This window comes from Macrobrachium nipponense, chromosome 1, assembly GCF_015104395.2.
Source record: "Macrobrachium nipponense isolate FS-2020 chromosome 1, ASM1510439v2, whole genome shotgun sequence".
Classification (NCBI taxonomy): domain Eukaryota; kingdom Metazoa; phylum Arthropoda; class Malacostraca; order Decapoda; family Palaemonidae; genus Macrobrachium; species Macrobrachium nipponense.
In genome coordinates, this window is record NC_087200.1 from 178,832,920 (window position 1) to 178,977,098 (window position 144,179).

Consider the following 144,179-nt stretch of genomic DNA (forward strand, 5'->3'; position numbering starts at 1 on the left):
TTCATATTTTTCCATTTATTTTTGTTCACTAAGGTTGAAAATTCGTGTAGGAATTACATAAAATTATAAAATTGAAGAATGAAATTAAATATAAACACTAGATTTAATATGCATGCACAGTAAAACCTGAACTTTACCTTTGGCGAGTGTGGCTGCTGGCTTGACGGAGACGGGAGGAGGGGAAGGGTGAGGAGGAGAGGGTTATGGCTTGGGGGGAAATCTCCCTCCGTGAACACTTCTGGAAGACTTTCTGGTTCTTTCTCTAGAGAGCACCGTTCACTACAATCACTAATTTTACGCTTACGCGACACTGTGTCGTCTTTCACAATTTTGAAAAAATATTTTTCTATGGAGGCTTGCTTTTGCCTGTTCTTTAAAATTTTATAGAAATGACCCACCCCATTATCGATAAACAAATTTGTTGCACGCCCTGACGCAGCCTTATTCGGGTGATTTTTCTCGATAAAACTTTTAACAATTTCCCTGTGTTTCAAAAAATCCTTGATCTCGCTCGAAGGAAGCGACTGTGCAGCGTCTTCCCCCTCCTCCTCAGATGAGATCTCCTCCGTTACCTGTCTCTGTTGCTCCTTGTGTAGCTCCAACAGCTCGTCGGTCGTCAGCTGCTGCCCATGCTCAGTCAGGAGGTCCTCGATGTCGTCCGTGTCAACCTCCAGCCCTAAGGACATGCCCAAGGATACAATCTCGTCTTCAACTGCCCCCTTCTCGACGGTTTCGAACCCCTCAAAATCTCGTTCAGCAACGCAGTCGGGCCACAGTTTCTTCCATGCAGAATTGAGGGTTCTCCTGGTGATTCCCTGCCAGGCTTTGTCAATCAGATTGAGGCAGTTGTAAACAGAGTAGTGATCCTTCCAAAACTCTCTGAGGGTAAGGTTGGTGCCTTCCGTCATCTCAAAGCAGCGCTGGAACATAGCCTTCGTATACAATTTCTTGAAATTGGCGATAACTTGCTGGTCCATGGGCTGGAGTATTGGAGTGGTGTTGGCGGGCAAGAACTTGACTTTAATGAACTTTAATTCATCCAGTAAGTCCTCTTCAACGGATGGAGGATGGGCAGGAGCATTGTCCATCACAAGTAAGGCTTTGAGTGGGAGGTCCTTCTCCCGAGATACTTCTTCACCTCGGGACCAAAAACCTCGTTATCATCCACTCGCGAACAAGATCCTTGTCACCCAAGCCTTTGTATTAGATCGCCACATAACATGCAACAGCTTCTTCTGCACGTTGTTTTTCTTAAAGGCGCGTGGATTTTCCGAGTGATACACGAGGAGAGGCTTAACCTTGCAATCCCCGCTTGCATTAGCACAAAACAGTAGGGTTAGACGGTCTTTCATGGGCTTGTGACCGGGAAGTGCCTTCTCTTCTGCCGTAATGAACGTCCTCCTGGGCATCTTCTTCCAGAATAACCCTGTCTCGTCGCAATTGAAGACTTGTTGGGGGAGGTATTTCTCGGAATCCACGAGCCTTTTAAACTCTTTTACGTAAGCCTCTGCCGCCTTCGTATCTGAGCTTGCAGCCTCACCATGGCGAACAACACTGTGGATGCCAGTCCTTCTCTTAAAATTCTCGAACCAGCCACGGCTCGCCTTAAAACTGTCTTTTTCACTGTCTGCTGATGTGCCTGGCTCATTTTTACTCAAATCTTCGTAGATCTTACGAGCCTTTTCGCAAATGATGCTCTCACTTATGGAATCTCCTGCAGCTGCTTCTCGTTTATCCAAACCATGAGCAAATTTTCTACATCATCGAGAATATAAGGCCGTTGTTTCGTCAATACTGTGACACCTTTTGATGCTTTACTGGCTTTAATTTCTTCTTTTTTCTTCAAAATAGTGCAGATCGTTGATTGCGACCGCTTGAAGAATGCTGCAATGTCTTTCACGCGCTCGCCTTTATCATGCATTTGGATAATTTCCTTCTTCATTTCGACTGTAATCATCTCCTTCTTTCTTATGCTTTCCTTCTTGCTGCTTGCCTTCGTCATCTTGGGAGCCATTGTCTTTAGTATTTGGGTAATAGTAATATAAGCACTATCACGGAAACACAACACGTGCGCAAATCACTAAACAAATTTGAGAGCGTATCACGGACAGATGCGTTCAATCTTAACACCAGCGAGATAGTGAAAGAGTTATGGTTTAAAACGGGTCAAGGGATGCGTGGGAGGAAGTCACGTGACCCTCGTTAAGTTTTGGCCGAAAAAAATGCGTTCGCCAGCGAGATAGTGAAAGAGTTATGGTTTAAAACGGGTCAAGGGATGCGTGGGAGGAAGTCACGTGACCCTCGTTAAGTTTTGGCCGAAAAAAATGCGTTCGCAGATCCCACGCTCATCCGATGTCCGATGTAAACAAAGCAGGCGGCCTCAAATGATAGAAATTCGCGCATTCGTATTCCAAGTGAAATTCGTATTCCAGAATGAGGGCGTCACTTCGTAAGTTAAAAAATTCGTATACTAATCGGTTCGTAACCCAAAGTATTACTGTACTTCTTTTCTTGCAGGTGCTTATTACAGGACCGGAAGATACACCATATGCCAATGGCTGCTTTGAATTTGATGTTTACTTCCCAGTAGACTATCCAACCTCCCCACTTCATATTAATTTACAGACAACTGGGGAAGGTCGGGTAAGTTTCTGAGAGGGAGAAATTTCCATCATATAATGTTAATTCCTAATCTTGAAATTTATTATTGAGTAATTTTCAATGTACTTTGCACAGTACTACATATATAAGTCTCAACCCCTTTCCCAGAACATAAAACTTTGAATCTTGTTTTGTTGACATTTACATTGATGCAAACTTAAGTTATTTTGTGAAATTTTTCAAGATAGGTTACTCAAGGACTAGATTTATCATAGGCAATTTGAATTTTTTTCCAGGTACGTTTTAACCCCAACCTGTATCAGGATGGGAAAGTTTGTTTAAGCATCCTAAATACTTGGCATGGCAGACCAGAGGAAAAGTGGAATCCTCAAACTTCATCACTCCTTCAGGTACAGTTTCAAATAATCAGTTGTCCTCTTTAAAGTACTATACTTGCACTTGCTGTACTTTAATATAGCTCATAAATAAAGCACACAAAGAAAAATACAAAAGGAATACTAGTGTATAAAGAAATATTGTCACCTTATACAGCAATTTATGAACTGTGGGGGAAAGATAACTCCAAAGCTTAAATCTAGATTCCATTAATGTAAAAAAAAGCCAGGCACTTTAAACTGGTTACTGACCACTAGCCAAAATTCTAGAGTAGCACCAACATTGAAAGAAAGTATTTGAATAGCATAACTTGGATGAAAATTACTAAAAATATGCAAAAAGGGAAATGAAAAATAATAATAGCTAGAAAATGAAGCACTGAAAATGGAATCCAAACAACTCAAAGCATCAGAGGAAGATAAACCAATTGTGCACATGCTTAAAGTGAGGCCACAGTACTACTGATTCACAGTGAGGACCAGTTCTTTAAGGCTAAGGTTTAAAGTATTTATTTAATGGTAAGATGATATCACATGATATAGTACTTGAAACATTTGAAAGTTAATGACAGTAACAGAAACTAGAACATTAAATTGAAAAATAATGCAGAAATTTGTAATGATTTTGTTGGGAAAGGTCAGTGGTATTGTTGCTGTTAAGGTATAGATTTAATTATTGAAAGGTCTCCATCAGGCTTGTAATCTTTATGTAGTTCAGCATTAGCTGTTGAAAGTGATATAGGTGTCAAAATACAGTATAATATCATTTTGTATGAACTGTCATTTTGTATGAACTGTCTGTTAATGAAGTCAGTGTTATTGCAGGTGCTAGTATCTATACAATCTCTGATTTTCGTCAGTGAGCCTTACTTTAATGAACCTGGCTATGAAAGGTCACGAGGAACACCTGCAGCAATGCAAAACTCCCGTGAATATGATGCCAATATCCGTGCAGCAACTGTGAGATGGGCAATGCTGAATCAGCTTCGTAGTCCTTCTCCATGTTTCAAAGAGGTAATGTTTTTCACTATTTATATGTTTAAGCAGTATGTAAGGTTTATCTTTGGGGTTTGTATCTTGTAATTGAACGGAAAGTTAGATTTTTAAAATTTTTAGTAAGTGTCATAGTTTGTGTATTTTAAAATATCTTATTTTTTTTCTCCAGGTGATTGAACGCCACTTTTGGCTAAAGCACAAGGAGATAATGGAACAAGTTGAAGGGTGGATCACTGATATGGAGAGCTTGAGTGAAAACAGAAGGGCAGGCAAAACTATTGCCCACAATACTGTTGGTCTTAAGGTAACAAACAGCAATTTATATATGGGTAGATAGATATCTCCACCAATTCCTAAGGGAATATTTTTTAAAAATTGTGATTATTTACTTTTAGGCACTCACAATATATAGCTGTAGTTTGGCAGAGAAAAACTAATCCAGAGCATGCAACTGCAACTAGGACAGCAAGAAAAATAATTTTTTTTATTTCTACTGTAATATAGAAGAGAAAACAAAATCAGCTTAAGTATAGCAGAAAACATTGTTTAACATTTCCCTGGTTCTGCATCTGATGGATAACTCCAACCATTACCATTAATTTCAGTGCTTAAATTAACAGAAAGTAGGTTGTATATTAGAATAAGATTTTCAGTAAATTTAATTAATAAGCTTAAATATATTAGTTTGCTATTTTTATGTAAAGTAGACATGTAAGGCTAACATATATATACAAATACACATATGTATAGTGTACATTGTGTTGGAAGAACACTACACATTTACTGTATTTTTACTGACATTTAATGCAGTATAGTATTGCATGTAGTTTTCATGTTTTTATTTTGAGAAGGTGCATGCATCATGTTAGGTGAAGAATGTTTGCTCTTCTTCCTCTCTTTCTTTGGGGGTATGACAGAGAAGTGCCAAATTCTGTATGGATTTATTTTTTGTAAATCGAGTAAATGAACAGTATGTTGCCATGCATCCTTTCAGTATGTTTGTCTCTGCTGTCCAATGCATGTGTGTGTCTGTTTTTCGCTGGATCAGTGTATGGATTTGAGCACTTTACAGCCCTTCAGTCAGTCCCAAAGGTAAGGTAAGAATAATGATGATGTCTGAGTAAGTACTGGTAATATTACAGTATTATGGAACTTGGCTGGGTACAAGTGCTACTGGTAGTCTGCAGCATCGTAAACTTTAGTCTACCAAATAACAACTATGCATTAAGACCCTGTATGTATTTTTTTTTAAAGAAAAGGTTGGGTCTTATATGTCATATATTGCGTTTACATATATATGTATGTATTTAAAAGCAAATACAGGAAAATAAGGTTAGAAGATCATTACCAAATGCTTTCATGTTTATTCATGCATTGTTGGGACACAGACGAGACAGTGTAGAAGAATGGTACAAAGGTAAACGAAAGGAACAAGAACCACCAGTGGTTATTGTGACACACCATACTTAATGCTAAATAGTATACGATTCTTTTAAACAGTTTCATTTGTGCCCGGACAATGCATGAATAAATTTTGTACTAATAATTTGCCATCTGTTTTCCTGTGGTATTACACATTAAATATAGGCTAGACTTACACAGCAACTTTACCTACACAAAAAAGGTTTATTGTAGGGAAAATTATTTTTGGTAGTTGCTTTGAGGCCTTGGGGAGTTATGCAATGGTCCCACAAAGTGCTCCATAAGAGTGAAAGAAAGGTGTATAGTAATCCTCTAGGTCAGTGGTTCCCAAACTAGGGGGCTTGCAAAGTTAGAAGAGTTTTCGGTGAAATATCTCCCCATGTACCTAAAATAGATGAAGAAGCACTTCTAGTGATTCTTCCTTTTTCTCCTACTTATCTTTGTGAAGCAGGGTTTTCAGCTCTTGTTGTCCTGAAAACAAAACAGCGCAACCGACTTGATGTAGAAAATGACTTGTGTTGTGCGCTGTCATCCTTCAATCCTAGAATTTCTAATCTTGTGAGAAAAAAGCAGCAGCATCCATCCATAAATAAATTAGTTCATAAATTGTGCCTTAGTCTCTTGAGTCTTTTCCAAATATTATATGCCATATATATGCCATGTTTTCAAATTATCTATTCTTAAAATTGCCAGTCAATTTTGCCACTTTGCTAATGTTCAAACTTTTTTTTCGCTCCCTTTGAACCAAATGTTTCGTTTTAAGTTACTTAGAAAAATGTCTCTGGAATGTACTTTTATTTTTTTGAGTGGCTTTCATAATTAAAATTTAATACAAACAGAAATCTGTTTTTGAAGAATGCTAAGAAATAAATGCAAGAATTATCTCACATGAACAAAAGAGGGAGTGGGGGCGTGTGGGTCTACTGGAAGCAAAAAGGTGCCGTCAGGTAAGATAGTTTGGGAACCACTGCTCTAGGTGATCACTGTAAGGCAGGATAAAGAGCCCTCCTGTCTTGAGTTCATTTATACTCTATCTCTGCATCAACAAGCACTACTCAGGCCTATTCCAGCTATGTGAGAATTCTTAATAATGGTATCTCATGAACCCTCTGGCAGGGCCACAAGGGTAACTCTAAAGACAATCAGCAGCCTAGTCATCAGAGACAATCTTTTACCTATCAAAAGACATTACTTATCAAAAGACAGTCGTTTATGTAGCTGTATTTATTTAAACTTACAAAAAATCTTAGTGTAAATACACAATTTTTAAAATACATAATTTCTTATATTGAACTTAGTTTTATTTTAATTTTGTTAGCAAAATTAAGCCCTAATAAATTAATTTTCATAGTCTGGGTTATCCATCAGAAGTGGAGGATAAAGGGGAGGGGAAAGGAGTCGGTCCTGAATAGTGGAGGGGTGGAAAGTTGAAAAGATTTCAGTAGCCGAGATAATACTGTTGCCCAGAAATGATGTAGTCATAAGGTCAGTAAAATTGTCTGATCAGCAGTTAAAGAGCCTACAGTAGGACTGTTTGTCAGCTTAAAATGGGAAAAGAAAGAAAGCTTACCATGGTAAAGTAAAGGAAATACAGGTATTTATATATATGGCATATGAAAATATAGGAAATCTTACACCATCCAAACACAGCTTCCTTGAGCATAGGCAATGTATATAACACAGGATAAACACTTGGGCAAATTATAATAATAATAAATAGTAAGTTTACTGGTAAACACAATAATCACATTTTATGTTTCAGTTTTATTCATTCTGGGAATAAAATAACCTTAAAGCATATTAGATGAAAAGAGCAGGTCAGCAGATGGAATCTGCCATTTACATGTAGACTTCTTGTACTGTATATAACATAAACTGGTTGGAGAACTGTTCATAAATCTGAGCAGTTAATACAGACTTGTCATTATGGGAAGTCTGTATATTAAAAAGTAAATTACCTCTTTATCTCTTCTGTAGGCTCCTTCACATGGATTGTGTATGGTGGCTGTACTGTGTAGTTTAACTGACTTATATAGTTTTAATACTACTCTTATTGATACATTGCCTGAATTGAGCGGGGTGTAATTTTCCAACAAGTATCTTAAAAGTAAATTGAATGCTGTAAATGACTAGTATTTTTGTTTTTGTTTTTATACATGATAACTTATTACTCTAGTTTCCAGTCAAAATACAGTATTCACATTAATATTTATCTCTCCCTCTAATTTAATCCATCTCACTTAGCTAGGACAGCCTACGGTATAGAACATCTTATCATAGTATATAGCCTGGATTCAGCTGGTACAATTAAAGACAAATGGTGTTAAGGTGAATTTGGATAAAAGTAAGGTATCTTGAACTAGAAAGGGTAAATGCTTTTTATTAGAAATTGTCAGAGGACTCACAACTGTCTTTGTGAACAAAGGGTGTATTGGAGATACTACTCTACAATAATTGAACATAGGAGCAAGGCAGTTAACAGTACTCACCAGCTTCAGTTGCATATGTCTCCTTATGATTTTCTTGGAAATAGATCATCTTTATTTAAAATATATAGCTTGTGATATATTGCAGATAGCTATTTAGTGGTGTACTGATATCTGTATTTAGTTGAATAATATTTCATTATTAACCCTCTTGCACACAGTCCGAAAATATAAGGGTGAAGGTACATGACTTTTCCCTCAGGCCGAAAAGAACACACACAAGCATGGAAAAGTTTTTTGGTAAAATTTGGTACGTCGGAACTATAACTGATATACGCTTCTGGTTAGTGTTATTATGTCAGCAAATGATTGAATTATTTCCTAAAGCAATCAGAACATCTTTATGAGGCTTTGAAATAATAAAACGATGTGATGAACATGAAATTAAAGAAAATCGTAGATATTTTTGGGAAATAATCATGAAAAATATAATAATTAGGTTTGAGGAGTTTCTTTTATACCTAAATCACGTAGAAATATTTGATCTTTCACGTGGAAGCAACAATTTTGCTATAAATGTGTTTGCTAATGAGCTGTAATTGATTAAAAAATGCAAAATTTTTACAGAGTGCAATTTTCAGATTTACCAACCTAGGACTTATGTTGACGTTTTGTATTGTAGCTAAGTAAGCTAGTGGCATCAGGTTTGCATTTTCTTCGAGATTCATCATCTGTTGACCCAATGGTGTCAATGTTTTCTATGATCGACGCATTTTTTTCCTGAATTTTTCCTGAAAATAACTATATGACGCTCCCGGCGTGTCATTTGTGCACATATGGGAAAAAATTTATTGATGCGCTACGCGTCATCAGATCACGAGAGGATTTATAACCGTTAAATTTGTATGGATGAAGGTCAATTTATTTTTCAAGGTTGAATGCCATCTGTTCTTAAGCCATTTTATTGTTATTTGCATCATATAGTTGAGGTCTTGGCTTATATTTTTGCCAATACTGATAAGGAAAGGAATATTGAGTTGGGTCAGAATTACTCAAATTCTCACTCAAGGAAGTAGTTTTCAAAGGTGAAATTGGAATAAAATAGTTAAAAATTTGAACAGCTAGGGGTAAAAAACAAGGACTGAAGGGAAACTGCAAACAGCTGAGGTGAAAAACTAGAATGAAGGACTGAACGGAAATTTCTAAATTACTTTTAGTACCATCTAGAAGTGATATCCTCCCCTTTAGGGTTTTGTATTCAGAATCCTTAAGAAATTTTGATAATACTAAGGTGAGGTTCATGCATGTGTTCACAGAGTAGACTACATTCAGTTACAGTATGGGACAAATTTTCTAGGGAAATTTTTTCTAGGTCTTTTTATGAGTATATAAATAAAGCAGCCCATTTTGTGTAAACAGATAACATCATCATACTGGTTTTGTTATATTGTTGAAAGTGACTTAATATAAAATATTGTGAAAGAAAACTATTTAACCAAGTGATTCAAACAGTTCACAACAAGAATTGTAATCCCAATTTTACTTTGCAGAAAAGTTTTCAGTTGCTGAAGGATGAATTCAGAAAGATGAGTCCACCACCCGGGTTGGAAGGTTTCCATCTTGCTTCTAGTCTTTTGAATGCATGCAGCAGCAGGGCGACTTTAACAAAACCCCATACTACTTTGACTTCTGAAAAAGAAAGAGAGGAGCAACATACTGAAGTTGAGAATGAATTGAAAGGTGCAACTGGAGGCCAGGCTGGGGGCCCAGTTCGTACCAGAACAAGAAAAACATCTAGAGCTAATTTGTTTATGAGTAAACCGCACAGTGATGCTAAACACCTGAATCATAATTCTGCAATCCCAGCCACAAAAAGTATTGCAAGTACATCAGCGACAAGTAGCTCGCCCTCGTTGAAATCAGTCCAGCAAGGCATACTCAATCAAGATTCGGAGGACGAGATTAGTATTGGTGTAGCATCCTCTCCATTAGGGGATAAGGATATTGTTTCGGTAATACCAGACATTGTGCAGACAACTTGCTTCACAAGTGAAAATGACAAATTAGACACTAGTTGCAAAACAGTAGATGTTGATGGACAAGTTTGCAATCATGTAAATCATATAACTTCCTCTGTGAAGGAAACAACGCCAGCAGACACTGCTAGTTCACAAAGCACCTCAGCAGGAATGCCTTGCTAGCATAGAGTGTATAGGCATACAGTAGTTTGTTATCAATATCTCTTTCTTTCATCAAAAGTACTTTTCATGCCTTTACTTTGTGCACTTATAATTTCCAAAAGCATTTATGTTTTGTTAGTGTCAAGAATTCTGGAAAGAACACTCCATCATTCATATATAATTTTTGTGGTTTTTAAGCTTTCTCTTTATGAAATGAGCTCCCCTAACCCAATTTATGAACAGTACATTCCAGTGATGGGTGTGATGACCTATATTTGGTAGTAGGTGGAGCCAAGCTGTGTGTTGGCCTTTCGTCTTGAGATTTTATATTTGATAATGAATACTGAAAACTGTGGTTTTCATTATAACTGTGATTTAACTGATAGTGAAATAAAGGGAATGAATGAATACAGTGTTGATACTTGTTGAATCATGAACCTCTTGCAGATACTTTTTTGAAATCTTTGTGCATTTATGATCTGATGCAAGCGCTTGTAAGCACCACAAAGTGAATACATCATGTTTAGTTGTGATTATGTTTACACAAAGATACACTGTAATATAACAATGGTCTGCATGACTTTTTTTTATTATTTTTTTTGCTAGTCAGTGTGTGAAATGTGTTCGGTGTGACTAATCCAGCATATCTTTCATACTGCAGTGTATTGACTAACACACATGAAAGATGTGGATAGGTGATGTACAAATTATTTCTTAACCATATCTTAATTGATGTGCATAGTATATGGGACTTTCAGAAAGAGTGACCGATTTTTTTTTCCATTCCTTTAGTTTCTGTTTGATAAGCCAACCAATCCTTTAGTCTGATTGGTGCAGCTCTTGTAATCACAAGTGATGAGAGAAAAATAAAATGCCTTTTTGAGTGTGACTTGTAGATTGTGATTGTTAGATTTGTTTATATAATTTCTCAGGTACTGTATATTCATCATGCCTTTATTATTAGCAAGTCATCTGAATTGTGGCATTGAAATTTGCCTATCAGATGAGCATCGTTGCATATCGTGATCTATAGAATTTGTAAATTGGACTCTTGATTCACCTGGTATAGCTTATCATAGTTTTGTAAATATATCTAAATGTTATTTAGCCATTAAAATGTACAGGAATGTATCATTTTTTCCTTTTTTTAAAATGATTCCTCATGATGTCACAGATAAGACAGTAGCATTTGATCCTTTGTGAATGGAGGTTTATTGTTACATATAGTAATGTTTTCGACATCAGGTGATTCATTAAATCCATAATTACTCTTAATATTAAAGGAAAAGTACTTTGATTTTATTTTTCAATATTATATTCAAGAGTTTTAAAAAGATTATGAATTCTGTATACTGTACACTGATTCACTCAAAATGAAAAGGAAATTCTTTTAGAGGACTTTCTGAATTATACCTTTCATATAATTGTTGTTTGTAATAGAATAAAAATGTATGAGTTTGAAAAGACATGTTGTTCCATAGAATAGGAACCAAAGTTAGTCTGAAGTACCTGTGTGGGGGGATGTTTTTGGTAAAGGGCTCATTCACTGATTTTTGTTTTTTGCTAATTTCTTCATGCATTAGTAAGTGCTGGTTTTACCTTTAGTACTTGATTAGTATTAATGTATAAAATTATTAATTTTGATGAATCTTACCTACTATTAAAGATAACTATACATATCCTTGTGCCAGTAGGCAGGTCAGCATTCAAATTAAAAGAATGCTTGGCTGACCCAGATGATTTGTCTTGTTCACCTATTCTCCACCAGGTGTGTCTTGAATCAATCTTTTTGTTGTTCTTGAATAAACAGTTGTTCGTATGTGGAAAAACCCTTTGGTCTTAACAACTGGATAAATTATCTGGTGCCTGCTGGACCCCAGTTAAAATAATCAAAGATTATCAATGCAAGGAATCTGTGGCATCTGGCATCCAATGTGTCATTGAGGTGGAGCAAATTGAGCGAGAGCACTTGAATCCAGCGACGCTTCAGTCTTTCTTCGACCTCCTTGGAGAGTGGACCTTTGCTTTGCCCTCCTCCCCGCAAGCTGGGTGTTTTTTTTTTTTTTTTTCATAAGCCCATGGTTTGTTTCATATTTATCCAGCCCAGAAGTCCTGTGAGCGCCAACGTATTTATACGACCTTCCAGGATTCCCATGTTCACGCTTCCTCTGGGACAGATGCAAATTGCAGTAGATGTGCTTCACACCTATGCCTTCTGCTTCGCCATCTGCTGTTTTATATATAATGCTGGTCCGTCTCTCTTGGGGATATTGGCCCTTCACAGCAGGAGGGACCAGCTACATTTTGTTCTTTAGCATTTTGCATTTGTTATATTGAAGATATATCACACATTTGTGTTAAGACAATAATGTTTATTTTTCCTCTGATATCTTGCTTCACATTATCTGGCAATGTGATAATGTTTTAAGTCTTTCAGAAAATGTGTGATTTGGGATGTTTGAGACGTTATGGGTTTGTGTTGCAGTCAAGGTTTATATGCTAGAATTTGGCTTTCTAGCACGGGATTTTTCCTCCACTTCTTCAGCATGAATTTTGATGGTGGACGATCTTTGATTGCATTGGTCCTGTTGTTTATTGCTGTATCGTCTTTCCCGTCATTTTGGAGGGGCGGGGGAAAAGTCATACAGCTCTCTCCCTTCCCTTAATCCTTTCAGATAAAAATGATTTTTTTCCTCTCTCAGGAAAGAAGATATCTTCATTTCCTGAGGGGGAAGGCATATTATTTGTTTCTTTTCAGGGTCTACAGTTGTCAGCCGATAAATAAAACATTAAGGTGTCAATAGTCTGTAATAGCAATCTGTAATTAAACTAATTTTGTTCTTTGATCAATACAATAATGCAAATTGACACTTAGCTAAATCTGACTTCTGATTCTCAAACATGATTAGCCTAGGTCTATTTTCAGCAGTTTACTCTTGGATACGTAATGTGAATGAATATTTAAATCGACAATTTATATATTAATCTGCTTTATTTGATTATCCCATTATTTTTTTTTACCATGTTCTTTTTTCTTATCCTTTTCATTATTGCTTGATATGATTTACTCATCCTGTTTCATTTGGGCACGTTGGAAAGCTGTGGGAGTCAAAACTGACTAGTACATTAACCCTTTAACGCCAATTAGACGTATTAAACGTCGACGAAAATTGTCTGTCGGGTGCCAATTGGACGTATGGTATGTCGAGGAACAAGTTTTTTAAAAAATTCGCCGAAAAATAGTTATAGGCCTACTAGGCGAAAAATTTTGAATCACGCGCCTTGGGGGATGCTGGGAGCTCACGGATCAAGGCGTTGTTTTGTTTACAACCGTTACCCAGGCACGCAAGCATGAATTTCTTTCTTCTCGCACTAAAAAAACGTCAGCGACACATCTCTGAAATTATTTCGTCACATTGACATAATTTTTGCACCATTTTATATAAGCCGTTACATAAAGTTTTATATATGAAAATGTGTGCAATTTTATGTAGAATACAACTAAAAAGAACTCATGATTGTAGCTTTTATCAGTTTTGAAATGTTTTCATATAAATAACGATAAGTGCCAAAATTTCAACCTTCGGTCAACTTTGACTCTACCGAAATGGTCGAAAAACGCAATTGTAAGCTAAAACTCTTCTATTTTAGTAATATTCAATCATTTACCTTCATTTTGCAACAAATTGGAAGTCTCTAGCACAATATTTCGATTTATGGTGAATTTATGAAAAAACTTTTTCCTTACGTCCGCGCGGTAACTCTTTCCGAAAAAATCATAAATTTTTTCGTCTGATTGTCGTAATGTTTGCACCATTTTAAATTAGCCGTTACATAAAGTTTTATATGTGGAAATGTGCGCAATTTCATGTAGAATATAACTAAAAACAACCCATGGTTGTAACTTTTATCAGTTTTGAAATATTTTCATATAAATAACTATAAGTGCCAAAATATCAACCTTCGGTCAACTTTGACTTGACCGAAATGGTAAAAAAACTTAATTGTAAGCTAAAACTCTTACATTCTAGTAATATTCAATCATTTACCTTTATTTTGCAACAAATTGGAAGTCTTTAGCACAATATTTGGATTTATGTTGAATTTATGAAAAAAAAAAATTCCTTACGTCCGCGCGGTAACTCTTCTGAAAAAAATCAGAAATTTTTTTGTCCGATTGTCGTAATGTTTGCACCATTTTATATTAGCCGTTACATAAAGTTTTATATATGAAAATTTGTGAAATTTCATGTAGAATACAACAAAAAACAACCCATGGTTGTAGCTTTTATCAGTTTTGAAATATTTTCATATAAATAATGATGTGCCAAAATTTCAACCTTCGGTCAACTTTGACTCGACTGAAATAGTAAAAAACGCAATTGTAAACTAAAACTATTATATTCTAGTAATATTCAATCATTTACCTTTATTTTACAACAAATTGTAAGTCTCTAGCACAATATTTTGTTTTATGGTGAATTTATGAAGTAAACTTTTTCCTTACATCCGCGCGGTAACTCTTCCGAAAAAATCATAAATTTTTTCGTCCAATTGTCGTAATGTTTACACCATTTTAAATTGGCCGTTACATAAAGTTTTATATATGAAAATGTGCGCAATTTTATGTAGAAGATAACAAAAAACAACCCATGGTTGTAGCTTTTTATCAGTTTTAAAATATTTTCATATAAATAACGATAAATAGAAAAAATTCGTCCTTCTGTCAAATTTAACACAACCAAAATGGAAACTGAAATTGTAAGCTACAAAACTTACAGTCTAGTAATATTCAATCAATTACCTTCATTTTGCAACAAACAGGAAGTCTCTAGCACAATATTTCGATTTATGGTGAATTTTTCTAAATGATTTATTTTATGTCCGCGCTTTACGAATTCATGCATCATTTTGTGATATTTTCTCTGTGTTGCCTTAATCGTTTTACAATGTGTTATATACCAAAATGATTGCAATTTAGTGTACAATACAATGAAAAAAATTGACTCGTTAGCTTTAACCGTTTTGCTCACAGCGTGATTTGTATACAATTATATATGAAATTTTTTTTCCACGCTGTCATATATCCCAATATTTATATATGATAATGATATTTATAAATGATGATTTTTTTTTCATTTCTGATGGTTGCATACTAAACTCCAGGCAATGTCAAAAAAGGAGCCAAAAATGAACTCTTAATCTTGAAAACTATGAGTGCTGTGATTTAAAAAAAAAAAAAAAAAAATTTCCTCTTAGGCACTCACTCACGAACGCCGCCAGCATATGGGAGATGATTTTTAAAATACCGCTTCGGCATTTAAGGGTTAAGAAAGGCTTACTTTCATTAAGCTTTCTTGGGTTAATTTTTCTGAAGCTAGTCATTTCTTCTAAACAGAAATTAATTAAAATTAGTTTCACATGTATGGCTAGACCTACTACTGTAAGCATATTACAAGTGGCTGTGAAAGGATAAGAAATATGAAAGGTGACTTTCTCATTTAAGTCTATTTCAGATATATGTATGTATATATATATATGTGTGTATATATATATATATATATATATATAAGGGATTTTGACGTAGGAAAAATCTATTTCTGGGCGAGGAAGCCGTGTCGCCCAGTGAAATATGTCAGCTTTAGCACTATTTCTAGTAAAATATTGCTATAATACCAGAGAACTGCTAAATTGGACATGTCAGAAGCTTCTGACTCGCTCACCTATATAAAAGGTGTCGGTATAAAACTGGGGCGAGTGTTAAACACTCCACAGCAACCCCTCCAATTAGCCTTTTCCTCATCAAAAGACCCTAAATACGGGGAGCCGACCCATAGGTCACACCTAGCTACCCCGTTGAAGGCGTCTGAGACGTCATACTTTTCGATAGCCATATTGTGTTCGTATGTTCAAATTAGCTATTTGTTCTTTTATTTTTATTCTTGGTTACGGATCGTCAATCTACCTCTTCACCCAAGTTAAGTACTGGTTCCGCCCTTTTTCAATATTTAGAGAGTGAATTTGCCTTTCGTTTTGCCTTTATTTAGGATTTTATTAGGCGTCACTTATAAGGAGCGGGCGGGCGGCAAGTCGCCTTTACGGCTTATCCTTGAATTGTACCGATTCGAGTGGTCTTCCTCTCTGCTTGTAACGTGTGATATTTCAGTACATATATTTATTTATTTCTTGGGTGGCAGTTTTTAGTCGATCCTATTTTCGTTTATGTTTTGTTATTTTCATGTTTTTCACGGGGGTCTTCATTTGAGCACGTTTCTTTATTTCGTGCTTCGCCGTTTATCCACCGTCCCCCCCCCCCCCCCCCCCTGTTATTTTTAAGTTTGGTTTATTTCATTCAAGAATTTTCCCTTTTTTCTTTTCGTCAGCTTGCCGTTTCTTATCGTTTTGTCAGTAGGCAAGTAGTTTTTCCCTTTTGCGCCCACCGTTATCGAGTGGCCTTCATTGCGGTTTTATATTTGACGTAAGTTTATTTTCATTTCCCCCGTGTTAAAGCATGATTTTCTTTTAGCTTTAAGTAATTGATTTTATTTTCTCTATGTATATGTTGGATGTTAGGTCAGTTAGCCTACATAGGCTATGCCTGCGTTTTCCTCGTGATCTTTTATTTGCGAGGGTACGCTGCTCACGTGATCGTCACCCCATCAGCCCTCCCTCCCTCCCCCTCACATGGGGCCCCCAGTAGTTGGGTGCTCCTCTCGCCTCGGTTGTCGCTGACAGCCGTTCCCGTCAGCGGAGGGGGGGATGTAGGTCCTCCAGACTAGGTGGTGGGTGTCGCTTCTCAGCCGACCGCCTCCGGAGTTGATGATTGCTTTGCGTATGCAGCCTCGGCTTCCGTGGATTTGTTGCGCTCTGCTTCTTTCAGCTCCCGGAGCTTACATCCATCCGCCTAAAACATTCCCTCTCCGCATAAGGCGGATTTAGATTCCGGCTTCTCCGGTAGTCGTTGAGGGCTATGTTTACGGAAGTTACTCTTTCGTAGGCGGAGATATGATATTTGTTATTTTAGTTCTCTTTTTTATTTTTATTTTTATTTTCTTTTCTTTTTGCCACGGAACTTGCGGGTTCATGTGGCCATCCCGGGTTACTCCCTCCGTGTACCCCCCATCCCGGGTCATACAGCTCCGGGTGGTCTTATTTCTTACACAGTCCCCGGGGCATAAATTTATGAATATATGTGTATGTATATAATATGTATGTATATGTATATATATATATATATATCTATATATATATTATATATATAGTATATATATAGATATATAATATATATATATATATATATATATATATATATATATATATTTTCCTTTCTTTTGCCACGGAACTTGCGAGTTCATGTGGCCGTCCCGGGTTACTTCGTGTACCCCCCACCCCGGGTCATACAGCTCCGGGTTGTTTTAATTATTACACAGTCCCCGGGACGTAAATATATGAATATATATTTTACATATATATATTATTTCAGTCCTGAATGCTCCGGCATATGACATTATTATCATAATAATCCTAATAAGTTTGTGCAATTGTTCTTATATATTATTGCACTTACAGGCCACTCAGTGTCTGGTTGCCGGTCTACAGGATCCGTGCAACCATGATGTTTGCCGAACCATGCCCCGTTGCGCAGTATTGCTTACCGGTTCCGTAGTCTGGCATCACGAAAACTGCTTTGCCTGCTACGACTTGTACAACAGGTTACCTGTTCGGTAAGTTACCGCACTGCTTGTTCTATGCATATTGTGATGGAATTATATTACACTACTTTTGTTAGTGTAAAAAAATAAATAAATAAATAAATAATAAAAAAAAAAAAATAAATAAATAAATAAAAAAAAAAAATTAAAAAAAAAATAAATAAATAATTAATATTTCTTTAAATTAAATTACATTAATTAATCAACATATGTAAGGATAATGTTCAAAGATTTTACTCGAAATTGACACATTCCTTGCATTACAGACGGAGCAGTCTGTTAAGCATGCTGCACTCTCCACCCTCAAGATCTGGGTTGGAGGTTTTGGAAAAAGTCGCAGCACCAATTATCAAATCAATTCAAGATTCAGTTATGGAACAGCAAAAGGCAGAGTTGCCGGACCTTGGCTTGGAAGTAGTCTCACTTGAAGTAGTGAGGATTTGCCCGTTACACTAGATATGGTTACAGGTAACAGTGTTAATGAGGCTAGCCTAGTTGGTCACCGGGGTCTTTCCTCGAGTGACTGATTCTTCCTCTCCCTTTACTCCCAATTCCTTCATGGGTTTCACAGGAGGTTTGCCCCCCTCCCAGGTCGCATTCCTTCTCTGTGATTCCTAGATTAAAGAGAAAACCTTCGGGTAAAACCTTGCTTAAAAGCCAATCAGACACAAAGCCAAGGTCTGGGCAGGTGCCAGAGGTTCATACACATATTAATCCTAGGCCTTAAGGAGAGAACTCTTCCCATTGCCCCTCAAGTCCCATCCCTTCAACATCATAAGGTACCGTAGGGAGGGCTGGAAGGTTCCCCTTTAGTCGGCAAAGACCTGTTCAACACGATTATTTTAAATCAGGTCAGTGGTCTTGCTAGCTTAGTCAGTTCAGTCGCAGCAAGGTTTGAAAGGGTGTTTTTTTTAAAAGTTTAGGTGCACTGACTCACTGATTGCAGGTCTCAGACAGGAGTCGGCAGTTCCGGCACCTCCTAGTAACTTGGTGCAAGGTCAGAGCATGCCTGACGGGTCCACGCTCCCTCCGTTCCACCCTGGTGATCCTTGGAGGGTAGTGAACTTCGCTCCGTTTGTCAGCGGGATGTTGACTGCAGAAGGTTGTGGTACACATAGACTCGAGGATTTCGAGTTCTTCCCCGAAAGGTTATGGCCACCATTTATAGGTTATGTTAGGCTTATGGAGGCAGCTTCGATTAGGGGAGGACAAGGTCTCCAAGGGGACTGTTATCCTTTCTAGCAATCAGGCTCATCAAGTATGGATATGGAGCCTAGAAGTGGATCTGCTCTAATACTAAGGTAACAGCATTTAAAAGCCCTTTCACGATGTTTACGTCTGATGACAGGAACTCCTTACCTTTTTCATAAAAGGTAGCAGGACTTACCCTTCAGGCAGTGACTCGGGAAGAGCCCCCAGCCTTAGCGAGACAGATCCCACATCATTGCTACTCCCAGGTAGGGAGAATTTGTGGGAAGTTTGCCGGCTACATTCTCGGTAGGCAAGCTTAAGCCAAACTGTGCAATCAACTTGTTTAGTGAGTGCCTCTGTCAGACGCACTGATCCAAGCCGAATTTGATGCTAGGACACGTCTTGCAAGGTCTCTTAACTCTAGTGATGACGGAGACGGCGGCTCTGGAGTACGCTCATGAACCGCTGTTTATGGTCATTGCGGAGTAGTTACTTTTAAGCATGCAATGTGACTCGTACGGCTTTGCGGTTACTAAGAGAAATGGCAGGAAGCATGTTCTGTCCGAGGCTACGATCAGGCACGAACCCAACAAGCTTCTGGCTTCCTCAATCTGGGGTGCAGATCTCTTCCCAGCTTCGGCAGTAAACAAGGTTCAGAACGAGGCATCACGTTTTAATCAAAGCATCAGATTGCGTTGGGGCATTCCTTTCAAAAGGAAATTAGAGTTCTTCCTCCAGTTTTAGGGCTAGGAAGGGTCAAAGAAGGTACCAACCTTTCCAAGTTCCGCAACAGCATCCTGTGCTACAAGCTGTTCTAATTCAGCAAGTTCCCCAACCTTCATCTTCTAAGGCTCGGCCTCGGCAACAGCATCAATTTGTCTTCCTTTCGCCATCGGCTAGCCAGCAGGTTCCCCCACTGTATTCAGTGTCGCCTGCTTTTAACCCGGTCTATGAGAATCGGGTATTTCAACCTTTTACCAAGGTTGCTAGGGGTTGCAGGGCTAGAGGCACCTTTCGTCAGCGTGAAGGAACTGGAGCCCAAGGGCGAGCTAGAGGTGCATGGTCAGGAAAGGAACCTGACCCTCATCATCTCAATGAAGTTCCTCAAATAGGAGGCAGGCTGTATCTCTTTTAACATTGTTGGGGGTTCAGCAGCTGGGCGAAAACCATAGTATCCATCTATCAGCATCCAACCCAAGGGTTGATGGATTACTCCAGGGATCTTCTCCAGAAGGGAGCAGTCTCCGGGACAAAGAACTTGACATTTCAGAGTCGTCTATTTAGTGTCCCAAAGTAAGGGACCGACCAAAGAAGGGTGATCTTCACGGGAGCGACACGGCTGAGCCCAGAAATATATATATACATATATATATATTATAATTTTTTTTTCTTACAATAAAAACCTACATCTGTAATCAGGGGTTGTTCTTTGACAGCTGCAACAATCATACAGGGTGTAACACGAGTGTATGTAAATATTTTGGGGAATGAAAGATGAAGTAATTTTGAGAAGAAAATATTATATAAACAAGCATTCTAAGGCTTCGGGTCTTGGTGGGGGGAATTTTGAAATACTGTTATCATTAGTGAAACTTTCATGCAATGGAATTTGTAACGTTAATTCGGATTGAGTGGCCTGAGACATGGGGGGGTAGTGGTGCCGTATAGGAGGGATTAGGCTGATGTTAATAAAGTATCTCCCAATAAAATTTATCATTTAGGTTTTGAAGAAAAAAAATGCAATCATCATTGAATCAGCTTCCCTCCCTATCCATGGTATTCACTGGACACCAATAAAAAAAAAAAAAATAAAGGAAACCTAACTGAATCTCTCATCCATCAAAGGTAAGTTTACTTATTCATTAGACACCTATCAGATTTTACATAACGTGTTTTCAAAAATCTTTCCCTCTCCACCTAAGGTATTCATCAGACACCAGTCATAGGCGCAGACCTAGTCATGATTCCTAGTTCAACAATATCGTGACGAGGCGCTAGAATTCAAAATTCACAAATGAATGTTGCTCAGCAGCATTTACGCTACTGTATTGTCTTGCTCTCTTGTGGTGCTTTGAGGAGTTGCACTTCTAGGCCCATGTTCTAAACTTTGCTGTTCTCTAAACAATATGATTCATCTACGGTATATTAAGCTTTCTTGATATCTCAAACAGGAACTTGCAATAATTCTTTCTCTCTCAGGGGGGATGTTTCTTAGACCGATAAATAACACATTGACATTAGATTCCAGCATACATCACGACATCGAAAGCAAGTGAGGTCGCATGGTTACAATGTTAGGTTATCATTTTGCGAGTTCCAGCGTTTTCTGTAAACTTTAACAAATTAAATCATTCAATTACCTTCAACTATTAATATTGAAATGATAATGTAAGGACTATGTTTATGCGATACTACTGGTGATAGGTGTGTCCTATCTACTTACTAATGTATGTCAGTGGTTGTAATATGACGTTTTTTATCACTGTTTCGTTCATGTTAATTTTCCTACATGGAATATAGTGTTATGCAATACCATAACATGATGTTTTAAAGAAATCAGAGACTTTCTAACGTCATTACATAAGATTTCCTACATCTTCGAAAAGAAAAATAGATTAATAAGGTATAAATTGTGCAACAGGCAAGTGAATGAAAATTTATGAAACTGCCACCACTTATTTGAGTAAATTCCTTCAATGGCGTGATTGGTATGGTTTTGGCCTGCCACATCGGTGGTTGCGAGTTTGATTCTCGGACATTCCATTGAGGTGTGAGAGGTGTGTTTTTCTGGTGATAGTTCACTCTCGACGTGAATCGGAAGTCATGTAAAGCCTTTGGTCCTGTTGCTGAATAACCACTGGTTCCATGCAACGTAAAAACACCATACAAACAAAAAACTTATTTAAGCATGTGCACATATAAGGGGGAGGCCCTCTGGTTAATGTAAGATACGAAGGAAGACATTTTTGTTATCACCATACTCTTCAATGTTCACCATCAAGCTGGGGTTTGTTCCGGTTGAGGTTCTCTGCAAGATCCTATAGTTCTCAGCACCTGGTGCTCGTTTTCCTTGGATTTGGCGAGTTGGAAAGGTAACCAGAGTCTTTGATATTGGTTCAGGAATTTTCCCAAACTATTATCTTCTCTCTTGTTTCTTTGGACTCTTGGGTAGAGTGAGCAACCAACCTGCATCCTGTTCATGAATTGTTTGCTTGTCCAAGTTTTTTATTTCGTAGAAATTCAAGATTCCTAAGGATGCTTCACATACATACTTCCTACTCTCGGGGTTCTTCTGAACTCTGATTCGTCGTTAAGATATCTCCAGTTTGAAGTAACTGAAATTTCTACAGCATACCCTCAACCTGTTCAGTTAGGCGTAGGATGACAAAGCTCCCATTTAGAAGTCAAAGGTAGTCTCCTCTCGGGTTGCTGTTCCAGGGGCTCCTAGAATTTCTCTTCTACTAAAGACTACAGCTCTCCTCTTCTTCCCCACTGGATGTTTCTAGTAACGGTCTTGGACGTTAGGCTATTGTCGATTGTCTCTCTCATCGTAGTGCTTCTTCATCTTGTGACCAAGAAGTCTAGGCGTTCATCTTCTCGTTCTTCTGGGATGCGCTACGTTCATCATTCACATTCCAGAGTCAGCGGTCGTGCCTCTTTTAGGCAGAGTGAAAGTTTCTACCAGACATTCGCATGTGCTTCGTTCAACACCACATGACCATGAACGTGAGTTGTCAAACAACCCTATACGTGTTTCACTGAATGATTGTATATTGCACGGCTGTGTGCCTGGTTCTCCCATATCAAAGGCGAATTAAAGATTATTCCATCATTTGAGAGCGTAGTCTTTCTGGTGAAAGAGATGACGACCAACCCAAATTCAGCATGTCTATGCAAATCTCTGTTAACCCAAGCCCTCAACCCTTCCTAGATAGGAAGAATTCTTGTTTCATCATTTATTTCCTTTTGAATTGTTCCTACGAGAATACTGACCTGACTTCTGGGGATTTAGACCTACTCAACTGGTTAGGTACTTGAGTCTTAGTGTCTAGACCAAGAAGGCTTCGAAACTACTGGCCTTTCTAACTTAGCATAACCTAAGGGGTTGAGTTCTTAGCCTGGCACAGCCTAGCTAGTTAAACCCACCTCTTAACCATCTTAACCTAGCCTTGCCTAGCCTATCTAGTTTGAAACTGCCTTAGCCTAACTAGTTTGAAACTACCTTAACCTGGCCTAAGTAGCGAGTTCTTACCCTAGCATAGCCTAGCCTAGTTAGTTCGATCCATCCTTACCATCTTAGTTTAGTCTAAGTGGTTGAATTCTTGCGCAGCAAGTGGTTAGGATGTTAACTTGTCCTAGCCTAGTATCTACAACTAATTTTTCCATCTTAGCCTACCCTAACTGGTCAAGTTCTTAAGCTAGTCTAGCCTAGCCTAGCCTAGCCAACTTAGCCTAACCTAAGTGGTTGGGTACTACGACTAGCTAGCTTATTTGAGCTTAAGTTTATGAGGGCAAGCTATTTGATTTCCCAGAGCATATTTTTCAGCTTCATGAATTCTGCAAGAAGATTTTCCTATTCTTCAAGAGTTTGGGATTGGGTTAGGTTAGGTTGGGTTCAATTCCTAGCTCAACCTACCTTCCATGGTGGTTCATTGGTTAAAAGGGGGAAGGCATTCCCTATCATATTAGGGTCTCCGATGAGCAGCATACTGATTGTATGTTATCATAAAGAATAACCTAATAGGATGTCTCCTCTGTTGGAGAGGCACATTCCATTGACAACTCAAGGACTTCAAGGATATTTAGAACTTATCTGTGCTGAGAATTTTGTCATACGACATCCCCTTGGGTGTATTATCTCTTCTGTTTACTTGGAAAAGACCCACGTTAGACCTCTTTTCTTCAACAGGAAGCTAAATGTCTATTCATGGTCACAGAATTGTTCGTTGGAGCAGAGGAATCCCTTCTTCCTTCTGGGAACTCTGGGAGTTTGAATGATTAAGTGCCCACACTTACCTTCCTCGAATCTTCTAAAGTCCCAGGTAGTTGCGATGAACTCTAGCATAGAAGTGGATTGGGTTGTGTTTTCCTGTATGCTCCATGCCCCCAGACCAGGGCCAGGAGCTCTTTGAGATGCCCAACCTTCAGAGGAGGCTCGCAAGTACAGGAATAATTCAGAGGGGTGAATTAAGGGCAACTACCCTCATCAAGCTCCACTTAGGTTAACCCTAGTAGCTTAATTAACCCCATGCTGAGTGGAGAGGTGCCACCAATCACTAGGTTGTCTCTTCGTGTCTGGAGTCGATGCAGTATCTCTTTCAGATCTTTCCTGCAGAACAGCAACTCAGATGTAAGGCTATTAGCATGGAACTATAAACATGGAATGGGCATGCGTGAAATTGCTGTGTGCAGCATACTGCCATGGCAAAGGGTGGAGACTGGAGAGAGCTTTGTTATGGCGCCAGTGAAGCAGAAACGTAATTGTAGTATTGTAATATTTCTATCTTACTCTATAATCTTTTGTATTATAGAAACTAAGAAGATTGAATGCCTCAACTGAGACAGATTTAGAAGAAGAAGAGATTACCGGCAAGGCGCCAATGAGAGAGAACACTTTCTAAGAGTCCACTAACTATGATATCCATAACTACTGTTACTGTCCAGACTCTAGACTATTAAGCATACATACAACTTGCAATGCTATTCTACATTATCCTACTATGACAATTATGTTTCTGCTTCACTGGCGCCATAACAAAGCTCTCTCCAGTCTCCACCCTTTGCAATGGAGGTATGCTGCGCACAACAATTTCACACGTGTTCATTCCATATTTATAGTTCTAGGCTAATAGCCTTACATCTGAGTTGCTGTTCTGCAGGAAAGATCTGAAAGAGATACTGGATCGACTCCAGACATGAAGAGACAAAGGACATTATCTAAATACTTACTATTAAACCCTCATGCTGACTTCTGCAGTCATCATAGGTATCTAGCTACACATGTATAGTAGGTATTCTGCTATAGTATTATGTCACCCTTAACTATAACTATTCTCTGACAATGTGTGTAGTATACCGCATTTAATTGGCGACGAGGATTGGGATCAGATCAGGTTAATGTGATTTTTGCTCTGTCAGAGATTAGCTAGGCTAAGTGCTAGAATTGTTAGGCTAAGCTGTTCTTCCTAGGCTAAATAAGCTAGATACTAATTGCTAATATTTTACTTTTTACCGCAGTTTGTTCTATTTTTAGTGATCCTGTGTCATAGGCTAGGCTAATGTTTATTTGTTGGGCTGTAGGCTGATAGGTTAGGCTATGTCTTGTAAACTAGGTTAGGCTAGCGTTTACTGCTAGTATAGGCTATGTGCGAGTAATTGCTTGGTTAGTTCTGTACTACTATATTTTTGAAGATGACAGGTATTGCTGGTACTATGAATCCGTACAATTAAGGAGAGGTGGATTTTGGCTCCTATTGTAGTAGGATTAATATATTTCATTGCTGATGACATTAAAGATACTAAGAAGTTGCTGTATTTTTCACTTTGGTTGGGCCAAAGGTTTTTGGTTTTCTTTAGGGATTTCGTCTCTCCCCAGATGCCTGAAGAGAGCACCTATGAGCAGATGATTGCCACTGCGTAGTCACTATAAACCCAAACTGTAGTTCTTATATTTGAGAGTTTTAAGTTCTATTCTCGTCCTCAGAAGTCAGAAGAGTGTGTTTGTTGTGGCACTAAGGCACTCGCCCATACTTGTGAGTTTGGGGCAACACTGTCCGAGATGTTACATGACAGGTTTGTAATAGGTCTTGCCAGTGATAAGGTTCAGCAGGTGTTGTTGACTGAATCTGACTTAACCTTTGAGAAGGCCGTCGGCGTGGCCACAGCTAGGGAAGCTGCATCGAAGGATGTACAAACGATGGCGAGTGGTTCGGTACACCATGTACTACGGTTCCCAATGGATCCAAAGAAGACTTTTCTGTCTAATACAAAGAACCGTTATACGGGTAGTGTTAAACCTTCTAATCGTAATCCTAGTGTTGGACCTAATATTCCTAAGAGTCCCTGTACAGGTTGTGGTAAGTTGCATTTGAAAAGGGACTGTCCTTTTAAGAATGCAGTGTGTCATGCATGTAAGTAGAAAACTCAGTCTAATAGCAATTAAAATTTCTAAACAGAGGGTGGTCCATCTGATGAATCTGTGGGTGATCCATGCTATGATTATGTCTATTCTGTTGCTGCAGTGAGGGCTAATCCTATAATTCATAATGTATTGCTAAATATGGTACATGTTCCCATGGAGGTAGACCTCTAAAGGTCAGTATGAGCAATTATGGCCTGTAGCTTAGGAACGTCCAGTACTTAACCCATCTACGGTTAGTCTCAAGGTGTATGGTAGTGCTGCTCTTGAGCTGGCTGGTGAGATTGATGTGTCTGCTAAACTCACAAATGGTTCTGAGGCGAGCTCCGCCAGGGTCGTCATTGTCAATGGTGATGATCCTTGTTTGTTAGATAGGGATCTTATAAAGGGGCTTGGGGTGTTGGATAACATTCACAGCATCTCTGCTATGGCAAATTCTATCAAGAATGAATTTCCAGACATTCTCAGAAGGCTTGGGTTGCTTTAAGGGGCGTAATTTTGCTGTTGAAGTTGATCCATCAGTACCACCTAAGTTTTGTTAGGCATGTACAGTTCTATACGCACTGCGGGCTAAGGTTAATCAGGAGCTTGACTGACTTGAGAAGGAGGATATTATTTCTCCTGTGACTAATAGCCCATGGGCTGCACTAGTGGTTCCCATGGTTAAGCCTAATAACGAAATCAGATTGTGGGGACTATTAAACTCTCAGTAAATCGTGCAGCTTGGCTCGACACATATCCTATTCCTTCACTTGATTTGTTTGGAGGTTTGGCTCGAGATAAGGTATTCTTGAAACTATATGAGTTAAGCATATGCTCAGTTATGCCTTGATGAGGATTCAAAGAAGTGTACAGTAATAAATACTCACAGAGGGTTGTTTCAGTATAACCAGCTAAGTTTTGTTATCTCAGCGCCTCCAGGGATTTTCCAGTGGGCTATGGAGGAGTTGTTGAAGGATATCCCTGGTGTATTTTGCTATCTGGATGATATTCTAATGACAGGTGCTACTGAGGCAGAACATAATGAGCATCTAAGGTGGGTTTTTAGCAGCGCTCCAGACAGCCAGTCTAAGGTTAAGCTTAGAGAAGTGTACTATTGGCATCACTAGTGTTTCATACTTAGGCTATATGATTGACCAAGAAGGTATCCATCCTACTGAAGAAAAAATCTAGGCTATCGCAAAAGTTCCTGCTTCCACTGTCACTCAGTTGCGAGTCTTTCTAGGGCTTCTTAATTTCTATAGGAGGTTTTTGCATCTAGTACTATGTTTGAACCCTTGAATCATCTGCTAAAAGTGAAAACTCCTTTGGTATGGGGTAAAGAACAAGAATTTACATGTGTAAGAAGACACATGAATTCCAGCACTCGTGCATTTTGATCCAAAGTTACCACTTCTTGTTGTTGCAGACAGTAGCACATATGGTATTGGAGATGTTCTTTGTCATTTAGTGGATGGAGTGGAGAAACCTATATATTTTGCTTAGCGCACACTAACTTTATCAGAACGTAATTATGCTTACGCAAGTTTCACTATTACTTGTGGGGTCAGAGTAATTTCACAGTTGTGACAGATCATAAACCCCTGTTGGGAATCTTCTCACCTGATAAGAGTATTCCTGCTATGTCTTTCAGGTCGGATTCAACATTAAGCTTTACTACTCCAGGCTTATAAATTCACACTCCGTCATCAGTCGGGTACACTTTCAGGTACTGCAGATGCTCTTAAGTCAGCTTCCCCTAATGTCTGCTACAGACTCTACCCCAGTCCCAGCTGATTGGATTAATTTAGTAAGTTTCTTGGAATCTTTACCTGTAACTAGTGCCGATATCAAGGAGCAAACTCGTAAGGATCCTACACTAGCTTGAGTTTTGTGCTTTAGTGAGCTAGGCTTGTCTATAAATACTAAGACTTTAAATGATTCGGAACTTACTCCCTATGTCAGGAGAAGGGATGAACTTTCTCTACAAAATGGTTGTGTTATCTTGAGTTTTCATTCTATCTAAACTAAGAGCTAGTTTGTTAGCAGAACTACACGTGGGAAATTTGGGTTCTACACGTATGAAAGAGCTTGCATATACGTAGTTATTTTTGGTGGCCTAAGCTAGATAGTAACTTGGAAAGTTTGACGAACTCATGTCCTGAGTATTTATCTCTTAAGAGCAATGCCACCTAAGGCAGGACTGCATCCTTGGGAATGGCCTACTCACCCTTGGCATCGACTTCATGTTGATCACGCTGGACCTGTATGTGGTCACGATTTTCTTGTGGTAGTGGATGCACACTCAAGTGGGTGGATGTGTATTCTACGTCCAGTACTGCTGCTAAGAAGACTATTCAGTGTTTACAACATTCTTTGTTCATATACGGAACAAACCTTCGGTCTTAACATTAGGATTTACAAGCGCCAAGCTGGAAACCGGTAGAATTAAAATTAAACTTGTGAGAGCTAGGGACTATTAGCATCTATACCAGGTCACGGGGCATGTATACCCAGAATGCCTTTGGCGTCCTGTGACCCACCAGTTATTTTTCTACCGCCTTTAAGATAGGACGTGTTTACTGTCTATCTAATTTCAAGCCGGTTTTCAGTTTGCCCATTTTATCCATTTCATTTTCATTTTTCATATTACTTTTTCTTTCTCTGAGTGTGATCGGTAAGAGTGTATAAGTGGTAAGATGGAAATTTTCGCTTCACCATCGGGATCTTCTGCCGTTTCGAAGAGGAGACAAAGGAAATGCCTCGGAGTCAGTGGCTTTCCGTGTTCTAGATTCCTAACTTCGGTGTCGACGGATCCTCATCCAACGTGTAGTAGGTGCAGGGAAAACGTATGTACAATTACTAATCCATTTTCTGTTTGATGGGGTTGGTTGGTGGAACAGTGGAAAAAGTTTTATGAGAAAGGCCACTACAAAAGGAAGGAGGTGACGCCATCTTTGGATGACCAAGCCTTGCCGGCTTCTTTTGTATCGGCAATAAACCAGGCTGCTCCATATGTTTCGCCACCTGCTTTTGATTTGTCCCATACCCCTTCGGTTTCTCCTAGCGATTCGTTATCGGAAACTTCAGGAGGGGTTTTGGTTAATTTTATGCATAATATGTTCGCTCCTTTGTTCCCAGCAGAAAGGGGGGGAGCATCGCCATCTTTGTTCCAGGTGTCGGCTCCCGAAGGGCATAGGATGGAAGGTACATGGGCGGTGTTAGGCCTACCAGGCGTAACAACCTTGGAGGGTTTGCTGTCACATTATGTGGTGTCATGATTCCACCAGGGTCCGGCAGCGCTGAATGTTCCTCATCCCCCTGGCTTGCAATTTATGGGAAATAATGCCGCGGCTACGCCATTAAATTCTATGTTTACGGTGATGCAGAACGTTGGGGGTAGTTTTGCGGCAAACGTGCGGATGCCAGATTTCGATACCAAGTAAAACCAGCCAAACGTCAGTCATGGGTAGATTTTATCTCAAAAATTAATTGGAAAACTCCTTTACCTGAAGTCTGGAATAAAATAAGAAAAATTAGTGGCAAATATGTACCAACACCTCCACCAGTGTTATTAGTAAATGGAAACATGGTTGCCAATCCAGAGCATGTTAGTGAGGTTTTTGTTGACCATTTTGCCAATGTTTCATCTAAAAACCCAAGCTCACCTTACTATGAAGAATGTATTCAAAAGGAAAATAAAATTCTCGACTTTACATCCATGCGGAGCGAATCATATAACAAGCCATTTACCTTTAAGGAATTTTTTATCTGCCTTGTCATCATGTAATTAATCTGCTCCTGGTGCAGATGACATAACCTATTCAATGATAAAAAATTTGCCACATGGAACACAAAAGTTTTTGCTCAGTATCATTAATAAAATATGGAAAGAAAATGCATTTCCAGCTTTGTGGAACATAGCTATATTACTAGCTTTTTTGAAGCCACAGAAAGATGGTACTAGTCCGTCTAGTTATCGTCCTATTGCTCTAACATCATGCATATGTAAGTTGATGGAAAAAAATGGTCAATGTGTGACTTATATGGATCTTAGAAAAGAAGGGCCTTATAACTCCAGCCCAGTGTGGCTTTCGTCAAATGCGTTTTTGTACTGACATCTTAGTTCGTCTAGAAAATTCAATATGCGAGGCTTTCATCTCCAGAAAATATCATGTATCAGTTTTCTTTGACCTGGAGAAAGCTTATGATACAACCTGGAGATATGGTATTTTGAAGACACGCCATGATTATGAATTCCTAGGAGAATTACCATTATTCATCCGAGCTTTCCTAAAAAATCGAAGGTTCAAGGTTACAGTTGGAAACTCATTTTCATCTCTTTACAGCCAAGAAGGAGTTCCACAGGGAAGTGTCCTTAGTGTGACACTGTTTGCTTTGTGCATTAACGGCATTGCCTCTGTGATTCCTAAAGATATAATGTTTTCCTTATTTGTTGATGACCTCTCTCTATCGTTTGCAGCCTCACGAATGGCAGTGGCTGAGAGAAAAATGCAGCTGGCTATTAACAAAATTGTCGAATGGGCAGAAAAAAGGAGTTTTAAGTTCTCTACATCGAAAACTGTTGCTGTACATTTCTGCCGCATTAAAGGTACACACCCTGATCCTGACCTCTACATACATGATCAGAGGATATCATGTAAGGAAGAGACACGTTTTTTGGGATTACTGTTCGACAAAAGAATGACTTGGGTACCTCACCTAAAAGATCTGAAAGTCAGGTGTATGCAAGCTCTGAATGTTTTAAGAGTGCTTTCCCATACATCTTGGGGAGCAGATAGGAATCACCTAATGATCCTCTACAAAGCCATAGTGGCATCAAAATTAACATATGGTTGTGAGGTATACTCTTCAACCTCGAAATCGAAAACTAAATATTTTAGATTCGATACATAATGCAGGAATAAGGATTGCGAGTGGTGCCTTTAAATCATCTCCAATCCCAAGCCTTTTGGTAGATTCAGGGGAACTGCCTCTGGATTCATGTCGTCAGATATCACTTGTTCGATACTGGCATAGAATCCAAAGGATTCCCGACTCGTTAACTTGCCAAGCAGTTTTTAATGATAAATATTTTAGCCTGTATGAACATAATCCGCGTTATCCAAAAGCTTTTGGATACAGGGTTTTAAAAATTTTAGAAGATTACTCTATTCCAAAGGTCAAAGTCTGGCCATTTAAGTATTCTGTTGTGCCCCCTTGGAAGCTTCCTTCTGTGGAGCACTGCAGGTTCTTCACTGGTAGCAAGGAAGAAATGAGTGCCGAGATGCTGCGCATCTCCTTTTTAGAACATTTGGCGGACCATGATGGTTCATTCATAGTTTTTACAAATGCATCCAAGTCTGACGCAGGCGTTGGCTATGGAGTTGTATTTCCCAATTTTAGTAAGAGTGGAAGGCTACCAGATCAGGCATCCATTTTTACAGCAGAGTGTTATGCAATCCTAACTGGCCTTAAAGAGATTGCTTGTCATTCTGGAGAGCAATTTGTTTCATGTTGCGATTCACTGAGTGTCTTGCAAGCTATTGGTAATTTTAATTCACTCCATCCTATTGTTATTGAAATTTTAGAGTGGCTTCAGTTGTTAAAGATTAGTGGTAGAAAAGTATCTTTCTGTTGGTCCCCTGCACATGTCGATGTGGCAGAAAATGAAGTAGCAGACTCACTTGCCTAAACAGCTGTCAACCAAAGTAACAGCTAGGTGTGCACTCCCTACAAATGATATGTATCCAGTCATTAAATCAGCGTTCCTTGATTCCTGGAAATTTGCATGGGAGCTAGAAAACCAAAAAATGAAAGAAATTGCTACCACCATCTTTCCTTGGAAGTATTCATCAATGAGTAGGCAAAGGGAAGTAATACTCTGTCGGCTTAGAATAGGCCATACAAAAATAACACATGGCTTTCTGATGAGTGGGGATCATCAGCCTTATTGTGACGACTGCTTGGTACCATTGACAGTCAGACACCTGATAGTTGAGTGCCCCAGTCTTTCAGATGAGAGAGAGAGATACCTTCCTCCACGTTATAGGAGAAGTGAAGATGGTTTTTCCCTTACCAAGATTTTAGGGACGGATTTTATTGAAAGCGCCCTGTTTAATTTTATTAATGCCATTGGTATTTTAAATAAAATTAAATTTTTACTATTAATTTTTTAAGTTTATAGGTTTTACGATTATTAATTTTTTTTATCATGGGGATTGTCCTTTCTTAAATATGCATTATATATTCCATTGTAGTGGCGTCAATAATCATTAGCAGTTGTGAAGCCAGATAATCTTTAATAAATCAATCAATCAATTATAAAACGTAACTGTGAAACCTCATTTATAAGTAATGTTTGACACTAAACTGATGTAAAATTCATACATAATTGAAGACGGATCTTAAACAATGAGAAAAAGTTTTAAAATTTGGGCAATACATGTGGAAATCGTGAGGAAAAATACAGTAAAGAATGAAATATTATGACGACAGAGAGCGAGCGAGCAAGCATAGGCCTATTAATAGAGTTACTTAATTCATTATATTTACTTTGAGATATTAAGTGACAATATTTTTTCAAATGCTTCAAAAGTGGGGAGAGAGAGAGAGAGAGAGAGAGAAAATTATAGTACTGGTGACGGACTTGTGACGGGGGGAAAGGCAGAAGAACGTGAGTCATTGCACAGATACCTGGAAAACGGGGTGATATGACTGTCAAGATCATGCTGCACTATGCTAGGTAAAATTTGAAGGATCACAATATTAAAGTTAATTCTCTAGGAAGTTCATACCCTAATCTTTATTTCATTCAACAATTGCCGTAACATTCAGAGATTGTAAAAAGACGTGGAAAATTTTAGACATGGGCTGTGGTCATTCTTCCTCTTGATATAGTCTGTACTTTTGAAAATCGGGTTTCATCCACAAATCATTCACAAAAAAAGCTGTGTTAAGTAAAAATATATATTACCACAAATAACTCATTATGTATTGCACAGGCAATTAAAGTTTTATAACGTGCAAAAAATGCTGATGTGTTGGGAGATCTTTCAGCCTTCCGGCTGCTTTGTAATAGGAGTATATAGCCAAAAAAAATCTTTGAGCTGACATGCTACTTTAACCTTGATAAAGATTTATGTTTAAAGATAGTAGCTTTGTAAACAGCAACTAGCATTCGATCCATGTCAACGTCAAAGTAATCAAAGTGTAAAATCCATTACATAAGCCAGTATCCAGTGACTTGCGCTTTCCCGCTCGAAGTTCTAGGGCTCCTCCTCACATCTTGGGAATGCAAACATGAGTTTGTAGAAACTAAAATAACTGCATTCACTACTATTGTCGTCGTGATACATAGTACGTACTACAATCAGAAATTCACATTCTATCTACCAGATCTCTATGAACGAATCCATCTGAGAAATTCCAATTACTTTGGACATATATCGTGTTATTAAGTATCTGAACGGTTTTGTTTTGTAGTTTTAACTTATATAATTTGCAGTGTATTTTCATATTCTAGAGTAAATTTAGCAATATGTCTTTTCAGTAAAAACAAATGGAAATTCAATGAACGAAAGCTAATGAAAACTGTATCTTCATTTTCCTTGTCGAGTGTACAGTAGCTCACCGAGATAACAGCTAAAAGTGTCCGAGCTAACACCGCTATAAAAGAAACTCTGATATTTCACTGTGTATATCGGGGAATGCGTGTTTTTGCTATAAAGACCAGGTATATTTATACCCTGTACCCCTAAACTACTGTAAAATGCTTATTACTGCCTATTTTACCAGTTTACTGCTTAATTTAATAGTTCTAACAAAATTATATGATAAATTATTATTCTTGAACAATTAGAAATAATTTCAAATAGAAATACACCCCAAACCATTACAAAACACTGAGTATTCTTTTAGTAACTTGAGTTGCGATACGGCTTACATGTACATACATACTGTGTATTTATGTAAACAAACAGTACCCGTAAAGTAAAACAGAGCTTTATTGTTAATTTAAATTATGAACTGCATAACAATAAAAGCTTTAGCATAATTTTTAGAATTGAAAGCAATGTAAATTAATGAAGAAACAGTAACAATAAATTCTACTTATCTGTCCAATAAACTTGGAAAATATTAGTAAAATAAAAAAATTTACCAATTATACTTGTGATTTTATCGTGTAACTCGTGTAGTAACATCTTTTCCGCCATCTCTTTATCCCATCTTCAAGCTGAATAAGTTAAAAATGTAAAAGAGATTGATAAATGTATTGTTAGTAGTGTTACAACCGAAGGAGTAACAGCTGTTTTGCTAAGAACAACTGCATTGCATTTCAACCATCGTATTCTATTTGCTATGTAGAAAAGATCAATAAGGAAATATAGTATGTTGTTTTACTAAATTTAATGGGGAACTTCTGGTTAATAGCCATTAAATTTTTTCAAACAACTTTTAACAAGCCAATCCTTGAATCTGTACGTAATCCCAATTTTTTATAATTTAATTTCAAATTAGCGCCAAGGTACTTCAATGGAGAGTGCCATTCATCCAGGATTTGATTATGTTGACATAGTGTCGCGGTCGCCTCACAGCAACAAGCGGTGTTGTCCTTGTGTTTTAGGTCAATAGTATTCAAATAGTGTCAATTATCCAACTTATATGGCGTTTGGTTGTGCCAATACTTCTGGCAAACTTTTCTACCTACGACGCAAACCGTTTTCTGTTTGGACCATTTCTTGCCAACAGATTTAAAAGATGACAGTAGGAGCAGGTTATTAGGTATCGCTGTGAAATTTATATATGTTTTGGGAACCTAATTTCCCTCTGAACAGACCATGGTACCGACAAAGATAGGGTGGCTATCTACCGCTTTCTATACTATGGTGCCTCCACTTGTATGCCTTTGAATTTAAATTTATTCTTGTCAATCGCCATGTGCGTGGTGTGAACGGCAATTTTCTAAACGTGTGTGTGTGTGCCCATGAATTGATGAGGTCCTTCACTTAGTCCTTTTAACTAGTTTAATTAATGGAGTTTTAGAATTTAGGGCTGTATGACTAACTAGGCCTACTTCAGGCTACTTCTTTATTTACCATGTCAATCAATCATTTTCAGCTGACAAATACACACCAAAAAGGGTATTATCTGAAGATGTTGTGCCCTCAGAATACTTCCGCCTGTCTGAGCCTACCACGACAGAATGTCATGCATAACAGATGACCCATGCATAAATGGCTGTGCCCACGGTGCAATAGAAAATGGGTTGTAAAAAATAAGAAACACACCCCTTTCAAAAAAAATTTTCACCAGGGGTTCTACAAATATAACTGCCCGCTTGTCTATTGATTATAATGGTATAAGACAGCGACAGTTTGTATGTCTTTTCTTACGACTGTTGTTCGTAAGCATTGTTGGTTCTACTTTCCCTTCTCGTCTGAGTGATATCTAGTAGATTTGGTTCTTCTTTAGAATAAGGGAGATGACTCAAACGGACTGAGTATAACTTTAACAACTTTATTTCTTAGCTCCATCACTGGAGTATAGAGATGGTTTGGTCGGATGACCGCTCCGTTGAGGAATCTAAAGTGAACTGAAATATAGGAGCATCGCGTCGATAGCGCAACATTAGCTATCTCAGCGTTTTACATATAAAATGAACAAGTAGCCTGCTGGCTCGGTAGTCATGAGTTTCCGCTGTGGGTTAACAGGTCAACCGCTTCCCATGGAAGGTGTTGTGATTAGTTTACAAACTCAGAAAATGATAGGACGTGCAAACGCAAACCAGGCTACAAGCATTGCATAGCATGGTCTAGTTTCACGTCCTGTTTATGGTTATGCGGTGACACTCCTAATTCGCCAATGACCCCTTAGGTCATGGGTTTATTTACAGATATGGAATTTATCTGTATTTTAAAATGTATATATTTCATATATGGAACACCTAAAAGGCAACCAGAAGTTCCTCTTTAAACTGCAAATTATAGCTGAAACTGTGAAGTGTTCAAGCTGCATAACTATAAATTACTGTCCATTGGCAACATGGATTTAACTCCTGTAAACTTTGATATGGCATCAAACTCAACCGTAAATAAAAATTGGAGAGAAAAGTATTTTAATCAAAATTACCGAGCATATAAGTACAGGCAGCCCCAGTTACCAACGGGTTCTGTTCCTGGGGCAAACCGAAATTCAAAAGTATACGGGTACCACAATCCACCTTATGCTTAGACAGTGTCACAGACAGATATTTTGCCCTAATATGTTATAACTTTTTAATGAAAATGTGGAATTTCATTTGCTTAACCATTTACTATGGTCTGCGTGGTAGTTCTACAAATTTTTAATGTCAGACTCGATGAACTTACTGGTAAATCTTGGCCTAGAATGGAGAGAGAGAGAGAGAGAAAAGTCACTTTTTTCAGAATACTAAAGTTTTCTCCATCTCTTTATTTAATATATCTTCTAGTTAAATAAGTTAAAAAAGCAAAATAGAATGATGAAAGTATCGTTAGTAAAGTTATATTCATTGCTTAAATGCTACAGCCATAAAAAACTGAACGAAAACAGTTGTTTTGCTACAACAACTGCAGTTGTAGCTGAAGCTAAGAAAACAAATGTTTACACTGCTATTGCCTATAAATTATCATGCATCAGCAACATTGATACAACTCTACCACAAATAATAGTCAAGAAAGAAATATTTTAATAAAAAAAACATGCAATAAAAGAACACATTTTACTGCTGTTTTCACGCTGATAACAGATTACATAATACATAAATCTCGTATTATTATTATGAAGTGGGATGAAAATAGCGAATGGAATCTGTTTTTTACACAAAAAACATGCTCCTGACACCATCTATTAACAAAAAATAACTTAAATCTAGTTCACAACAAGACATATTTAAGTCATATTTCAATTTAAAAGCATTTCATATAATGAATAATAACCTTTTCCTATATATATTTTTTTATAATAAAATAAGATTTTGTATATACTTACCCAATAATTATATATCTATTAGTTTACCACTTACGGTAGCCTAATTCAATTTTCGCAGGTAGCACTTCGATTGCTCAGTGTAGGTATACAGTGCTGTCCCCCAACGGGCAATACTAGGAATGACTTAGCTGAGCACTTCATTCTGTTTTATGCATAATGTCCATCAAGAGGGGAGGCTGGTGGGCTCCGATCATATAATTACTGGGTAAATATATACATAGTCACATTTAAAAAAAATATTTTTGTATATAGGACTTAACTAGCTGATTCCACATTGAAAGGAGGTGGGATCATGGACATATTCTACCCCAAAGCATTAAGTCATGTAATGAATTTGAAAAAGAAAAGTTGTTAGCATTGAATAAACAATGCTTGTTATTCCTATCTGTTAACAGAGCTATGCAGATAAATACTGCCTCTGGTTGGTGCTCATCTAAACTCGCAGAGGCGTGGCAGTAGAGCCAAGGGTCGCCTCCTACATAGGGAAAACTTAGCAGTGAGGGGAATGCCCTTATGACTAGCAAAGTATTATAGGTGCCCGTCCTTGCCCAGGGCACAGCAACAGCACCAAAATAAAACAACCAGAACACTGACACCTACACTGAAATAGTCAAAACCCATCCTCTGAGAGTGGTGGGTGTGTACCCCCTGGCTGTCCAAACTCAGCACCTTACTGAAAAGGTGAAGAGATAATAATAGGAGAACATCATGTGCTTCCTTCCGTAATGCCATGCCAGTCACTAAAAATGGTCTTGAGGTATTGAAGATTCAAAACTTTTTAAGCTGATAAAAAAATATAAGAGAAGATCGCTTACGCCTCTGGTAGTTCGTTAGCAGAATGGGCGTAAAGAGCAAAAAAAGTATGAAAACTAAGGAAGTAGAGGCTGTTCTTACATCCTTAGCTTTGCTTGCTTCAAAGTAGGACAAAAAAAAAAAAAAACACTCCACAACACTGAGTTTGTCTCATACATGAAGTCCATATAAAATGGAAGGCAACACGTTTAGGGAGGGGAAGAGACAGGTTCTGGGAGGAACTCTTCTCTTACACTGGAAGCAGAGCTAACAGGGCAGGCTAAGTCTTCCAACATTCATTCCAATTCGGGTTGAACAACTAGAAGTTTAACACTTTACGAATTAGCAAAAAAATATATAGAAGGCAAAAAACCGCTTGCCTAAAAAATCATTCTGAATCATTGCATTGGCTTATGGATAAATTGCAAGGAAGCAGATGACTTGCAGACTTCTGTTGTACTGTGGGGTAAACAGAAAGATGATAATGAGTCTAATGAGTCATATCTCTGTCTGATAATACTTGCAATGGTAAATTGGAGCACAAAATAGAAATCATATACGAGAATCCAGAACCAACCAGAAACAAAAGTCTGTGATGCCGGGCAGAGATTCGAATTAGAAGTTGTGGCGGGATCACAAGCAAAAAATAACAAAAGCAAGCAAGACCTCCCCACATTTACGTTAACCACTACTGGCTTACAAATTTTCCCTAGCCACACTTTCCTCTTTACAATACTTTAATTACTAACAGGACACTTGGTTCAGTAAGGCAAAAAACACAATCTCAAACACATTTACTAAACACAATCTCAAACACATTTACTCACCAGGAAACTTGACACAATCAGGGTGAGAAGCTGTGCTTTCTTGTAATATGGCTGTCGAAAAACAACTCCACCACTACCAGTGAACAAAATATCAAACCACTATCATCAACTCCCATTGAACACTAAAAAACAAAAACAAAACAAACAAGCACCAAGACAATACAAAGCACGATAAATCACTAACACAAACAAACACCTACAACACCAAAACTTAACACAGCTCAGCAAACACCACAATTCCAACACAAACAAACACCAATCAACATCGAGACTGCACAACTCAAAACACAACAAATCAACAAAACAAACAAGCACCAATCAACACCGAGACTGCACACCTCAAAACATAATAAATCAACAACACAAACAAACACCAATCAACATCAAGAGTTAACAACTCACAAACACAACAACTCACAAATCAAACACAACAGACACTCACAAGCTCAACAACTTTCTGACGGACACAAGCACAACAAACTCAATTACACAATATCAAAACAATCCAGAAAACATACAACAGCAATTCACTACCTCTGACCAGACTGACTATCCCAAAAACTGCCAAATACAGACTGCTCACTTTTGACTCCATCAAGGCTCAGCGACACAAGCAATTCACTCATTAACCAACCATTCACCATTCATGCTCTCTCTCTCTCTCTCTCTCTCTCTCAAAACGGAAAACCACAGTCACAAACCTTCCCCATACTATCTTAACAACAACAAATATACATAAAACATGATATAACAAATACACAAAACATCCAAACTCTTCCTATTGCCTCCAACGAACACAAACTACCTAATGAGACAATACCCAAAACAACCAGCCACTCTCAACTTCTCTCTCTCTCTTACAAGCAACCCTTGAGAACGTTGTCAAGTGCAACCACTACATCACTCCTCCATAAAGTCAACCCTCAACAGAGGAGAAACAATACAATGATGAACAAAAACTCAGTGAGAAGGTAGTGCTCTGCTCTTCACTCGACTCCATGGGCAGAGTTGCCTGGTAACACATTCCACCCTGGAATGCATTCGTCTTATAGTTATCGAGTGCATGACAAATACCCTCAAGCACCTACATATTAAATGAAACAAGATAGAAAGAAACCCCCTTGTTCCCCCTTCTTTGGTGATAATGCCAACCCCGTGTTTCGTTGCCAACAACAATATCACTAGTCATTTCAAAATTATAATCAGAAACTCTTAGGAGGCCCGAAAGGCCCTCCTGAGTTTCAGAAGGTACTACAGTATTCCCCTGTATTCGCGGGGGATGTGTACCAGACACCCCCGTGAATAGCTAAAACCCGCAAATAGTTAGAACCACCACTAAAAATCCTTATAACTGCCTATCTTGAAAGGTCAGATACCAAATGTATACCTTAAATAACAAATATACCTAAAATTACTAACCTATTACTGTATTAATCTTTGAGGTTATATTATTAATATAATTTCAAAGTAATCTTAAACATTTTACCATTAAAAATATATACCTACAGCCAATAACACATACACGGAGAGAGAGAGAGAGAGAGAGAGAGAGAGAGAGAGAGAGAGAGAGAGAGAGAGAGAGAGAGAGAGAGCATTGAATGGCAACATCATATATCTGACAATCAAGAGTGAAATTATGAATTATTCCTTAGACAGAGAGAATAATATTGGAGAGAGAGAGAGAGAGAGAGAGAGAGAGAGAGAATAACTCCTACACTCAGACTCCTTCCCCTCCGCCAATAGTATATCAAACTGTCATTTACTCCCCCGCCCTCCTTCCTCCAAGTGGATAAAAAGACTGGGAATCGCTATTTTTTTTATTAATCTTATCAATATTTGAAAATTAGTTATAAGGTCAATCATTTATTTATAATACAAAACAAATAAACATACGTAAGAGAGAGAGAGAGAGAGAGAGAGAGAGAGAGAGAGAGAGAATGCTATTGTTTACTCTCATTAAACTTAATATTATTTGAAAACTAGTACTGTATATTATTAATTCACCATAAAATGTAGCAATGCCCTTAAAGATATATTGTATACATAAACTTCCATGCGGAACAGAGGGCGAGAGTTACCACTATGACATGCGTATCTCATGTGGCGATAGAGAGAGAGAGAGAGAGAGAGAGAGAGAGAGAGAGAGAGAGAGTTATCCTTATTTAAAAGAGTGAAATGGATAGATTATTGTATTTCTTTAAAATACTATCACATGAATTTTGAAATTAGTTATATTATTAATATTATTATTATTATATGAAAATATTAATAAACATAATACACATTACCATAGAAATTCTCTCATCCCAGTAAAAAAAAAAAAAAAAAAAAAAAAAAAAAGGAGAGGGAGAGAGAGAGAGAGAGAGAGAGAGAGAGAGAGAGAGAGAGAGAGAGAGATACTATCACATATGATTTTTGTAATTACAGTTATATTATTATTATTAATTATTATTATTTGAAAATATTAATAAACATATACATACATGTACTGCCATAAAAATCTCTCATCTCAGTAAAGAGAGAGAGAGAGAGAAACACTCTCCTTCCCCTCCTGTCACATTACTTGATATATTTGACAGCTGTTGGTCGTCAGTTTGGTACCTGGAGTTCGAAAGAAAGATGCGTGAAGACTGGGATTTCCTTCATTCTTACATAATTTTTTAATTTATAAACTAAAATTTTACTAATTCACTTTAGTATTTTCTTTAATGAATTGATATTATTGCTGTTTACATTAATATTGATATTTGAAAATTAGTAAATCATTTATCATACAAAATGCATACATCTCTGTAAGAGAGAGAGAGAGAGAGAGAGAGAGAGAATGTTATTGTTTACTCTCATTAAACTTAATATTATTTGAAAACTAGTACTGTATATTATTATTTCACCATAAAATGTAGCAATGCCCTTAAAGATATATTGTATACATAAACTTCCATGCCGAACAGAGGGCGAGAGTTACCACTATGACATGCGTATCTCATGTGGAGAGAGAGAGAGAGAGAGAGAGAGAGAGAGAGAGAGAGAGTTATCCTTATTTAAAAGAGTGAAATGGATAGATTATTGTATTTCTTTAAAATACTAACACATGAATTTTGAAATTAGTTATATTATTAATAATATTATTATATGAAAATATTAATAAACATATACACATTACCATAGAAATTCTCTCATCCCAGTAAAAAAAAAAAAAAAGAGAGAGAGAGAGAGAGAGACCTTACCTTACAGACCTTACATCTTGTTCGGGTTGCCCCAGGTCCCTCAGTATGAGGCACCTCTAATGTCTACCAGAGAGTTGCTAGTACATCTTCCGGTATATTTTGCATTTTCCAATCTTGAATGGTCTGGGATGCAGTTTAGATATTTGTCGAGCTTATTCTTAAACACATCTACGCTCACTCCTGTTATATTCCTCAGATGAGCTGGCAACGCATTGAATAGACGCTGCATTATCGATGCTGGTGCGTAGTGGATTAATGTCCTGTGTGCTTTCCTTATTTTTCCTGGTATAGTTTTGGGCACTATTAATCTACCTCTGCTTGCTCTTTCTGATATTTTTAGCTCCATGATGTTTTCAGCTATTCATTCTATCTGTTTCCATGCCTGAATTATCATGTAGCATTCTCTTCTCCTTTCTAGACTGTATAATTTTAAGGATTGTAGTCTTTCCCAGAAGTCAAGGTCCTTAACTTCTTCTATTCTAGCTGTAAAGGACCTTTGTACACTCTCTATTTGTACAATATCCTTTTGATAGTGTGGGTACCATATCATATTGCAATATTCAAGTGGACTACAAACATATGTTTTATAAAGCATAATCATGTGTTCAGCTTTTCTTGTTATGAAGTGCCGTAACAACATTCCCATTTTTGCTTTACATTTTGCCAATAGAATTGCTATTTGATCGTTGCATAACAATGTTCCTATTCATCATCACACCAAGGTCTTTAACTGCTTCCTTATTTGTGATTGTCTCATTATTAGGTCCCCTATATGCATATAGCTTTCCTTCTCTGTCTCCATAGTTTATTGATTCAAATTTATCAGAGTTAAATACCATCCTATTTACCTCTGCCCAATCATATACTTTGTTAAGGTCTCTTTGTAGCGCGTTCCTATCTTCATCACAAGTAATTTCTCTACTTATTCTTGTGTCATCGGCGAAACTACTCACTACCGAGTCCTTAACATTACTGTCTATGTCTGCAATCATAATAACAAAACAGTAATGCAGCTAACACCGTACCTTGTGGCACACCGGAAATTACCTTAGCTTCATCCGATTTCTCATCGTTTGCAATAACTATCTGTTTTCTGTTGTGTAAAAATTCTTTTAACCATCTTCCTACTTTATCCACTATATTATGTTTTCTAATTTTCTTCGATAATATATTATGGTCTACCTTGTCAAAAGCTTTTGCAAAGTCTAGATAAACCACATCTGTTTCATTTCCGCTTTTCATATTTTTGTATATGTTTTCATGGTGGACTAACAGTTGGGTTTGTGTACTTTTTCCGGGTACGAAACCATGTTGTCCTATATTAAACAGATTATTTTTTATTAAATGTTTCATAATATTTTTCTTCATTACCCTTTCATACACTTTCATAATATGTGATGTTAGACTCACAGGCCTATAATTACTTGCCTCTAGTCTTGATCCACTTTTGAATGTAGGGGTAATATATGCTAATTTGTGCTCATCATGAATCGTGCCTGTATCTACACTTTGTCTTAATAATATTGCAAGTGGCTTTGCAATAGAATGAACTACTTTCTTTAACAAAATAGCAGGAACTCCATCAGGCCCTGCTGCAGCTCCCTTTTTAATTTCATTAATAGCCTGCACAATATCAGCTTCATTAATATCTATGTCAGCTAAATATTCACTATTTTCGTCCCTTACTTCTATATCTATTGTAGGGGTGAATTCTCTTTTATATCGTTCTGCCAATATGTTGCAAATTTCCTTTTTTTCATTCGTTAATCTCCCTTCAATTCTTAGAGGGCCTATTTCTATTCTTCTTTTATTCATCTTTTTCGCGTATGAGTATAATAGTTTGGGGTTTTGCTTGATATTTATTAGAGTTTTTTCTTCCAAGTCCCGTTTTTCATTTTCTTTTGATTGTATAATCCTTTGTTCTGCATTTTTCTATCTTACTTTTTAGTTCTATAACTTTCCATGCATTTTTTTCTTTTGCAAGACCCTTTTTCCACTTTCTGATTTTCTGGAACAAGATGATCCTTCTGTCTCTTGGTATGCATGACTGATGTTTACTTTTCTTCTTCGGTATATATTTATCCACTATTTTCTCTATTTTATATAATATCTCCGTATTTACCCTTATGTCATCACTTACGAAAATGTTATCCCAATCTTTGTTTAATTCTTCATTTATTTCTGACCATTTTATATTTTTACTGTAGAAGTTGTATTTTCCATATCCTTCCCACTTTTTCATTTCTTGCTTATCTCTGTTTTCACTTGCTTTGGAATGGAACTGTTAATTCTATGACATTATGGTCTGAAATACTCGCATTATAAACTATTATTTCTTTAACATAATTCATCTCGTTCACAAATACTAGGTCTAAAGTATTTTCCTTTCTTGTTGGCAGGTGATTTATTTATTGAATGTTGTATTCTAGTAGCATATCTAATAGCTTTTCGAATTGCCTCTTATCTTCTGCACTACTATTACTCTCTTTTTTATATGTATAAAGTACAACCACAATCTCCTATTCGTTTTTTCCAGTCTATGAAAGGAAAGTTGAAGTCTCCAGATATTGCGGTTCCCCCTTGATTCCTATTTTTTCTATTTGATCTATAAGTTTGGAACCGTTTTATTTGATCATCATTCCCAGTCTCTTGGGAATACCAGGTTTCACTTATATTCATTATATCTATTTTCTTTTCAATTTGGGTTAGCTCTTCTAAGTACTTGTTTTTCTTTTAGAGTTACTCATAACTAAACCCTGCGCATTCATCACTATGATGGTTTGTGTGTTTTCTCCTTCATTTAATATGGGTAATAATAAGGATTTTCCCATGTCTCTTTTCTGTTCTGGTATGTTGTTCTTTTTTTCATTTCCAGAAATTCTGACATTAAAAAATCCAACTTTTCCATAATATTTGATCTTCCTTCATCATCATTATTAATTTTGTGTCTGAATCTGCAATTTTCTCTGTATCTGCAATATCCTCTTGCATAATAAACACAGTTATTATCTCTTGAGTAGTATCTTGGAGCTGAGGCTTTGAAATTTTTTGCTGACATCACTGCATATCGCGTTGATGGCTTGCTTTTTTCTTTTACCTGATATTCTTTATTCCTCTCTTTATTTGTTTCTTTCTTATTTTGGATTTTATTACTTGATTGATTATTTATTTGATTATGATTCATGGCTACAGGGTGCATATATTTACATTTTTTGTCGAACTTACATCCTTTTCCTTCTTTTAGGTTTTTGCATATTTTTGGATGCAGATCTCTGCAATCATCCTCACAGCCGTCTAGGTATGCACATTTACCATATATTTCATAGTTGTGACATACCTTAGGATGTTTGTAGTAACATCTTTCTCCAAATCTGCAATTCCTTCTTTTCAAAAGGTTGCAGACTTTGTCTTTTTTGTCTGTTTTTTCCTCTTTCCCGTCATTGTGAAGATCTGGGTAGAGCGTTCATGTTTTTTTTTAAACGTAAATATTTACCCCGCCCAATCCTCCCTACCCTGTTTCGCGCAACCCCACCCCAATTTTCTCCTGAAAATGCTTGCCGGGCCGTGTATTTCATTTCATTAATCAACCGACCACGATTGCCGAATAATTCCCTGGCACCTCCCACTCCTCCAAGTCCATTACCAACTCAACTCGACTCTACCCAGTACTTGAGTTAACAGTTTCCTTAGTTATAAGGACTTTTCAGTCCATTACTCAGGGCAGTATGAAAGGTTGGGGTAGATCTCGTGTACCTATCCGCGGCGGCCCAGAGTATGGCAGTTGCGGTTTTTCTATGCAGTTTTACCTACTGAACAAGAATTTGAAGTAATATTTATTCGGACGACACTAATTTACCTTTGAACTCTATCCTACGGTAAAGGGGACCCCCATTGGGAACCGGGGTTTTGGGTGGGGACAAAACCCCAACTCTATCCTACGGTAAGGGGGACCCCCAGTGGAAACTGGGGTTTTGGGTGGGGAGAAACCACTTGGGGGGAGTCTTTGCCGTGTTATTGTGGTATTTCCAACATTTATCACGTTTAATAACACGAAATACAGGCGGAAATAAGAGATAACAAAACTATACTCCGTTTTTTTTTCATCTGTCCATCTGCCTGTGGTGTTTTTGTATGGTAACACTGCGTCCCGGGCTTTAGATAGTTGCATTCAGCTTACATTCAACGATTATAATAATATCCTATTTCGAATATTAACGGTGTAATTCGCATACAGTAAATTATTAAAACACTTTTCAGTTACAAATGTACACCCAGATATCCTTTTATTTACCTTAAACTTACAATTAGCGTAACTATCTAAAGCCAGGGACGCAGTGTTACCATACAAATATACCACAGGCAGATGGACAGATGAAAAAAAACAGAGTATAGCGATAGTGGAGCCGTTCCACATCAGCTACTGCGCATGCGCTAACTGTAAGGGAGCTTCTGGCCTAAACTCAGACTTCTTAGTGAGGAAAAAAATGGTGGTTTACGGGAGGGATACATGTATTTAGCCAAACACGTTACAGTATGACCCCTACATTGCTACCGGACTGAGTGAAGGATTGGCTGGTAACAGGGTTCCCAGATTTAGTGGTTTCTCACCAAATGTGGCTTTTTTTTTTCTAATTTGGTGGGTAAAAATTCACTTTGGCTGGTTAGTGGTTTTTTGGCTGGTTTTTAGAAACTTTCTATTTGAGCTAAACAGTGATCCCACGTTTGAGGAATCTGTCCCCAGATTGGGAATTTTTAAAGGTTTTCAGGAAAATGTGGGGAATTTGAATAGGTTTTCAGTAAAAACTTTGTAACATTTAAGCAAAATATGTAGATGGAATAAAAAAAAAATCACACACACACCAGATGACCACAAAACAGGCCGCCGGATTCTCGGAGAGCGAGCCTCATTTCAAAATTTTAATTCATTCTCGTTTTTTTCTGTATTCTTATTTTAGTTTATATTATGTAACTAAAACTATGATGCCGCTATACAAGCATATATATGATAAAAAATATGCATTTATTAAGGTAAATATAACGCACATATATTTGGCGGTTATTTGGGTTGGTTTGGATTTCCATTTGGCGGGATTTTGACTGGTTTCATGGTAGACTTTGGTTGGTTGGTAGTGGTGTCATCTGGGAACCCTGGCTGGTAACCATACGTTGAGTTACATAAAAGCATTACCTAATTTGTTTATTAAACATGTTATGTGAATTCTAGTGTTTATTCCTTTTCCTTTTTCCATAGTATTTGTATAATAACTGTTTTGAAATATCCCCACCTAATAATTTCACCATATATAATTTGAAATATTATGTTATAATTGAGGACAGACACTTAAAAATGCCTAAGTGTTGATACTAGAACTAGGTTTTAGGACGTTTCGATACCTACCTACCTACCTGTTACGTGAAATTGTACATTGCGTTGCATATTACATACACACTCCCTATATCATTTATACACAACTCAATCCCTCCCCTTTCCAGTATTCACGACTGGCTCTTTACGTTACACCGTTTATAATGCATTTCTCACCCATACCAATACCTAGATTAAAGTTTGCCATTATTATTATAAAACCTACATTTAAATATATAGTTTGCCATTATTATTATAAAACCTACATTTAAATATATTCCATTATGCCGTTATACAGACATTACAATTTACACCTCCCTTCCAGTTTCCTTACTATTATGCAGTTATGTATGGTTACTTTTAACATTTTACAACACTTCCACACCCTTCAAAGTTAGGTTTATATGTCATTTTACCTACTGGGGGGGCCAATCCCCTCTGGTTAGGCAACATACCCTACTAGGTTTAGTTTGTTATATGTTGGTTTATCTACTAGTTTTACTTCCTTGAAGGGGGGTACCTGGTTAGGCTAGGTTGCTTAGTTCTTCAAGGGTGGGTACGGGGGCTCTGCCCCCCCCCCCCCCCCGGTCAGGCAACATTCCCTACTAGATTAAGTTCCCTACTAGGTTAGGTTAAATTCCCTACTAGGTTATCTACTAGGTTAGGTTTGGTTAGGTTACATTCCTTACTAGGTTAGGTTAGGCCTTTAAGGGGGGGTATGGGGGGGCTTCGCCCCCCCGGTCAGGCAATATTCCCTACTAGGTTAGGTTCCCTACTAGGTTAGGTTAGGTTGGTTAGGTTACATTCCTTACTAGGTTAGGTTAGGTCTTCAAGGGGGGTATGGGGGGGTGAAGCCCCCCCGGTCAGGCAACATCCCTACTAGGTTAGGTTAGGTTAGGTTGGTTAGGGTACATTCCTTACTATGTTAGGTTAGCCCCCCTGGTCAGGCAACAACCCTTCTAGGTTAAGTTCCCTACTAGGTTAGGTTAGGTTAGGTTGGTTAGGTTACATTCCTTACTAGGTTAGGTTAGGCCTTTAAGGGGGGGTATGGGGGGGCAAAGCCCCCTTGGTCAGGAAACATTCCCTACTAGGTTAAGTTCCCTACTAGGTTAGGTTACATTCCTTACTAGGTTGCCCCACGGTCAGGCAACATTCCCTACTAGGTTAGGTTGGTTAGGTTACATTCCCTACTAGGTTAGGTTACATTCCTTACTAGGTTAGGTTAGGCCTTTAAGGGGGGGGATACGGGGTGGCGAAGCCCCCCCGGTCAGGCAACATCCCCTACTAGGTTAAGTACCCTACTAGGTTAGGTTAGGTTAGGTTGTTTAGGTTACATTCCCTACTAGGTTACCTACTAGGTTAGGCTTGGTTAGGTTACATTCCTTACCAGGTTAGGTTAGGTTAGACCTTTAAGGGGGGTTCGCCCCCCGGTCAGGCAATATTCCCTACTAGGTTAACTTCCCTACTAGGTTAACTTCCCTACTAGGTTAGGTTAGGTTAGGTTCGTTAGGTAACATTCCTTACTAGGCTAGGCTAGGTCTTCAAGGGGGGGCTTTGCCCCCTGGTCAGGCAACATCCCCTCTAGATTAAGTTCCCTACTAGGTTAGGTTAGGTTACATTCCCCACTAGGTTAGGTTAGGCCTTTAAGGGGGGGTACGAGGGGCTCCGGCAACATTCCCTACTAGGTTAGGTTACATCCCCTGCTAGGTTAAGTTATGTTAGGTTGGTTTGGTTCTTTAAGGCGGTGTACAGCAGGGCCAACCCCTCCCCTGGTCAGGCAACATCCCCTACAAGTTAAATTAGTTTTGTTATATGGTAACCTATGTTTAATTTGGTATTTAGTAACCTATGTTTGATTTGGTATTTAGTATTTATTAAAACAACTTTAGGCCCTATTACACATTTACCACCCAGGACTTAAATCCCACCCCCTCCTGGGCCCGTTATATATGTATTTGTATTAATTCATATTTTGAACCCATCCCACATTTACATTTAGTTCCTTAACTACCCATTTCCTTTTATTACCCTTAAAATTGCCAACTTATTTTGTTAAGTGCTTGTACATTTACCTCAGCTCCACCCTGCCTCAACCAATAGCATCAAAGCATTTTTACTACTCCACCCCACCTCCCCTACCCTGTTTTGTACGGTCCGGCCTCCTACCACCTCCTAACCGTACAACTCCAACACTGTTGAATCTGCCGCCATGGCTTCGACTGGTGCATCAACTTCACGCTCGCCCCAGCCCCTCACCAGGAACTCTTTGCCAACTTTATGTAACAATTGTTACACGAGTTACAAATATTTCTCTGCCTATTACTCAGGTAATTATGAACGACTAATCGGTTTATGCCAGGACCACGGCCTCCTGAGGAAGCAGGTCTTTTGCCCCCATTGAGTTACAAAGATTTCTCTGCCTATTACTCAAGTAATTATGAACGGCTGATATGTTGCTGATATGTTTATGCCAGGACCAAGGCCTCCTGAGGAAGCAGGTCTTTTGCCCCCATTGTGGGAATGATTTGCAAAAGAAGTGCTTCAGGTAAATATCTTACGAGTAGTTTGTTGGTTTCTACATGTAACCGTGATATGACCCGGCCCTAGATTAATGGCAATATTATATTACACCTATACCATTTATGACCTACTCCATATTTTCATGTTTTGAGGTTTATAATTGGTATTTTTCCCTTATAATTGGTATTTTTCCCTCCATGTTTACCTTTAGGTGTGACCGGTCTTATCGACCGCATAGTAAGAAAGCAAAGAAACGCTGTTCTTACTACTTTTCCTTGTTTAAGGGCACTTGGTTCTCTGGGTCCCACCTTGATGTTGAGACAGTTCTGTTCTTCGCATACCTGTATGTGAGTGATTTTTTTTCTTAAAAGTTTGCCAGAACAGAACTTGGACTGTCGGACTCAACAATTAATGATTGGGCCAGCTTCTCCCGGGAAGTAAGTATTTTGCTTATCCCCTCACCCTTTTCCATTCCTACCCCCTCCTTCTCTCTCACTCTCTCTCCCCCCCTCCCTCTCTCTCATACACAACCTGCCTTGTATTATTATGAAATTTACCCTACTTAATTACCTCCCCTAACACTGACTTTTATTTCAGGTCATAGTTAATTGGTGCTTCCAACAGAAGAAGCAAATTGGTGGGCCCGGCACAATTGTTGAAATCGATGAGGCGAAGTTTGGGAGAAGAAAATACAACGTAGGTCGCCTCATCGAAGGGCAGTGGGTGTTCGGTGGTATCTGCAGGCAGACCCGGGAGTTTTTCATTGTTCCCGTACCCGACAGGACAAGTGGGACTCTGCTTGTAGTTATCAAAGAATACATTGTGCCGGGTACTACTATTATTTCTGACTGTTGGAGGGCTTATGACTGCCTGGGAGATGAAGGTTATGTCCACTTGACAGTCAACCACTCGATGAACTTTGTGGACCCAGAAACTGGTGCCCATACTAATACAATCGAGAGGAGGTGGAGAGAACTCCGGCAGTCGATTCCAAGATACGGGAGGAGAATGTACAACTTCGTAGGGTACTTGGCTGTTGCTTATTTCAAGCTGCATTTTGAGGAACACAAGACCCGCCTCCACGTATTCTTAAAGGCAGCTGCTGCTTTGTACCCTCCACCCCTTTAAGGTAAGGTCCAAACATTATTCTTAATTATTATTTGTTAGGAAAGTGAGTGTTAGGCTTTTGCCGAAAGTTAAGTTAAGGTCTCTGTTACTATTCAGTGGGGTGCTGCTAAGACAACTCGTACCTTCCACCTTATCCCCCCCCCTTAGTGAACATATGGCTCCATGGTGGTTGGGGAGTTCAAACATGGCGGCTGTGTTTACATTTCCCTCACCGTAACGAATACTTGGTACCGTCCTATAGGACCGTTCTTCGGTGACTTAGACTATGGCAATTGACATTTTCTACGTTATTTTAGTTGATTTACAAGGGTTGTAAGGAATATTTTTTTTGTTTGGTTGGAACTAAACTTTAATTTACCTTTGAGTTTGGTACGGCTATTATGTAACTTTCAAAGGTAAATTACTGCTTAGTTACAGCAACTAAAATAACATACGAAACAGTCAATTGCCATAGTCTAAGCCACCGCGGATTGCTTCTGTAGAAATACCAAGGTTGGTAACGTACAGTCAAAATCACGGCCTTTTGAGAAAACAGGCCTTTTGCCCTCTGTCGACGAATGTAGGCTTGACTTACAAAGGAGGGTGTTTATGTAATATTTAAGGCAAAGTTCTTAATCTTTATGTACATTATTTAGTTATATCAATTGTTTTGGTGTTCCTAAGGTTTAGCGCTCTTGATTTTGGTGATATTTATTGGGAATTGTTATTTCACATCATATGCTAGCGTGGCTTTACCAACTCGTACCTGTGCCTTCCTCTCCCTGTAACCCCCCCTTAAAGGACATAAGGCTCCCTGTTGGTTACGTATCCCACACCCCCTACTAGCATTCAAATATGGCGGTTTGTTAACGTTTCTTGGCTCCGAACCAAAACTTCGAAGCTTGTTCAGTCTAAGTAGACTACTGGAGTTGACGTTTTCCTATGTTAGTATTTTGTTTACTTTACAAGAGTTTAAGGTAATATTTTGCCAGTCGACTGTAACTAGCTAATCTGTTATTTACTTTTGAACTCTGTACATTGGTACATCGCACCCCTTATACCTTCATGTTGTTTTCAAAGGTAAATTACGCTTTAATTACAGTCGACCGAATAAATATTAGGGTAAAAAACCGCATGGTACAGGGGTGGACCATGTACGATTAATGTATACAACCCCAAAAAAAGTACATTATAACGCGTCCTGACATCGGAGATGGGCATCAGACGCGACTTGTTGTTGGTGAGAAACGGAGCTAAAGACCTCTACTCCGGTGTCAGGACGCGTTATAATGTACTTTTCTTGGGGTTGTACACATTGATCGTACATGGTCCACCCCTGTACCATGCGGTTTTTTACCCTACTTCAAATTCTTGTTCAGCAGGTAAAATAACATAGGGAAACGTCAACTGCCATAGTCTACTGTACCGCGGAATGCGGGCTTAGAATTACCCCAATATCTACCGCAATCGGGATACGGCTGCCGTACCAATATCCTGTGCCTTTTCTTTTACACCAGCACCACTCCTATGGGCAGTGTTCAGTATCAGAACCAATGGGATGAATGGTAAAACGAATAAAAGACAGTAGGCAGTACATACCTAGGTAGTATCTAACTACTTACCTCCCCATATCTGTAACCTACCTAGCCTAAATTTGCGATATACTAGGTATAGCTACTTAGGCTAGATTTGAGCATGAGTTTTGTAGTTTGTACCCTAGTACTAGGTAGTACTACCTACTACTACTAGTACCTAGCAATCATAGCTCATTCAAAGTTCTCACCTACAATAGGGCCGACTCAACAAGAACATGTCAAACAAACTGGAAGGCTAACATCAATCATCTTTACCTTGAGCAATGTCGAAAGTCATGGATGAGGATGACAGACTGGATAAAAATAAAGTTCATTCATAGTCACAAGATAGACAACCTCGACTGTCGCTCAACTCCCTAAATAACACAACAGAGATCCTTTATTTCTTTACAACGGCTCCCTCTGCAAGTCGTTGCAAAAATAACGAAACTCGCTAATTATATCAGACCAGAAATTGACGGGAAAATTTAAACAAAGACCAACATAAGAAAAACTTTGACATCTGGGTTACTCCATAATCTACCAACAAACTTCCAGAATTACAGTTAAGATAGAAATAGCCACAAAATCTCACCACTGAGTTATCTTGATAGATAAGTGGTGGAATTGGCAGGGCAGACCATCCATAATTGAATTGGCAGGACAGACCATCCATAATTTGAGCATCTGATGATATCAATTTATGCTGCATCCCCATGGGCGCCCTCACCATATTTTCCAAGGGAGAGGGGTCAAATCTTAAAACTTACATGGATAGTTTCCGTATCAAGCAGATAAACACTTTTGACCCTTTGAACTACCAGGTTAATTCCAGAAACAGCAACAGAACCTGCAGGTCTTTAATGAATAAAGCATTTACACACACACACACACACACACACACACACACACACACACACACACACATATATATATATATATATATATATATATGTATATATATATAATATATATATATATATATATATATATATATTTCTTTTATAGTGCACTGCGTGAGGTGCAATGACGACACTACCTTAGAAAACCACAAGGAAAATTATTTATTAAGAAATAACTCATATATTTTATAATGAATATAATCATCTCAATGGACTTGTTATTATATTTGCAACCGAAAACGTCTCGATATGAAAATAGAAAAGAGGCTAATGAACATAGCATGTAAATCGAGTGTTTTCCATCTCTAATAAGGTTGACAACCTAGAGTCCATTCACTTAAGGTAGATTTTTGTGCCTACGAGACGTTTTTTTGGCGGCCGCTGATTGGCTGGTACCGGGAGGTAGGCCACTCGCTCAGTCTCATTATTTTCGTCTGCGGCTTGGAAACCTAGCAATATGTTTATATTTCTTCAATCATCTCACGCTTTGCTCAAGATAGGAAAGTTTTGGTCATACCAAAGGATTCGGTATTAATTGTACAACTATGTCATCCTTTCCTGAAACCAATAAGATAAAACACAAAGGAATTACAACGCGTAAAAGTGAAGAGGAAACATTTCATTCTTTACACCTGTTTTTATTTATCATTGGATTTTTAATAATTCATGTCATCAAGATAAAATAAAACTTGTGTTTTCATACAATACAATCTCCCTGAATACGCTGGTGCCTTCAGATTTTAGATGCGTGTAATGTGTGAAGAAGAAATGAAGAATATGTCTTACTATGTTGCATCCGAACTTGACTCGGACTGAAAGGAAGTCAATCTTCCTTAATTCTCTGTTATTTATTACTTCACTGAGATTATTATTTCATATCACTCAAATAAGTCTCTGATATCTCTTTCGTTTGAAAATATATTCCTATAATAAAATTAAAAACGGTATTCTGAGACAACATGATTAAAGCTTAGGCCGAGTTGAAGAGTGCGAAGTCTGTTCACAGAGTTCAACTTCTTTGCTGAACTGAATTCCCCGCTTCCTGCCTAGATCTCGGCTAATGTTACCAGATGCATCCATCTGATTATTATCATTTTCCTCCTAAAATCCTGGGAAAATTATATATGTATATATATATCAATATAATATACACAGATATATATATATATATAATAATATAATATATATATATATATCTATATATATATACATATATATATATATATATATATATATATATATATATATATTATATATTATATATATAGTGAGGTATGGACAAAAAGGCGGGTAACGCAGTACTAACTTTATTACAGTTGTTGTTTGAGATTAAGCTGGCCTTATACCAGAACGGGCTCTTGCTCCTAGAGCAGCCCGTAGAAAACTTTATTACAGGTCAAGGCAGGTTTATAATTACAGTGTGCGGACCGCAATGTAGTCTGACTTGTGAGAGAGAGGAAACGGGGATCGGTGATAGCCGATTTGTGTTTTCTCAGAGACATTTATACAGAGATAATTAAGACTGCAAACGTCGGACATGTGTGATTTATGCATCGACGGAAAGGCCGGAAAGTGCTTTACATAAAGGTTAAAGGTACAACGCGGCTAGGACAATAATATAAAAAAATATATACGAAAAAGCGTTGTCCTTACAATATAAGCCATTCCGACAATATTTTTTAATTATATCCGTTACTTATTATTCTGCATGTGAACTTCAACAATGACTGATACACAGTACAATACTAAAATTTCAGCAGTGAGAGACTTTCACAGAAAGTTTTGTTACTTTTTAAAATTTTCATTCTAATTTTGAAAGTTTTTGTGATGGTTTCCATGTAGTTGATAAATGTTGTACACTATGTACAGTCCAAATCAACATGGAAGCCGCAAAACAGGTTAGAACGATGCTATCAATAATGGGGATGCCAGTGACAGGTCTGCTGTATGCATAAGTGACATATGCAGCACAACGCACAGCTTCCATTGGTGCTGCCCACCAACTATTATCTATCAGGCCTCCTGTTACAGCTACTGATAGAAAGATGCAAAACAGAGCCAATACAATTGTCACCCACGAAGCTGCCTGCAAGTGAAAAATAGATGGAATTTGGAATTAGATGAAAAAATTGTTTTTAATACGATGACTTTAGATGTCATTAGAATCTCACATACATAATAAATTTCCCTGTTCCCACAATCTGGCAAAACCTTTTCTTTTTTTATTCTGTATTTATTATACAATCTATTACCTGGCTACAAACAATTTTACAGATTTGTGTTTAGTGGCTGAATTTCACTTTTGAGGTCATTAGTGACTCTATAACCTTAATATTTGAAGCTCTTTTCTTCTCAAATAATATTATACTACACAGCAAGTTATAGAAAGCTGGGCAATTTTAGTAGAAATTAAATCAGGATACTTAAGAACAAGTGGCAACTAGTTAAAGTATCAGACACTTACTGGCAGATAGTGGAGCAAAGTTTGTTGGCCAAGGAAAATGAAGCCTGTGTGAATAATAAGGTATAATGCAAGCCATAACGATACTGGAGGATCATATTTCTGTCTCGGGGCTTTGATATCAGGAAAAGTGGCTGGATCTCCCAGTCGAGGTGTCCCGGGGGACCATCCTGGACCATAGAAGATTGCTTTCAGAGAGTCTTTCCATGTGGTCATACTTCTAGCTTTCTGGTACAAGTGTTTGAAGTAGAAAAACTGTAAAGAAAAAACTTTATGTTATGAAAATAACACAACATTGTTATTATTGCACCTGGCCTTTAATACATGGTAATACTACAGAAAACTGGTGGCAAAACTTACCTCCATGTAAACAGCATTGTGTGTTTGAGGTTGATCGGTGAGTCCATAGACAATTTCCTCGTCTTTTTTCTCTGCTTCAAATGTACCGAACAAACGATCCCAGAGGACGAAAACACTGGCATAGTTTTTGTCTAGGCACCATTTGTTTGAACCTTGAAAAAGAAAACAGCTATTGAATGTGAAGACATGAGAAATACTTTCAGTGTTCTTTAGAGGAATTTATAAAGAACACACTATTTCATGTCGTTATTAGTTATAAAAATGTTCTACACCCCTGTACTACCTTTTGTTCAAGTAATAAAAGGTAGATTGAAAGTACACAATTAATGGCCCATTGCATAAACATAATATCTTTATTTCAAGAAAATGAAAATATGGTTAAAGTCAGGCTAAAAGAGGTAGGAATAGTAACTATTCATTTCCCTGGATACTTGGTAAGGAAGCATTTCTTTAATTCGGTGGGCTGTTCAAATTCATTGAAGTAGCCTGTCTACCTCAAATATAGAAGTAATTTTATGTTCGTTAAGTGGGGGTTTTGAGTTTTTTAGGTTATGAGTATTGTCATTTAACCAAGTTTTTGGATTATTCTGTAGTTAAAGGGATTTTATTTATTCATTGTGTGTTTGTGTAAATGTTTCCATGTTAAAAAAAAAAACTTATAAAGGTTAGATTACCTTAATTGATTTGAGGTGTAAACCAACCAAGAAACTGATTAATTTCCCATACATTAGCTAACACTTACTTTTTTTCCCAGTGGCTAAAATCATGGTTTGCCGCAAATGTTTTTTCTATATATGTTGCAACTGAACAGTTGAGAGATACATCCCAGTTAATATTGTATAGCTATAGAAACTTTTACCTAAAAAATGCAGACTTAGTAGTACCAACAAATAGAATTTCATACTTATCCCTCAATATTTAAATTTTTTTTGTATACTCCAGATATTAGACAGAAGAGCTGTTTAATTGTAATGGATAACTGTGAATGCACCTAAAATATAGTACATCAAAAAAGGCCATGCAGGAACCAAGAATGATTTAAGAGAGTACTCACAAATGCAAACTTTGTAAAACAATCAAATTTCTGTGATCATCCAATATTTGTTAAGCAAATAATTTAACCTCACCAAATTGCTTTTCCCCATCATGTTCCACACTGACTGCAGAAAAAAATAATAAACATTGAGTAAGAGAACGGGCAAATTAAAAAGAAGTAACATGGACCCCGACATTCTATTTAAAAATCAGTGTTTTGTATCTATGACCTTGAGAGTTTGAAGGATTTTTTGTTTCCTGCATTATGCACAGACGAATTTTGCCTAATCAGCCTTCCTTGTGACATTCTGAATGTGAACAGTTTTGGTTTCTGGTACATATATCAAAATGTTTACTTAGAATCCTACGTTACTGACCATGATGGACTCGATGATGAGAGGGTGACATGATGACATATTCAAGGGGGCCCAAACTTCTTATCAAATCTGTGTGAACCCAGAATTGAAACAAGTAATTGAAGGCAGCATGAACAATGACCATAGAGAAAGGGAAGCCAATGATGGCCAATGGTTGATAGAATCCAAAGGATGCAGCCCTCTGGAATATGGAAAGTCTCAGCGCTATTGTGAGGTTGTAGTCTTCTGAAGAGTGGTGAACTTGGTGTGCAGCCCAGAGGAGGTTGACTTCTGATATGTGGAGGAAAGAAATCACTAACCGAGATATCGATGTTGTACTCGTAGTTGATATGGGTGACTATTTTTCAGTTTCTATTCATATATTAGCAGCTTAAAATATAGTAGGCAAGGCAAGTAATATCAATAAATCATTATGGTTTAGTTTTACCATCCATAATTCAATGTGGAATGTTTTTCCTGGTTCTACTTCAGTTAATAAATTCCTATTCATTACGGAAACTACCATATTAAAGATCTTGAGACTTCTCTTAGCTCCTATTTAGGAAGTAAATAAATTCTATAAAATGGACTTGAAAATTGTGAAGGAATGAACATAAATATTGCAGTTGCAAAGTTAGGCTCATAATCTAATGGCCTCTTTAACTTTCGTATATTTATTGTCTTAAGATTTTAGTGAGTTCACAAAATTCTCACCGTGATTAGCTCGATGAATCCAGTAATAGCAAAAGTCAATGAAGATGAAGGCACCAAACCAAGTGTATAAGGAATCCCAGGGTAGGTCTAATATTCTGAACTTGTACAGCCACTGGTATCCAAAGAACATCAAGGTCGCAGACAGAAAACTGGAAATTTTGAAATTACAATACGTATAGTTATACATAAAATGACATTTTTTTTTAGTAGTTTAAAAGCTATTTTCAGCTTTTTGAGAATTTAACCAAATTAAATAATCATTTTACATTCTATGCCGTCCCCAGAAAAGTTATTAGGAAGTTATGCAATCACCCATATCTATTTGTTAAGTTGTTTATCCGTAAGATATTTAAGATAATACGGGTGATTTCAAGTTGATAAGTTTTAGTTAGATTCAGAAATAGATGCAAATGTGGATGTATATCCGATTTTTCATAAAAAAAATATTACAAAGTCATTTTGATGGAATTCAATGAAAATTTGCAGATGCTTACTGATCAAGTAATGAAGAATGTTACAGCTTTTGAGATGACAGCGAATCTATATTTGAATTCAAGATATTTTTCTTTGTTCAGCATATCCATGAAATATCATTTGGGATGACTCAAGGAAGAATGATAGGGTTAAGAGATTTGTCCCAATGTAGACCAGAATATAGAGGTATGATTTTCATCAAAACATTTCAAATATATAAGAAATATTGATTAGGATTAATGTAGATCTGGGTTTTGAATTGCGTTCAGTATATTACTCAGATATTTAAAATAAAGTGGAGAACTGGGTTATGGGCCAAAAGAGGTCATATGATTTTGAGATAGATATGGTGCAGGATGAAATCATAACTTTATCCATTGGATTTCAATGAAATTTTGTAGGCTAGTGGCACTACAATACATGGGGCTATGAGGTGCCAATTAGCTTTTTGGGTGAATCTAAAAAAATATTTGAATTTGGATTCAAGCTTTTTGAGTTGTTCATTAAAACTGGTAAAAGGGCATTTTTAAAAACATTTTTAATACCGTCTACAGTCAGGACTTGAGAACTATCATTTACTTTGAAATAGTTTATTCCTTTGGTGCAAGCATAGGTATCCAGTGTCCGAAGGATTTTTCGTTTATTTAATTTTAAACAACTCATAATTTAGGTTTTATAACATCGGTGAGTTAACAATTAAAACTTTAGAGACAGGATACGCAGTACTTACACAGTAGCTTCATGCAGAATGCCAATTCCAAAGGAACATATACTTGCATTGACTCGAACATTTTTACCTTGAAATTTCCTTATAATTGCCTCTAAAGTCATGAAGGCAACAAAAAGCGGCACTGCCTAAAAAAAAAATAGGAGAGAGAGAGATTACTTAAGTGGGGAGCGGGGGGGGGGGGGGGGGGGGGGGGGGGGGGGGGGGGGGGGGGGGGGGGGGGGGGGGGGGGGGGGGGGGGGGGGGGGGGCGGGGGGGGGGGGGGGGGGGGGGGGGGGGGGGGGGGGGGGGGGGGGGGGGGGGGGGGGGGGGGGGGGGGGGGGGGGGGGGGGGGGGGGGGGGCGGGCTGTGGGAAGTGGTGTGAGATTACGTTTAAATGTCGTTCTTTCTTAACCAATAAATACTATGAAGATTTGCGTGTCTCAGCCAACTACAAATATCAAGGATTGTAAACATCTTTCAATTAGTTGTTAACAGCTTTCATTTTTTAATTGCTTACCATGGATTTTGTGTGTGTTTTTTTTACTCCTTTTTTTTTTTTTTTTTTTTTTTTTTTTTTTTTTTTTTTTTAACAAGAAATAACATGGAACTAAAAGGGTAAACTTTTATCACTTATCACTCTTTGCACAATGAATGAAAAATATTTTTCAAAATGTTATAGAATTTTTGAGGAAATTGTTGTTAATGAATGTTAAGGAGCTCAAGTCGTTTATAATGTTCCCAAACTAGAAATCTATGCTACATTTCCCTTCCTTGTCGATGATGAGTTTTGTACAAAATCAAGGTTATATATACTACCAGTAACCAAGAATTTCCATCTATAATCCTTAAACTTATTTCAGATAAACCAATAACATTCGGGTCTCCTCTCAGATCGAAGGACAGACTGGACAAGAAGCTTACTAAAAGTTCGTGTCTGTAGCCATCACGGTGTTAGTCATAAGATGGTAGGTAGATTATCCAGGCCTGAATAGTCAAACATCCGTAATCACTCTACAATCTGTAAAATGCAGATTGATTTGAAAAAAATCCCAAATTATAGCTACAGCTCAGCAAGAGGACGGTTTTACGGCTTCGAAATCAATTGTCTTAATAAATACCTCGTTCCATCGTTGAATACCCACACCTCTTCCACACCTTTGTTTATCACCTAACTGTTCTTCTATTCTGTTAATTCCTGCTTGTTTTACTCTCTCATGTTTGGTCACTTTTTAATTGCCTACTGGTAGGTTCATTTTAGGTAATTCAATAAATGTATTTTTATAAAGGGATTGTATATAGTGACTTTTTTTGCCTTCCAACTACGATCTTGTTATTCTTGTTGGGAGGTTAGGACAGGTAAATGGAAGAGCCTAAAAAGGTCTGAAAAAGGTATTCCGCATTGAGTTAAAACTGTTAAAGATACAGGCATTTTAAGACAGGATATTTATGATTTAGTTATTAGAATGACAATGTAAAAACTAAATAATGTGCATATATCATATTTATTTTAATTTTTCATTGTGAAACACGGCTCTATTTGACCATAGATTTCAACACATTTTAAGTTATTTTGGTGTACTGAATTTAGAGGCTGTATTTCTGTTCAATTACAGGCAGTCCCTGGTTGTCGGCAGACTCGGTTAATGGTGAGCTGGTTTTATGCGCTCGTCTAGCCCCATAAAATTGGTGATTTATGGCGTCATAATGCACCGAGTTCCAGTTATCAGTGCCATAAGGTGCCAATAATAGATTTATGGCGCCAAGACATGCCTCAAGGAGGTGCCATTAACCGGTTATCGGTGCCATTAACCGGATGTTGGCGCCATAAGCACCATAAATCACCAAGTTTTGGTTAATGGCGGTTTTTGCTTATCAGTACCCTACCACGATAACCGGGGACTGCCTGTATTTGTGTTTCCACCTCTAACTGAGAATATATGAACATGTTTAATTTGTGTACTTTTAATTTGATCCTTGTTGTTAGTATGAGAAGTAGTACTAAGTATGAGTATTAACCTAGAAGACCACTTCATGTTAAGTTAGGAATATCATGTTTGCAACTTATGCATGAGGGGAAAATCTTGCTTGCGTCCCGAGTAAATAGGAGGTTGGATCACACCTTGTTTTTTTAAATATGTTATTGTAGCCTGAAAAATACAATGGATCCTTGTGAAATGCCGTTGGCCATAATAAACAATGATAATTGTCTTTCCATCAGCCCTTGATGTCAGTATATCTACCTATATATTACTGGAAAGGGAATTTATCATGCTCTTCCGTAGTGGAAAAAGAGTTAATGAATTTCATGGTTTTTTCATAAAAAATCATATTTCTTTAATGAGTCATTTTGTTGCTTTATATTTTTAGATAACAAACTATTGACAGTTTTTTTTACTTTCAAAATGACACCATATTTTTTATCATCAAAAGCAAATTACAATAACTGATAAAATAATATGATACTAAGCTCCAAATGGTTAAGGCAGAGCAGCATATGTTGTTACTACAGAAAAGTTTGATATCCTCACAAATCTCCGTATGAAATTTTATAATAAGATTTTATGTATACTTACCAAGTAGTTACATAGCGATAGTTTCTATCCATCAGCAGCTAGAATGTTTGAAATTTGCAGTAGCGCTATTTTTGTTTTTGGCTAGGTGATACCCAGCCGCCCACCACCGGGGGAGAGATTAACCAGCTCAGTATGAAAATAAGTTGTTTATGCCCTGCTATCCATGAGTGGGGAGGCACGAGGGCTTTGATAATGTAACTACTTGGTAAGTATACATAAAATCTTATTTTATTATAAAAATGCCATTTTTATGTATGCAACTTACCAAGTAGTTACATAGCTGAATCCCACATTGTTGTACGTGGGATCCATCGATAGACACATATAGAGTAATGAAAAGATGTACATAGTGCTAGCATTAGTGAAAATGCTTGTTGGTTCCTTACCTGTTATGAGAACTGTACAGATGATTTCTGCCTCTGAATGACGCTCATCTTGACTTGTAGAAATGTGGCGGCTTAGCCAAAGGTCGTCCTTTACTTTAGTAAGATCCATGCAGCTAAGGAATAGTCTGTGGCTCAAGGTCTACACAAAGATGCCCCTACCCAGTACCATGAAAAATTCAACCAAACCAGAGTAATCATATCACTGCCAAAATATATTAGAAACCTTACCCAACTATCAGAACAGACTGAATGGTACATCTATTACATCAGTAGTACCCCCAGGTTCCCCTTCAGATTCAACAACCTTGTTCAAGGCGAATAGAATAGATTAGGAAGGAACAACTTCTTATACACCCTTACCCAACACCATGCCAGCAACTAAATGCAGACCCAGGGTACTGCAGTTGTCATAAACCACTTTGATTTCATGCAGGTAATGAGAAGCTGATCTACACTTCCAATATGTCGCTTGGATAATGGAATCTAAAGAGAGGTTATGATCAAAAGAAAGTGACGTTGCCACTGCTCTCACTTTGTGAGCTTTCACTGTTACTGAATTAAAATCTTATTCTTTAAACTGAGAAACGGCAGGCCATTTTTAGACACTGGGGGTGACGGGTTTCTCCACAGGTGGAAGTGTCCCAAATCTTCTCCGTCCATTGTAGATAGAATTTTAGTGCTCTGACCGGACACAGAAAACTCTCTTCTTCCGGAACTAACAAGTCCGTAAGGCTATTTATGTCGAAAGAATGAGGCCACAACTTGGGGTCTTGTTTTTCACTAAAAAACCAAAGGTTAATGCACATACAGCATTACCTTGAGCAAAACGTATCCTCTTGTCCATTGAGAAGAGCTCATTCACCCTCTTTTCTGTGGAGAAGGCTCCCAGGAATAGGGTTTTCTCGTCAAGTTTCTTAGGGAGAATGTATTCAATGGTTCAAATTGTGGTTCCGACAGCCATTTGAGAACCACATCTAGGTTCAAAGACTGGGTCTTAGGACCTTCAAGTTCCTCCGTATCAAAGGATCTGATAAGATCCAACAGGTTTTTATTGGTCAACAAATCTACCCCTCTATACTTAAAGACCGAGCCCAGCATCGAAGTTGACGGAATGTCCTCAAGTATAAAAGGAAATCAGCGATTTCTGCTATAGATGTCTGAGAAGATGATATGTTATGCTTCTTGCACCAGAAAGATTGTCCACTTCACCTGGTATACATCACTTGAGGACTTTCTTCTGCACTAAGCAATAACTCTTGCAGCTTGGTTTGAAAAACGTTTCACTTGTAAGAGGCATCAGACAGCCTGTATGCGGTCAGGGCCAGAGTGGACAAACCTTGATGGAACCTTCTCAAGTTAATTAGGGCTGTCTAAGTAGACTGATCTTCTGTGGTAGCATTCTAAGAAAGTATACCAGGAGCTCTAGTAGATCAGGAAACCATTTTTGTGCTGGCCAGAATGGAGCAATGAGGGTCATTGAGATGTTGGGGTGAGACCTGAACTTGTTGATGACCTCTCTCACCATCTTGAACGATGGAAACGCATACAGGTCTTTGTCTGACCAATTTAAGAGCATTGCCTCCGTTGCCTATGCTTGAGGGTCAGGCACTGGCAAGCAGTAAAGAGGGAGATGGTGGTTTTTTGATGTGTCAAACAGGTCTAGGATTGGTTTGCCTGAAAGTTCCACAGATCGAGGCAGACCAACGGATTCAACATCCACCTTGTGGAAAGAACTTGCTTTTGGAGGCTTAAGTCATCCGCAAGGACGTTGCATTTCCCCTGAGTGAATTTCGTTAAGATTCTGGTCTGATTTCGTTCTGCCCATAATAGCAGGGCCCTTACCACTTTGCAGAGAGAAAACAAGTATGATCCTCCCTGTTTTCTGATATATGAGAGAGCTGTTGTACTGTCCGAATGAACAGTCACTACCTTGTTGCAAAACAAGTCTGCAAACTCCAACAACCCCAAGCGGATAGCAGTCATGTTCTTCAGATTGATATGCCACTCTCTCTGTTGAACATTCCAAGTTCCTGAGACTTCCTTGTCTCCTAGGAGAACTCCCCAACCTAGATCAGACAAATCTGAATAGAATACTATGACGGGGCTCCAACAGCCTCTCTTCTGAGTCCCACCAAGACAGGTTGTCCTTTATCTCGTTTGTCACCTGGAACACAAACGAATCTGGAAACCTTTCCTGTTCTAATTTATCTTGAGGGAGATCTGGAGATTCCTCATAGAGTGCCCAATAGGCTCATCCACCCCTTTGCTGAGCCCTCTTGAAGGGGTAGAAAATGGTCCACCTTCTGCATGCACAACTCCACTCTTTGTGGGGGTGGAAAAGCCGAAAAGTCACTAAATAGACTCATTCCTAACAGGGGACTCACTGTGACTTCCTCAGGTTTATTGGAAGTCCCAATGCCTGTGCTAAAGGAAGTTTCTGTAGGTCCTATATGCACTTTTTTTCTGCCTGCGACCAAAGAAGCCAGTCGTCTAGGTAAAAAGACATTTTCATCCTGTCTAGATGTAGCCATTTCGCAATGGGGACTAAGACGCGTGTGGACACTTGTGGGGCTGTTGAAAGCCCGAACACAGCTCTGAATTGATAAACCCTGTTTCTGAAAACAAATCAAAGAAACTTCTTTGACTTCTGGTGAATTGGGATATGGAAGTACAAGTCCTCCATACTGATGGAAATTATCCAATCCCCATGACGGATAGATGACAAACCATCTGATTCGTTTCCTTCTTGAATTTTGTCTTTTGAACAAAAAGATTCAGTGTTTACATCTAACACAGGCCTCCAGCCCCCTGAGGCCATGGGGACTACAAATAGTTGATTGTAAAATCCTGGGGTAGTGGGTCTACTACTAAAGGCCCCCCATACACTGAACGATTGTCTGAACGATTGTCGTTATTGACACACACACACACACACACACACACACACACACACTATTCATACAGTATGAATGATCTCCGCACTGATTTCAGTCTGAACAAAGATTTTGTCTTGAGAAGACATGGCATCCTCTCTAGAAGAGACGAGTGTCCTAGCATTATATTGGCAGACAAACAAATACATTGAACAATCTGTGTAAGACAGACTTAAGTCGCAAGCCAGCAACCTAGTCATGACAGATTCCTGCAGAGATTATTTAAACATGAAGCTCCGCCCACTTTTGCATTCAGACAAGCCCATAAAAAGTGTTTTTGTAAACGATACAGACAGTCGTTCAGACAATCGTTCAGACAATCGTTCTGTGTATGGGGACCTTTACTCAATGGCCCTCTTCTGCAAGAGGAATGAAACTTCTCTTGACAGGGCAATGAATCCCTCTGAATCTTCTGAGTAGGCTTTTAAAGGTATCGGAGAGCTGGACAAGGATGGAGCTCTCTCGAAAGGAATATCGTAGCCTTCTCTCAACACTTCTATGATTCAAGATTCCGCCCCTCTTGCTTCCCAGTTTCTCCAAAACTGGTGGAGCCTTGCTCCTATAGGTGCACGAAGGACTGATCCTTCACTTTTTAGAGGAGGTTTTAGCTGAGGATTTCTTGAGGTTTGTGGGGTGATGGGTACACTTCCTCTCGATCTAGGGAAGGACCTAGAGACTCCCCTGCCACGAAAGGGATGGGTGTGTGTCACAGGCATAGGACATGAGCTAGGAATAGTATCATGAGGTTGCTTAGTAGACTGAGAGAGTAGGTCCTGTGTCGATTTCTTCTGCAGGTCAGAAGGAACCTGAATCACTGTATCCTACAGAAAAAGATGCTTGCTGTCTAGAGGAGAGTAAAGAAGAGCAGACCTTTGTTCCGACACACATCTTCGGTGATGAACAAGAACCAAAGTTCTATGTTTTTGAGGATGCCCAGAGTAAAGAGAGAGGCCACTCAAAGGAAATATCCGTGATACCTTTGTCCAAGCAAGAAATTACGCCAGAAATGTCTGAAAAAGAATCTTCATCTAGCGTCGAACATTCCTTGATTTTGCGGCCCAAATCTCCCACGGTCCAATCGAGGAAGCTAACCACCTCGAATATACAAAAGATGTCTTGATGAGGTGATCCAATTCCGATGATGAAAACGTTATTTTAGCCAAATTAAGTGCTGACCTTCTAGCTGAGTCAATGAGTCCAGAAAAGTCTACCTGGGTGGAGGCAGACACACCCAAAGCAATAGCCTCTCTGGTCCTGTAACACAAATGTCTTCTAGTGGAAAAATGTGATGGAGGGAAATTAAAGTTAACCTTTCCTTGTTCCTTCTTCTCTGGAAGCCAAAGGTTCACTTCCTTCAATGTCTTATGTGCCAAAAAAGAGAGTAGTACTAGCTTAAGCAATTTAGATGAATCCACTTGATTGTCTCTCATATACGAGGACTCAGGCGAAGTTGGGGTCAATTGTGAGAAGGAGTCAGAGAAATTCATTAGAAAATAGCGAAGTAGCGACTTGTAGGCCATTGGAGGAGACTCCTTATCCTCTTCTACTTCTGCCAATGAAACAAGAGACACGTCTGCTTGAGGTTGAACAGGAAGCACCGAAAACTTTATGAAGACTAAAATACTCCAACCTATTTTGAATGGGTGCAATGGAAAGATCTGTGACAGCCGTACCTTGGACACTGTAGGTAAAGCTGAAAGACTGGTGAAGATTGGAAAGTCTTCTGGACAACTAACTCCCCTGCTGAAAAGAATTGTGAACAGCTTACAAAATGTGGTTACAAGTCTGGTTGCCATGGCAGACTTTGTGTAGCTGTAAATGTGAGGTGTAATCAAAATGTGAGGTGTAAATATAATGTTGCAAATGATGCTTCAGATACACCTAAATGAGAATTGTGTCACACTAAAGTGTAACACCATGTATCTTTAGATTCTTGCGTTCATTTCAGCTTAAAAAAGACATTGAGACAGTGCTCGAACATAGATACTTTATCATAATCTATTACAGTCTTGTGCTTGTATAATTTTCAGTAGCATTATGGGGTCCCTTTCCTAGATGTATTATTGATAATAACCCAATAGGAATGCTAGAAACAGATTCTGGCCCCACAAATGTAGGTATAAATGAATGTTTCATATCTATCTTTCTTGGTTGCAGAGTTATCAAGCAAAATATTTCATGGCAGCCAATTTGTATGCCTTCTTTATCACAATGGGTAACTATGGTAGTAGGAGCTCTGGTGATATCTTCAATTAACTCTTCTACTCAGGAAGACATTAAATCTGAATAATTACTGATGCATTTATTTCAACAACTAGTAGCCATCATGAAAAGTGGTGGCCTTATTGAAATTTTTCGTGGTCACCCAGATTTTTCAAAAGAGGTGGTTAAAATGAGCACTTGTGCCAAATTTCATGCTTGTATCACAAAATGCAGTATTTTTTACTTATCTGCTGTACTGCTATTTCTCACTTAAAACTAAAACTTGGCTATCTTTAGCAATGGTTTGTATTTCATATGAACAAGTTTTTGCCACAATTTCTATCACACGGTCTAAGTTGAGGTTCATTACACAATACTGCAATGTTGTAAACAAAACACTTAAAATCTAAGTGGTCCCAATGGACATCCTGTTTGACCATACAGAGCAAAAGGTAAGCATACAGTATAAGACATTTTGAATGTTCTGTTTCACCATTTATGAATTCCAATAGGTATCATGAGTAATGATTATATGAAACAGGACTTGAAATACCCTAAAATTGTTTAAAGGCTTTAATCAGCAACATGAATAATATTATTAATAAGATTTTCGTTACCTCATCCACATAGTTGGGAACGTCATCAGCATGTTCAAAACTAGATGTCTTAGGGTTGACTATGTAGAGGAGAGTTCCCAGCCTTTGAAGCAAAGTTTGACCCATTATAACCTGAGAATAGGAATAATGTTTTCTTGCAAGGAGTTCATGCAACTTGTGTGAAGTTCTTACTCATTTGATTATGTGATCTGAAAAAGATAAGGGCAGATTAGCATAACTTTAATGTTCACAATGTTCTATAAAAGATCTATGCCTAAAATAGTTTATATCAATGCTTTTGGAATATAGGAACGGAATGTAATATAGAGTTAAGGCCAAAGGCCAAGCACTGGGACCTATGAGGCCATTCAGCACTGGAAAGGAAATTGAGAGTAGGTAGGTTTGAAAACAGGAAGAAAACCTCACAGTTGCATTATGAAATAATTGTTACGGAGGGTGGACAACAAGATGGAAGAAAGATAATATGAGTGGAGGTACACTAAAAGGAATGAAAGGGGTTGCAGCTAGGGGCCAAAGGGATGCTTTAAAGAACCTTTAATAATGTCTACAGTGCACCCCATGAGGTGCACGGACGGCACTGTCCCCCCACCGTGTATTTGTCTTTGGGAAAAACTGTAAACCAAAACTGAATGTTATTAGAAATAAGGAATGTGATCATCTGCCAGTTGTAATAAGAAAGCAGAACTGGTTATACTTTTTTATACTGAAGGATAAAAACAATTTAAGTGATGCTAAGTTATACCTCTTTATTGAAATATTTATTTTGGAGTTTGTTAATATTTAGCAATGATTGAATTCTGGAAAGAAAGTAGTTAACCATGGCAGATGAGTGTTAAGGTAGAGTGGCCCACCCACTAACTCGTAGTGTCATTTTTTTAGCATCCTTGCTGATCAGATGTCTTGAACTTCACTCGTTATGGTAGTTGTTGAAGCTGTTCCAAGTATTTCCTTGGCTGAATGGATCGACAGTTGTAAAAATAATATGCATCTTGGCATTACAGGACACCCTTCTCTTTTTGCCTTCCCTGAACATTTGGTTTTAACCAAAAGTACCTGACCTACAGTAGTCTCAGTGGACACCATTGCTTCAGCTCTGACCTCAACCTCACCCCCCCTGAGACTATGTGGGCTTCACTCATGGACATTCCCACAGCTCCAGCAGCTGCTCTTGTCCATTTGAGAATGTCTGCCTTTGGTATCCTCCTTACCTTTATCATCTACCTCTTATCCCTTTTCTTTAATACACATCTTGCCATTCATCAGATCAGTGGAGGTATGGCAAGGCTCCCCAAGCAGGCTAAGAGGTCCTCTCATACATTGCTTTGTTGGGTGTGATGGTGATCCCAGCATATGTTCCTGGGGGCAGATGATCATGGGTGGTGCAGGTGGAATGGTGCATAAGTCTGCTTGTGACTAAGCTTAACTGCATGGGTCAGCTGATGCACAGTCCTCAGAGTGGACATTTTCTATACAGTTTTAAACAACAAATACTGTCCATTTTTGACCAACTCAAACATTTTTTTTACCACTCTCCTATTTTCCTTAGATCTTTTCTTAAATTTTCCATTGTCTCTGGGTCTGCTGCATTTACACCTAGTTTGGTGTCATCTGCAAAATTGGCTATCCTGCTAATTAAGCCTACATTAATGTCATTATTATACATAAAAAATAAGAGCAGGCTAAAGACAAATCTTGAGGACCTCCACTTTTCACATCTGTCCATTCTGATTCTTCATCGTTTATTACAACTTTGTTTTCTATTAGTTAGCCAGTCTTCCATCCAGTCTGCTATTTCTCCTACAATTCCTTAAGCTCTAACTTTTGCCATTAATTTCTTGTGTGGAACTTTGTCAAAGGCCTTTTGGAAATCTAAGGAGAGTATGTCTATTGCTCTACCACCGTCATAAATACCAAACATGTGATGGAAAAACTCCAAGAGGCTTCAGAGGCAGGATCTGTTTTGTCTGAAGCTGTGTTGACTGTTTAACAACAGGTTGTTTCTATCAGTGTGATCCACAATTTGGTCTGCAATTATGGACTGACGTTAGACAGATTGGTCTATGATTTCCCGGCCCTTCTCTTGGACCTTTTTTTTAAGGGGGGGGGACGTTACCTAGTTTTTATCCTTTTGGTACCTTTCACTGTTCTGCAGTTTTTCTGTAGAGTTTATATAGGTGAGGAACTATCACCTCTTTTAACTCTTTTAATTTTTCTTGGATGTATCCCATCCGGGCCATGAGATTTGAGCATGTTTAGTTTTTCTATTTTGTTTTTAAGGTCTCCTTCTGTAAATATTGCTTTGTCGAGTCGTTCTGCCCCATCATATTTAATAGCTGGTTCAGGGATTGAGGGAGTAAAAAACACTAGTAAAAAACTTATTCAATAATTCTGCATTTTCCAATTCTGCATTCACTAGGTTTCCTTCATTGTTTCTTAAGGGACACGTGCTATTTCTTATTGGTTTCCTATTATTAACATGCACAAAGAATTCTTTTGGGTTATCTTTACAAACTAATGCAACTTTCCTATCCTCATTACCTTTGCATTTCTTACTAATTTGTCCACCATTCTACAGAGTTTTTTTTATGCCTTCTTGTTTCTTCTGGCCTTGGTTGTGGATTCATTAAATTTGTGCAATCTGTTTCTTTCTCTTATTCTATTTTTAATTTCTCTGTTGAACCACTGAGGCTAAGGGTTGCCATTTGTTAGTATTTTCTTCAATGATATACATTTGGAGTTTCTGTGTAGTCTTCTAGAAAGATTTCCCAGTACTTGTCTTTGTCTGTGTTCTTGTCGTACTCTAGATTTTTAACATACTCTGTCGTGAAAAAATATTTGCACTATTTTTCCATGACCAATTTCTGCCTGTCCCACATACATAAGAAGTTCCACGTATGCCGATTGGCCGTAAGAACGAGATGGTTCTTGATTGAGTTTCGTTATTTTCATGAAGTTTGTTATTTCGTTGATTTTGAAGCCTACCAAGAGTCCGCTTGGATTTTGATTTATGTTAATTTTGTCACCACAGAAGGATATAAGTTCTTAGAAACCTTTTCAAAATTACGATAAAATACAAGCTCGTCACCCCACGACCCCCTTTTCATAGCCCGGAGCGTCCTCTTCAATCTGAGAAACGAATCAAGTAAGACGTGGGTTGGGGAGCTCCAGTTTAATTGCTGTTCTTTGTTTCCACTTGGGAAGTGTGACTTGTGAGTGATATGCAATTCTCTAAGTAATCTGTGATAGTCTTTGCCATCATTGGCCCAAAGTATAGAATAACGTTTGTCGTAACAGTGGAGTGGCTCAAAATCATACTTATGTATATTTTTGTTCGGAGATAGCAATTTTTGTGAGTTTTTCGAGTATCTCGTGGCCGCGTGTCCACGCTTCTCATTGCTGTAACATAAGGGAGATATGGCTCCTTTATTCTTGATGTCTGTCATTTAAGTATGTAAATATGAGAGTAAATAACTTATTTTTGTAATAAAATTGCAATACGCCGACGTGTTTTTAGTCAAGTTGCCCTTGTGCACGGGCTGGAGCCTATGCCCTAAAGTGTCCTAGGACTATCAGCTGCTTTACATCAGGCACGAACTGGTAGATCAGTTGCACTATAATTCGTGACATACTCTAATCGCTTTAGTATCTTCTCTTTTTTATGTTGAATATTAATAAGAAATGTAATAATTTTATAATGGCTTTTGCCTAAATTTCCACCTACTGGAAAGTCAGACACTAGATTATTTTGAGTTGATAGGACAATATCTAGTCTGTTATTTCCTCTAGGAGGAATTAATTTTTGACAATTTCTGGAAATCTCTCTCCTGAGTTTGATGCGGAGGTCATAGCGTCCCACTACATTGCTGCATTGAAATCTTCCATTCTTATGCAGAGTTTGTTGATATTTCTTGTCCTAGTAGTGCATACAGCTCCTCGTCGGACATTTGTGGTTGTTGGGGAGGTCTTTACACTAGTATTAGAATTTCTTCCCTAGACTGCTTATATTGATGCCAGTTACTTCTTGTGTGGTTGTAATTTTTCACTCTATTGAACTGAGGTGGTCCTTGACATATAACATAACACTTCATCCATTTCTACTGGGCCTATATTTTTTGAATAATTTATATCCTGCCAGTATTTGGTACTCTCCTGTGAAGTCTCTTGTACCCATGTTTCTATGGTACCTATTAGGCTTAATTATTCACTTGCTATCAATGCTTTGAAGAGATCTACGTTGTTCCAAATAGATTATGCATTAAACTGTGCCATACTGAGGGACTTTTCTAGCTTTTCTTTTGTCCTCGGTGGCTTTATTAATTTCCCTTATTTTCTGACTTCTTCCTTTGAATGTTCAGTTCACTGAGGTGTTTCAAAAGGTATTTGTTAAGAAGGTTTCCTAGTAATTTTGCTCCTTCCAAATTCAAGTGAGTCCCATCTTTTTTTATATAGTTTTTTTTATGCCCTACAAATATGTCCCAAAAGTTTACAAACCTAACACTTTTTTCATGGCATATTCGCTTCAGTCTGTCATTGATTCCATTGGTTATCGTCCTTGCTCCTGCGCCTGGGTAAGAATTAAGTCTTCTCGTATTTTTGTTTTTCACCACAAATTTGACCCTTGATTGTTTACCCGAGTCTCCATTCAAGGTTGTTTCCTCCTCTGATTCTGAGCGCACTGCAAACCTATTTAATGTGCTTATTCCTTTTGGGGGACAATCATGTTTTCTGGCTGGTATCACTCTTCTACCAACAGCTCTCTTGAATTCATCATTGTTTTGCTTCTTAGTCAACTCCTTTACTTCCTTTGATACTTATTCTGCTTCCCTCCGCAGTTTAGCTATTTCCTGTTCTTGCTGACAAGAGAGACAGACACTGAGACTACCTAGCTTTGATGAGCGTGCCTCTTTGCAGTCTACGCACCACTTGTTGACATTGCATTTCGCACGTGTGCTTTAATTTGAACTTTTCTTGGGTTATCTCTGCTTGTGTCTTGGTTTCAATATTTCTATCTGAGCTTCAATTCAATATTTTTTCTAATGTGACCAGTTGAAAAGGAAAAGAGGGGGGGATGGGGTTGAGTACCCCTGCAGTCGCTGCATCTGCTTATTCATGGACAGTTTTCTATAGTTCGTCGCTAGGATACCTTTTATTGCTGCCACACTAACATACGGTCTCCCTGTCCCAAACGTGTTGCAGCTCTCAACTGATTTTTCGCCACGAGTGAACAGTAGCATCCCTTCAAATACTAAACATCCAACAGTCATGAACAGCCAGAAACTTATTACCTGACTGCTCCGACTCCAACTATGAAAATCCCCAAGGAATGGCCACAATGGCCAAACCAGCAGACCCCACAGGTAAGAAGTTCTACAATCAATGGCACAAAAGCTCGTCTGGGGTTTTTAGTTGGCTTTGGTTGCCTTAACAACTCATTTATAGTACTTGAAAATGTCCAATTTATATAAAGGGAAGTAATGGAGTACACCCTTGTGCCTTTCTTGTTCTCTCGGCTTTTTAAAGCTAATAAGAAGTCTCAGTCCCAAAGGAAACTAATACGTAGACTACAGGCAGTTAGCACGCAAAGCCTTCAGCAGTTTGACTACTTAAGTACATAAAAAGTGTCATCAGCCATGGCAGTTCAGGAATGTCAGTCTGTGATGTTGTCCAGGAAGCGTAGTTAGTCAGAACAGGGAATCCTGTAAAAGATTTATCAGCTGGGATTCGTTTAAGGTGATTACACAGATTCCAAACATAATTTTTTTTTTTTTTTTTTTTTTTTTAGGAGATTTTTTTTTTTTTTTTTTTTAGAGAGAGAGAGAGAGAGAGAGAGAGAGAGAGAGAGAGAGAGAGAGAGAGAGAGAGATTACACAAGATGGGAAACATTTAAGTGAGAGAGAGAGAGAGAGAGAGAGAGAGAGAGAGAGAGAGAGAGAGAGAGAATGGTGCCTTGCAGAAATTAGTACGGAAGGTCTGTCGCGGTGCCGTGTATTTAGTGAGCTGTTTTATGAGAATGAATCATCAAGGTTCGTTTTTTTTTTCTATGGTACATATTAAAAAAAATCTGACAAGTAGTTCCTGACACATGTTGCATTCGAATGGCGGTGAGCTGAAATCCATCTCATTCTGTGACACTACAAAACCTACAGAATCTCTCTCTCTCTCTCTCTCTCTCTCTCTCTCTCTCTCTCTCTCTCTCTCTCTCTCTCTCTCTCTCTCTCTCTCTCTCTCTCTCTCTCTCTCTCTATCTCTGGTTTCGTGGCGATGTTATGCTTGTTAAGCTCTCCAACTGAGTAATGGAAAATATACCGCAATATGCATTAACAATTCTCTGGTAGACATTAGAGGTGCCTCACACAGAGGGACCTGGGGCAACCCGAACAAGATGTAAGGTCAGTAAGGTAAGGTCCAGTTTCGATTTTTGAACCGGAGGAGCAGGGCCAACATGGGCATGTTCCCTAAAACCCAATAGGCCTCTGCTGAACTAATTGTAAGGTAATGTACCTAATTGTTTGCCAATCATTGTGAATGGTAATTAGGTAGGAGAGAAAATGGAGAAAATAAAAAACTCCATACGTGTCTTTATTACCCCATGAAAATGTAGATATACCGTCATGTGGGAGAGCCTCGACGAGGTAAACCTCAATCTACCGAGGTGAAAACATTTGGAAGTCCCTCGTTCTTCGGTTTCGATGAGGATGGCAGGTTACATCTTATCAGGTAGACTTCTCCACTTTGGCTGCAATCAACCACAATCCGTTAACAACTGAGTAGCCTACACATTCACTCTCAAATCGACAGATGCTCACTGACATTTAATATCATCGGAATAAAGCGCTCCAGCTGCTATAAATTCAAGCGATGAGGGTTTGTAAATTACGCATGGATGAAAGACATATGTGCCAGTGTATAATGGTAAAGATAAAAGACAACTGCATGAATTATGAGGGCATAACCTTACTTACGACTCCAAGGATAAATAAAGTAGGATTTTGACTAAGTATGCAAGACAATGCATCCCCGTAGGGAGTAGTGACGTCAGTGCACTTCATGCGGTGCACTGTAGGCATTATTTAAAGTTCTCTGCGGTGTGCCCTCGGCCCCTAGCTGCAGCCCCTTTCTTTTCTTTTACTGTACCTCTTTTCATATTCCCTTTCTCCCATCTTACTTTCCAGCCTCTCCTAACAACTGATTCATAGTGCAACTGCGAGGGTTTCCTCCTGTTACACCTTTCAAGCCTTTTACTGTCAATTTCCGTTTCAGTGCTGAATGACTGCATAGGCCTCAGTGCTTGGCCTTTCGCCTAAATTCTATATTCAATTAAATTCAATTCAAATTATGCATTTGTTTTATTATGAACAGTTATGGGAGAAAACTGAAAGCAAAGAAAAAACCAGTACTATTTGAATGGACATACATATGTATGGATATACAAAATGCTGAGAATGCACAGTATAAGTGATAGATAATTATGTATTGCGAACGTTTCCGATTTTTGATACTGTGTGAGAGGAGGCATGGCAGAGCTGGTGTCAATGTTCATCTGAGACAAGGTTGCCATGTCTTCACTGTTTCTTAATCGAGTGATGCAAGAAGTCTGGAAAATGGACAATAGATGTGGGTGCAATGCTGTAAGATAAGAAAAGAGCCATTAAAGGGCCGTAGAATAATCGATGTTTGCAGGTTAAACAGTAATGCTTGGGGAAGCTGCAGAAATTAGTAGGGAATTTGAATGTGATTGTAAGAGGATTAAGTTCGAAAAATATTATGATGGTAAATGGAAATCAAGATTACGAAGCAGTGAATATTTATATGGATGGCAGAAGAATAAAGAATAGATGATTTAAATACAGAGGTTTTGGTGTTCAATATGACTCAACGATGGGAGAAAAGGTTAGGTTCAAAATAATGAAACAGGAAAGATACAGAGATATGTTTAAAATTTGGGAATAGACTTAATTTTGTATGAAGGCTTTTTGAGACAATTTTACTTTATGGAGGTGAATTCTAAATGCACTAAGTGAGCACTGTAGGGGTAGGAAATGTGGAGTTACGAAGAAGTGGTAAAGAAGGCGGAATGTCTGGAAGAATGCATCAGTGTTTTCTGAAATTGTCTGACACTCCTGAAAGGACGGAAGATGACACGTTGGCAGAAAGTTTACCGGCAGGATTTGTCAGGAGGAGGAGGATGTGGATATAATGAAAGCGTAAAAGAGGTAGCGGATAGGAATGGCTTTAGAAAGTAATAAAAGCGAGAGTACTTACGAGTTACTGAGGAACATTGAGTACACAAGTTTTAAATGTAGGATCATGAAATGGGATTCAATCACGAGTCAACAGGCTATGTTTGGGTGTCACAGTGACCACTATCTCTTAAGGAAAACTAAGTACATACATACACACACACACACACACATATATATATATTTATAGTTGCGGGGGGGTTAAGGCAAAATGACCAAATCCCAAATTCTGAATGTTCAGAATTATTTCTTGTGCGCAATCTACGCCTTTCCTGACTAATGGCACGCAGACTATGAACAGGAAATGAGAATAAAACCATTATTAGAATAAACAGAATTACCTTCCGAAGATATGGAAGGGATATGAAAGTAATAAGTTCACAAATTAATATAATTTCAAAAAGGGGCCATCAGAAGATATACAATTACAGGAACTCGGTCTGGTTCCGTGGCACTGGTAACCTTAACTCTACTATTCACACTATCAATGCAAAGTGCCACCATATTACAAGCAAAACACTTATCCTACGGGATCACGTAGGTGAATGAAAGTACGGGTCGGTCGAGAACTTAAATTAGGCAATACACAATAAGACTATGCAGTGGAGCTGTAAGCGAGCGTGAGCGTCGCTGGCATTCAAGGGTATGGCACCCCGAGAATGATAGTTTTCAGAAATATCTGTAGCTTTTTCAGAAATATCTGTAGCTTTTTCAGAAATATCTGTAGCCTTTTCAGAAATATTTGCAGCTTTTTCAGAAATATCTGTAGCTTTTTCAGAAATATCTGTAGCTTTTTCAGAAATATCTGTAGCTTTTTCAGAAATATCTGTAGCTTTTCAGAAATGTCTGCAGCTTTTTCAGAAATATCTGCAGCTTTTTCAGAAATATCTGTTAAAAAAGCTTTTCAGAAATATCGTAGCTTTTTCAGAAATATCTGTAGCTTTTCAGAAATATCTGTAGCTTTTTCAGCTCTTTTCATAGTCTGCAGCTTTTTCAGAAATATCTGCAGCTTTTTCAGAAATATCTGTAGCTTTTTCAGAAATATCTGTAGCTTTTTCAGAAATATCTGACTTGTGTGCCTACCGGGGCAGGCACACAACGCGGCAGTCTACACGAACCTGCTGAGCATTCGAAAATGAAATACTGGCTTTGGTAAGAGTGAATTTACGCAGCGATTGTAAGATTTCTGAGGATCTCAAATCTTCGCTGTGACGCGAAGTGCTTTTGAGCATAACTCGATTTCAAGCAGCAAAGTACGATCCCTGGGGTCTCATAGGGAGACTGGAATTCTAGGAATGGGAATTGACTGGAGAAAACACAGCTGAGAATAGGAATGAGTGCTAGGAACAGGGAGGTAAAATTCCACGGCGTGACGGGCGTCGAATTGTACCTGGGCGTCGGCCGAAGGACGTGGGTTGCTTGCAGGGCTTTACCGGAGGTTGGAAAGGACAATGCTTTTTATCAGTCAAGAACTATAAGCAGGTGGGCGGCTGTCGGGAGGAGTCATAGGAAAATTCCTGATGCACACTGGCCGTTTCAGCTTCAAGACGTTGGCTAAGGAGAGCGGCAGCAGGCTCAGCCGTCAGGGACGGGAGCGCTTCCGGGTTGGTGTAGCGCAGCAGGGCGATAGGCCTTCAGTTACTGGCTAGGGTGAAATGCCATTTGTGAGGCCGGGTAAAGGCCGTGTATAAACCCTAGTTAAGTACCTGGAATCATCCTGTCCAAACTGGATATTATTGTTCTCAAAACAAGGTTAATGTTGCAAGATCAGTTTCTAATTATTTTCCTGCTTGCTCGCCCATACAACCCACTCCTATGTATCTCTGTTTGAAGGCAGACGATTTAAAAAGAAAAAAAGATTTCCCGTAAAAGTCGTTCTGAATCTTCAAGTTACATCAAACTTAAATTGTATGTGATATGCTTTGTTTTGTTTAAACTAAAGAAATGTCACACATTTAGTTCACTAGGTTTGGCTTTAAATATATTGTTTGTTTTGTTACGGTATTTCATTATTTTATTCACCTCACTTCATACATCTTTATATTTGCTGTCTTCATCCATGTTTTTTTTTTAATGGTGTCATAGCTTGGGGTCATTCTTCCTTATTCTCCCGTCATTTACTCAGTTATCTCTGCTGAAGTTGCCTCTTTTTATGGGAACCGATACTTTCTCTATCCGAGTCCTATTATCCTGTAATCTGCATGAGGCCGGTTTACCTTTCCCTTCTAGGTAAAGCCTCTGGTGTTGTAGCACCGTCCTTTTACTGGAAAACAGAAACTGTCTTCAAAATCAGTAATGGAAACCGAGACGAAATCGTTACTTCTGCTTTGTAAGCGCTACGTCTTGGTTTTTCACATCGCGGGCAACATCGGTCTAGGAATCCAATGAAAATGATTCTATTACGACACGAAATTCCAAAATGAACAGAGAGAGAGAGAGAGAGAGAGAGAGAGAGAGAGAGAGAGAGAGAGAGAGAGTCTGGCAGTTCCGTTCGAGAAATTCACAGACCTCCAGTGAGTTTTTGCGATTACTGAGCTGTTGTAATGAGTGTCACGTATGCCGTTTCGTAAGTTGAGAGGCCCGGTTTTTACGGGAAGGTTTGCTCTAAAGCGTTCACCATGAAAATGAATGAAGACCACCCCCCCCCCCCCGCGCTTTTATTTCCTTCTGTTTCATTATTAAAAATACAGCATTCGTTGTTAAACAAACGTCAGAAAATCTTGCACTCCTTTAATACGGGGTGTTCTTTTTGCATTCTACCGTATCATGTTAGTGTTGTGTGCAGCAGCTCTGGGAAGATGGTCAGGCAGCCATTAAATTTATTGGGTGACTTTTCACGTACTTTACAACTCTTCCCCACTCCACTCCATCCTCTCTCTCTCTCTCTCTCTCTCTCTATAAAATCCTGTTTTTATTGTTTTTCTTGGCTTGCAGTTTTATTTAGTAGACTTACGACTTTTTTCTCTGGTTAAACATTTCATAATGCCAGACGTCTTGTTCTTAGGTAAAAGAAAAAGAGATTTTACTGACTTTTTCCTGTTTTTTTTTTTTATTTTCAGTTAAAGGTCAAATAAAACTCGTGTGCTACCAATTCTTCCCCCTTCCTCTCTTTCTCTCTAAACACACACACACACACACACACACACACACAGCAGATTAAAATAAATTCCAATGTGACGTTAAATGACGGCACTTGTGTAACCTTACATTCGTTCCCATTGTCTGCATATTGAATGATTCGTAAGTCCATAGTTACAGACAAAAGCCCTTGGGTCTGTTGAAAAGAATCTGCACACTAGTCCTAATTCAGTTTGCAACCAACCAAGGCTTACTACGTTGTTAAGAGGTTTTAGTATGTCACCATTCAGGATTGGTTTCCGTTATATAACTGATTTCAGATTCCTTTTTTTCTCTTTTGGTAACTAATAGTTTGTGCATTATGGTATGGACCAAGGAGTGAGTATGAACCTTTGAAATTCCAAGCTTGTTCTTTGTGGTAATATTTCTTATTATTCAGAAGGTAAAGCTGCAGATATTTCTGAAAAAGCTGCAGATATTTCTGAAAAAGCTACGGATATTTCTGAAAAAGCTGCAGATATTTCTGAAAAAGCTGCAGATATTTCTGAAAAAAGCTGCAGACATTTCTGAAAAAGCTACAGATATTTCTGAAAAAGCTACAGATATTTCTGAAAAAGATACAGATATTTCTGAAAAAGCTGCAGATATTTCTGAAAAAGCTGCAGACATTTCTGAAAAAGCTACAGATATTTCTGAAAAAGCTACAGATATTTCTGAAAAAGCTGCAGATATTTCTGAAAAGGCTACAGATATTTCTGAAAAAGCTACAGATATTTCTGAAAAAGCTGCAGATATTTCTGAAAAAGCTACAGATATTTCTGAAAACTATCATTCTGCCTAGCCGTAGCGGAATAACTCTGAGCCCACAGAGGAAGATAAGGCGTTGACCACCTTAGCCTACGGTTGTTAGTGACATCTTTCCTTTCTCAATTAATGCATGGCTGCAAAAATGCACCCGAAAAATAATGAACCGTTGTTTCCTACAGTGAATAGTTCAGGACCGAAAGAAGGAAAAGCAACAGGAGCTACGCATTACCAACGCTCCAGCCGTAATGAGGCTGCAATCCGCTCCGCAGCATGTCTGATTATTCTGTGGGTGTAAGTCTCACTGACCTCAATATCCTCGATTGGTAGAGTTGTCTCTTAAAAAACAACGCTAATATCCTTTCAATAACCGGTAAAGATTTCTAAACAAGGAAATAAGGGAAAAGGAGTAAAGATATTGAGTATAACCAACTTACAGAATCTTCATTTTGAGATGGTTATCTAGAGGAACTCTTCCCTTAATTGTTTTGAAAGGTTTCAGGGTATATGGAGTGCTCCGACCAACTTGCTTTTTGTAGTAAATCCTCTTATAATAGCAGGGGTCCTTAACCTAGTGTTCATGGAGCCCTTGGGGTCCGTAAAATTGCTTAAGGGCGCCCGTAAAAGTCACATAAAAATATCGATTAAAAATATAAAATTGAGCTTCGTGTCCTGCAATTCGTATTACTGGCTTTTTATTATTATGAAAAAATTGTGGTTAACCATATATCGTCTCTCGTAACCAATAAGCTATGCGGGACAACAGCAAATCTAGGGCTGCATCCACAAAAGCTGGAATCTGGAATGTTGGGCAGCATAAGTATAGAGAATTTCCCGGTTTGGAAACTCCAGTAATTACAACCTATTCATTACACTGCTGTCAAATTGGAGAAGGTACTTTCTAGTAAAGGCGTACCGGCGTCTCCACATTTCTCGTTCAATTTTCGTGTGATTTAGGTAAAACACAGCTGCAACTTAATTTTAGTTATGTAGTTTTGCGTTTGTTTAAATGTGGCACCATATATCTTTCTACTTCCTGTAATCTTTGCTTTATCGTCAAATTCCAACGTAACATATTAGTTTACTTTGTCTATAAATCTAGTATCTTTATATATAACTCAAACTATAAGTAGCAATCAAAGGGACTCACTATCGGGAGAGTGTTCATAACTTTCTCCATAAGCACCGCACTGTTGGAAGCCACACCAATTTCCGTACAAATGACAAGGATCCATTTGAGTTTCATATAAAGAAACTAGATTTATGGACAAAGTAAACTAATATGTTACGTTGGAATTTGACGATAAAACATGGTTACAGTAAGCAAACAGACAGGTCCATGTTGTCACATTTATACGAACGCAGAGCCATATAACAACTAGAAATAAGTCTTGTAGTTAACCTTAGGCTGCCCCATACTCCGGATTATCAGGCGTAACTTACACGTTGCGAGAGGCGATATGGTAGGTTTATTACCCGGAGCTGGGAAAACTAGCACAATACTTTTATGGTAGTAATAAAACACATCTGCTAATGACACGAAAATGCAGGACACGAAACTTAAATTTTATCATTTTCATTACGATTTTTGTGTGCCCATCATGGCAACAGCGCCCGGCCCATGGGACCAATAAACACAGGGTTTTATAAAGGCCCCTGTCATAGGAAGACCTTCCACTAAAAGCAAGTTGATCGAAGCTCTCAACATCTCTGAGGTCTTTCAAAAAATAATTAAAGGAAGAGTTCCTCTGGATAACCATCTGATAATGGTGACTCTGAACGTTGGTTTTATTTAATATCTTTATATTCTTCTTTCCATTATTTTCATATTTAAAATTCATCTTTACTGGTTATTTTAAGCGGTGTATACACACGCACACACACACACACACAAACACACACACACACACACACACACATATATATATATATTATATATATATATATATATATATATATATATATACATAATATTCACTGGATGTTAACTGTTCTGTTTTTTGCAATTAGATGCATTTTTCTATGGAGGGGGTCGGTGGCTTTCAACAGCTTCTCAAAGAAGTCCATTACTCCAAAAAAGGTCAGGAAACACTGTTCTGTATTACACTTTGATGGCGTTTCCAATGTCATGCGTTAGCCGTCAGCCTTCACATTCCGAAATATGAGCACTAAGGTCTACTTGATGTTTCAGGTTATCGTCAAACACGATTTTGAATTCAGGTCGTAGAAAAGAAAGTGGTACATGCCATGGACCCTATTATGATTATTTTCTCTCTCTCTCTATCTAGTATCTAAACCAGTACGCATATGCTTAATATTTGTGAATATAAAAGTCATGCGTGTTTAAATGGTAAAAATTCATGTGTATACAATATAAGTGTGTGTGTGTTTGTGCGTGTGTGTACATACACACACACACACACACGTATATATATATATCTATATATATAAGATATATAATATATATATACTAGATATACGTAGAAAACAGCAAAGTTAACCTTTTTGCAAAGTATGCATGAGCAGACCTGGATCTGCAAGAAATAATACTAAATTATGCTGTATGTGTTTGGTTCCGAAGTGTGAGTATATTTTGCTTCATAGAAACTCACGCACAATATATATATATATATATATATTTATATATATATATATATATATATATATATATACGTAGAAAACAGCAAAGTTTAATTCTTTTTGCAAAAGTATGCATGAGCAGACCTGATCTGCAAGAAATAATACTAAATTATGCTGTATGTGGTTGGTTCCGAGTGTGAGTATATTTGCTTCATAGATACTCACGCACAATATATATATATATATATATATATATATATATATATATATATATATAATATATATATATATATAGTGTGTGTGTATTTGTCGTGTGTAAGGAACCTATGAACATACAAGCATAACGTAGTCATATTCCTTGGAGATCCAGGTCTTCTCATGCACATCTTGCGTATGCGTGTGGATCAAGTTTTCTGTTACATTGCACTACGCTCCCGGGATATATATCTGTGTTTATGTCCTTTTGAATCCGTGACCGGTAAAGAAAAATTGCCTGTTACGAATATCAGCTCCAAAGGATTCGTCAAGATTTCTGGTTGACTGCTTTCCCAAAATGCAAAAGATCATCCCCGCGATAGAAAAGGACCCCATTCACGCTCAGTCTTGTCCCTAGACACGTCGAAAGGGGAGGAGCGTCGAAAGAAATGCCACGTCCACTGACGTACGTTACGACCCGGTGGTCTGGTCTGGGTAAATTGATCATTTGCTTCTTGGACGCGGTAGAGTGACGACCGAGATACTCTCCAACATGGAAAGACCTGTTGGACAAAAGACTGGTTGCTTGAAAGAAAATTTTTGCCATGCATCCCTCACAAATGAATTCCAATGTCACCCAAATGGTTGGTATAATTGTTTGAGGATGGGCGAGGATAAATTTAGGGAACTACTGGCATTAATAACACCTTATATCTAGAAATCAGACATTTGTATGAAGCAACCTATGTACCGACAGACTGACCGCCACACTATGGTATTTAGTGACGGGGAGATCATAATTATGAGGACCTAAAGTTCAGTGTGGCGATATCTCCCTAGAGGCTTGGGAATATCGGCGACCGGTAATAAAGTCGCAGGAAAAAATGTCGCAGAAAAAGTCACAATTTTGGCTAGAAAAAAAGAAAGTCACAGGAAAAAGTCACATTAATTTATGGTGACTGGTAATAAAATCACAGGGGGAAACCTCACAATACTTCTTTATGCTATTTACAGTCTTTTGTTTATTTTTTTCAATAGAAATTCTCAACGGGCTTGTACTAAACAAGCATTTGCAGAGGTGGATACATGGATACATAGTTACATACTGGGTTAAAATTTACACTTGGGGTTCACTATGAAAGATTAATGTGCCTTTTTTTCCTGTGAAATTTTTTCCCGTGAGTTTTTTTTTTTTTTCTGCGACATTTTTACCTGGATTTGGAATATCATCCCGGAAAGCAATTCTAATGTCTCTTTTCTTGGTGTCAGTGTCGCTTGCAGCATCTGAATATCTAACCTTTACCTTGTTTATTAAAATATCGTCAGCGATATTTTACCAGTTTCTGTCTGAATAACATTAGGATTTCATATTCCACAAGCATGTGATTATATATATATATATATATATATATATATATACATATATATATATATATATATATCTACTATCTATATATATATATATATATATATATATATATATATATATATATATATGTGTGTGTGTGTGTGTGTGTGTGTGTGTGTGTACAGCAATCAATTCAGTCCAAAGCGACTTACCATTCCATACTTCTGCCAGAATGAAAGAATTTGCTAAGTCATGTGACCCAGACGACACTGAGTATTAATGAAATGATAAATACAGGTCTGAGTCGAAGTAAACTCCATTCATTCACGCACGGATATGTATTTCAACCATAATACAACCGTCTCTCACAATGAATGCATAAGTTATAACTCATTTTAAACAAGTCGCTACGAATTATCTGTGCGACAATCTGTACCGACTAAAAACAACCACAACACATGCACGCACCGACGTCCAACGCTCCGCCCACTTTTCTACAAATATTAAGACCGAGTCTGAGCGTAAACAAGGTCCATTTAGGCGTTACAGAATTTCATATCTAATGATTTATTACTCACAGTCAGAAGACACAGGATGGGGGTTAATTCTTGAGTATCGGATGAACTTTATATCTAATGGTAACTAAGCTGCGGCGAATTGTCTCCTTGCTCAGTAAATCTTTTCGTGGGGAAACTTGACGCGACAGACAGAGACTGTCTCGGGATATCCCTGCTAAGCGAGGAGCTACTGCTGCTGCTTCTGTCACCGTATACCTCAGGAGGCTTGGCCAGCACGACTGGCGCAGGCAGGGAACAGGTCCCTTTTCCGCGTTACTCGTTACGAGTCGACCCCCAGTTTTTTTTTTTTACCCTCCACTCGATTTTTTGGGTGACCTTGAATAGCGTTGCTTGGGTATTAATTCCGCCTCCCGCAAACTCCACCTCCCTCTCTCTCTCTTTCTCTCTGATTATTATTAAAACTATCCTACTTGTCTTGTCAAAAATTTTAAGATAAATTTCAGTTTCTAACTAAAAATTCCGGAATCGATGAATGATTCCTGTCGGGTGAGTTTTTATCATCTAGTTTCAGAATATTTTCCAGTGATTGACTTTAAAATAATACAGTTTCGATGAGGTATGCTCCTAGGCTAATGTTCCACCACGTTTACATCTTTTCCGTGGAATTATCGCCGTACTTAAAAAAAAAAATTAGAAGTCTAAACTTGGACTTTATCAATACGACAGACAGACTTTACAAGGACATCGCCCTAAAGATATGTATTATATATATATAATATATATTAATATATCATTATATGATATATATATATAATTAATATATATATATATATATATAGATATATATATTATATAATATATATAATATATATATAATATATATATATATATATATGCAGAAGTTGAACAAGTAAAGGCGTATGGCCGCAGGGGATGAAATCTTCTTTAGGTCCAAGTTGACCTTCACTTCTTCACAAGCTTCAATGAAATTGTTGTCAACTTTGGTGTATATTTTCCCACTTTGAGCAGTTACCTGAAGTAATTCCTCGAAGAGGTGAGCTGACCACGTAACTGGACAAAGTCATTGTTGGTACAATACAGCTAAATGAAACTCCAAGCATCAGAAAATCCAGAACCCTGTAATATCGGCGTTTATGACTACAGGAAGAGACCTATAAAAAAAACCCCATGCATATATTTATTTTCTGTTCCTATTTAATTCTATTTTTCTCAGGCCCCACTCTCCCTAAGGCACTCTGCCAGACCTGTAAACTCACTTGTCATATATACACAATAATGCTAAGATATTCTGAGATTTATACGGGTATTCCATACAAATTCTTCAAATGCACACTGTTATAACATTCGACAATAAGGAGGCTTCCATTTTTTCTTGAAAGGTTTGATATTTTCAGCCCTTCTAATTTCAGTGAGATCTTATTGTAGTCTTGAAGCAGCAATCTAAAAACAGCATTCGAGGTGTACCTTGGCTAAACTTGAGACAATCTGTAGCTAACCTTGTACTGACTTCATCTACTGGCTGTATTAAAAGCTGCAAGTCTTAAAAACATTTTGGACACCCATTTTTCACAACTCGATGAGATATTGCACATATTCTAAATATTATACGTTGATAAGGAACAGTACAACTCAAACAATACAAGGATAATCTTCTATCAAGGTACAGCATTATCAATCTTGTCGGTCTGAATATATTTTGCAACTTCATAAGCTGCATGTTAGGCAGGATATATTGCAATAGTTAGTTCACTCTATGTATGACACAATTAATCATAAGTTTTTTTGTGGAACACCAAATAAACCTTAAGTACCTCTACTGAGGATAACCAAACATACTCTTTAACTCAATGCTTTTTGGCTAAATGGCTGGGGAAGACACCCACCTCAATACATGGCAAGGCATGCCACAGAAAACACTGGCTTTAAAGTCTACTGCGGAACCTACTATGATATCTCAGCCTTCATTCTCAAGAATTCTCTTCACTCACTAAGGAGATCTTGGTTTAACATTAAACGCCTTATAAGTTTCAAGTGATAGGTTCCCCGTATCAAGTTTCAGGACACGGAGCAACTAATTGCATTCTTACACTTGATGCAGCCTAGGGCACTTGATGCAGTAACTAGCGCTGTCTGATATGACTAGTAACCACATCACTAATGTTCCTTGTAAAATGTGTAACCTAGTCGAGCAATGAAGCCTTGCCAAGGACGGGGGTGGATTAATATGTTGCAGAAGCTGATTTCCTGGGTGTGCAGTATATGGCATTCAATGGGGAGCTTTGTGGAAAGATGTATGCTTTGAAATATAATACAGAACATCCCACAACTCTTCCTGGGCTCCCTCCATTACCTAAGGGAAGAGTCACTCAGATGACATCATTTGCATATTTGGTGGACAAGTTGATTCACTGACACACAGACTGTGACCTCTTCTTTTTTGTGAAATGCTGGACAGTGAAAGAATTTCTCTATAGCTTACAGAGTTCATGGTATGTCACCACCTTTCCAGGGCTCTCATCAATGAAAATGTTTCCACTTATTATACTATTAACAAGTGTTCTCAACACATGAACCATGAACAAGAAATTTGCAATTCCCTGACTGACAGCAATTCAACATGGCACTTCACTACACCCTGAGCACTTTGAATCTTTCTTTATGAAAATCACTTAGTGAAGGAAACTGACATTTCCAGAGTTACCAACAGTCATTGATGAGGCAGAAAGTAGGAGGGTACAATAATTGGAAAAGATGCGTCAGAGAATATGTGACAGAAGAAAGGAACCAGGATGCACGCAAAAGGTTGGGGGAAAGTCTTGAATTATCTATTGTAGAAGAAAGGCTGAAGAGGTGCTCTGAGTTCGTTCAATCATGCAGATAGAATGGATGGTGATATGCTGGCGAAACGGATACATAATTCAGAAGAGTTAGGGGGAAGGGGGAGAGGAATGCCTAGACACGACTGACTAGATACCATGGGATGGGCACTGGGTAGGAAAGCCCTTAATGCTCAAGAACGTGTGTAAGATAACGATAAATGGCATTGCGCTGAGGAACCTTCTGCATGTAAGTGTATGGAGCAGCTAACGCTGAGGGAACTCGAGCGGTTTGTTAACTATTCTGCAGTTTAAGCATGAATATTACAGTGACCATTGGGGTTTTACTTCTCAGGAGCTATCCCTAGTTGAGGTAAGTAGGGTTTAAATATATATGCATATATATAAATATATACATACATATTTTTACCTTAACAAGGGGTGCTCCAGGGATGTAAAACCCCAGAAAACGCACAAACACATAGTACACAAACATGCATGCGTACACGTGAATATAATATACTGCCGGGTTACGACGGGGGTTCCGTTCTTAAGATGCGTCGTAACCCGAAAATCGTCGTGAGCCGGAACAACGTTGTTGAAAACATGTCCACAGGGAAAATTTCACTAATTTGCAATTTTTCTTAGGGCCGTATCTCTAAAATTATCACTAATTTACTTTTTTCATGTGCAACACTGTGTATTCACAAATTACTGTATATTTTCATTAAAATACAAGAGAGAGAGAGAGAGAGAGAGAGAGAGAGATTACATAAAACCATTAAATTCGTTGACCATTGTGTTGCATTGTTACTTTCCCAGCTCCGAGTGTAACTGGAGTTATGAGGTAGGGAAATTGATACAGAAAAAGACGAAGGGAAGAATTTTCTTTTGAAATTAGTTATCGTATTATTACTACTTCTATTATTATTATTATTATTATTATTATTTGAAAATATAATAAACACGTGCATCTACCATAAAAATTCTCTCATCTCAGTAAGAAAGAGGAGTTATCCTTACAAGTGAAATGGAAAGGTCATTTTCGTCTTTTTAAAATACGACCATTATGAATTTTGTAATTACAGTTTTATTATTATTATTATTATTATTATTATTATTATTATTATTATTATTATTATTATTATTATTATTATTATTATTATTATTATTATTATTAAATAACTGAAATTATCAATAAACATTTTACATACTACATAGTACCATAAAAATTCTTTCATCTCGGTAAAAGAGAGAGAGAGAGAGAGAGAGAGACACAGAGTGTTTATCTCTCTCTGTTCTCTCAAAGAATACTTATAACGCTTCCAGCGAAAGAGAGGGAGGGAGTTACCACTATGACACATTATTATCTTGTGTGGCAAAAGAGAGAGAGAGAGAGAGAGAGAGAGAGAGAGAGAGAGAGAGAGAGAGAGAGAGAGAGTTAACCTTAATTAAAAGTGACATGGATAGATTAGTATTGTATTTCTTTAAAATACTATCACATATGAATTTTGTAATTACAGTTTTTCTAGATTCCTTTTCTGGGATCTTGGGATCGTGCCTAGTGCTCCTATGATTATGGGTACAATTTCCACTGGCATATCCCATATCCTTCTTATTTCTATTTTCAGATCTTGATACTTATCCATTTTTTCCCTCTCTTTCTCTTCAACTCTGGTGTCCCATGGTATTGCAACATCAATGAGTGATACTTTCTTCTTGACTTTGTCAATCAACGTCACGTCTGGTCTGTTTGCACGTATCACCCTATCCATTCTGATACCATAGTCCCAGAGGATCTTTGCATGATCGTTTTCTATCACTCCCTCAGGTTGGTGCTCGTACCACTTATTACTGCAAGGTAGCTGATGTTTCTTGCACAGGCTCTAGGGGAGGGCTTTTGCCACTGAATCATGCCTCTTTTTGTACTGGTTCTGTGCAAGTGCCGGGCATTCACTTGCTATGTGGTTTATGGTTTCATTTTTCGTATTGCACTTCCTACATATGGGGGAGATGTTATTTCCGTCTATCGTTCTTTGAACATATCTGGTTCTTAGGGCCTGATCTTGTGCCGCTGTTATCATTCCTTCAGTTTCCTTCTTTAGCTCTCCCCTCTGTAGCCATTGCCATGTGTCATCGCTGGCTAGTTCTTTAGTCTGTCTCATGTATTGTCCGTGCATTGGTTTGTTGTGCCAGTCCTCTGTTCTGTCTGTCATTCTCCTGTCTCTGTATATTCTGGGTCTTCGTCTACTTTTATTAGTCCTTCTTCCCATGCACTCTTTAGCCACTCGTCTTCACTGGTTTTCAGATATTGCCCCAGTGCTCTGTTTTCGATGTTGACGCAGTCCTCTATACTTAGTAGTCCTCGCCCTCCTTCCTTTCGTGTTATGTATAGTCTGTCCGTATTTGGTCTTGGGTATAGTGCTTTGTGTATTGTCATATGTTTCCTGGTTTTCTGATCTATGCTGCGGAGCTCTGCCTTCGTTCATTCGACTATTCCTGCGCTGTATCTGATTACTGGCACTGCCCATGTGTTTATGGCTTTTATCATATTTCCGGCGTTGAGTTTTGACTTGAGTATCGCCTTGAGTCTCTGCATATATTCTTTCCTGATCGTGTCCTTCATCTCTTGGTGTTTTGTATCCCCTCCTTCCATTATTCCCAGGTATTTGTATCCTGTCTCATCTATGTGTTTGATGTTGCACCCATCTGGTAACTTTATCCCTTCAGTTCTCGTTACTTTGCCTTTTTGTATGTTGACTAAGGCGCATTTTTCTATTCCAAACTCCATCCTGATGTCCCCAGATACAATCCTTACAGTCTGGATTAGGGTATCTATTTCCTTGATGCTCTTACCATACAGCTTGATGTCGTCCATGAACATCAGATGGTTGATTCTGTTGCCTCTTTTCTTGAGTTTGTACCCGGCATCCATCTTCTGTAGTACTTTTGTCATGGGAATCATGGCTACTACAAAGAGTAGTGGGGACAGTGAGTCGCCCTGGAAGATCCCTCTCCTGATATTAACCTCTGCTAGTCTTATTCCAGAGCTTGTAGGTATTGTGTTCCAGTTGCGCATTGTATTTTTGAGGAAGCTGATGGTGTTTTCCTCTGCCCCATATATTTTCAGGCATTCTATTAGCCATGTGTGTGGTATCATGTCGAAGGCTTTCTTATAGTCTATCCATGCCATGCTTAGGTTGGTTTTCCTTCTCCTACTGTTCTTCATTATCATTTTGTCTATCAGGAGCTGGTCTTTTGTGCCCCTACACTTCCTTCTGCAGCCTTTCTGTTGGTGGGGGATGGTGTTTGTCTCCTCTAGGTAGTTGTATAGCCTTTCACTGATGATACCTGATAGTAACTTCCACATTATTGGTAGGCAGGTAATAGGGCTGTAGTTACTGGCTATATTTCCCTTACTCTTGTCTTTTTGTACTAAGGATGTTCTTCCTGTGGTCATCCATTTGGGTGCATGGTGATTTGAGATACAATGCTGGAGTTGTTCCGCTATTCGTGGGTGTAGGGCCTTGAAGTTTTTGAGCCAGTATCCATGGACTTCATCGGGACCTGGGGCTTTCCAGTTTGGCATTTTCTTTAGTTGGTGTCTGACTGTGTCTGTTGTGATCTCTGTGAATCTTTGTTTTATTCTCACTGTTTCTTCTTCCTTGACTTGCTGGAGCCATGTTGCATGTTTGTTGTGTGATACCGGATTGCTCCATATGTTTTCCCAGAGTCTCTTACTTATTATTATTATTATTATTATTATTATTATTTGAAGGTAGGAGACCCTCTCTTAAACATGTTTTGTTAAAGATGATGGCAGCATCAGTGGAATTGATTTTATATATGGTCTTTTCAATTCTTCTTATTATTCTCTTCTCATCAGGGCTGATATTTGCTAATAGCTGGCCGATGTTCATATCTTGGTTAAAGAAATGTTTTCTAAAAATACTAATTTATTGTTATGATAACAAAAGTGATTAACAAATCTTAGTAATGGAATTCCAACGTTTCCAACCGTATCATCGGTTCATTTTCAAGGAAAGGTGAGCGTGAACTGATTGGAATGGGGTCGTTCGGCGGTATTTATTGTGTCCCAGGTGCTCTGTCTGATGGGCGCTGCGTTTTCATTGGCTGAACAGAGGATTAAGTCCCTGAGTCAAGCCGTCTTGCAGAGGTGGAAGCTCGCACTGCTCTTCGCGTGCGGACGCTGGAGACTGGGAGCATAGTATTGGGCAGGGGCACCTGATTGGTCCGTTCGATCGGCTCTATGGTCGCACTCCAGGATGAGATGAAGAACTTGCACACCGAGTGGGACAACCTCCGTCGCAGTAACAGCAGGAACCCTGTAGCAGCCCATCCGAGTGTCCGGGAAGGCGATGCTAATTATGGAACGGCCAACAGAGACGACGATTCCCCCCAGGAACGGGCTCACCCCACCGCCATCATGGAATGTCTGCACCGCCTGGATGAGAAGGATGCCGAAAAGAGAATGAGGACGATAACGAAGAAGCTGGTCGCCCTCAACGGAGGAAAACTACGGCTCCCGCAGAAGAGAGAAGAATATATTAATTTGACCGACTATGTACCTATCGCCGAACAAGACAGAATTCTGCGTATGGGACTCAACTGCCATTTCTCTACCCGACCGAGGCCCATGGAGAAACGCCTTGAGATCGAGTACCTGCTGGACACCATACACAAGCATGAAGATCAAGACACCATACGAACCACGGACGCCCTGCAGCCCCTCCTCTTGGCCGAGGCCCTCACGGAACGCGGTGATTACAAGAGTGATGTGATCGACAGGCGCCTGAGGGAAGCAGCCAAAGAACTCCGAGCGAAAGAGGATGTCACCGTCCGTCGGGCCGATAAAACCGCTGCATTTGTACTCATCCGCACTGAGGAATACCACCACAAGTTGGATGAGATACTGTCAGACAGCAGCAAATTCCAGAGAATTACTAAGAACCCGGTAGATGACATTAAACGTGAGGCCAATAGGATTATTGAGACTGTCAATGCAGCTTCCAATGCCCTTCACTTGCTGCCGATCGTAGGGGACTACGACCTTGGCTATATATACGGGAATGTTAAAAAACCCATAAACCAGGGAACCCGTTACGCCCCATCATTAGCCAAATTCCCGCTCCTACATACCAGCTTGCGAAGAAATTGAATGCTATTTTGACTCCTTACGTTCCAGATGACCACAGTTTGAAGTCCTCTGCCGAGTTTATAGAAGCCCTGAAAACGACATCCGTCCGGAGGAGTTATTGCATCGATGGACGTGGAGTCCCTGTTCACGAACGTCCCCGTGGATGAAAACAATCCAGATAATTCTGGATCGTGTATACAGAGACGACTCCACGCCCCCATTAAACATCCCTGAGCATGCCCTCCAAAAACTCCTTGAAATATGTACGAAAAGGGCCCCTTTCTCCCACCCACAGAGCCCATATGTACACGCAAAAAGACGGCGTAGCGATGGGTTCTCCCCTCGGAGTACTTTTCGCGAACTTCTACATGGGTACTGTGGAACGTCGGGTATTCGCCACCATCGAGAAACCGTCTATGTACGTCCGATATATTGACGACACCTTCATCAGTGCCAACACGGTGGAAGAAATAGAGCGCCTGCGACAAGCCTTCCACGACCACAGCAGACTCAACTTCACCATCGAGCATTGCCGTGACCGTCGCCTCCCCTTCCTTGACGTTCTCGTCGGGCAACAAGAAGAACGCTTCGTAACACAAGTGTATACGAAACCCACGAACCTGGGCATGTGCCTGAACGGCGAGAGCGAGTGTCCAGAGAGATACAAACGCACTGCAATCAGTGCCTTCATCAAGAGAGCTCTCTCACACTGCTCTTCGTGGAAGGACACGCACACTGAATAGAACGTGTTGCCCAAGTTCTAATTAACAACGGGTATTCCAACCGGGACATCGAAAAGCCATTCGCAGATACATCGATAAGTGGTACCAGCAGGAGCCTCGCCCCGTCGCCCTTGAAGACGTCACTCTCTTTTACAAGGGAGCATTTCACAAGAAATACAAAGAGGATGAACGAGCCCTTCGTAACATCATCGAAAGGAACGTCTCCCCCACGGACCCTGCGAAAAAAGTAAAATTGATCATTTACTATAAAAGCAAGAAGACCAGTGGCCTGATTATGAAAAACAACCCAGCCCCTGTGATGCAGGACCCTCTCAAGAAAAACTAACGTTGTCTACCAATACAAATGCCCTGTCCGGGAATGCCCGGCGCCTACATTGGTATGACAACGATGCAATTTTCCAAGAGGATATCCTGCCACGCTCAGGAAGGCGCCATCCATAATCATGCAAAAAAAAAACGTCCACAATACCAGGATAACTCGGAAGGACATTATTCCTAATATTGGTATTATCGATAAGGCAGCAGACCACCGTCGCCTCCGCCTCTTAGAGGCCCTACACATCGGGAAGGAGAGACCCAGCCTTAACACCACTCAAGAGACTTCACTCCTCCCGACGGTGGCACGTAGGGCGCTGCCCGCCGGCACCATAGAGCCGATCGAACGGACCAATCAGGTGCCCCTGCCCAATACTATGCTCCCAGTCTCCAGCGTCCGCACGCGAAGAGCAGTGCGAGCTTCCACCTCTGCAAGACGGCTTGACTCAGGGACTTAATCCTCTGTTCAGCCAATGAAAACGCAGCGCCCATCAGACAGAGCACCTGGGACACAATAAATACCGCCGAACGACCCCATTCCAATCAGTTCACGCTCACCTTTCCTTGAAAATGAACCGATGATACGGTTGGAAACGTTGGAATTCCATTACTAAGATTTGTTAATCACTTTTGTTATCATAACAATAAATTAGTATTTTTAGAAAACATTTCTTTAACCAAGATATGAACATCGGCCAGCTATTAGCAAATATCAGCCCTGATGAGAAGAGAATAATAAGAAGAATTGAAAAGACCATATATAAAATCAATTCCACTGATGCTGCCATCATCTTTAACAAAACATATTATTATTATTATTATTATTATTATTATTATTATTATTATTATTGTTATTATTATTATTATTATTATTATTATTATTATTATTATTTGAAAGCATTAAAAACAAATAGTACAAGTACATAAAAAATCTCGAGTCTCAGTAAATGAGAGAGAGAGAGAGAGAGAGAGAGAGAGGGGGGGGGGGAAATTTCATGAGCACTTGATGGCAACACAGCAGCTCTTCCCCCTCCTGGCTGTCACAGAAACTTGATATATCTGACAATTTTAGTACCTGGAGTTAGAGAAAGGTTAGAGAAAGAAGACTGAGAGAGAGAGAGAGAGAGAGAGAGAGAGAGAGAGAGAGAGAGAGAGTGAGTGAGTGAGAGAGAGAGAGAGAGAAAGACAGAGAGAGAGAGAGAGAGAGAGAGACAGAGACAGAGAGAAAGAAATAATAACTATATACATGTGGGACTAATTTATTAGTTGTTCATTTATTTTAAGGTCCTTCATAAACATCTTACAAATATACGGGTCCAAATGGTACATTCCCAGACTAAGATTTAGTTTGTTTTTATTAGTGATTTGTATAATTGCCGATTCCAGTAAATTTCTTGAAACATAATCATTAGATCTAGCAATTACCGAGGTATCACCCCAATTAATACAATGAGATTTTTCACTCAGATGGATAAACAGTGCATTTGAAGTCTGGGCTGTTCTAACTGAATACATATGCTGCTTAATACGTACACATAAATTTTTACTTGACTGACTAACGTAAAACGATGGGCAATCCTTACAAGGAATTTTGTAAATGATGTTGTTATTTGTTACGGGACTATTCTTAATTAGCATATCTTTAATGGTATTGTTATAAGAGAACACTACATTAACATTAAACGATTTAAATATTGATTTTATGGTTTCAAATCCACGAAAATAAGGTAAGCTAAGTACATTTTTAGGCATTTCTTTTTCATTAATAGCAACACTATAAAACTTTTTGTGAGCTTTTTGATAACATAAATCAATTAAATGAGGTGGGTAGCAGAGATCGTTTCCTATCTTTTTTATGCATTCTATTTCTTAGTCCAGATATTGTGGACTCGTGATACGCAAAGCGCGTAGGAGCATAGAAGAAAAAATTTAAATTTTAATATGAAGATGGTGGCCAGAATAAAAATGTACATATGTTAAATTATTTGTAGGTTTTCTATAAATACTGAATTTGCATTGGAAAGATTCTCTATGTATTAATACATCTAGGGAAGGAATGAAATTGTATTTTCAATTTCAACAGTGAATCTTATGGATGGCACTAAATTATTCAATTTAGACAGTAAATCATTTACATCGATACCACCAGGTAAGACTACTAAGATATCATCGACATATCGGCACCATTTTAAAGGGATAAGTGTGATATTTGGGAGGTGTTGTCTCTCAAAAAATTCCATATATAAGTTTGAAAGGAAAGGTGATAAAGGGTTACCCATGGCCATACCAAATATGTGTTGGTAATATTCTTTCTTCATTTGTAACAAACCCTCAGCTTTATCTATAGCGACATTTCTATATAAGTTTGAAAAATACTGTGACCTACCACAAAATCATTTAGACATTATCAAAGGCATGACATATAGTGCTACGCATGCCTATCATGAAAATAACTTCACCACTCGCTACAGAAAAAGTTTAAAAGAATTGAAGAATGATAATAGCTTACACATTACCAAGGCTGATAAATCCAATAGTTTAGTGGTTCTTGACAAAACTGACTACATATCACGCATGCATACTTTACTAGAGGATGAAATAACTTACAAAAAACTTGCAAAAAATCCGTTGGACCAAGTAATAAAAAACTTTAATATCAATATCAAACAAATTCTTAAAGATAAAAAAGAACTTTTGTGTAAGTTAACTGTAAAGTGTCCCTCATTACCTTATTTATATGGCCTAGTCAAAACTCATAAGGAAAACAAACCTATGCGCCCAATTATTAGTACTGTAGGATCAGCTTATAAACTATCTAAATATCTTACTAAACTGTTATCCCGCCACTAGGAACTGTATCTAATTCACACATCCGGAATTCTCTTGATCTTGTGGAAAAATTAAATAACATTGTACTAAACCCTAGCGATATTTTTGTCAGTTTTGATGTATGTTCTTTGTTTACAAAAGTCCCTATTGACTCTGTGCTAGAATATTTAAGTAATGAACTTGTACTGCATGAATTGCCTATGTCCGTTAGTCACAAAATTTCCTTAATTAAGTTATGTATTTGTGATTGCAGATTTATTTTTAATGGAGAATATTACCAACAAATATTTGGTATGGCCATGGGTAACCCTTTATCACCTCTCCTTTCAAACTTATGTATGGAATTTTTTGAGAGACAACACCTCCCGAATATCATACTTATCTCCTTAAAATGGTACCGATATGTCGATGATATCTTAGTAGTCTTACCTGGTGGTATTGATGTAAATGATTTGCTGTCTAAATTGAATAATTTAGTGCCATCCATAAAATTCACTGTTGAAATTGAAAATAACAATGTCATCCCTTTCCTAGATGTATTAATACATAGAGAATCTTTCCAATGCAAATTCAGTATTTATAGAAAACCTACAAATAATTTAACATATGTACATTTTTATTCTGGCCACCATCTTCATATTAAAATTTAAATTTTTTCTTCTATGCTCCTACGCGCTTTGCGTATCACGAGTCCACAATATCTGGACTAAGAAATAGAATGCATAAAAAAGATAGGAAACGATCTCTGCTACCCACCTCATTTAATTGATTTATGTTATCAAAAAGCTCTCAAAAAGTTTTATAGTGTTGCTATTAATGAAAAAGAAATGCCTAAAAATGTACTTAGCTTACCTTATTTTCGTGGATTTGAAACCATAAAATCAATATTTAAATCGTTTAATGTTAATGTAGTGTTCTCTTATAACAATACCATTAAAGATATGCTAATTAAGAATAGTCCCGTAACAAATAACAACATCATTTACAAAATTCCTTGTAAGGATTGCCCATCGTTTTACGTTAGTCAGTCAAGTAAAAATTTATGTGTACGTATTAAGCAGCATATGTATTCAATTAGAACAGCCCAGACTTCAAATGCACTGTTTATCCATCTGAGTGAAAAATCTCATTGTAATTGGGGTTATACCTCGGTAATTGCTAGATCTAATGATTATGTTTCAAGAAATTTACTGGAATCGGCAATTATACAAATCACCAATAAAAACAACCTAATTCTTAGTCTGGGAATGTACCATTTGGACCCATATATTTGTAAGATGTTTATGAAGGACCTTAAAATAAATGAACAACTAATAAATTAGTCCCACATGTATAGTTACTATTTCTTTCTCTCTGTCTCTGTCTCTGTCTCTGTCTCTCTCTCTCTGTCTCTCTCTCTCTCTCTCTCTCTCTCTCTCTCTCTGTCTCTCTCTCTCTCTCTCTCTGTCTCTCTCTCTCTCTCTCTCTCTGTCTCTCTCTCTCTCTCTCTCTCTCTCTCTCTGGTTTGACATTCTCTCTCCCTCTTTCTCTTGCTCGATATATATATATTTATATTTTCTTTCGTCTTTTCATTAATAATAATTTTTTTTGGAAAATTTGTGTTAAAATTCATGATATTAAATTGTATATGCTCCCGTGTTTTTTCAAAATGTACTGTTTTCTGGAAGAATCACTTGTTTACTGCGTGTATCCTTCAAGGTGTGGCTACCCTCAGGCGGCTCCTCCTTTCTGTAGAGTGAAAATTGCCCTTATTGCTTATCTTGTGGTGTCAGTTTGTATATTAAGCCTTCTTTTGACTATGTTGTTCTCTGTAAAATAAGTTTGCCTCAGTAAAGGGTCCGAACAGGACCGAAAGTACTTGGCTATCTCGTTTTTTAATTTTTTTCTTCGTGGCAAAAAAAACCTTTATTTATACATAGCATCACGTTTTATATACTTCGTGATCAAGTTATTCATATTATATATATATGTGTGTATTCATATATGTATACATATAAATACACACACACACACACACACACACACACACACACATATATATATATAATATATATATATATATATATATATATATATATATATATATTATATCACACACACGTGTATGTAGACATGAATGTTGAATATCTGTGCGTGTGTTTGTGTGAGTATTCTGTTGTTTACTTGTTTGTGAAGATATTTGTATAATGCTGTCCTATTCCGGATGCAAGTAGAACCTCCTGGAGGTAGGATTTCCCAGATTTCTTCACGTCCTTTTTCCGCCGAGAGCGTGAGTTGAGATAGGACAAGTTTTTCTTCATTTTTTTTTTTTATAGCTCTTGTTTTTCTGAGTTTTTTCTTTCGCATGATTTTGGGTTTCGTTGACCTATTGTGAGAAGGCGAAAGATACCGACATTTGTCAAAGGACATACGTTTATTTCGCTTTATGGATTATATCATCAGATTTTTGCCCAGGTGTCACTATTAGAAGTGCTTAGGCCAACTTGTTTCTGTACGGCAATTTTTCTATGTGAAATTGGGTCTAATAATAATAATAATAATAATAATAATAATAATAATAATAATAATAATAATAATAATAATAATAATAATAATAATAATAATAATAATAATAATAATAATAATAATAATTATAGTAAAAAAGATAAAAAATAATTGTAGAAACAATAATATATATGTATAAGTAAAAAAATATTAAAGTACAATGAACTGGACCGGGACCTTTCAATATGGCTGCCCGAGGTGATAGGGACGGCAGGGAGATCCAGGAGATAAGCATTATATGACCTTTGTGAAACATGTTACAAATACAAGGTTCTAAATGAAACAGGCCACGACTAATATTAAAATTACAATGAGAAGTAAGGTGTATAATGGCAGATTCTAAAAGATTTTGTGATAAGACATCTTTTGATCTTGCAATTACTGAACTAGCAATCCAGTTTATCCGGTGGTTGTTTTCACTTAAATGAATGAATATTGCATTAGATGTTTACCCAGTTTCGACAGAATCTTTATTCTGTTTGATTCTTACTACTAAGCCCTTGCTCGATTGTCCGCGATAAAAGGAGGGGTCCATACATAGAATTTTATATATTATGTTGTTGCTTTTCCTGGGTCAATTTTTATTAACATTCCTTTTTGTGTGTTATTATAGGAAAAGACGAGGTTGACTAATCGGTACAGGTAAGGTAGCAAAGGAAATAGGGCTTGCATAAGTGATATGTAGTCAGCTTTAACTAAAATGACTATACTATTTGAATTATCAGCTTTTGTGATGTGGATAGTATTGTCCTTCTTAAGATCGGTCAAACTTTTCTCATAGCGAGCAGGGAAGTTAAACTTTTCTTATAGCGAGCAGGGAAGTTAAACTTTTCTTATAGCGAGCAGGGAAGTTACTTTCATGCTTAACATTGGCAGCTCCGTAAACAAGACCTTTAATTATGTCAGCATGATTTTGAGGAAGATCACAGTATTTTTCAAATTTACTTAGGATGATGCAATCATTAAAGAAGAAGGTCGCTTCGCTATAAAGAGAGATAAACCATATCCAAGCGCACTCACAACATTTTCACTTATTTGTTTACTTGATAGGTTTACAACACAACCATGACATGCAAATTAGTCCAATCACTGCTATCAATAAGATTTTTGAGTTTCCTTTTCAGGGCATCTGTAGTCCTACGCAGTTTTTCGTTAATGTCCCGTCGCAGCGAGTCCTTCCAATCAGCCGGGGTAGAATGGTTGAAAGAGATCCTTGTTTTTTCCAATTCCTTGAATTTTTCTTTCTCTTCCGTTAATATAAATATATATATATATATATATATATATATATATATATATATATATATATATATATATATGTGTGTGTGTGTGTCTGTGTGTCTGTGTGTATGTATGTATATATATATATATATTGTATACATAACGATGTGAAATTTCCTTTCAGTTTTCCCTTATTTCATTCTAAAAAAATTTTTGCAATTGGTTTCCGTATTCATAAATGACGTAAATTATTCATTTGAAATACCAATCCTTTAAATAAAAAATTATTCACCTCTGATTATATCAATTTTCGTATGAATTACGATATTGGCTCACCACATAAAAAATGTGACTTGAAATCATTATGGAAAGATATAGTAGATTACGTCAGGCCATATCTTTCTCTGTCCCTCTCCCTTCCGCGTGGGTATTTTTCCATATATATATATAAATATATATATATATATATATATATATATATATATATATATATATATATATATATATATATAATTTTTATCATTTTTTCCAAGGTCTCAGGGGGTGGGGGTAGCGCACCCCCCATACCTCTACGTGTGGGCGCCCCTGACTTATTCGGGTTTCCCTGCCCAGACCGCCTCGAGCCATTGGCGTTGCTTGCATGCTTCCGCTTCTTGGGTTTTCCAGCCTCTCCTTTGTCTATCACTGCATCGTCCGTCTCGTCTCTCTCCCGCTCTTTTACACCAAGGAAGAAAAATTGAACTATAATATTAGTAAAGAGATGGTAATGAGGATGACATAAGACTGTGATGATAAAAATGTTGACGAATGTGATACTGATTCAGGCGAACTTATGGAGTACCTACAACTTTATGAACGACACTAGCACACAGGGGAATGTTGGTGAACAACGTATATCTTTGTGACACTCCTAACTACTGTAATTAAAGAGATAATATTCTGCGAGAAAAATAGTTGATCTTGGAACACTCATTCCTTACTGTAATTATAGCATATATTCATTTGTGTATATATATATATATATATATATATATATATATATATATATATATATATATATACATATATATATATATATATATATATATATATATATATCTATACATATATATATATATATAGATATATATATATATTATATATATACATATATATATATATTAACATATATATCTATATATATATATATATATATATATATATATATACATATATATATATATATATATATATATATATATATATATATATATATAGTTTTAGGCTCTGATGTTATGAGCCGATTGCAAGATCAGATGAAGAATCCGCTACTGGAAAGATACGCAGGTCTTTTTAGTTTTAATAAAAAAATAAACTATGTAGCATGTTAACAATGACTTCCTATGGAGAATTAGCTCATTACAACGACAATGAAGTCAACAATCCGCTATTATAACTCTACATTCCTAGCTATCACGTGTGCCTCACACAATGAAATTTTACAGGTACCTCAACTATGAATTTTAAGGTAAATCACTTGAAATACTAACGCAAATTCTAGCTAATATCAATACCACGACAATAATTAACATTTCGACACAATAATTGACTAAATAAACCCAATAACAACACGAATGTCCGTGGATAAAGAATCACACGTTACATATAGTTCTATGCAAGAAACCCGGCTATCAGTGGAGAAGTGTTCGCCAGTGACCTTCATCCAACCTTAATTATGTTCTAGGAAAGAATGAATCTAGCTAGATAGTTTGCTCGCTCATCAACTTGGTGACGCCAACTTAGGATCTAGTTCATTATGCATCATATTTAAGATTTCATTTTAAGAGAGAGAAATAAGTATAATTCTTATGTGTTATCTTAGGATCAATGAGGCGCAATTAAACCTGACACACTTACTGGGTTATCGCAATTTTGAAGATATTCACCTAGCGCGACTCCCTTGTTTGTTATATCATATACATTGGATAATTCGGTTATTCTTCAGTATAACAGAGTAATATTTCAATAGTACAAATTCTCTTCTTCCCCTCTGTTTAGTCTGGTCATCACTAAGCTCATATTAACATACTAACTTATACAGACACAAAGTTACGTTCACTTGTCTGTTTTCTTCTTCTTTCCTGCTTTAACCTGACGTTGTGGAAGGTTTGGCGTTAAAAGGGAGAGAGAGAGAGAGAGAGAGAGAGAGAGAGAGAGAGAGAGAGAGAAGAGTATTCTACGCATCTGGTCTCTAACACGTTACAGCCAGAGTACAGCATTATGTAGCGGTCAAACATTCACGTATCAAGTCCAAGTATGCTCACGTATATGATACCTAGCCATACGCTGGGTTTGTTGCCGAGATCAACTGAATACCTGTTTATGCACTGCGTAAGCATGACATGACGCTTACCCGAGGGGCGGCACATTTGCCGGGTCATCTCCTTCACCGCGTGAGAACCCAAGCTGTGCGTGGTGGGAACAGGGGAGCAGCGCCCGGCATGCACATCGTAGGCGCCATGTATGCACTATGCACCAGAGTGGTATGCACCACCTTGTAGGTGTGGAGCCACGTAAAATGGTGGTAGACGTGAGCAGCCATGTATCTTTTGAACACGTCGAAAGATACATGGCTTCCCACGCTTGGTGAGTAGTGACCCCGTCTTCGCCCCATATGCCTACGTACTTAATTAAATACACATTACGGGACATTTACATAGTACTTACGTAAACTGTTTCCTACTACCAATTTCCGTTAATGTTTGGGCATATGTGGCTTGTTAAGTGAATATGTGACTGAGACAATAGGCCAAGAGTTGGCATTTTAATTAACACAGCCACGGAGTGAGTAGGTCTTTAAAGGAAAAGGGTGGGAGGACTTCGTGCAAACTAGTATCTGGGTCTGTCAGATCTCGAAGAATTTCAAGATGAAGTTAACAAGTTTAGTCATGGCAATCTGCGACGTGTGAAAATTATGCAGTGACAGAGAATTAACAGAGTTTTATCCGTAGAGGGAAGTGGAGGGGGTCAAACACACTGCACTATGGACAGCTAGTGAAGCTCAGAAACGGGAATAAAAATGTACCGTTATCTTAAACTCGCCTCCCACTGTGGAGCAGATGATCTTCAGCTCGTACCTACACTGGTAACACAATGCAGTAACGGGAAGCTGAGGATGTTAAATGAATATGTTATACAGAAGATCCACCTGCATAGTCAGTCACATAGGTCAGTGCTGATTACTGCAAACACTCGTCACATAACCATAGAGACAAATATGACCAATGCAATGTTAGCTGCATTTGAGATACATTCGTCCAGAGAATCGTCATCTGCTTCACATCCACGAAGAGGTTGAGAGATGAGTTTTGCAAGAATAAGTTCAAGCATTTAACTCCCTTTCTGGTTGTAATTGTCACGCGTATTCAACTGGATGGCTTATGACAGGACCGATATCAAAACATGATATTTTCACTTAGCGAGGATTTTAAGATGCACGGAAGCCCAGCCCTTCTAGAAATGAAGTATGTGTGAATGATGCATCTCAGAAATAATGGCTTACTCGTTTTAAGAGATCTGGAACCGATATGGTTTCTGGAAAGAAGGAAATGGGGATCAAATGTATTGGAACCCACTTTGTTGTGCACGTATTAACTGTTCAAGTAACCACATTGTCATTGAAGAAATCAACATTTACTCATTATACTTCTGTGTTATGTACGGATGATTAAAACATTAAAGAAATAAGGAATTTGAACCGTTTATTCATTCTTTAAAGTTCATTTAGAAAAATGTGAAATTTTAATAATTCAATTTCCATTGTCAGAATTATGCATTTATACATGACATTGACTTACTCAATACTATTTACTAAAGAAGACAAATTTTACACTCTCATTCTACGTGCCTTAGTAGCACCAAACTTGTTGATTACCTCATCAAAATTATTATTCTTTACATATTCATTTTCCATAGAAATCATAGCAAGACTGTTCAATCTTGCTTGACTCATTGTTGATCGAAGATAATTCTTTATAAGCTTCAGCCATCCCATTATTTGTTTTCGTACGGAAACACAAGTCTTTCTGTCTGTGATTTTGTGTTATAAATAAATATTCTTGAAGTATGTTATGCAATCTACCACCCATGACTGCTTATAAACAAATAATGGAATGGCAAGTAACGCTAAGAACGGAACAACAAAAGAAAGAGCAACATGACCCCATGACGACACCACAATAGTCACAGGTCAAGAATGTCTGGAAGGGAGGGCGAGGAAGGCCACCCGTGATCTTGAGGATAATGATAAAGGATTTACATACTTCATCGCTAGGATGTGCTCGGAAAGGGCACTGTATAGCATCCTCATACCTATTATGTTCATTATCAACTACTACTAACAAAATTTTCGTGTGTAATTCATATATATTCAAGATTAAAATCAAACTACCTTTATATAGTGTTTATAATATACATAATTATATACGTATATATATATATATATATATATATATATATATATATATATATACATATATATCATACTATAATGGGCGTAATGTCTGTCTGTCTGTCATTCAATCACGGCCAAACGGCTGGTCAGATGGGCATGAAACTTGGCAGGGTTATGGTGGGGACCCCTAAGATGTTTTGTAATGGGGTTTCATCCAACCTACCCCCCTCCTTTGTAGGGGGTGGGGGTGAGAAGGGATTCCCTGAAACGGAGCTATTTCTGGCCGTGAAACGAGGCTGGTTATTCCCGTAGACTTAGTTACTTTACGATTTTTCATACAATTTCTGTACAAGTTCCCGGAGAAAGTCGCGAATATTTCAGCTCGGAGACAATAGAAGATGAAAATTATCATCAATATCCGCAAGATTTATTGAATAAATTAAATCCATCGGGACTGCCAGTACACAAAATAACGTTGAAGAAGTACTGCCCGGTAATGTTGCTTCGGAATTTCGATCCTGCCAATGGACATTGCAATAGAACGAGGTACACCGTTATGGAGCTAAACTCCCATGTCACCGAAGCAGTGATAGCAACGAACCCTCACACTGGCAAACGTCTGTTCATCCCCCGGATTCCTCTGATGCCTTCGGACAACCAGTTTCCGTTCCAGTTACGGCGCAGGCAGTTTCCTATCAACCTGGCCTTCTCATTCACTGCAAACAAGTCGCAGGGCCAGACTTTGGATCGTGCTGTGTGTTTCTGCCATCACCCATGTTCACGCATGGCCAACTGTATGTGGCGATGAGCAGAGCAACTGACTCTGCCAACTTGAAATTAAGTTGTGGACAAACTGATAATATTGTGTACAAAGAGGTTCTGTAGTAGTTATGTATAAAAATCGCCCTTATTTTAATATTGCTGAACAAATAGTACATATAAATTTTTCACTTCTGCATCCTTATTTTATCACCCATCGTAGATGGGTAGGTTTGCTATATATATATAATACGAATAAGTTGATCATGAAATAGATAAAACATGATGCTATGTATAAATAGGTATTGCCATATTCCTCCGTGGCATTACCTTTATATGTATGTATATATATATATAATATAAATATATATATATATATATCCTCTATATATATATATATGGATATATATATATATATATAATACATCCATATATATATATATATATATATATATATATACATATATATATTTTAAATATTGCTGAACAAATAGTACATATAAATTTTTCACTTCTGCATCCTTATTTATTTTATCACCCATCGTAGATGGGTAAGTTTGCTATATATATATAATACGAATAAGTTGATCACGAAATAGATAAAACATGATGATATGTATACATAGGTATTGCCATATTCCTCCGTGGCATTACCTTATATGTATGTATTATATATATATATATATATATATATATATATATATATATATATATATATATATAGTATTGCCATAGCTGATACCTAAGTGATCGCATTACTTCGAAGTTAAATATGTGACATTATTGGCCTGTAAATACAAGGACCATGTAATATACAGATGAATTTTGACTGACAAAATTCCCAGTAAATAAACAATGCACAAACAGTGGCTACTCTTACAAACCTGCAAGTAAGCTGCCCCACCCGAATAAGATGTAATCCTTTTTCTTTTCCAGGTCATGTGTATAATAAATATTAGATATATATATATCCTATATATATATATATATATATATAGATATTATATATATATATATATGTGTGTGTGTGTGTGTGTGTGTGTGTGTGTGTATATGTATATATATATATATATATATATATATATATATATATAATATATATATATATATATATATATATATATATATATATATATATATATATATATATATATGCAGTTATTAACACAAAAACAAATAAATTAAAAGTGCGGAACTCCAGTAGCTTGTGATAATCACAAGAAAGGTCCAAAAAGAGATTTAATTAGGCCTATATGAAAAAGGGAGACCTGGAAGAATGGAAATATTTTCGAAGGAGTGTCAAGGCAATAGGGAACACCCAGAAGTATACTGCTCCTAGGAGACATTAACAAACGCCAAGGAGGTTAAACCTCCTTGACAGACGCACGGATTAAAAAGGGGTAATAGTCCAGGATTTTGAAAGCCAAAACATCATGAAATCGGACATAATTGGTACAGAAGATTTTTTTGTTTTTTCGGATAGAATGATGTGTCTAACATTCTAGAAAAAAGTCCCAGCATGGGAAAATCCGGGAACTTGAGCAAAACTAATGTTTTCTACAGCCACTGTCAAGTATGCTTACAACTACTGACTGTATCTTTGGTTGCCTATTATATACATTATAAGCGGTGCCAAAGCGGTTTTTTCCCTTTGTAGTGACACACTATATGCAAACTTTATTTTACATACTCTTTCCCGCTTAAAATGTCTAGATTTTAATTCATTTTCGAGATTACAATAAAAAAATACAGGTATAGAAAGAAAAATCTGTAGGCTTGTATATACAAAATGCTGTATTAAAGTTCTGAAAAAAATAAATTTCTACCTTTTATGAAAAATAATTAATGCTTTCAATACATCTAAACTGATATTAGCACTGAATTAAATGTATTTTTATAAATTCCAGTTAGATGAAAAATATAAGTTGATATTTATTAAACAACAATTGTTAGCAGTAAACACATCCTAACATTTTACAGTACAATTCCACAGCTTCTACAAATATCTGTGCTTTGATGAAGTAAAACGTAGTTTCAAATGACTTTACTAGAAATAAACTAGATACTAAAAAATTCTGACCATCAAAAGACACATCTTAACAATTGGTGATCCAAACACAAGAAGTTCACTCATTAATCTATAAATGATTTACATTGCTTTTCAGTATGCTAGGCACAAATTTACATTTTATATATGTTGGTCCTGTAAAAAAAGCACTTACAGCAAAGGGATACTGAAGTTGTTTTATGTTTATCAGAAATAGAAAAAATATTGCAATGTAAGAACAAGAAAAGTCTCTTTCATTCACACAGATCAGAATAAAAAAAAAAGTTAGAATGACAGTATGACTGACATCTGTGACATTTCCTTTTACAAAGTACATTCATCTATATCATCATCTTCACAAATGACATATAAGGAGTTGGAGCATCCTGACCCACGACACTGGCCACATGCTTGGGAACATTCAAGGTTATTTTTACGGCAACTGCATTTATTTGACCCACAATCTGTCATACAGTTACATCTGATAATAGACAACGACGATGCTGGGGCAGGTTGTATATCTGTCATTACTGGAAGAAAGCTCCCATTATCTAAACACCAACCCCATGAGGTAGGAGACACCTTTCCGCTGTTGGACTTGGAAATATACTCTCATGCTATGGAATTTAGCTGATGCAGAAGTTGGTGGTAAACTCTGACACACAAGGTGGGAGCTTTTCACTGATACTCTCTCACAGAATCTCTTATACCTGAGGTTCTTCGGGCTATCAGTGGCTTCACCTTGCATAAACTAACTAAAACTTTTTCTCTTGCTGATATGATTTCATCAACAGATTTACCTGCTGCATTGAATATTTCAGCCTGTCTATGGAATTCTTGGTGTTTTGCATATTTCTTCAGCAAGGCATCCTTGCTAATGCCATATATGTGTGATGTAGTATCGTAACCGAGGAATGCATGTATATAAAGAATGTCCCTGCACACTGACTCACCAAGTACTTGCTTCACTTTCTTGATATTCCACAATTTTGGTTTCAATTTTGATTCATTCATAATGAATATGTTGTGGGTATTTAGATCAGCATAGTAACACAACAAGACTAACAAGTCTGTAACATTTCCTATCAAGACAGTGTCTGATAATGCATGGCCATACTTCCTTGTCACACATGTAACATAGGTTAGACACACTTCCTTATAAGTTGACACTCCAGAAGACCATGGAATCCGGTGGAGCAAAGATCCTCCATCTAGTACATATTTTACTTCACTGGTTGGTGTTTCTTAGTCAGCTTCACTTAATTCAGACCAGATGGCATTGGCAAAACCTGATTTTTGGGTTTCCCTCATCATAAGAGATTCATCAAACAGGGCAGGTGGATAACTACATAAATCGAAGTTAAACATATCCACAGTAATATCAGATGCCTTGGCTGCAATCACTAACCGCTGGAAGAGAAGTTGGGATCTACTTATATGTGCTCACTACCAATCTTAGTTGCCAATTTTGTTGCCATAGTTGTTGCTTGGTCAGGGCGCTTAAAAATGTACTTATTAACTGGTTGATTTGTCATCTTATTCAATATGTTCTCTCCTATAATCTTTGCATTATCCACATCTCCTGAACTACTGGCATGTATTCCTGTCATGATATTCCTCAGTTGTGAACCACCTGTCTCATCATCAAAGGGACTCTTATCAGACAAAGTGAGTAGCAATGTACTGATATCTTTCATGTCACGAGCCTGGCGAGCTTTACTCATTTCTGTACTTTGTTCGCCACCATCATATCTGATGCTTGTAAGTTCTTGCATTGCCCTATTAACCTCAGAACATACAGGCAAGGACATCAGCCAGGTCAGTCTCTGTTGTTCATTCATACCTGATCTTCTTGTTAGACCACCTATGGTTTTCATGCTTCGCATCAAAACTTGTTCAATCATCAGATCTGTGGATAATCCTGCCCATGTTCTATCACTCCTTCGAGAAACATGAAATCCACTAATGAATTTCTCATACAGATCTGAATGACTTTTCTCTAAGTTGACCATTTCTTGCAGGTAAATCCTGGTGGATTTAGCATAAAGATTACGCCCTGATGCAGCCAAATATGGAAGCATTGCAGTTACTGCTTGCAAATGCAACTCCCAGCGGCCTAGGCGTTCAGCTTTGATGAATTTCATCAGGATTTGTATCATGCTCATATAATGAAGCCACAGTTTAGCAGTACGGTCAGTAAGGGATGCTGATTTCTCACACAAAAGCTGCTGAATGCAGGAAATCACCTCAGAGGAGCAAACATCTGAAACTGTAACAGACCCATCTTTTTTCATTAGGCCATCATACATCTGTTTAGCTTCAGCAACATCTGGGTGTAATTGTGGATCATTATCAATAGGTTCACTTGTTGAAGGCATGGGAACATCTAAAGACTTGACAAGGAGAATGCAGGAGAATGCAGCATACAATAACAGATGGCCTCGTATTGCTCTGGAAATGGCTTTGCCACTTAGCATATGGCCAACAGCAAACTTGGGTAATATACGACGTGGGAAGTCAGGGACCAAAGGTACACAGAGTGGAATACCCACTGATACCCTAGGATAGACAGCCTTTGGCACCAGGTCACTTCTTACTGACCTCAGCAAAGGATTTAATTATTTTGGCAGCAAATACTCATTTCCCTGAGGGAAATCGTCCAGCTGCCGCACCTTGAAGGGTTGGTCTCTTCGGTTTTCTAAAATATTGTAATCCTTTGTTTTCATCTTGCGCATGCGCCTTCGGTTATGGTGACTTATTTTTGTTCACCCTTTATAGAAACCAAGGACGTTAGATGTAGCCCCGCGGGTAAAACATTGTACTCATATGTGTGCGTAAGCGCACGTGTAACAATATTGCTCGTACAGTTACTAACATACTAAAATACAGGAAGTCAGAATATCTTACCAGTATTCTTCAACGATTTGTCGTTCGAGTATTTACTGTATTGGCTGATGACACTAGGTGCACCAGGACCGCCGGACTTTGTGCGAGATTAGCATCTTTTGTAGCAGAATGGCTACAAAAGTAGCCTCAGTCATTTCACTTTGTATTTTTTGGTGATGGCTGTATTGATCAAATGAATCTGGGATACCGTTTAGCAGAGAGGACTCGAGCTTTTATCCATAACTGAGCGCATTCAATTATTTTTGCATTCAATTATTTTTATGATATATTTGGTCATCTAAAAAACGGTAAGAAATTTACAGTAGTAACCATTAAACTGATCATTATTTATTCAATGGTCGTAATAATTATTGATGGCAGTTCTAAATTGGCACAAAATTTACTTGATAAACAATTCCTAAGAATGACTTTTATATGAAATCAAATACTAAATGAAAAGTAAAGTAAACAATGAAAACTGTGGGACAGTCAGGGTCGCTTCCTAACTGACCACGACTGGTAATCTGTATTGGAATGTCCGTGTGCCACATCACACAACGACTATAAAAAGATAATAAACTTTTCAGTTATCAGTGCATTTTCTACAAATTTCAAAATGCAAAGTAGAATCTGGATATTAGAAATTACATGTTACTCACATGATTTACGAATATGAGACTTATATCAACGCCAACTATTCCAAGGGGAGAAGTGGCAACACCTGATAATTCTTCCTGTACATGGAACGCTTGCTTACAGAAAGACGCGAACAAATATGAACAAAAAACAAGCCCCTTCACAGTACTTCATAAAAGTTCGAAAAGATTTGATAATTATTCCTTTGTTTATAATGATATAGGTGTTAATTTTTAAAAAATTGTTTTCTAAAGGGCCTGATTGATAAGACACTATTGTAAGTAACGAAAAATATAAAGAATTTGAGTCCACGTCTTTCAGAATTTGAAAGGCATCGTGGAAAATTCTTCTCTTTTTGGTCAACTTCCTCTATGTTTTTATCATTTGTAACAAATATACAAGTTATTACTGTCTTGGAATTAATGAAATGTGATAGGGCAGTTTTTATTCTTTAAAATTATTTATGATTTATGTACCGAAAACAAAAACTAAGGGAGATTTAACAGTTTTCGTGGATGAACAAGAATGTTCACAGATACAACAGGTCAGCCAGCGCGCAGCTTTATGTATGAATCACCAATACTGTGACGTCACGCCGCGCCCTGGACTCTCACACCTCACACGCGGTTAACCAAAACAATATGCTACTCATAGTTGTAAGGTAGAGTGTAGGACTTGCTGTGTGCCCATATATCTTTTTATTCTTTCATTCATTCTACCATTGATAATGCCAAGTAACTGCACAGTATTTGGCTGTTCTAATACACGTGAAAAAACAAAAAAAAACTCCAATATAAAATAACATCGTTTTCCAAAAGAAAAGCCATACAAAGACCACATGCCTGTTGTCGTGCTGACAGAATTAACGTCGTGTTCTCTGATGTTCCCAATTTAATCAAATTAGTAAGAAATAGTTTATTGACTGGTTTTTTCCTTAATAATGAAGAGTGTATTTCAGCTTCTAGCATACGGGAAATACTAGGTAAAACCAAAACAGACTATGGGCTTGCATATAAGATCAATGAAGTGTATTTAAATGTAACGGATCAACAAAGACAGCGCGTTAAATTAGCAGTGCAACTGGTGTCTACATCATGTGCCAATTCAGTAAAATATTTAGGCGAAAGAAGACTGTTGAAGTGTCAAAACTTGAGTGAAACGTCCGAATTTATTCTTTTAATAACAATGATAGCTTGACATCATGAATTCTTCATGTATGTATGGAGAGTTTGGTAAAAGCACTGCTTTTGGTATTGATGTAAAAAAATATATATATTCCTTCTGGAGAAAGGAATAATTTTTTTTATGTAAATCCACCAATACTATGAGAGGCTTTTAATGTTAAAAGCCTCTCATAGTATTGGCTAGCTGCTGACACAGATTAAATCAATATTGCTTTGAACATTTGTTTGGGTGTATAAGGTCATGGATGGTCACCATGATCATCCAAATGCAGTGAATTTTAAATTCATGCATAAAAAATTGTTGTTAGGGAAGGAAATGAAGGTAATAAGTGAAAAGTGTAATATCACCTCGGTTGAAAAATCCCTTGAATCTCCCAATGAAGGTGAGTTTATAACATAAGGAAGGGAGTTAGGCATTAGAAATATGTCTAACAACACATGTTTAGAAATTCACATTTTGATTTAGGAAAAGATGTTTTTCCTGAAGAAAACCTTTTGAGAGCAAACACAGAAATAAAAAAAGATATCGAGGGAAAAATTGAAGAGGAGGCTCATAAATACCAAAGACTGATACTTGGATAGACTGTGATAGTAGGGGTGAGTTGCATGTACCTTCTAGTAATTTTTTTCACAGTTAGTAATAATGCGGGAAAACTTTAATGCTGTACACGGGAAAGCACTCATAGAGGGCAAACATTATTTTAAAAAGCTTTGCTTTGAATTGACAACGTCTAATTTTGAAGTTCCTGACGATGTTATAGCTTTTTATAGGAAACGTCAAGGGCAACCATGCAGGGAGGCACTTAGTAAAAAGATAAAAGTTGTAACTAATAAAATATTTTCAAAATACAAATGTTGTTTTATTTACATTCTTTTGACACTTGAAAGATCACATTATCAAAACTATTCTCTTCTAAAAAGATTCTTGACGGTGTGTTAGACCTACGATCTTAATGGTTCTCACCACCGCGCTCCCTCAGATGACGTAAGTGCGCAGATGAGGCTTAAAATTGGGACGCTGTCTGGCTGACCTGTTCTATCTGGTATCTGGACCGTGGTTCACAGCTACGGTGAAGATTCAAGTCGTAGCTGGCCGTCTCGGTACCCGCCAGTAGGTCTGATCGGAAAAGGTCTCCAAGGCTGTAATCAACTTTTCAAATTGTTTCTTGGGTGGCTTTACAGCCACATAATGTGCACTCCTGAGGCGGAAATCGCCCGTTTTCTGAGGCAGACTACCTCACAAAATCACTGAATAATAATAATAATAATAATAATAATAATAATAATAATAATAATAATAATAATTGGAAACATCAAACGGAGGAATTGGATATAATCTATGAGGCTTTTTACACCCACCATCAAGGTGTCACCCGGGGCGGACCGCCCCCACCCCACAACCCGCCCCCCCTTTAGTAGGCCGCTGCCCATAGTTATCAGTGAGGGTATAGACTAAGAAATCATTACAGTGTTAGAGATTAAGGTAACTGGATCTCAGAAAGTTAGTAGTATCTCTGAAGGAGACACAGGCGACTTTTATTTGTTATTCAGGAATATCTGGAATGAATGAATTTCAAGTATTGTATCACCATAACATAACAAAAACCTCGAAAATACAAAAAGCAATTTCAAAGTTTAGGAACGTAGGGCACTGAGTATGTTTTTTTTATGGTTTTACGAACGGAAGTCACAGAGAAATATTATATACTTTGAAATATATTGACAATTTACGAATGATATCGAACATTTGAAAGACAGCCTGATTTATCGTCAAGGCAAGAATATGACGTACTGATTTTCATTTATAGATTCAGTCACTGCGGTTTGTAGGCATCTATGTTGAATACAGGGTGAGATGTTCAGAGTGGAAATCGGGAAATACAACAGCCATAAAATACAAGGGACTTTCGGCAAATAATCACCGAATGTTTACGTATAACACAGTGACCTTCGGGAAATGCAGCGCACTTTGTCTGTGGAGTATCCTTGACAGAGGTCGTAACAAATGCGTTGAGAAAGAGAGAGAGAGAGAGAGAGAGACGAGAGAGAGAAGAGAGAGAGAGAGAGAGAGAGAGAGAGAGAGAGAGAGAGATAAATGGACAAGTTGGAAAGGTAATAGGCGGGGGTTGGAGAGAGGGAGCCTGGAAGAGGCGAGGGAACTAAGATAATGCAGTCTGTGCAGTGTTTTGCTTATTTTGTCTCTAGAGTTTCTTTAACATTCATCTTCATCATATGAAAAGTCCCTTTATAATTTGTTATGACCTGTTATGAAATAAATTCGAGTGTCAGTTATATTATCCTTAATATATATATAGTATATATATACATATATATATATATATATATATATATATATATATATATATATATATATATATATATATATATATATATATATATTACACACATACAAGTGTTCTTTAATATCCAATTTGCTCTACCTCGGAAGATGTATTTTCATGTATGTTAACCGAAGGGGAATTTTTCAGTTGATAGTAATTTCGTCCACGAGAGGACGAAATTATTATCAATTAAAAGATTCCCCTTCGGTTAACATTAATTCCGAGTTTGAGCGAATTGGATATTAATGGACATTTGTAGCTTAATGCATGTATATGAATCACGGTGAAGTGTTAAAAATTCACACACACACACACACACACACACACACATATATATATATATATATATATATATATATATATATATATATATATATATATATATATATATATATATATATATATATATATATATATATATATATCATTCCCACTAATGTTGTGCAGCCCGTGGGACAGAAACATTTGTAAGTTCCAGGTGAACACGGCTTCTCTATTCATTCCTAATTCTGGACAAATCAATAAAAAAATGAAAATAGTTTTCCAATGGATGTTTTGTGAGTATTCTATACACGCAGCCCGGGGTACACAGATGATGAAATAGATATAAGTAGGAATACAAGTAAGAAGTTAAAATATCCACATTCTGTACTAGGTAATGCACTAAGAGCCCTGACTAACAACAGAGAAAATGACAACATAGGAAATTACAAAAAAGAAACCAATGTTTTATGATAGTTGTTAAGTTAATGTGGCATATCTGAAGATTTCACTCTTTAATCATCTCTTGTTGAAATTATTCTTTCAGGGTCATGAGATGATGGTACGGTTAATAGTGGTCAAAGCTTGGAACGAGATATAATTTCGAAAAGAGAGTAATATTAATAGGCGTGTAGAGATAAGCTCTGTACAGGACTGGTGTGAATTCTTGGGTCAAAGGAAATTTCCTCAAAAATATCTCGGAAAGAAACAAAACGTAAGTCTGAAAGTCATAAAGGGGAAGTGGAGGTGAGAATGTTTTCAACTGATGTGGTTGAAGGCAGATTTTGCTGAGGAGTTGCACAGTTACAGCTAAAGAAAGGGAAGTGAGGCTGACCGGAAAGACCTGAGGACATCATGAAGGTATATGGAGAAGATGGATGGAAATAGACTAAGCTTTAAGGTCTTGAAATGAAAGGAATTTATGTGCAGGAAAATAGGTGGAACGTATATTGGTCCCAAAAAATGAGTAAGGTAGTCACAGGGAAAGCGAAAGACATTACGGTAGCATTTGGTGAATCGATTTATTTTCAAAGAGAAAGTTACTTATCCATCGATCCTGGAATGAATGATGAATAAATAAACATGTTTTATAAAGTTCAGAAATGATTCAAAGGTGTATTTTAGAAATTGTTGAATATAAATCTAGAAGCGTCATGGGATGATTTAAATCTATTTTTGGGAATGCTGGCAGTCTAGACTATTGAGTATATAAGAGGGACAATTAAAAGGTTGAAGAATTGGAGGAAACCAGGATATGATGCGTGTATATGCAACAAGGAAAAAAAGCATGATAATAAGACTAATTGGTTTTATTCAAAATGGTATGTTTTTTCTGACAGCAATATGTATAGAGGCTTGTTGAGCCATCGCTTTCCTGTGTGAGTTAAGTGTGTATGTTGATTACAAGATAAGATAAAAGTATTGGTTTTGAAAAATTTATTGTTAGATTGTGATTGAACAGAATAGAAATATAAAGGCCTCACAAAGGGGGTTTACGAGCAATGGAACAGGTGAAAGATGGGTCTATGAGTTATGAGACTCTTTTCGGAGAGAGGGAGGACTGTGAGTTGCTAAAAATGTTGTACAATCAGGAGGTGTTGTTTGGAGACGCTGACTGAAAAACTTCTGCCTTGATTAAAGTGGAATATTTGAAGGAAAAGAAAATCTTAATGTCCGGAAAGAGAACAAGTGTGTCCCAGAGAGAGGCGAATGTTTGCAGTGCATAAGAGTGACGTTAGCGAGACAGTTATTAACAATGACAACTTAAATTGTGCACCGTCCACAATTCGAGAAAATAGTTTTATACTTGCATAAATTCAAAACACAACCACATGGATTGGGTGTGTGTTTGTATATATATATATATATATATATATATATATATATATATATATATATATATATATATATATATATATATATACACGCAGTGATCAAGCGATGGGACAGGCATTTTATCCTTAAAAAGTTTATTAGCTTATTTACAGAACCTATACTGAGTATAAAGACTGAAAATTAAGATAGTTGAAAGAGTAAATAATGGAATTGACGGTAGTATTTTCGAAGCTCCTTTAATAAAAAATAAAAGGCAGTCCCAAATAAATACCAAGTCATCACCTACACAAGTGTTCGTTGCCTAATTTTTTGTTTACAAATTTTTCATGGTTGTTTTTTTAACAGTTTATCTTTCTGGCTCCTCACTTCTAATTCTCGAGTGGCTTTTGTTTTTAAGAACATGTTGCATCTAACCTCTTAACTATTATTCTTTTGATTATATGATGTGTTTTCATTGTAATATGTACGACCGAGTTTACTGTATAAAATTTAATATTATTGTGTCCGAAATTGTTTCAACCTTGAAAATGCTACTAGAAAACTTGTCTCAAAACGTTGGCTAACAAACTTTTTAAAGGTAAGATGCCGGTCCCCTCGCTTGACCTATTGTATGGTATTGAGTAACGACTCCTTCTCTGATATATACAAATGATATATATATATATATATATATATATATATATATATATATATATATATATATATATATATATATATATATATATACACACATACAATCCACGTGCGTTTGTGTTTGAATTCATGCAACTATAAAACTATTTTCTCGAATTGTGGGCGGTGCACAATTTGAGTTGTCATTCGTAATAACTGTCTTGTTAACGTCATTCTTAAGGCCCCCATACACTGAACGATTGTCTGAACGACTGTCTGAACGATTGTCGTTATCGACCCACCCAGACACTATTCATACAGTATGAACGATCTTCAAACCGATTTCAGTCTGAACAAAGATTTGTCTCGAGAACACATGGCATCATCTCTAGAAGAGACGCGCGTGATAGCGTTATATCGGCAGACAAACCCATACATTGAACGATCTGTTTATGACAGACTCATGTCGCAAGCCAGCAACCTGGTTGTGACAGATTCCCGCTGAGATCGTTCAGACACGAAGCTCTGCCCGCTTTTGCATTCAGACAAGCCCATACACAGTGTTTTTGCGAACGATACCGACAGCCGTTCAGACAATCGTTCAGTGTATGGGGCCCTTTATACACTGCACCAGTCACCTCTCTCTTGGACACACTTGTTATATTTCCGGTCATTAAGATTTTCTATTCCATCAAATCTTCACTTGAATCAAGGCAGACGTTTTTCAGTCAGCTTCTCCTAACAACATCTCCTGATTGTACAACATTTTTAGCAACTCACAGTCCTCCCTCTCTCCGAAAAGAGTCTCATAACTCATAGACCCATCTTTCACCTGTTCCGTTGCTCGTAACCCCCCTTTGTAGGGCCTTTATATTTCTTATCCTGTTCAATCACAATCTAACAATAAATTTTTCAAAACCAATACTTTTATCTTATCTTGTAATCAACATACACACTTAACTCACACAGGGAAGAGATGGCTCAACAAGCCTCTATACATATTGCTGTCAGAAAAAACACACCATTTTGAACAAACCAATTAGTCTTATTATCATGCTTTTTTTCCTTGTTGCATATACATGCATCATATCCTGGTTTCCTCCAATTCTTCAACCTTTTTAATTGTCCCTCTTACATACTCAATAGTCTAGACTGCCAGCATTCCCAAAATAGATTTAAATCATCCCATGACGCTTCTAAATCTATATTCAACAATTTCTAAAATACACCTTTGATTCATTTCTGACATTTATAAAACACGTTTATTTATTCATCATTCATTCCAGGATTGATGGATAAGTAACTTTCTCTTTGAAAATAAATCGATTCACCAAATGCTACCGTAATGTCTTTCGCTTTCCCTGTGACACCTTTACTCATTTTTTGGGACCAATATACGTTCCACCTATTTCCTGCACATAAACTCCTTTCATTTCAAGACCTTAAAGCTTAGTCCATTTCCATCCATGTTCTCCATATACCCTCATGATGTCCTCAGGTCTTTCCCGTCAGCCTCACTTCCCTTTCTTTAGCTGTAACTGTGCAACTCCTCAGCAAAATCTGCCTTCAACCACATCAGTTGAAAACATTTTCACCTCCACTTCCCCCTTTATGACTTTCAGACTTACGTTTTGTTTCTTTCCGAGATATTTTTGAGGAAATTTCCTTTGACCCAAGAATCCACACCAGTCCTGTACAGAGCTTATCTCTACACGCCTATTAATATTACACTCTTCTCGAAATTATATCTCGTTCCAAGCTTTGACCACTATTAACAGTACCATCATTTCATGACCCTGAAAGAATAAGTTTAACAAGAGATGATTGAAGAGTGAAATCTTCAGATATGCCACATTAACTTAACAACTATCATAAAACGAAACGAGTTCAATTCACGATAATGAATACCTGGAGACACACAGAAAGCGTTCAGGGCAATTTAGCAAAGAGCTGGAAATACCGAAATATATCGGTTAGCAGGCAATGAATTTTGAAAGAAGCCTCAGGGACGATGACAGTGAAGTTGGAAATGAAGTTGATGTGGTAGACGATTTTATCGTGAAAATGGAATCTCGGGAAACAGGCAAGGCAAGGTTATCATTGATGAAACAGAAGGCACGCATGCTGGAGCATTAAAAGAGGCTTTATTAGGGAAAGGAAACAAGAATATCGACAGAAAAAAAAGATGAGTTATCCCAAACTCTAAAGATTTTTTTCCTAATTTAAAAAGGGGTAACCGTCACCCCCCCCCCCCCCCCGCCCCACCCCTCTACCTCAAGTAGGTGTTTGTATGGTTACGTTTTTACTGTGAAGGAAGTAGTTACCCCTGATGTTCAACATGAAATGATATCAGTGGAAGATGGTTGTGTCCATTCTGCAAACAGTTATTGACCAATCTCTAACTGACTCTTCATGCAAGCGGAGAATATTGCTTCGTATTTTCCGGAGCTCCCTCTGTACATTGTACAAATAGCTCACGCATTCCCTTATCAATTTCTCCTAGATCTCTTCGAAATATAGACTTGAATAGAATACATTGGTAACCGTGAGTGGGACTGGGGAATTTGCAACGTGTGATTATCATGTGTACCTCTCATGCACTATACTCTGTTTTTTTCCATCTGTCACTCGCCTGTGGTGTTTGCGTATGGTAACACTGCGTCCCGGGCTTTAGATAGTTACTTTCAGCAATTATAATAATATCCTATTTCGAATATTAACGGTGTAATTCGCATACAGTAAATCATTAAAACACTTTTCAGTTGTAAATGTACACCCAGATAACTTTTTATTTACTTCAAACTTACACATAGCGTAACTATCTAAAGCCCGGGACGCAGTGTTACCATACGCAAACAACACAGGCGGGTGGACAGATGGAAAAAAACAAAGTATAGGCATCTTCCTGCGATCCTTTGTTCCATTGCAGCCTTATATGGACTTAAATTAAAAGCTTGATCTCTCATCAGTAACCTGGTTCTTACTTCCCAATTGGAATCACATCTCGCCAGAGATCAAATTTAACTGTCTTTTTCACTTAAGACGAAACTACCTTGTATTGAACATACAGCATCTCTCCCTCCACCGAGTGTCTGCAGAAGAATTTGCAATCCTACTTACTGCCTTCGTGTGTAAACTCTGAACAGGAGATGATCCATTTATCCCGCTTATCTCCAAAATTTGTCATTTCATGGCGCTTACTTTTTAAATCTTATGATTGGGCTAGTTCAGTTTGGATGGTGACTCATTTCCGACGTTAATAATAATGATAATAATGTAGTTTTTGTGGTTGATGAAGTAAATTTCTATTTCTTTTCGCGACAATAAATAGCCTTTCTATTTTTCTTACATAAACGGCCAATGTGTATCTTCATTGTTAATTGAAATTTGTGTCTTGCATTCGTCATGTTGACATAAGAACAGTTATGAGAATATTCTTTAACATATTTTACCATATCTTTGTAAAAAAAAGAAAAAAAAAGAAACTAATTTCTTAGTAATAAAGATGCGTTTCCTTAAGAGAGGAGGCTGCTGATATAATTTCAGGTGTTGAAAGAAAATGAATTGTATTTTCCCTTGCACGGGGAGTAAGCCTACACACTACTTTGTTGTTGTTGGGGGGTAGGAAAGATCTATTGAAGAGTCTAAAACGTTGTGAGAAAGGTATTTCGCGTTGAGTTAAAGATACAGGAATTTTAGAACGGGATATTTATGATTTATTTATTAGAATAAAAAGTAAACATATATATAGTACAAGTAAAACAAGGTTCTATTTGACCATAGATTTTAGCACGTTTTAATTTACGTCAAAAGCTAGGATAATAATGTTTAAAACTTATGCATGAGGGGAAAATCTTGCATGCATCCCAAGTAAGCTGGAGGTTCGATCGTGCCTTGTTTAACTCCAAATAGTAAGTTTTGTAGAGGAGGAGAGAGATTGTGATCATACGGGTCTCGCTCATCTTCTTTGTGCAACAAAATTAAACCTGTGTCGATTTAGTGTTGCTAAGAGAGGCTGGATTACAATGATCTGACTTGAAATAATAATGCAAGTAAATTTGTAAAAAAAAAAAAAATTGATTTCTTGAAGCTCTCAATTTTTTTTTTTTTTTTTTTTTTTTTTTTTTTACTATTTTACCAGTGATGTGAGTCAGCACTTTTAAAATACACGACTAAATTATGATATATTACTGAATTTCAAAGATAAAAGGTCATTTCATTTCGAAATACCTTAATGTACTTAGTCTTGCATTATTAGTTAAAAGTAAATTTCCTGATTTAACCTGACGACCTTTTCAGGCTTTAGATATCGAAAGGTCACCAGAAATATAAAACTCACACACACACACGCACACACACAGAAAGGCGAAATGACTCTATCATTTCTTTGGTTATTTTCTTGTGATGTCACTTCACTAATAATAACGTTTTCAGATCTGTCGTCAGGTGAACGATCCGTGTCCGGTGTAGTACTACAGGCACCAGCAGCCAAGTTATCATTCAATTTTTTTTTTTTTTTTGTTAATTTGAAGACAGCGTGTTGTACACGAGTCGAAAACAGATTCTGCTTCCACTTGTTATTTTTCTAATCCTTGCTGCTAAAGAAAGAAAAACTAGCATTATTAAATCGGGCTGTGTTCTTATAAACAAGGACTTCAGTCCGGAGATTTGATTCGTCTCGAATGTCACCTTCCTGATCGTAAATATTGCGCAAGCTTGTTGGCTGTCTTACCATACTTACTCAGCAGAAAAAAATACTATTGTATTTGTATCCGATTAATTTTGTGGAAGTGTGATTGTCACCCGTATAGCATTTTTGTTACTTTCCTTTATATGATGCTTATTTATATGTTCAGTTGGTTTGTTCATTATATATCATGAGAAGTATTTAATACTGCTGATTAATACTGTGCATGCCGAATATTAGTACATTAATAAATCTTTGTTAAAGGTAAAAATAAAATCTCCTATGACCACATTCGTACCGGTCAAACATACCTATTGATGGCACCACTGACAACAATGCAATTTTATATAGTTTTATCAAAATGAATACACCGATATAAAAAAGAACAACTTAATTAAAAAAACATTAGTATATTAATTTTCTTATAAATAACGTTCCTCTAAAGCATTGGTGAATAGGTAATGTGGGAAAACAGCCAAACAAAAGCTTTGGCACTAGATTAGGGAGTGCTTGCAGTCAGGGGAAATGAGTCAGCGTCATGGGTAGTCGGCAAAGGCCAGAGTCCGACTTCCTTGTCATAAAAACTGTACATCAAGTGTAAGTTAAATCGAGTAAAATTCAGATTTTTATTGTTGCTACCAGTTTTCCTTGTGGCTGCCGGAAGCTGCCTTGACTTTTCGTCTCTATTATTTTATCAGTGCCTGACAAAGTCAATAAATAACAAAGACTAGTTTCAGGTTGATTTGATGATGCTCTCCCTGCCAAGTTCATTGCTCGTTGCACCTGTGAGCTGGAACTGGCACTCCCCTCATAATTTATTTTTTAGGATATAATAGAAAAAGATAACTCAACTATTGCCTACTCAAATCCCGCGAACATTATTTTCTTCGGACGTCTTACAATCTTTGCTTGCAATCTACACTGCAGGTGGCACAGGAGGAAAATGACTTCATGCACTTGGCAAGAATTGCTTCCTCTGTTACAAAGGCATTCTTTGACCTTTTATGTTTTCGTCCGGGATGCGTGCACTTTTGAGTCGTCACTCAGCCATTACTGTGCAATGAAAAGAATTTTATCTTTAAAAAAAAAACGTAGAGAGGAATGGCTACACTTTAATATGACTGCCATTATATCTCTTGCAGAAGTTAAACATTCTTGAAAATCAGGAGAGTTTCATGTTTGAAATAGACGGCACAACCTTTCGTTAGGAAATATTCAAGACTTATCCTTCCAAGAAGGATGGAATAAAAATACGACTATTTTGATCCCAACGCACCGAGGACAAATATTTCTATTAACTTCGTCACCCCTATATTGCCCGAGTCATCTTGACTGGATGCCGCGATTTCCTTATAAATAAAAGAGACTCATGAAAGATTGAAGGGTCGTGAAACAGCAACAAGGGGGGTTAAATATATATATATATATATATATATATATATATATATATATATATATAATACACATATAATATATATATATATATATATATATATATATATTATATATATATATATATATATATAGTATAATCTTACTAACAAGACCTCAGTGAAACTGGATGGTATCGAGCGAGGATGTTTATTCGAAAAAAGGTTACAAGCCTTCCCGGACTAACAGACCTCATTCCTACACGGATACTTGGCAACCTTTTTTTGAATAAATACATATCTCCACTTGATACCATTCAGTTTCACCCAGGTACTGTTAGCAAGTAAATATATAAATACACACACACACACACACACACACACACACACACACACATATATATATATATATATGTATATATATATATATATATATTATATATATATATATATATATATATATATATATATATATATATATATACGCAGGTTACAAGCAAGTCGGAATAAAATAGTAAAATAAATTCGGTTGTTTTTGATAGGAACATATTTGCATCACACATTCCTGAAGATTCAAAAGTGGAAGGATGTTGATAAGAAAAAGTAATCTTATCGATAAAAACTGGGGGAAAACGATCATTTACCACTCATTTTTAAAGTCTTTCACTTTGCTGTAATGTACTAAAAATTTTCTTTCAACGATAAACCAGATTTTCAGAGTATGATTTCTCCAACTTGTGCAAGTTACTTTTTTTATTTTTTTTTTTTATCCTTTTCGTAAAATGAGGCGTTGTACTTGAAGACATACTTTTTTCTTGTGTCTGTGTATGTTTGTTTTACGATGGTTTGTACTTAATCAATAACCTGTGCTTGAGATCTACTTGAAACTAACACAATAGCTTTCTATTTTTGTCTATGCCTGGAGACTGATAATAAACAACTCCCAATTAATTCTAATATGCTGTCAGACTCCATCCTCAATGACTGCAATGGCATCACAAGTCGTAAAACAATATATGGAACAAGGCTGGTGCCAGCAAACAACCTTGCTTTACTCCTCGATTTACAGGAAATTCATACAATCATTTCAGATCTTTTGATACCCTTAAAAAAAGTTGAAAGTTCTGGGAAGACGAATAACTTGCTCCAACATCAGCAAATTTCCTTTTCCACTAAGTATCCTGTCCAAAGTACTGACACGGCATACAAATGCAAGAGGCAATTGGGCATCTCACGATTTTTTTTTTTTTCTGTACTTGTCTCCGGCAGAAGATGCAAGTTGAAAGCTCTATTCATGCTGGAAATATATAGTATATTTTTCTAGGTGACTGCAGTTTGGGTATGTACAAGTCGTCTAGATTATGCTGGGCAGGTTCTTGCACTTGGACCGCCGTTAAGCTCAGTCATAAAACCACCTACTGAATTGAGCAAGGAGATGCTGTATAAATGTTGCAGTTATTCGGTGGAACTTTATTTGTTTGAAGAGTTGCAAAAATTTACAATCTATAAAATAATGAGGTATAATGGCCTCTACCTGGCAGAGGTTGATTACCACAAACTTTAAAAGTGAGACCTCAACTACAAACCTCAGACCCTTTAGTTCTACATCTAACTCATGTTCCATTCGACCTGAGGTACGTTTTGCACCTCAGCATGATCAGTTCCAGGATTATGCCAAATCATTGTGCTTCCCGGATTCTAAGGATTTTGTGGTTTAACGACAGTATACTAACCGGGGTGGGTAAAGGCTTGAGGCTAGCAACCTCATTCTTAAAATACTGACACACAACCGGATACTTCTGAAACAAACCCGGCTCCCTATAAAAGGCGCATGATGAAGACACACAGACACACACACAGACATATACATACATACACACACACACACACACACACATATATATATATATATATATATATATATATATATATATATTTATATATATATATATATATATATATATATATGTATATATATATATATATATATATATATATATATATTATATATATATATATATGTGTGTGTGTGTGTGTGTGTGTGTGAATGTACAGTCGAAATTTTATAGTTACTAATTTTACAATTCGACGGCGCTTCCAAAGAAAATGATTACAAGTCCAAACAAACGTAGATTATATTTTCAGCATGACTGAAAACGTATTTTTTCTGGATCAGTGATCCCACCTCTCTCTCTCTCTCTCTCTCTCTCTCTCTCTCTCTCTCTGTCTCCTCACAGTTCATAATGGAATTTTTTAGGTAAAATAAAATTCTATACTTCTAGATGAGAAATCACAAATGCGCAACAACTTTTCTAGAGCGAAAAAATAAACGTACATCTCTGAAATTAGCTGCTACTTTAACCCTGAAAAAAAAAAACATTCCATAATGGCCCGTTTCATTACAGCAATGGTTAAGTGAGCTTTCGTGCCAATGCCTTTGGCTTAAATTGACGGTCACCATCCAAGTGCTGACCAGACAATGTTTTGCCATTCTCATTAATAGCAAGAAGAGTGATGTAGCCAGGAATTCATTAATGGTCAGCCCTTCAAGATTCATGATACGACCTTTACTTAAATTCATCATCAGAGTTTTAAAATTCACATTAATTCACACAGCTACATTTTATGGAACCTTTTAAAAACTGTGATGACTTAATTAAGCAACATCTTTAGTAGACCTGGGAAGCTGACTAGAAATGAATGTATGAGCACCCTGCTTTTTCTTTCAGATAAGGAGGTTATGTGACACATAGTAAGGTTACTGAACATATAAGTGACCGCCAATTTATGACTGGAATTTCTATGGTAGAATATGTGTATATATATATATATATAATATATATATATATATATATATATATATATATATATATATACCGGGTGTTTATAAATAAGAGACCCCCCTCCACAGAACAAATGGAAAGATATGAACTTTTCTGCTATAGCCTAGTTCCCAGTACATTATCTTGAGTTTCCATACCTCAAGGTCATACTTCCCACACAATGATATATATATATATATAATATATATATATATATATATATATATATATATATATATATATATATATATATATCATCGTGTGGGAAGTATGACCTTGAGGTATGGGTATTGGTTGGTCTAGGGATTAACAGCTTAACCATTAAGAGTGTTGTTTCGGATACAAAGAGCATAAGGACTTATATACTATGACAATAAAAGTGAAAGTTTAAACTGTGGTTAAATAAATATTCAAAATATAATGCCATGTGCTAGTGTTTCCTTAAATGTATGTTTAAAATTTAATATGTTACACGTTGGTTTTAAATACGAAATTACCAAATTACACATAGCATTATATTTTGAATATATATATTATATATATATCATATATCTATATATAATATATATATATATATATATATATATATATATATATTTTAACTTAGTTGTCATTAATTTCTAGATTATTTAAGTTTTTAGATTTTTAATGTTAGGTATTGAAGTGTTGTATTCTTTCTTTATTAGCTTTTTGTCTCCTCACCAGTGGTTATCTTGGTGTTTATTATTGGCTAACGACTGTTTTATATTTTCAAGTTGTGTTGGTTACGTGTGTTTCTGAGCCTCCAACCTTGAAGGGCACGACTATTGCTGTTGAAACTATATTGATTCCACGCCCTATTGAAGAGCTACGTCTTGAAGCTGTATAGCATATTGGATATCCTTTCTCTGCAGCAAGGATATTTTATTCTTCAATTTGTGCACTGCCCTTGGTTTAGTAAAAGCCAAGGGGACCTCTCTATCCTAAGGTAATAAGAGTTATACCTGTATTTATTCAGATCACGGCTTTGATCCTCTGCCGACTTCATTATTGGAGATTGTGAAAGCCTATTCCAACACCATAGTTTGGGATCAATTTTCCATGCCACCTAGATTAAACCTCCAGACGTGGGGTGTTATTATCTTCCAAGAGGAGACCTATGAAGTTGTTAGGGATATTAGTTTGTATTTGTTAGGGTATTCTTACTTTTCGCTTGCCTCCTCCTTTCTGGACCCTCTCCCCTTTTAGTATATATGTGTTGACGACCTGTCTTTAATCGTGTAATTGTTTTCTTTTGCAGGAAGTTTAAGAGTGAGTGTAGTGTTTCTCATTAGTTAATGTATTGTTGAGGTTCAGGTGTTATTCTATCTGAAACTTGTATATTAAAATTAATTTTTTTTTTGGTATTTTGTCCCCTTGAATTGACTTTGCACTCTTATTGAAGTTGGATACTATTCCACCTTTTGTGGACTTAGTATGGTAATTTGGTGAATACTATTTGATAAAAGTATAGTGTTTTGTGTGGTGGTCAAACCAGCCATCACAATATATGTATGTATATATATATATATATATATATATATATATATATATATATATATATATATATATATATATATATATATATATATATATATATATATATATTCTGACACAAAAAGAAAAAATGCTTTCAGATATAATTTTTCAATAGTGAAGGTAAAGAAAGAGAAGTTTGTTTCCATATTTATTCACTGTATTTACATACCTTATATTGCCACATCATATTTGATCATGTACCACAGCGTAGGTAAATAAAAAAAAAAAAAAAGCTGGGCCAAGGTAGAGAAAACCTAATGCCATTTCTAGCCTATCACCCCCCCCTAAAAAAAAAAAAACAGTATGAGGGAAAAGGAAGTGGGTGGAACTGAAGCTGGGAAATATCCACAGGAGAGGGGGAGAAAGGAAGTGGGTGGAGCTAAAGCTTGGAAATATCCACACGAGAGGGGGGAAAGGAAGTGGGTGGAGCTAAAGCTTGGAAATATCCACACGAGAGGGGGGAAAGGAAGTGGGTGGAGCTACACAACTTGGAAATATCCACAGGAGAGGGGGGAAAGGAAGTGGGTGGAGCTAAAGCTCGGAAATATCCACAGTAGAGGGGGGAAAAGGAAGTGGGTGGAGCTGAAGCTTGGAAATATCCACAGGAGAGGGGGGAAAGGAAGTGGGTGGAGCTAAAGCTCGGAAATATCCACAGTAGAGGGGGAAAAGGAAGTGGGTGGAGCTGAAGCTTGGAAATATCCACAGGAGAGGGGGGAAAGGAAGTGGGTGGAGCTGAAGCTTGGAAATATCCACAGGAGAGGGGGAAAAGGAAGTGGGCGGAGCTGAAGCTTGGAAATATCCACAGGAGAGGGGGAAAAGGAAATGGGTGGAGCTAAAGCTTGAAAATATCCACAGAAGAGGGGGAAAAGGAAGTGGGTGGAGCTGAAACTTGTAATTATCCACAGGAGAGGAGAAAAGGAAGTGGGTGGAGCTAAAGTTTGGAAATCTACATAGAAGAGGGGGAAAAGGAAGTGGATGGAGCTACAGCTTGGAAATATCCACCTGAAAGGGGTAAAAGGAAGTGGGTGGAGCTAAAGCTTGGAAATATCCACAGGAGAGAGGGAAAAGGAAGTGGGTGAAGCTAAAGCTTGGAAATATCCACAGGAGAGGGATGGAAAGGAAGTGGGTGGAGCTAAAGCTTGGAAATATCCACAGGAGAGGGGGAAAAGGAAGTGGTTGGAGCCAAAACACAGAAATATCAACAGGGGAGGGGAAAAGAAAGTGGGTGGAGCTAAAGTTTGGAAATATCCACAGGAGAGGGGTAAAAGGAAGTGGGTGGAGCTAAAGCTTGGAAATATCCACAGGAGAGAGGGAAAAGGAAGTGGGTGGAGCTAAAGCTTGGAAATATCCACATGAGAGAGGGGGGGAAAGGAAGTGGATGGAGCTAAAGCTTGGAAATATTCACAGGAGAGTGGGAAAAGGGAGTGGGTGGAGCTAAAACTTGGAAATGTCCACAGAAGAGGGGGAAAAGGAAGTGGGTGGAAATAGAACTCGGAAATATCCACAGGAGAGGGGGAAAAGGAGGTGGGTGGACCCAAGGCTTGGAAATATCCCCAAAAGAGGAACAAAGAAGTGGGTGGAGCCAAAGCTTGGAAATATCCACAAGAGAGGGGGAAAAGGAGGTGGGTGGAGCCAAAGCTTGGAAATATTCGCAGGAGAGGCAGAAAAGGAAGTGGGTGGAGCCAAAGATTGGAAATATCCATAGGAGAGGGGGAAAAGGAAGTGGATGGAGCTAAAGCTTGGAAATATCCACAGGAGAGGGGGAAAAGGAAGTGGTTGGAGCCAAAACACGGAAATATCAACAGGGGAGGGGAAAAGGAAGTGGGTGGATCTAAAGTTTGGAAATAGCCACAGGAGAGGGCGAAAAGGAAGTGGGTGGATCTAAAGTTTGGAAATAGCCACAGGAGAGGGGGAAAAGGAAGTGGGTGGAGATGAAGCTTGGAAATATTCACAGGAGAGGGGGAAAAGGAAGTGTGTGGAGCCAAACCTCGTAAATATGCACATGAGAGGGGGAAAAGGAAGTGGTTTGAGGAAAAGCTTCGAAATATCCACAGGAGAGGGGGAAAAGGAAGTGGTTGGAGCTGAAACTTGGAAATATTCACAGGAGAGGGGGAAAAGGAAGTGGGTGGAGCTGAAGCCTGGAAATATCCAAAGGAGAAGGGGAAAAGGAAGTGGGTAGAGCTGAAGCTTGGAAATATTCACAGGAGAGGGGGAAAAGGAAGTGGGTGGAGCTGAAGCTTGGAAACATCCACAGGAGAGGGGGAAAAGGAAGTGGGTGGAGCCAAAGCTCGGAAATATCCACAGGAGATGGGAAAAGGAAGTGGGTTGCGCTAGAGCTTGTAAATATCCACAGGAGAGGGGGAAAAGGAAGTGGGTGGAGCTAAAGCTTCGAAATATCCACAGGAGAGGGGGAAAAGGAAGTGGATGAAGCCAAAGCTTGGAAATATCCACAGGAGAGGGGGAAAAGGAAGTGGTTGGAGCTAAAGCACGGAAATATCCACAGGAGGAGGGGAAAACGAAGTGGGTGGAGCCAAAGCTTGTAAATATCCACAGAAGAGGGGGGAAAGGAAGTGGGTGGAGCCAAAGTTTGGAAATATCCACAAGAGAGGGGGGAAAAGGAAGTGGGTGGAGCTGAAGCTTGGAAATATTCACAGGAGAGGGGGAAAAGGAAGTGGGTGGAGCCAAAGCACGGAAATATCCACAGGAGAGGGGAAAAGGAAGTGGGTGGAGCTAAAGTTTGGAAATATCCACCTTCCACCTGAGAGGGGGAAAAGGAAGTGGGTGGAGCTTAAGCTTGGAAATATTCACAGGAGAGGGGGAAAAAGAAGTGGGTGGAGCTAAAGCTTGGAAATATCCACAGGAGAGGGGGAAAAGGAAGTGGGTGGAGCTGAAGCTTGGAAATATCCACAGGAGATGGGAAAAGGAAGTGGGTGGAGCTTAAGCTTGGAAATATCCACAGAAGAGGGGGAAAAGGAAGTGGGTGGAGCCAAAGCTCAGAAATATCCACAGGAGATGGGAAAAGGAAGTGGGTGGAGCTAGAGCCTGTAAATATCCACAGGAGAGGGGGAAAAGGAAGTGGGTGGAGCTAAAGCTTGAAATATCCACAGGAGAGGGGGAAAAGGAAGTGCGTGAAGCCTAAGCTTGGAAATATCCAAAGGAGAGGGGGAAAAGGAAGTGGGTGGAGCCAAAGCTTGGAAATATATATCCACAGAAGTGGGGGGAAAGGAAGTGGGTGGAGCCAAAACTTGGAAATATCCACAGGAGAGGGGGAAAACGAAGTGGGAGGAGCTGAAGCTTGGAAATATTCACAGGAGAGGGGGGAAAAGGAAGTGGGTGGAGCCAAAGGTTGGAAATATCCACAGGAGAGGGGGAAAAATGAAGTGGGTGGAGCCACAGCTCGGAAATATCCACAGGAGAGGGGAAAAAGGAAGTGGGTGGAGCGAAAGCTTGGAAATATCCACAGGAGAGGGGGAAAAGGAAGTGGGAGGCGCCAAAGCTTGGAAATATCCACAGAAGAGGGGGAAAAGGAAGTGGGTGGAGCCAAAACACAGAAATATCCACAGGAGATGGGGAAAAGGGAAAGGGAAGGGGGGAGCTGAAGTGGAAATTCCACAGGAGAGAGGGAAAAGGAATGGGTTGAGCTTAAAGTTCTGGAAATATCCACAGAGAGGGGGGAAAAATGAAGTGGGTGGAGCCAAAGCTCGGAAATATCCACAGGAGAGGTGGAAAGGGAAGTGGGTGGAGCCAAAGCTTGGAAATATCCACAAGAGAGGGGGAAAAGGAAATGGATGGAGCCAAAGCTTAGAAATATCCCAGGAGAGGGGGGAAAAGGAAGTGGGTGGAGGTAAAGCTGGGGGGGGGGAAGGAAGTGGGTGGAGGTAAAGCTGGGGGGAAGGAAGTGGGTTGAGCTAAAGCTTGGAAATATATGTAGAAGAGAGGGAAAGGAAGTGGGTGGAGCTAAAGCTTCGAAATATCCATAGGAGAGGGAGAAAAGGAAGTGGTGGAGCTGAAGCTTGGAAATGTCCACAGGAAAGGGGGAAAAGGAAGTTTGTAGAGCTGAAGCTTGGAAATATACACAGGAGATGGGGAAAAGGAAGTGGGTGGAGCTAAAGCTCGAAAATATTAACAGGAGAGGGGGAAAAGGAAGTGGGTGGAGCCAAATCTTGGAAATATCCACAGGAGACAGGGAAAAGGAGGTGGGTGGAGCCAAAGCTTGGAAATATTCACAGGAGAGGGGGAAAAGGAAGTGGTTGGAGCCAAAGCTCGGAAATATCCACAGGAGAGGGGGAAAGGAATTGGGTGGAGCTAAAGCTTGGAAATATCCACAAGAGAGGGGGAAAAGGAAGTGTGTGGAGCTAAAGCTTGGAAATATCCACAGGAGAGGGGAAAAAGGAAGTGTGTGGAGCTAACGCTTGGAAATAACTACAGGAGAGGGGGAAAAGGAAGAGTGTGGAGCTAAACTTTGGAAATATCCACAAGAGACGGGGAAAAGGAAGGTGGAGCTAAAGCTTTTCGGGGGGGGGGGGGGGGGGGGGAGGAAGTTGGTGGAGCTAAAGCTTGGGAAAATACATAGAAGAGGGGGAAAAGGAAGTGGGTGGAGACAAAGCTTGGAAATATCCACAGAAGAGGGGGAAAAGGAAGTGGGTGGGGCCAAAGCTTGGAAATATCCACCTGAGAATGGGAAAAGGAAGTGGGTGGAGCTGAAGCTTGGAAATATCCACCTGAGAGGGGGAAAAGGAAGTGGGTGGAGCTGAAGCTTGGAAATATCCACCTGAGAGGGGGAAAAGGAAGTGGGTGGAGCTGAAGCTTGGAAATATCCACAGAAGAGTGCGAAAAGGAAGTGGGTGGAGCCAAAGCTTGGAAATATCCACAGGAGAGGGGGGAAAAGGAAGTGGGTGGAGCTAAAGCTTAGAAATAGCCACCTGAGAGGGGGAAAAGGAAGTGGGTGGAGCTGAAGCTTGAAAATATCCACAGAAGAGGGGGAAAAGGAAGTGGGTGGAGCTAAAGATTGGAAATATCCACAGGAAAGGGAGAAAAGGAAATGGGTGGAGCTAAAGCTTGGAAATGTCCACAGGAGAGAGGGAAAAGGAAGTGGGTGGAGCTAAAGCTTGGAAATATCCACAGGAGAGAGGAAAAAGGAAGTTGGTGGCACTAAAAGCTTGGAAATATCCACAGGGGAGGGGGAAAAGGAGGTGGGTGGAGCTAAAGCTTGGAAATATCCACAGGAGAAGCGGGAAAAGGACATGGGTGGAGCTGAAACTTGTAATTATCCACAGGAGAGGGGGAAAAGGAAGTGGGTGGAGCTGAAGCTTGGAAACATGTGGAATTTCTTGCGCCAAAAAAATTAAAATTGTTGTTTTGAGTGGGGATGTGTATTTTTTTTTATTTTTTCAAGGAGAGTTAAAATTTGGGGGCAGTGAGAGGTAATGCTATACATAGTTTGAAACCAGTTGGAGGTGTTATAGAAAATTTTGCTGATAATAATTGCTTAAAATTATTTTTTTCTTCTTCTCTCCTTTTGGCCCTGGTCTCCTCTTTCCTTTCTTCAGAAACGGGATCCCAGTAAATCAATTGCCTTATGGCATGATGCTCTGTCTGTTCTGCATGGCAAGTTTCAGTGGGTCTCCTGTTTTGCTCTTTTCGTGACAAATAATCCATGTATGTAAAGGAGCACAATACATTCCAAATGGCTTGGGTACAGGTTATTTGGAAGTCTCACGAATAATTTCCTATTATTTCGTAACTCAACTAAGCTGGGTTTAGACTTGTGCTTTCATTTAAAAACTCGCACATTTATTAGCGTATTGCAACTGTATAAAGGCCTTGGTAAGTCGGCAATGCACCATAAGTAATTGCTCTCAATTATCTGGTAAATGTTGTGCAAATCTTGGTCATCCTAGCTAAAGTGGGCCTCATACTGAAGTAGTCAATTTACACAAAAGTGATCCTGTAATATTCTTGTTAAACTACCCATGATAGTCTGGTTAGGGCAATTTTCACTACCGTTTTGTGCAGTGCCAACTGTTTAAAACTCTACCTCAACTTGGGGGCTGTGAAATGGTCTTAAGTTAATTGTTAGGCTATAAGAAGTTAGTGCTGAAGCAGCCGATATTACTTGGGTGTACGCCAGGATTTGTTTTTAGCCGTTCAGATGTCTTAGTCACCATAAAAATGACACAACTGAACCTTGACCTAATTTTATTCATGATTAACATTGACTTGCCACGACCAAACACTTCTGAAGCAATCTATGTATAGGTAAGATTCATTTCAGAGACCTTATGAATCGATACGACTGAAGCCACATAAAGTAAGATTATTCTCAGGCGAATACAAGTCAATAGCGGGACTACTACATCACCGAAATACGTCGATTGGCCTAATGGTCATTTGTTTCAAGTTGGTATTTTTTTTTCATATCAGGTGATTATGATTACATCCCATTCATTCACCACAGACATGCCTCACTGTTAAGTAGGCCTACTTTTAAGCGACGACATGGTATTTTCCAGGAGCGAAATGAGTACCTGAAATAATCTCTGATTAAATAAATTAACTGATGTATTGGAAGTCAGACGATGTGTTTAATGGTAAAATAGTAATCAGTGTAAGTTACCAGTGGGCACACATTTTTTAGCCACACCATTAAATAATGAAGAAACCCAGTTCAACAAAAGAACTACTCTCAACTCTGCTTCATCCTTTATAGCTAAACATTATTTTAATATTCAAAGGGTTGTCATTGCCAGTCATTTATTAGAATAGATTACATCAGCATTTCTTCTGCAGCATGACTGCTGAAAAGTTGGCGCTAGGTAGCCTGTGTTTTTTTGGGAATAACTTACTGGACAGTCTCCTTTGTGCTCCGTAGTTCAGTTGGTGATGTTATGCTTTACATCTTTTATTAAAATGTGTTGAAAAATAACTCTGGTTGCAACTGGGTTATAATTTTGACATGATTTGATTTTTTAGACATCCTTGCTTTAAATGCATAAAAACGAGGCCACTTTTTTGTGTGCAGGATTGTGATTAGTTCACAAACAAAGAATGTATGACTTAATCTTTTACTTCCTTTTATGAATAAAGGTATTTTGCTGGAGTGTTTTTTTTTTTGTCATATTTCATTGTGAATTGGTGATTATTTCAAGGTGCTTTTCAATGTTACCGTAAAGTAATTAAGCGGAACTGTTACTTTCAAGCCAGTTTGAGCATCTTGACGTATGGCTTCATGGTGAAGATCGTCCTGGATGTCCAGAAAATCATGGAAATGCCGTAACATGAATAGAGGGCGGCGTCTAGAATAGGTATGCTGGTCACGGGTACTGTGCGGGCATAGGCGGTGTACAGGGCGCATCGGAGTGCTTCCGCAGGAGGTGCCCACCATCTGCCATCGTACATGCCCCCAAAGATTCCGACGGAAGCGAAGATGAAGATGATGTACAAACAGATTGTTAGCCATGAGGACCATTCCTGTGAGAATTAAAACGACATGATGATTAGATACATCGGCATTCTTTCTTGCGTCCCAAACCAAAGCGTAGGATCCACTCTTTGATCTTTGAGCACTTTCCATCTCTGATCAACTTCGGAAAGAGAGCCCGAAGTACTAACATACAATACTAACAACAAGCACATCGTAACCACTGTACAGCACCGTGGCCTAAAGGGGGAAGGGAAGGGAGACGATCCAATAATGGAGACTGTTTCAAGCAACCAAATACCCTACAAAGCCCCCTTGCTGCCTTCCTCACGAAATTCCATAATGAAACTTTAATTACACACAATACAGCCACACGACAAGCGCTACTCTTAGCACTAAAAGGCAAATGGGTCTGTCCCATTCTTTATTCCTCCCCCTATTATACCTTCCTTTCACACCTCTAATTCCCCCTTCCAAACCTTACCTTCCTTCCGGGGGACCCTATAAGGGGTTTAAATCGGTTTCAACCGAACCCTCTCTCTTTCCTATCCCCCCTATCGATACCGATACCGGTTACCTGATTGTGATTTTCAAGATTTTGAATTTATTAATATGGTTCGATTTATCGTCTAAAATTAAGACTGCTGTTAAATTCTGGTGAGGCTAGGCTGCAAAGTGGGGAAGCCAATGTAACGTCTATGTCTTTATGAAGGAACAGACAGTCCAGTGCCATATCTAAGACAGACCTTGAAGGACAATAATTAAAAGAAACTGGCTCGAAGGAATCACAATAAAGTATTTTAATAATAAAGCTGTTCAAAAAACAGTCGTGTCCTTGATTGAGAAGTTTTCTACAATCTGAAAGAGTTGGTATTTTTTCCCTGTAACGTCTTCCATTCAATGTACAAAGTATTATGCAGTGATGAATTACTTACATTAGTTTAATTTGAAATTGACTGATAATAATGACTATCTGTTCCCTAAATCCTCCATTTTCCGATTATCTTAAATCTTTGAGGAGGATGACGGCATATCCACTCGTTTTTTCATTAGTTCTTATTTTCTCTTCCCTCAAGCGTGTGTTAGATAAGGGCAAAAAAGGGCCACTACTCCCACTAACTAACCTGTACATATAAAATGACTCTTGGTTGACAGAACTTTGATAAGAAATAAAAAAAGACACTTTAAAACCTGAGTTACGTGTTAACGAAGGGTTCTATGGATAGCGTTAAGATGCGGTCAGTACCTCTGTGATTAACGGGGGCAGAAATTTTCGAACTCGGGTTTTAAAGCGTCTTTTTATATTTTATATCAAAATTCTGTCAACCAAGTCATTTTATATGTAAAAGTTAGTTAGTGGGAATATTAGCCCTTTTTGCCCTTATCTAACACACGCTTGAGGGATGAAAAATAAAAACTAATGAAAAAAACGAGTGGATATGCCATCATCCTCAAAGATATAAGATAACCGGAAAATGGAGGATTCAGGAAACAGATAATTATTATTATCAGTCAATTTCAAATTGCACTAATGTAAGGAATTCATCAGTGCACAATACATAAAGGATTTACTTTGTACATTGAATGGAAGGCGTTACAGGGAAAAAAATGATCGCGACAGGAACTCATAATCAGAACTCACCTGAAGGTGCCTATGGATGAGTACTTGATTTAGAATGAGCGTGCAGAAGAGGTGTACGACACAGTACCCTATGTGCCACACGGGCAATATGGGGTTGTACTTCTCCCTCGGAGCTCGGATGTCCGGGAAGGTGTCTGGGTCACCAAGCCTCGGGGCGCCCGGTACCCATCCAGGGCCGTAGAACAAGGCTTTGAATGTGTCACCCCACGTCTCCATGTTCTTGGCTTTGACGACGATTTCCTTGATGTGATAATACTGCACCAGGTGATCAAGAGTTAGTACTTATGGTGATAATACTGTGAAAATGATTTGTAAATAGACGTTATGACTTGTTCAAGATCTTATGAGGTAACAATGTGAAAGCAAAAGTAAAGAAAACAAAAATTGTCGTATGGATGTACGTTACTACGGCGTTTGCATTTGTTAATACAAAATTTTATCTCCAACAGCTTGCCAATAAAGAGGTTTTTGCTGTAACGATGCTCTTCTTATAGAAACTACTCCTTATAGAATAATTTTATAGCTTATGAACACACACACACACACACACACACACACACACACACATATATATATATATATTATATATATATATATTATATATATATATATATATATATATATATATGTGTGTGTGTGTGTGTGTGTGTGTGTGTGTGTGTGCGGCATGAACCGAGGAGTTTTTTCAAATACACAAGCATTAAGCTACAAAAGTCGTTCAATATCCAGTTGACTCTAGCTCAGGAATAACACAAACCGAGGGGAATTACAAGTGATAAGTGATTCATCACTAGGGAGATCCGAACTCCCGACCGGTTGGGAATCGACGACATAATTATAGTGACGATTTTTATTTTTTTATTTATTTATTTTTTTTTATCGCGGAGCTCTGCCTGGTGGCGAATCGCTCATCACTTATAGTTCCCCTTCGGTGGATATTATTCAACAGGTAGAATGAATGGGATATCAAATGACATCTGTAACTCAATATTTGCGATATAATTTATATATATATAATATATATATATATATATATATATATATATATATAGGATATAGATATATACATATACATATATATATATATATATATATATATATATATATATATATATATATATATATATATTATATATATATATATATATATATATATATATATATATAGATATATATATTATATATATACTTATGGTATATTATATATAGATATATATCTATATCATATATGATATAATATATCTATATAATCTATATATATATATATATATATAATATATATATATATATATATGGATTTTTTATCAGCTTGGAAGTTGACAATTTTTTGTTAGGTTTTCAACTTATTGGTTTCAATGTTTTCAGGCCGTAACTGAAAGAGTTGGCGAACAGTAATTAAAAGGATACCGTTTTTCTGGACTTATTTGGAATTTATTTGATGTTCCCGAACATCATTGCCCAATCATAAACAAAGAATGAATATAGAAATAAGATAATAGTGTTCATGCAAAATCTATAAGGGAAGGAATTTAGGCAGACCAATAAGAAAGCTGGGACTGGGTTTAGCAGAAATGTTGAGCCGAGTTGAAGATGATAGTAGACTGTTGTACATCAGCACTGACCAATCAAAGGGCAAGGTAAGTGCGGCTAAGTAATGGCGGCCATTTGTGGGGGTCTGTCCTACAAAATGTTTCAGCATCGGTTATTCTGAAGGACGAAACCAAGTTGTAGAAGATTATGACAATCCCAATAATCAATGAGAATGTCTCACGAACAAGCTCGCTATGGTGGTCATTGTTAACTGGTACAATACCAACATACCGTGATAGTAGGGAACTGTGAATTAGTTACTCATAAGGAAATGTTAATACCCAGAAAGCCTGAAACAAAGTACAAAATCCTCAGAGAAACAGCACCCCCCAACCTAATCTATTGTAGATACAATGACAACACCATGAAGATCGATGGCAAAGACACCTTTCAACATCTCAAGGACACCTTTGAAGATTAAGGGAAGGAAGCAAAGATGGCCACCAAACATCTGGTAGACAATGGCTTTTTCAAATGAGAAAAATCACGAACCAATGGTACGACAGCCATGCCAAGAACACTGATAATAATGGAAAATCAGTACCCCTCTACTACAGGTGATCAGGGGCCACATAGGAAATGAAAGGGTAATCATGGAGAGCACTGGCCATGTCTACTCCTCAATCAGTACAGAAATTTAAAAACTATTGCATGTTACTTATCTAAAGTGAGCTCTCATCTCCTTAAATGTGATGTTGCCTGTAATTCAATCAAACTTCAAAGGACAAACCTGATTTACAGATACACTTGTCAAAGTGAGACGTTAGGGCCTTAGAAAAGATGGGAAGATGATCATGAATCGCCAGTTGAGGAGTTAAGCCTACCGCCTGAAGAAGAAATTACCGAAGAATTGTTCCTACGAGTATTGCCTACGTTTCAACATCTTCGCTAACAGGCCAACACATACCACAGTATTCCACTTCAACTACTGATGTACGCATTTAGCTCAACATTTCTGCTTATCCCCATCTCAACCTTCTGTATATTTCATACCTTACTGATTTTGTGTACTATGTTCTGCTGTCTTATTTCTATGTTCATTCTTTGTTAATGATAGAACTACATTGTTCGGAAATGTCCAATCAATTCCAAGTATCTGCTTGAGATATTTTCTATTTATGATTGAATTCCGGCTCTTTCGATTACAGCCAGATGGTAAAGTTTGAGAAAATGATGAAAAAAAAAAAGATATAAAACTTGTGACATATACCTATCTATTCAGCTATACACTCACAATTCTTAAGGAAGTCCAGTCCTACGTTTTTGTTTATTGACGAAGGAACTTCCCAGCTCTCTTTACTTACAGGTTTTCTTTAACTGATTAATATAGAATGTTACTGAACTCGGGTTAATCCAGTTTTGTGAATAATTCACATCATAAGATCTAAATTATTTATTACCCTTGCGAGTAAACTACACAAGTTAGAATATGATGGATCGATGGAACCCAAGCCATCTTAACAGCAAAAGTATATCTGGTTTTGCGCTTACCTCGTGCCAGATGGGATTGTGAGTCTGAAGTTGGGAAGTGAGGCCGTAAACTATTGGTTCGTCTGGTCTTTCGGCTTCAAATGTACCGAAAAGGCGATCCCAAAGAATGAACACGCTGCCGTAGTTCTTGTCAAGGCACCATTTATTTGAACCTGGTGAAAGAGAACAAAAATAGCCTTTTGGAATAGCTTTTATGATATTGGTTTTAATTTATGGAACTTGGATTGGCGGACAAAGACACTCGTGATACTGGCTGTGATTGTTTAGTGATGCTTTTTTCCAGACTAAGATTTTTTACACGTTCAGTAAACGCAGCCATGAAATTTTCTTAAAAAGAAAATAAATGCTGTAGATAAAACTTACGGTGATGGTAAAACAAAAAAATTTGTGACAGGATTTCAGCTTTATATTGTTCAACTTTCATCTATAAGTCCTAATTTTTTAACCCGTGTTTCCATCTGTCTTGAATAAATGACTAGTTATGCTGAACTATAGAAGAGTTGTTTTATCATTATTATTGAATTATTTTCATTCTATTAGTGAGGAAAGATTTATCATTATTATTGTTATTAAATACACTTGGAATTTTATTTTCTTTTGCCTTGTGAACAAAACAAAGCTCTTAGGTTAACCAATAAATCATCATAAGTCAATTTTCCTTAATAGATATGGTTGACCTAAGAGTTTTGTTCAACAATATCATAAGATTTCACAAGGCAAAAGATAATGAAATTCCAAATGCTTTTAATGACAATGACATATATTATTATTATTATTATTATTATTATTATTATTATTATTATTATTATTATTATTATTATTATTATTATTATTATTATTGATTTTATTAAAAATAATGGCTATTTCAGCCGCGTTTATTTTGTAAAGAAATTTATCTATTTTTATTACTGACTTTTCTTCTGTACTCAAATTGCCTATTAAAACGACAAATGGTTGATTCATGTAAAAAATGTGGTATTTGTCAAATTGAATATAATATCCAAAATGCAGTGCAAATTGGATCTTAAGCCTAATCGACAAAAGATACTAAATTGCTCATTCTGGATTCCTTTTGCTCAGGGGCGTCTGCTCCTCTCTCCCTTTTCTTCTCTCTTCTTCTTGCTAATGTTTCTTCCTTAAACCCAGAAGAACATCGTCTGCCAGGTATTATGGAACTGAAATTCTTGTAGAGGTCCTACATTGTTGCATAGCATGGGGTCCTTGGCGACGAATTCTGATTGGCTAACTGGCTCAGCTGCTGATGCCCTGTTGGCGGTTGCCTCAAGATCAGAGGTGGGTCGTATGTGGAAGCTGCAGAAGTCGCTCAGACTGACGTAAGGGAAGGGCGCCTCTCCGTGCAGGATTCTGATTGGTTGGAGGAGGCGTTGCATGACGTCATTACTTGTGAAATTGTCATGGGCTAGTTGCTGTTTTGTGAGATTATGCCTGGTGTAGCCCGATTTTTCTTGATCCTGGGTGTCTTGTTCGATGGTCATATCTGGCGTGGTATTATTTATCAATACCATGTCGTCTTGGTTTAGGCTTCTCTGTACGCTAGTAGGGAGAAGGAAGGCCTCTTGCGTAGTATTCAAAGAAGGCTTCTTGTCAAGGATGAGGATGGCTTCCAGCAAGCTTAGTCTTCTTTGGTCTGGATCATTGCCGATGATGTTGGTGTTGTTGATAATGCTGTTATAGGATGGAGCGTAATTGTGACAGGTGAGGCCATGGTTCTTGATAGCGCCCTCTTGTGCGTGACATGAAATCCTCTTTGCAAGCCGCTTAGTAGGCATGCCAATATATGTTCAGGGACATCCGTGGTTGGGGCATTGATATTGGTGTACTACACTGGAACGCCTCAGGGGTCTCCTGCCGAGGGTGAGGGGTTGTTCTGCATTATCAAGTCCTGCGTGGAAGTTCTCTGCTGAAATCTCTTGTGGAAGGTATTCCAACAACTACTGCTGTCGTTGGGAAACAGAAACCAGTTTTTCGAACGGTCTCTTGACGAAAAAGTAAAGATCTTCGAATGTCATCTAGGCACTATAGCAATATTGCAGAGACGAGAAAATAGAAAAATTGAAGTATTTAGTGTTACACCACCGCCTTTGTAGAAATGAAAGCCATCATAAACAATTACGCATTTCTGGCAGCATTCACTAATATAGAGGAAAGGAGTATGAGCTCTGCATTTTCTCAGCAGTTAGATAATTACTGATTATAAAAATATTTTCGTTTAATGTATTGTTACGACAGTGTCATAATTCTGGCTTGTTTTTCTTTTACGTAATTACGACCTGGGGAAACCGCTCGGGAATTTGTTGTTTGGGGTGAAAAGTATCCTGTAGGTTGACCATCAGGAAAATAATTCTTGAAATTTAAGTAGGATGTTTAAATATAGTTTTTGAGCTTGGCATCAATCACGTTAATTGCAGTTATTTGCTTTTGCATCACAAAATGGTTTTCAACGAATCCGTTTTGCAGAGGTATACCTTTAAATATTCAGGATGTATAGAGTTTGGAAGCTACTGCAGTCTAACCCTTTCTTAATCGAGCTATCATCTTTCAAGTGGTTCTGCTGTGAAAATATAATGTTCAGTCACAATCTAGTCCTTTTTACTTCAGGCATTTCAAAAGGGAGGCCATTACAAAGTTTAATCGCACGAGTATATTTTAAAAGATGCTTGTCGATTCAGCAAAAACATTATTGATTTGCCTTAGCCACTGTACTTTTGAATAATTATATACTTATCCTTTACAGCTTCTAAAAAGTCCTTTCCGCTCTAGAATGGTTGGAGCGCTGAATACCCAAATCCCAATCCCTTCAGTTATTTTCTATTTTGTGGATGCTGGGTCGGTCTCTCGGGTGTCCATTTGAGATGCTTTCGGCGGGAAAGTGTCCGTAGAAGCATTGCTGACGAATCTTTTCAAGAGCACTTTCTTTCTCTTTATTTAACAGCTTTAATACATTTCTTTAAGCAACCATTATTGATTGCATAAATACGTTTTGTTGCTTCTTGTTACCGTGTATAAAATATATATCTAAAATATGTTTCCATTACACACACATAATATATTATATATATATATATATATATATATATATGTGTGTGTGTGTGTGTGTGTGTGTATGTGTGTGTGTGTGTGTATATGTGTGTGTGTGTGTGTGTGTATAAATAGCTTTCTTTGACTTAATTTCTGCACTTGGTGTTATGGGTGGAATCTTGCTATTAAATTTCAGAGCCTACTTACTTATGCATAATAATAATAATAATAATAATAATAATAATAATAATAATAATAATAATAATAATAATAATAATAATAATAATAATAATAATAATAATAATAATAATATGTATGTGCACATATAAAGATAAAACTTTACAGACAACTTTTGAGAATTTGCTCGGTTCCCCTTTCCAATCTGATGCGTTGATGTAACACCCCAACCCAGTAATCATGAAAGGATTCAAAACCAGCGAAGTTGTTTATAAACTAAGGAACCGGTCGCCAAACATAGATCAGGCAATGCCGACATTCCCTGATGAAAATCCCGCCATTCGGCTGGAATGTCTCGGTGGTCATTGCCCAGTGTTGCGCTCTGATGGTCATCAACAGCACAGGCGGCGGCAGTATCTGTATATCTATGCCTGAACCGGAGAAAGAGAGGCAACCGCAGCATCAGATGTGGCTAACGAGACAGCACTAGCATAATGGTCTTTATTCTTAAATCCTTTCAAGTATTTCTCGAAAATAAGATTGTTAGTGCATTTATCTTTTTGCGTAGAAGATTTATTGTCTTCCGTAGACAAGCCTCCATAGCTATCGCCGCAGCCTCCTCAACAAGTCTTTTTACGCCAATATCTTTACTTCTAAAAATTACCTGAGATTCTGCCCAATTTATGCAGTGGTCGAGCTTATGATTGTGACTAACTAACACATTGTTTTCCGCATTTAACTTGTATTCTCTTTTGTGTTCCCAGATTCTTGTAAACAACCTTCCACCACTTTTCC

The 144,179-nt window shown here is 37.8% G+C and overlaps 3 protein-coding genes and 1 long non-coding RNA gene across 9 annotated transcripts in view; 2 read left to right on the forward strand and 2 right to left on the reverse strand.

Annotated features, from left to right (window-relative positions):
* Positions 1–1,738: 1,738 nt before the first annotated feature.
* On the forward strand, positions 1,739–11,151 carry LOC135219873 (baculoviral IAP repeat-containing protein 6-like). The gene is made up of 5 exons (XM_064257008.1): positions 1,739–2,643; positions 2,898–3,011; positions 3,822–4,010; positions 4,162–4,296; positions 9,391–11,151. The coding sequence occupies exons 1-5, from the start codon at positions 2,434–2,436 to the stop codon at positions 10,039–10,041; spliced, it is 1,299 nt and encodes a 432-aa protein (XP_064113078.1). The 5' UTR covers positions 1,739–2,433; the 3' UTR covers positions 10,042–11,151.
* An 11,214-nt stretch (positions 11,152–22,365) lies between these two features.
* LOC135219876 (uncharacterized) lies at positions 22,366–61,680 on the forward strand. The gene is made up of 3 exons (XR_010315522.1): positions 22,366–22,649; positions 50,379–50,910; positions 60,334–61,680. It is a non-coding gene; the product is annotated as an uncharacterized LOC135219876 (long non-coding RNA).
* On the reverse strand, positions 54,656–85,245 carry LOC135219874 (alkylglycerol monooxygenase-like). 4 transcript variants are annotated; one of them, XM_064257010.1, is made up of 8 exons: positions 85,008–85,245; positions 68,185–68,372; positions 59,495–59,619; positions 58,291–58,439; positions 57,598–57,867; positions 56,186–56,337; positions 55,825–56,080; positions 54,656–55,446 (listed from the first exon to the last, which is right to left on the reverse strand). In XM_064257010.1, exons 2-8 carry the CDS (start codon positions 68,287–68,289, stop codon positions 55,166–55,168), a joined length of 1,338 nt encoding a protein of 445 aa, XP_064113080.1. In that variant the 5' UTR covers positions 68,290–68,372; positions 85,008–85,245; the 3' UTR covers positions 54,656–55,165. The 4 variants fall into 4 exon arrangements, with proteins under 4 accessions (XP_064113080.1, XP_064113079.1, XP_064113082.1 ...); XM_064257009.1 differs by having other exon boundaries at positions 54,656–55,450; positions 55,829–56,080; positions 85,008–85,243; XM_064257012.1 differs by lacking the exon at positions 85,008–85,245 and having other exon boundaries at positions 54,656–55,450; positions 55,829–56,080; positions 59,562–59,619; positions 68,185–68,265.
* Positions 85,246–131,696: 46,451 nt separating this feature from the next.
* Positions 131,697–144,179, reverse strand: part of LOC135219877 (alkylglycerol monooxygenase-like) — a 39,576-nt gene continuing 27,093 nt past the window's right edge. For all 3 annotated transcript variants that reach the window (XM_064257013.1, XM_064257015.1, XM_064257014.1), the window contains exons 6-8: positions 140,169–140,320; positions 137,088–137,342; positions 131,697–135,495 (exon numbers count right to left, since the gene is read on the reverse strand). In XM_064257013.1, coding sequence (XP_064113083.1) covers positions 135,220–135,495; positions 137,088–137,342; positions 140,169–140,320 — 683 coding nt within the window. In that variant the 3' untranslated portion in view covers positions 131,697–135,219. The remainder of the gene's footprint in view (positions 135,496–137,087; positions 137,343–140,168; positions 140,321–144,179) is intronic.

Excerpts from the sequence above, each read along its gene's own strand:
- LOC135219874 (XM_064257010.1), bottom strand. The coding sequence starts at position 68,289 with ATGGGTCAAACTTTGCTTCAAAGGCTGGGAACTCTCCTCTACATAGTC. Across the intron at positions 59,620-68,184 it reads TTCCCAACTATGTGGATGAG|GCAGTGCCGCTTTTTGTTGC; the intron begins GTAACGAAAATC and ends TTTTTTTTTTAG. Across the intron at positions 56,081-56,185 it reads ACAATGCTGTTTACATGGAG|TTTTTCTACTTCAAACACTT; the intron begins GTAAGTTTTGCC and ends TTTTCTTTACAG.
- LOC135219873 (XM_064257008.1), top strand. The coding sequence starts at position 2,434 with ATGAGGGCGTCACTTCGTAAGTTAAAAAATTCGTATACTAATCGGTTC. Across the intron at positions 3,012-3,821 it reads AAACTTCATCACTCCTTCAG|GTGCTAGTATCTATACAATC; the intron begins GTACAGTTTCAA and ends GTGTTATTGCAG. Across the intron at positions 4,011-4,161 it reads CTTCTCCATGTTTCAAAGAG|GTGATTGAACGCCACTTTTG; the intron begins GTAATGTTTTTC and ends TTTTTTCTCCAG.